Source organism: Labeo rohita, chromosome 22 (assembly GCF_022985175.1).
Source record: "Labeo rohita strain BAU-BD-2019 chromosome 22, IGBB_LRoh.1.0, whole genome shotgun sequence".
NCBI lineage: Eukaryota > Metazoa > Chordata > Actinopteri > Cypriniformes > Cyprinidae > Labeo > Labeo rohita.
Window position 1 is genome coordinate 45,476,355 of NC_066890.1, and position 129,967 is coordinate 45,606,321.

The 129,967-nt window shown below is 34.5% G+C and overlaps 15 protein-coding genes, 1 long non-coding RNA gene and 1 pseudogene across 22 annotated transcripts; 6 read left to right on the forward strand and 11 right to left on the reverse strand.

Moving 5' to 3' along the window:
- Nucleotides 1-5,065: 5,065 nt before the first annotated feature.
- On the reverse strand, nt 5,066-7,880 carry LOC127154181 (perlwapin-like). 2 transcript variants are annotated; one of them, XM_051095590.1, is made up of 7 exons: nt 7,678-7,880; nt 7,377-7,409; nt 7,002-7,034; nt 5,977-6,120; nt 5,746-5,889; nt 5,521-5,654; nt 5,066-5,271 (listed from the first exon to the last, which is right to left on the reverse strand). In XM_051095590.1, exons 1-7 carry the CDS (start codon nt 7,742-7,744, stop codon nt 5,269-5,271), a joined length of 558 nt encoding a protein of 185 aa, XP_050951547.1. In that variant the 5' UTR covers nt 7,745-7,880; the 3' UTR covers nt 5,066-5,268. The 2 variants fall into 2 exon arrangements, with proteins under 2 accessions (XP_050951547.1, XP_050951548.1); XM_051095591.1 differs by lacking the exon at nt 7,377-7,409 and having other exon boundaries at nt 5,068-5,271; nt 7,678-7,877.
- Nucleotides 7,881-14,597: 6,717 nt separating this feature from the next.
- Nucleotides 14,598-20,018, reverse strand: LOC127154168 (uncharacterized). The gene is made up of 6 exons (XM_051095574.1): nt 19,867-20,018; nt 18,754-19,083; nt 17,866-18,153; nt 15,627-15,962; nt 15,390-15,487; nt 14,598-14,893 (listed from the first exon to the last, which is right to left on the reverse strand). Exons 1-6 carry the CDS (start codon nt 19,910-19,912, stop codon nt 14,873-14,875), a joined length of 1,119 nt encoding a protein of 372 aa, XP_050951531.1. The 5' UTR covers nt 19,913-20,018; the 3' UTR covers nt 14,598-14,872.
- Nucleotides 20,019-20,375: 357 nt separating this feature from the next.
- Nucleotides 20,376-22,658, forward strand: LOC127154180 (CD48 antigen-like). Of its 2 annotated transcripts, none has more exons than XM_051095587.1 (4): nt 20,376-20,505; nt 20,646-20,945; nt 21,029-21,328; nt 21,480-22,658. In XM_051095587.1, exons 1-4 carry the CDS (start codon nt 20,487-20,489, stop codon nt 21,482-21,484), a joined length of 624 nt encoding a protein of 207 aa, XP_050951544.1. In that variant the 5' UTR covers nt 20,376-20,486; the 3' UTR covers nt 21,485-22,658. The 2 variants fall into 2 exon arrangements, with proteins under 2 accessions (XP_050951544.1, XP_050951545.1); XM_051095588.1 differs by having other exon boundaries at nt 20,376-20,471; nt 21,480-22,657.
- Nucleotides 22,659-27,010: 4,352 nt separating this feature from the next.
- On the reverse strand, nt 27,011-28,851 carry LOC127154171 (zinc finger protein 239-like). The gene is made up of 2 exons (XM_051095576.1): nt 28,598-28,851; nt 27,011-28,083 (listed from the first exon to the last, which is right to left on the reverse strand). Exons 1-2 carry the CDS (start codon nt 28,719-28,721, stop codon nt 27,224-27,226), a joined length of 984 nt encoding a protein of 327 aa, XP_050951533.1. The 5' UTR covers nt 28,722-28,851; the 3' UTR covers nt 27,011-27,223.
- Nucleotides 28,852-31,728: 2,877 nt separating this feature from the next.
- Nucleotides 31,729-33,029, forward strand: LOC127154174 (CD48 antigen). The gene is made up of 4 exons (XM_051095579.1): nt 31,729-31,948; nt 32,051-32,371; nt 32,452-32,745; nt 32,841-33,029. The coding sequence occupies exons 1-4, from the start codon at nt 31,837-31,839 to the stop codon at nt 32,981-32,983; spliced, it is 870 nt and encodes a 289-aa protein (XP_050951536.1). The 5' UTR covers nt 31,729-31,836; the 3' UTR covers nt 32,984-33,029.
- Nucleotides 33,030-33,568: 539 nt separating this feature from the next.
- On the reverse strand, nt 33,569-41,129 carry LOC127154176 (uncharacterized). 2 transcript variants are annotated; one of them, XM_051095583.1, is made up of 6 exons: nt 40,990-41,129; nt 39,227-39,544; nt 34,996-35,307; nt 34,576-34,689; nt 34,230-34,286; nt 33,569-34,107 (listed from the first exon to the last, which is right to left on the reverse strand). In XM_051095583.1, the coding sequence occupies exons 1-5, from the start codon at nt 41,033-41,035 to the stop codon at nt 34,270-34,272; spliced, it is 807 nt and encodes a 268-aa protein (XP_050951540.1). In that variant the 5' UTR covers nt 41,036-41,129; the 3' UTR covers nt 33,569-34,107; nt 34,230-34,269. The 2 variants fall into 2 exon arrangements, with proteins under 2 accessions (XP_050951540.1, XP_050951539.1); XM_051095582.1 differs by having other exon boundaries at nt 33,569-34,286.
- A 148-nt stretch (nt 41,130-41,277) lies between these two features.
- Nucleotides 41,278-45,965, reverse strand: LOC127154166 (uncharacterized). The gene is made up of 7 exons (XM_051095572.1): nt 45,412-45,965; nt 44,452-44,784; nt 43,292-43,678; nt 43,043-43,156; nt 42,792-42,851; nt 42,326-42,643; nt 41,278-42,191 (listed from the first exon to the last, which is right to left on the reverse strand). The coding sequence occupies exons 1-7, from the start codon at nt 45,452-45,454 to the stop codon at nt 42,091-42,093; spliced, it is 1,356 nt and encodes a 451-aa protein (XP_050951529.1). The 5' UTR covers nt 45,455-45,965; the 3' UTR covers nt 41,278-42,090.
- A 185-nt stretch (nt 45,966-46,150) lies between these two features.
- si:dkey-182g1.2 (uncharacterized) lies at nt 46,151-55,043 on the reverse strand. 2 transcript variants are annotated; one of them, XM_051095580.1, is made up of 5 exons: nt 54,692-55,043; nt 49,147-49,473; nt 47,595-47,915; nt 47,308-47,415; nt 46,151-47,020 (listed from the first exon to the last, which is right to left on the reverse strand). In XM_051095580.1, exons 1-5 carry the CDS (start codon nt 54,735-54,737, stop codon nt 46,962-46,964), a joined length of 861 nt encoding a protein of 286 aa, XP_050951537.1. In that variant the 5' UTR covers nt 54,738-55,043; the 3' UTR covers nt 46,151-46,961. The 2 variants fall into 2 exon arrangements, with proteins under 2 accessions (XP_050951537.1, XP_050951538.1); XM_051095581.1 differs by having other exon boundaries at nt 47,268-47,415.
- Nucleotides 55,044-57,048: 2,005 nt separating this feature from the next.
- On the reverse strand, nt 57,049-59,492 carry LOC127154167 (titin-like). Its single transcript, XM_051095573.1, has 5 exons — nt 59,114-59,492; nt 58,597-58,920; nt 58,183-58,485; nt 57,570-57,863; nt 57,049-57,490 (listed from the first exon to the last, which is right to left on the reverse strand). Exons 1-5 carry the CDS (start codon nt 59,178-59,180, stop codon nt 57,312-57,314), a joined length of 1,167 nt encoding a protein of 388 aa, XP_050951530.1. The 5' UTR covers nt 59,181-59,492; the 3' UTR covers nt 57,049-57,311.
- A 3,760-nt stretch (nt 59,493-63,252) lies between these two features.
- si:dkey-182g1.4 (uncharacterized) lies at nt 63,253-68,589 on the reverse strand. Its single transcript, XM_051095575.1, has 5 exons — nt 68,451-68,589; nt 67,703-68,020; nt 64,756-65,061; nt 64,480-64,587; nt 63,253-63,858 (listed from the first exon to the last, which is right to left on the reverse strand). The coding sequence occupies exons 1-5, from the start codon at nt 68,494-68,496 to the stop codon at nt 63,638-63,640; spliced, it is 999 nt and encodes a 332-aa protein (XP_050951532.1). The 5' UTR covers nt 68,497-68,589; the 3' UTR covers nt 63,253-63,637.
- Nucleotides 68,590-73,366: 4,777 nt separating this feature from the next.
- Nucleotides 73,367-78,921, forward strand: LOC127154172 (uncharacterized; annotated as a pseudogene).
- A 460-nt stretch (nt 78,922-79,381) lies between these two features.
- Nucleotides 79,382-83,172, forward strand: LOC127153418 (uncharacterized). The gene is made up of 3 exons (XM_051094472.1): nt 79,382-79,718; nt 80,586-80,873; nt 82,517-83,172. The coding sequence occupies exons 1-3, from the start codon at nt 79,382-79,384 to the stop codon at nt 82,588-82,590; spliced, it is 699 nt and encodes a 232-aa protein (XP_050950429.1). The 3' UTR covers nt 82,591-83,172.
- Nucleotides 83,173-84,449: 1,277 nt separating this feature from the next.
- LOC127154179 (uncharacterized) lies at nt 84,450-87,389 on the reverse strand. Of its 2 annotated transcripts, none has more exons than XM_051095585.1 (4): nt 87,341-87,389; nt 85,862-86,176; nt 85,539-85,673; nt 84,450-84,833 (listed from the first exon to the last, which is right to left on the reverse strand). In XM_051095585.1, exons 1-4 carry the CDS (start codon nt 87,387-87,389, stop codon nt 84,637-84,639), a joined length of 696 nt encoding a protein of 231 aa, XP_050951542.1. In that variant the 3' UTR covers nt 84,450-84,636. The 2 variants fall into 2 exon arrangements, with proteins under 2 accessions (XP_050951542.1, XP_050951543.1); XM_051095586.1 differs by lacking the exon at nt 87,341-87,389 and adding an exon at nt 86,718-86,733.
- A 5,814-nt stretch (nt 87,390-93,203) lies between these two features.
- On the forward strand, nt 93,204-97,708 carry LOC127154173 (uncharacterized). Its single transcript, XM_051095578.1, has 5 exons — nt 93,204-93,348; nt 93,702-94,035; nt 94,962-95,282; nt 95,430-95,552; nt 97,217-97,708. The coding sequence occupies exons 2-5, from the start codon at nt 93,888-93,890 to the stop codon at nt 97,507-97,509; spliced, it is 885 nt and encodes a 294-aa protein (XP_050951535.1). The 5' UTR covers nt 93,204-93,348; nt 93,702-93,887; the 3' UTR covers nt 97,510-97,708.
- A 10,264-nt stretch (nt 97,709-107,972) lies between these two features.
- LOC127154177 (uncharacterized) lies at nt 107,973-110,144 on the reverse strand. The gene is made up of 4 exons (XM_051095584.1): nt 110,052-110,144; nt 109,201-109,512; nt 108,860-108,991; nt 107,973-108,295 (listed from the first exon to the last, which is right to left on the reverse strand). Exons 1-4 carry the CDS (start codon nt 110,098-110,100, stop codon nt 108,081-108,083), a joined length of 708 nt encoding a protein of 235 aa, XP_050951541.1. The 5' UTR covers nt 110,101-110,144; the 3' UTR covers nt 107,973-108,080.
- A 9,477-nt stretch (nt 110,145-119,621) lies between these two features.
- On the reverse strand, nt 119,622-123,522 carry LOC127154183 (uncharacterized). 2 transcript variants are annotated; one of them, XR_007825454.1, is made up of 6 exons: nt 123,352-123,522; nt 122,854-122,950; nt 122,704-122,777; nt 121,825-121,985; nt 120,132-120,227; nt 119,622-120,013 (listed from the first exon to the last, which is right to left on the reverse strand). It is a non-coding gene; the product is annotated as an uncharacterized LOC127154183 (long non-coding RNA). The 2 variants fall into 2 exon arrangements; XR_007825453.1 differs by having other exon boundaries at nt 120,132-120,189; nt 123,352-123,519.
- Nucleotides 123,523-123,741: 219 nt separating this feature from the next.
- Nucleotides 123,742-129,961, forward strand: LOC127154165 (uncharacterized). Its single transcript, XM_051095571.1, has 7 exons — nt 123,742-124,102; nt 125,391-125,720; nt 125,862-126,185; nt 127,979-128,113; nt 128,326-128,625; nt 128,957-129,247; nt 129,483-129,961. Exons 1-7 carry the CDS (start codon nt 124,066-124,068, stop codon nt 129,587-129,589), a joined length of 1,524 nt encoding a protein of 507 aa, XP_050951528.1. The 5' UTR covers nt 123,742-124,065; the 3' UTR covers nt 129,590-129,961.
- The last annotated feature ends 6 nt before the right edge of the window (nt 129,962-129,967 follow it).

A 129,967-nucleotide genomic window follows, 5' to 3' on the forward strand; every position in this document is an offset into this window, starting at 1 on the left:
ATCATGAACATTATGAAATATCAAATATAAACTTATTTTACATTCTTGAATGTAAAACAAACATTTGGCACCTACAGGGGGTTTGGAGAAAGAAAATTACTCATACCAAAAAAAGCTTAAACATATTATGTAAAATACATCAAATCATAACATCACACAAGCGTAGCAGTACATGGGTGCTGTACAATAGGTGTATTAATTTTTATTGCAATTTGCGTAAATGGTGGTGTGGCATAGCCAAATATAAATATTAAAATTATACAAATATTGATATTTCTGAAATGTAGCCTTGTCAAAAGGTCTGTAAAAACAGTGGCCTTTTCCACCATATTTTATTGCTGTATTTTTATTTATTTAGTTTCAAGAGGGAATTTTCTAATAATGTTTGTTGTTTTCATATGTGAATGAGACATGAGGTACCAGCAGTAGTCAGACAGACAGTAGTTGGCTGTGTCTGACTACTGCTGGTGCACTAAACAAATCAAACTCCTACTTCATGTCTCATTCACATGTCTGAAAACAATGAACATTATTAGTAAATGTGTTTTGGGGGAGTTACTTTGGTGTGAGCCCTGATAGAACAGATAGGATTTTTTCAGTTGAATATTTTAAAATCTAGTTACTCTGACTGGTTTCTCTAACATTGCCTATCCAAGCTTTAACAGTGCAACAACAATGCCCCTGACATAAATGTACGGAGAAAAAAAGAATAAAAATAGGAATAGTACTTTCAGAATTTGATTAGTAATACCTACATTTTTTAGATTTATGATACAGTAGTCTTTCAAAATTCATTCCAACACCTCTAGTACAGATAGAGATCACCTAATTATTTAATTTTTAGATGGACTTGTAGATTAGCCTTTACTATATGCTAAAGCTATATAGGGAAAAAAACACTAGAAGTCGATTAATCTAATGTAACCCATGGTTCAAACACTTCAAGCCTTTACAAATTTAAACTGTAGCTCTTTAAATCTGTCCTAATTACCTTGTCCCTCTTTAGTGCTCATCTGCTCCACCACGGGGTTCATCTGCTCCACCACAGGGCTCATCTGCTCCACCTGCTCCACCACAGGGCTCATCTGCTCCACCACAGGGTTCACTTGCTCCTCCCTGAGGAGGAGGATCATGGGAGATGCTGACAGAAATAATAAATATATTTTCCCTCATTTTTATCAGAGAATATGGCAGAAAGTATATTTTATCATTTCTATACTGTAGTAAATGTGCGTGTCTCTAAATAACATGTCTCGTATATTTTTATAATTGTGACATGTGACCGCGAGGAACCACTGACAATGGTTTATAATAGCGAGTAGATTAGAGAATATAAAGCAATAAAAAGAAGGATAAAATCTTCTGATTACATGTTGAGTATAGTGCTTGAATATATAGGCTATAAAAAAAATAATAACAAATGAGAAAAAAAAATATACACAGCGTTTGTGGTACCCAGTGGCAAAAGGAAAACCGTGGTGGAGGACACGAAAGAAATTTCCTATTGAAATACATTAGAAGGAAATTCGTGCTGAGTGACGCGAAAAACAATCCTATTGGAATAAATTACATATAAATTCGTGCTCCGTGACGCGAAAAAAAAAAATCCTATTGAAATACATTAGCTAGACATTCGTGCTGAGTGACACGAAAAAAGAGGGAAATTCGTGTCCGGGAACACGAATCAATAGATTAAATTTCGTGACTATATCACAATAAAAATATATATATATATTGATGAAGAGATGTCCACCTTAAATTTAAAAAGTAAACTATTGCAGGGATGGTAATTATGAAGAATTTGATAGTAAACATCGCATTGTTGAATTATCAAGCACACTTTTCTGTTATGTGTTGAGAAAAGACCAGGATATCAGGATGATATCAGTTTTAGCTGGCATATTTACAATAAACGGTCGATAAGGCTCATGTGTACTGTAGGCTAGTATTCACTGTTAGATCTGACACACCAAACCGATGGAAAAACTGTATTTCTTAGTAAAAAAAAGACAGCATTTACATGCGATGGCCGTAGCACAGCTGTGCAGTCTCGTTATTTTACCGGGAGAATATATTTATATTTTTATCTGGAAGCACTGACGATCGTTTACAATAGTGAGTAGCCTACAGAATAAAATGCAATAAAAACAACGATAAAAGTCTCCTACTTAAATGTTGAGTAAAGTAGCGCTTAAAATCAATAAATAAAAAATGAGGAGGAAAACAATACAGCGTGGACCCCAGTGTCAGAAAGAAAAATGTGGTGGAGGCACGAAAGATATTTCCTATTGAAATACATTGGATCGAAATTCGTGCAGAGTGACACGAAAAAAAGAGGGAAATTCGTGTCCGGGAACACGAATCAATAGATTAAATTTCGTGACTATATCACGAACTGCCGTGAGACTGGGTTGCATATGTATGATTCACTAGAAAGAACAGACTAAAAAATAATTTCAGTAGTGGCCAAACGTCACTCTGACAGTCAAAAAAATGCAAGATAAGATGTAAGTAGTTGATCATTTAATATTTGACAAGCAATGTGACAAACGACTGGTTTGTCACAATTCACTGTTTACAAAAAATATGTATAATTTGATAAATCCAGTATGAGACTCGCTCTAAAACCTATATGTTTCATTGCAGCTGTATTTAATATATTAGTAACACTCAAGTGGCCTGGGACTAGGACTCATTTTTAAGTTTAGTTCACTGAATTACCTAAAAATTCCTCCAGTAGCTCACAAAAACGTCTGGACATCGTTACACGACAAAACACGGCAAAACAGTCACTTGTCGCCATCTCCTGGGGAAATTATGTAATCTGCAGAAACTGACACGGAACAAAATAATTAGAGTGCTTTACAATCGGACACATTTGTCAAAACGTCACTTTTTTCAAAACTTTTCATACAGTGAGGACAACAGATAACGTGGGCTGAACTGTGGGACTTATCATTGCTTTGGCACTTAATTCCTTTATGTAAGCATATTTCAAATTAGGCTATACATTAATTATTTTTTCTCATTTAGAACAACTCCAGAACTGTATAAACCTACATGCCCATTTGCACATGTTAACGTTCTTTTCAACACTGTTAAATCTAAGTTTAAAACCTAAGTCTAACTTCTTAAAAGCTTCTTATATAGCGCTATTTATATAGCGGTTCTTCTCAGAAAAAAAGTTTTGACATGTTGTTCCTCTGTTTCAATCATGTCTTCGCTCTCGTTGTTCTTTTTCACCAGGTCTAAAATGAAAGAAAAAAAAGGCGATTTTTTTTTTCAATAAATGATTCAAAACTTCAAAGCCAAAAATGCGAAGGGAAAGAACATAAAAGTGAACCCTGTGGTATTAGCAGAAAGAATACAATTGCTACACAAAAATATGACCTTTATGAAGATTTTTTATATATATAAATTAGTTATACGTTCATGAATTATGCACATCGATCCAGTTATATTATTATTTACATGTTTGATAAACTACAATTATCTAATATCAAAAAAAAAAAAAAAAAACTATACAATTGCGCCATAACTTTATTTTATTTATCTAAAAACAATAACTATTTTTAAATGAACTATTTATTAGCAATAGCATTGCTCACTCAACCCTATTATGACACACTTTTGCTAATTTAACATAAATACATAAATAAATAGAGCATTTCTTAACATTTTCACAATTGTCACAACCTCTCCTATCAGGAAGTGACATAATTTACAGCCTTTCAACAGGAAGGTAAGAAAATCTTGATCCAGTCTCAGCTTTTACACAACATCTGACTGCATCACCTATACTGCATACAAAGTTGCTATAAATAAACATATATAACTTCTATAACTACAAATATCTTCTTATAATTTATGAGAAATGCTTATCAGTCAGATTTTAACATGCTAAACGTGGTTTATTTATTTGATACATTTAGCTTAATTTCACTGTCAGCCTGTCACAGAAGCAGACGGACGACCAGGTAAGTAAATATTAACACAGTTTATTGAATTTGACAGATGAAATATGAAGACGGAGGAGACTTGACAGGTGAGTAATCTGATGATGATATGATCTGAATGGTTTGGATATAGCGTTGATGATGAACGATCTTTTCCTTTGCAAATGATCCTGGTTGGAGTAGGCAGCTGAGCACACACACACACCCCTGACTGGACTGGGAGACAAGGACGACAGGACTAAAACACAAGAGGTACTGGTAAGTAACAGCAGGTAAGTATTTGGTAGTGAACTCAGAGAGAGGAGCACTATGTGCCGCATCGTAAGGACGAGCCCGGACAATGACTGTGGTGTGGTGTGTGCTTATAAAGGGTGCTGGTAATGAGGTGCAGGTGAGACATGATTAGTACTCCGGTGATTGTGATCGTTGGGTGTGACTGAGGTTGGAGCCTGGCGAATCCGTGACACAGCCAAGGTTGAAAATGTATTTACACGTTTAAAATTTTAGTAACACTCTTGTGAAATTTCTAAACTCCTTTCACTAATTATTTGTCCAAAACACAAAACAAATACATTTCAGCTACTGGTGTCATGCCCATTTCACAGAAAGCATTCAGTATATTATTTGCGTGTTATAGAGGTTGCAGTGTTATAGCTATTACCTTTTTAGTCAGATGCCTATATTTGATCATATAGATAATAATAATAATAATAATAATAATAATAATAATTAATTCATTAAAACAAACAAACAAACCTACACAAATACTTCATACCATATGAGCAGGGTGAGGCAATGTCTATGGTAACATTAAACTATAAAATGATAATGGGAAAAAAAATGATTTACAAATTGAAAATGATAAACTTCACATTTCAGTCTTTAAATCATATTTTAACAAAAAGGATGAGTCAAAAGAATCGATTAGTTATCAGGACTAGAGACATGTTTAGACTCATTAGAGACACATTTAGACTCATTAAATACTGAGAGTTTTACAAAACTATCAAACCAATATTTACACAGACACTACATTTCTTACATTTCAGTTTAATTTCTGGTAGATTTGTACTTCACCCCAGCAACATAAACACACAGAAGTTTCACTAAGCAATAAGATTTATTTAGTAAATGCAAAAGATTTTAAGTATAGCATAGAGAGACAGAGAAAGAAGAAAACACAACCAACAATCGAGGACTATTAGCTGCAGACATGACTGCAGGTGGCTGGGCAACACATCTGTCTGGCAGGATATTGATCATCATGGGAAGAGTTGTCAGCACACATTTGGTTTGAGACATGGAGCAGGTCTCACTGCATAGATAAAGAGATAGTATCAGTAGTCAGATTTAGTCTGACCATTCAGTGGCATTGAAATTCATAAACAGCACAAAACACTCATGAACTACAAGTTTTCCTTTTAAAGTGAGTTGTATTCTAGTATTATTAATCTTTATTTTGAAAAGCCATGTGCTATGGGCCAAATTCAGGTACTTTGCCACTGAAATATGAAATAAATAAATAAATAAATAAATAAATAAAAATAATGAATATAACAGATACCTTTGGACGTGCACATTTACGTCCACATCTAGTGCTGCAGCATTTTTGATCTTTCGGACAGTCAGTGTCATTGGCACATGACATTAACCTGTCACACCTTTTTACTTCCCTTGGACACACTCCTGGCTTTTCTGCTATACAAACACATGACAGAAACCTCATCACTAAACACCTCACTGCAATTAAAAAAAAAAAAAGACCCACACATTAATATCTTATAAATACCTCTATATGGAGGCATACACTCATGTCCACATCCATTGCTGCAGCATTTCTCATTGTTTGGACAGTCACTGTCATCAGAACACATCTCAGCACACAAGCCTACTACATCAGGTTTGTTTCTTGGACACATTCCTGGCTTTTCTGCTATACGAACACATGACAGAAACCTCATCACTAAACACCTCACTGCAATTAAAAAAAAAGACCCACACATTAATATCATATAAATACCTCTATATGGAGGGATACACTGATGTCCACATCCATTGCTGCAGCATTTCTCATTGTTCGGACAGTCACTGTCATGGAAGCACATCTCAGCACACAAGCCTACTACATCAGGTTTGTTTCTTGGACACATTCCTGGCTTTGCTCCTGTAAAAAAACATAATCAGTAAATAAAAAAAAAATCACTCATGTGTTACTGCTGTTATGTAGGCAAATAATTTTGTGATACACTTAGGTGACATTTAATACAAAAAGATGTTCCCCTATGATTACGAGCGTAAGAAACTTACTGGGTAGGCTGCTGTTGAGCACCATTTTTTTTCCTTTACAATATGGCATGTCTTATGGATGTACATTTGATGTACAAATATATGAGTGGTTCCGCTATGATTAGAGCCAATGAACCACTTTTAGCACAATTTTTTTTAGAGTCTAGTATCACAACCACAGTTACATGTTTTAAAGAGCAGGTCATATGGTTTTTTGATGCATCTAAAGTCATTTGTAATTCTAACAGTAATTTCGAAACGGTTCATTTGAAGCAGCTTTGAGTGTAACATCTGTAAACCCCTCCCTTCCATAAGCCTACTCTGCTTTGATTGGTCAGCTAGCCAAGCCTGTTCTGATTGGGACAGAGAGGAGTACTTGAGCAAGTTAGCAAGCGCTACCATCTGTGGTGCCTAGTCCAGGGTTGTTAACAACTCTTTATCCAAATCAATGGCTCCTAAATAAATAAATAAATAAATAAATAAACAATATTCATCTTTGTCACTGTTTTCTTTGTACTATGGAAAACTATAAACCCATAACAATTTATGATTTAGATATAAGCTTTAGTAAATTGATTAAACTGCATTTACATCTGTAAGATGTATTTTTTTAGAATGTTTGCTCATCTGCAATATCAGATTGTCAAATAAATGTCTATTAGATGTCTTTAAGAGGTTTGTACACAGCAGATGCTTTTTTAGATCAAGCGATCTTTAACAGATAGCTTGCATACAGTACAGTAAAGATGGCATACATACCTGGTAACAACTCCTTATCCAAATCAACGGCTCCTAAATAAAAAAATAAAATAAAATAAACAATGCTCATCTTTGTCATGGTGTTTTCCTTGTACTATGGAAAACTATAAACACATAACAACTTATGATTTAGATATAAAGTTTATTAAACTGATTAAACTGCATTTACATCTGAAAGACATTTTTTAGTTTGCTCATCTGCAATAGGACGTTTCCTATCAGATGTCAAATAGACATCTATTCGATGTCTTTAAGATGTTTAGGATTTACAATGTATGTAAAACTGACATCTTACAGATGTCTGTCAGATGTTTGCGCACAGCAGATGCTTTCCAGATCAAGTGATCTTTAACAGACATGTGATGGCATACATACCTGGTAACAACTCTTTATCCAAATCAATGGCTCCTAAATAAATAAATAAACAAACAAACAATGCTCATCTTTGATGTTGTGTTTTTCTTGTGCTATGGAAAACTATAAACACATAACAACTTATGATTTAGATATAAACTTTATTAGGCTATTTAAACTACACCAACATACAAAGTTTAACTTCAACTGGACATCTGTATTGTATATTTATATGTTCTGACATGTGCCTAAAGTTATGTTTTGTATGAGTACTTATTTATATATTTTCTTCGCGCTGTATAATAAAGTTAGAAGACCTCACCTGTGACAGGTCCTTTGACCAGACACAACAAAACAGCAATCAGCGAGCAGGACACTCGTGCTGCCATCCTCTCGTCCTGTGATCTCAAAGTGGAAAATGCGCTGAATTGGTAGGTCAGAAAAGTTTTGAAGTGCTTTGTGAAATCGCATTTTTAAATATTCAAGGAGGTCTTACGCAACTCCAGCCCTGAACCACACCTGCCTGTAGGCTGATAGCCTTATCTTGACGATCCTGATTAACTTGTTTCGGAGTGTTTAGGTGCATTCCAGCCATATCGTATTTACTGTTTATTATTATTATTACAAGTTACCACATTGTAAAAAGCATTCATATAATTACAACTTGTGAACTGAGAGCTAAAACTCTTTTTAGCTCTCAGAAAACACTATTTGACCACCTCTGATTCATTAGGCGCTATGTTTAGACATTAATATTGCGATAGTTCTGAGTGCGACTCCAAGGGTGTAAACAGCTCCAAGTTGGTCATGTGTTGTCATCTTAAAATCCCAGTAATTACAACAAGGCGTTGATGCATCATTTGATTACGGGTTTATCTCTTTGTATCTTTTGTGTTTTCTTTCAGAGTTTTAAACAGGAGGACAAGGAAGTGCAAGGTGTTGTAATTCAATTTTCTGTGAAAAGTTTCCCCATTAATTATGTAAGCTTTATATAATTCTAAAATTATATAAAAAAAAAAGCTTTTAGGCCTTTATTTATCTATAATTCGTGAATTTACCCTGTTCTTCTACTTTATTCTTTTAATACGTTAGAAGTGTTGTTTATAACATTTATGTTTTTAGTACACAATGTAGAGCATATAACTGTTTATTTAGTAATTTAAGATAAGGCAAACTGTTCAAGTGTTTGTTCCAAATATTAGTGTTTTAAAATGACTTTGTTACAAGTTTAGACTACTGCAGCTGATAACAACTCTTTACAAATCTGTAAATAAATAAACAAATAAACAATCATCTTTTTATATGTAAACACCTTGTTATTTGCATATAAATGTCAGCAACATACAAAGTTTAACTTCAGCTGGACATCTATATTGTATATTTATATGTCCTGATACATGCGTAAAGTCATGTTTTGTATAGGTACTTATTTACATATTTTCAAGACTACCCCATATGTATATATACCCCATATATATATATTGTTTGTTTGTTTAGTTTGTTTAGGAAGAGGGTCTAATTTTAGAAAAAAAAAAATTGTTAGGCACCACCATATGCATAAAATCTGAATCTTAAATCAAAATCAAAACATGTCAGCTGCAGTGGCTTATATATCAGTTATCACTAATCTATGCAATCTAACTAAAGGAAAAATAGTGAAGTAATTGCAAAATTCTTGCAGTATATATACATATGGGGTAGTCTTGAAAATATGTAAATAACATTTATGTTTTTAGTACACAATGTAGAGCATAGAACTGTTTATTTAGTAATTTAAGATAAGGCAAACTGTTCAAGTGTTTGTTCCAAATATTAGTGTATATTTATATGTCCTGATACGTGCCTAAAGTCATGTTTTGTATAGGTATAGGTAGTTGGAGCTGAACTCTGCAGGACACCATCCCTACAGGACCAAGTTTGGGTACCTTTGATATAGATATATACCTACATATAGCACAGTGGTTCTCAACTTCAGTCCTCAGGGCCCACTGCTCTGCACATTTTGTATGTTTCTGAATTTTACACACTCAGTTCAGTTCATGGATCTTTCTCCTAACAAGCTGATGATCTGAATCAGGTACATTAAATGAGGGAGACATACAAAATGGGCAGAGCAGTGGGCCCCGAGGCCTGGAGTTGAGAACCACTGATATAGCATATATCTATAAATATATATACTGAGAATAAGCTCTTCTGAACAAAAACAGATGTTTTCTTATCATTGCATCCAGTAGTAGTGATTTATTTTTATTGCCATGTCAGCATCTAATGCTATCTTTGTGGCAATACTGAGTTGCAATAATGCAAGAGTTACATAAACAAAATAAAAAACAAGCAAACAGAAAAATACAGCAGTTAAAATTATCCACTACATCCAGTCTCGTTCTGCTGCTATCATTAAGACAAACTAATCCCATTTCATCCATTACTTCCTCAATTATGATTCCATTAAAATCAGTGAAAGCACTCCCCCACAGGGTATTATGAGCATTACAATCCATTTTATCATCTCAGGTAATCTGGAGACTGACGCTTGATTAGGTACATCCGTGCCGAGATGTTAAAAAATGGTGGGTCAATATTGACCCTGTGTCCCAACCACAAATTATGGCAATGTTAAAATGATATCTTAATGGGGAAACATGTCATCCCTCACATTGTTGTGGCTTTGAAATCCAAGGGGATCAGATATAAGTGTTTAAATGTAGGTTGGATGTCCAGATATCGAATATGTACTTGATTTAAATCCACATTTGTAAGTGGCTCAGACCAAGTACAAAAAAAAAAAAAAAAAAAAAAAAAAAAAAAAAAAACACAACAACTGTGCAACTGAGTCTTGTGCAACTTGTGTTCCAACCTGTGGCAGACAGGAGTAAAAAATTGTTTTTGTGTGTGTGTGTGTGTGTCAGTGAAAAGTCAGCCAATGTGTACGCTGTAATAAATCACATCGCTGTCACTTTTCCGGTGTATTTTTGAAGCACCCTGCTTCAAAAATATCTTTCCACACAGAAAACATATTTGAGGCTAGTAGTAAATATACAGCACTACCTGTCATCTTTTTTGATTGATGACTTCCGGTCTGACATCTGACCTTAACCCTTCCCCCATAACCTTGAGACTGCCTACAGGCAAGAACCCCATGACCTTCTAATAATGTCAAGATATGAATATGACATGGTTTTAGCATAATTAAAATTCCACCGATGTCCTGTGACCTGTTAATGATCTCCGGGTGCACAATATGAAGATTGATGGTTGTTGAACTCTGACCGGTGATAGATGAAGTCCGGATTGTTTTTGAACTTTTATGCTCTGTTTTAAACACTCACATCCGGGGGCCATCTGGTGACAATATGGCCGGTTGCATTGGTCACTCTACAGTCATGTGAGAAAAGAAAGATGTAATGATGACCAATATCAAAATAAGAAAACAATTTTAAGAGATCCTCTCTCTCTGGCATGTGAGGATGGACAATATATCAAAATAAGCAAACAATTTTAAGAGACTCTCTCTCTCTTATTCCCTCACACACACACACACACACACATCACTTAGAGTTCAGATACAGTTACAATTAGTTTTACTAAATGATAAATTTCACATCTCAGTATTTTGACTCATCTGTTTACTTAAATGATGGTTTACAGTAAATTATACATTAGTAACACACCACAACTTACACAGGAGTTTTGCTAAATGAAGAGATTTATTTGGTGAATGTTGAAGACCTCAAGTATGGTATACAAAAAAAACAAGGCAAGGACATTCCTCTAATGGTTAAATTGTCATGGTTAGCTGCATGCATAGCCACAGGTGGTTGGCCAACACTTCTGTCTGGCAGGATATTGGCCAACATAAGAAGAGTTATCAGCACACCGTTGATTCGAGACAGAGACCAGGCCACACTGCATGGATACAGATAGTCAGCTTTAATCTTTAGTCTTGGCTGAACCAACCATCAATATATACAAATAAATAAATAAATAAATAAAACCATAATACCTTAATATGGAGCTGTAAACTGATGTCCACATCCATTTTTTGCAACATTTTCATCATTTGGACAGTCACTGTCATGGGAACATGAATCGACACACACTCCTACTCCAAAGTTGCTTGGACACATTCCTGGCTTTTCTGTTATAGAAAGAAATTATACAGAAACCAGATAATTTAACGACTCACTGCACTAAAAAAAAAACTAAACTAAGAGAATCTACAAACTAATATAACAAAATATAAATACCTGCATATGGAGTTGTACACTGATGTCCACATCCACTGCTGCAGCATTTCTGATCATTTGGACAGTCACTGTCATGGGAACACGACTCCACACACACTCCTACTCCAAGGTTTGTACTTGGACACACTCCTGGCTTTGCTAATACACAACTGAATGCCTTACTCCATTAAAAAAAAAACTAACATAAATACCTTTATATGGAGCACTAGCCCCTGTCCAACCGAATCAACAATTTGTGTGATGCTGTGTGCGGCTTCTCTCTAGTGTGAATTCGCATGTGATCGTTAAGACTTAGTTTGTATGGGAATATTTTTCCACACTGAGACTTACTCCACCTCTGGAGTATCTCCAATATGGCCGTGCATCCGGGTAACTGACCAAACCGTGACGTAAGTGCAAACCCTCTATTGAAATTAAAACGTCTCTGTTTCCAAATTGTCTTCTTTCAAATTGCCTTCTTTCTGGACCAACTTTTTTCTAGAATGTGATGCAAGTTCCTGCTCGTCTGAATGCATGGTTTCACTTATAGTGTTTTTTTGTTTGTTTGTTTTTTAATGCATGTACATTTATAACACAGTACTTTTTGTATTATCTTACTCAGTAGTAAGTGCACTGGCCTTGGAGTCAATCATTAAATAAAAATTTCCCTACATTAGCATCAAAAATGACATTGCAGAAAATATGTATGTACGTTTCATCACAGCATCAGCATCCAAGTAAAATAAATAAATAAATAAACAAATGATATGTATAAATGTAGTGTAGTAAACATAACTAAATGTAATTTCATATTATTTTAAATATTAATTTTAATTCTTAATATAACATTTTAATTCTTAATATAATAATAAGGCCAATACAACAAAAATAATAAAACTGCACAATAGTGTTGTCCCCCTAGAAAAGTCAAAATAAAGTGCAGAACATCATGACTAAGTGATGAATTTAATACTAGTAGGAAATAAATACACAATCTAAACTTTGAAATCTCACTAAATGCACAATAACAACATTAACAGTCAATTTGAGTCTGCTGAGATAATGTCAAACAACAAATTATTAAATCAAGGTGCCATTTTTTCTCGTGCAAGAAACATCTTGTTTCCACTGTATGCTTTTAACACTCTAGCAGTTCTGTTTCTGAGTCAAAATGAAACCTGCTGCGGTCTGAGTTTAATTCAGACCAGTTTAGTGGCAGAACAACCCAAATTAATGCGGCTTCTGTTGGGTGGTGTAATGTTTATCTTGTCGGATTTACACATTCATAGACGCACACTCTGGTAGTTGAACATACTTCTTTATTGCTCCCCCTTCCTACACCTACACATTCCACTCCTTTCTCTCTAGCTCCCCCTAAAGGTCACTATCCTACAGGTTGACATACTGACTGATGGGCAAATGGGCAAGGGCATTATTTTCCCTTAAGTCAGATTTCCACTCACTATTTCCACTCAAACTCATTGTAAAAATACTGACTCCATTAATGCTTAACATATAGCTTAACACAGCAGTACAACGAACCAAACAAATATTCTAAAAACACAGTAACAGCTTTCCTGCGAATCCCTGGTGAAAAAAACAGCATATGCTGGTAGGTGTGTTTTAATGCTGGGATGCTGGTTAGGTATGTTTTGATGCTGATTTAAGCTGGTCCTTTGCTGGTTTAAGCTTGTTATTAGCTGGTTTATGCTGGTCCTTTGCTTGTTTATGCTGGTCCTTGACCAGCTACATGACTAGCAAAGACCAGCATAAACCAGCAAAGGACCAGCATAAACCAGCTAAGAACCACCTTATACTTTAATTCTGCTAATTTATGCTTAAACCAGCATATGCTGTTTTTTTTTCATCAGGGATATGCTGTCAAAGTTAAAGCATGAAGGTTGGCTAGTACAGTCTTAGCCTGTCATATCTATGGAAACGAGTGACAAACAGAGGTTTTGTGTTATTACTAAGCTATGGAAGAAAAACCAGGATGCGAAACTGGGAAACTGAGCCACAACATCGGTATTTGCTGTTGCGAGTACATGTAGGCTACATCACGTGATCTTGCGGTGCACCTCACAGGGGCGCGCAGACTGAAGAGGTTTTTTTTTTTCTGATTGGCTTAAGATTTTGTCTTCTTGGCCCTCAACTGCATGTTGTTTAGACATGTCAAAGATAATGAAACCACATTAAGGATGCAACATGTTTCATAAAATCGGCCATTAAAGCTATCTCAAACGGAAGAAAATGATTAACGCGCTTGTTTTGTTCTGTTTATGTTTTGTTCCTCTAATTGGTGAGTAATACATATTAGACTTCTCTGTACAGAGTTGCTCTCTGTAGCATTTAAAGCATTTAGAATATTCACATATTTACATTATCTAATCTTGTTGTCCAGGGGTGTTTGCTGTTGATGAAATCGTGTCAGCGATGGAAGCAGATTCATTCACTCTACTCTTGTACTCTTGTACAGCAATAATAAACATTCTGGTCACTTTTTTCTTTCTGCCTCAACATTTATTTTTAAATATTTCTATTATTTAGTTCAGTATAATAGTTTGATGGCAGTCTGATGCCATTTACATAACAGTTTAAAAAGGTAGGTGAAAGAAATGAACCACTTCTATCAATAAGACATGTTAACATCTTAGCCACTTAGGTCTTGGGTGATTTCAGTGACTTAGAATCTGTTACAATCTGACACCATATAATAGTTGTAGATATGACATGATGATATATATAATATACACTATATGGTGACAAATACCTGTGGCTCAATAATTATACAGAAAAACTATAAAGTATTTTTCAGTAACACCACATGTCCTTTAAGAATTTAAATCATTTTAATATATATGCTCATTCATATACAATGAAAGAATGAAAGAATAATCTTTTGAAAATACTTGGGTCTCAAAGTAATAACTACAGCTTACACTTACAGGATTTCAAATTCACATCTGAACAGGAAAAAAGGGTCAGATTTACTTGATAAAACAAATTACTTTCAGACTATGATTTTTACAATGTTCCCCTTTGTTCTAGTAGTCTAACATGAGGCAAAAAAAAGCCTGATTTATGACAAATATTTAAAACAAAAAAATAAAAATAAAACAAATATCATACTTAAAAAAAAATCCACATTACACTGGAAAAAAGAATAAAGATGAATTTTAATTACACTGATCAGTAAGGCATGCAAAGCCCATGTTTATATTGTTATAGTGATTATAACTGTTGTGGTTTCCACTGATTCTCCTCATTGTCCATGCAGATCCTGAGATTGATTCACTTTATATTCACTGAAACCTGTTATAAAACACAGAACAATTTCCAGTAAAAACAATCATTTAGAAGTTGATAAATAAATAATATGTTTTAACACATGTTTTACATATTGTGGAGAAGGTGTGATTTGTGATAGTTTAATTTGATGGGAATTTATAATTATTTGATCGATTACTAGATTTACTTAATGAATCCACATCATACGCAAATACACACAAACATGCTGAAAATGCTCTAAATAATATTATATTTAATTAATATTATATCTGCAGTAACTGTGAGAGTTTTCTATACCGACAGACAGAAATGCAGCTAACAGTAGTTCAGTATATGATAATCTTCTGTTATTCTTTCAACAGTATTCATACTTTAATAAAATTAGAAATTTTGTCAAATACAACTTGTGGATACAAAAAAAAAAAAAAAAACCTTCACAACTTGTTCATACTTCTTTATGTCTTTTAAAGAATAAATCATTTTATATTTGTCTCTTGCTGTACATGTATGTAATACTTACACCTTTGTTTATACTTGCAGCAAAAACAAAAACAGTTAGAGCCCAAACCACCAGACCAATACCAGCACTACATATCCCTGATGCAGCACCTGATGTTTCTGTAATGATAACGAGAGATGGTCATTAGTGTGAATGTGTGTGATCTATTAAAACACTATGAACATTAACACTATTTAGCCTTAATGTTCACAGAAAACAGATAAATAAGACCTTGCTAGAACGATGTAAAGCACTCACCACTGACAGTGACACTGAAGCTCTTCTCTATGGTATATGTATGTTTGATTATCTTTAGCTGATAAAGTCCAGAAGCTTCAGTGCCTATGTTTTTGATGGTGAGATCTCCAGTTTTAATACTGAGTTGCAGTTTGTCTGTAAATTTTGTGTCATCTTCATTATATAATAGAATTTTGTTCACTCTGTCGGTTTTTACTACAGAAGACTTTTGAGGTCCAAACGTCCACTCGATCACATCATCTTCTGGTATATCAGTAATGCGAGTGTGTAGAATGACAGACTGTCCCTCAATCACTGATAGTGACTTCACTCCATCTGTCTCAACACTAAACGCACCTGGAGACAAAACATGAAAAAAAGACATTAAAGTTCTGAAGTGCAAGTAATTTCAGTACAGATACAACTGAGAACATCTAGTCTAAAACAAGAGGAACAACAAATCACAGAGTGAATAAAGAACCAACATATGATGGAGAAATGGAACATCAGTGATTTACCAATTTGTGGAATTGCTGAAAGCACAAACAACACAACAGTCCAAAACCTACTATTTTGCCATAGCTTCACATCAAGCAAGTGGGCAGTCAGTCATCCAAAGTGATTTAAAATCCATGTAATGGTTTCCTGTTGAGGTATCCTCACTCCTAACTCAATATAACAGTGTTACTAGCCATAAACTGTGGCCACTGTGTCACACTAGCATTTAAACATGTTTACATATGAGACGGTGTCTGGCAGCAGTCGCCTGGGTAAGCTAGCTATGTAGACCAATTTACAATTAAAATGAACACTGGTAAGGTTTTAGCCAACCAATGGACCTGGCTTTAGCTTGCAGATTGGTGTGGGCTGCACCTGGGGTTGCATGTGTCATTTAACCCCATATCTGCTCTCATTGACTCAGTCATCTTTGAAACACATAAATGGTAGGATATAGGATATGATTGAAAATATGTTCATAGTTTGTGGAGGACTGAGCAGAAAAAAGTTATAGGGAATCAGCACTCAATAAATATTTTTTAATGCATTTCATTCGTAATTCATTCACATTAACACATTTTTGTTAAATGTTATTAAGTCATATTTCATAACCCTTAAGACCAGCTCAGTGTAAGTTAGCAAAATTATATTTTGTAGCCATTTTTTTTTCAACGCCAAGTGTTATAATGAAGACATATTCACAGATTTATTTGACAGATGTCACACAGTTAAACTGGTCAGCTTTTCATTAATTACATAACAAAAATGTTCTGCAAGCTGCAGAATCTCTAAATAGAGACCATATATAACAGAAGTTTACCGACTTGTATTTTACAAACTAAAAACGTATCGTTTTACTACTTATGTGTATTTAAATGTCAGGAACCTAAAATAATTTGAAAAAACAAAATAGTTGTGATAATATAACAAGCGCTCAGCGCGTCCAATCTGGCTCCGCGCCAGCCAAAGTGGAAAAGTTTACTATAATTTAATTAAGTTGGCTGACCAAGTTTTATTTATTTATTTATTTATTTACTTACTTACTTACTTACTTACTTATTATAGTGTACTAGGGTCATGTGTTTTCTGTCGCCTACAAGTTTTTTTTTTTTTTTTTTTTTCACAGCTCAAAAAGCGAATTATAGTGAGCCATATCACAATACAAATTGCTATTGGTAAAATGTTAAAATAAATAAATAAATATAAAAAAATTAACATTTTAATGCATAAATTCTCAATATCATTAGGCCTAAATAAATACTGCTTGCTTATCCTGTATCTTAAACATTACAGTTTGGTTTAATTTAACCCTTTGACGTGTAGGATCACCGGTGTGATTAGAACGTTCAGGGCATCACGTGATCCGCTGCTAAATTCAAATCTTCATTCGCGCTTTGGCTGGCGCTAAACCATATCAGACCCTCTGATCTCCTGTCATATTAGCAGAACTATTCCGTGTTTTCAACCATATAATGCTTATTTTAGGTTCCAGATATTGAAATCCACATAAGTACTAGCAAAACCATGCATTTATAGTTTGTAAAAATACAGACCAATGTCTATGGAAGCTGCAATACTGATCCTACAAATATAATCTGACGGCATGTTTCATTAATAGTATATACACATTGTATAGGTAACTATAAAGTTTAATCTGCTCTTCTCCCAGTTCACCGGAGATTTACTTTAATGTCTTTCGGGAGGAGAGGATCGGAATATCAGATATTTAACAATAAAATTTTAATTATTAGAATCTACTCACCACCAACAGCAATATGGAATTTTCTGTGCAAGACCATGCTGATGGTGTTGATCTCCACTTTATAAACTCCAGACTGATCGCTTCGGATGTTGCTGATGACGAGGTCACGGGTCTGATCGTTCAGACGAATGTTTCTCCATCTTGCATCATCAGGGCCATTTAAGTGAGCAAAAGGGATGACTTGATCTTCAAGCTTCCACAGTATCTGATCATCTCTTTTTATATTAGTAATACTGGTATGTAGAGTGACAGTATCTCCCTCCATCACTGACAAAGACTCCACATCATCTGTCTCAACAACAAACACATGAGGAGAACAAACAAAAGTTTAAAACAAAGATTGATTTCCACACAACCACACTTTAAAGAGGAGTCTAAAACCTGAGACTGAAAAGTTTAATAGACTTTCCTCCTATAAAGTTATTTTTCTGTTTTAAGAATACATTGGAACTTCAAATGCATTTCAGATTTCCTAAAAGTATAGCCACATGTGGTTACAGGAAAGTATGATTTAAATACAATAGGAAAGACAAACTGAACAAACTGTAATTCAATACAAAACTAATTTTGTATCATTTTGAGACAAGACATCTGATTTGGTCATAAACATCTTTGTTTTTTTTTTTTCTTATAAAGCTGACATAAAAATATCAAACCTCTTCAGATAATGTTAAGTAATTGTAAAATGAATAATTGTCATTAGTGACATTTTGCACTGTATTAGCAATAGCATATTATACTCATTTTTGCCAGTTGCTGCTGTTGTAACTATTCAATTAATAATAATAATAATAATAATAATAATAATAGCTTAACCCATCATGTTAAAACTTGTAATCATTCCACATCATCTAAACTGTGCACAGGCGATTGACATGAGTTACTCACCACGGACAGTGACTTGGAATGTCTTCAATTTTGCATCTGTGCTCTTGATGTCTACACTATAATGTCCAACATGTTCAGTTTTGATGTTTGTGATGGTCAGAGATCCAGTCTGTTTGTCCAGCTTGAGTCTGTCTTTGAATATCGCACCAGGGCCATCATTCGTAGAGGGATTTCCTCCATCTGCTTCATTCATTTTAGCTATGATTTCATTACCGAACTTCCATATTATCTTACTGTCCTTCGGTATTTCAGTAACATCAGTACGTAGAGTGACAGAATCTCCCACCATCACTGACACTGACACTTCATCTGCATCAACACCAAACACAGCTGAAGAACAAACAGAAACAATTTTGTTAAATAATATTGTAGTATTGTAATCGTATATAATACTGTAATATCTGTGCTGTAATTACTGCATATTAATGAAAGCAATTTCTTTATTGTTTGTGTACAGTTGTATTCCTGTATTGGTACTGGGAAATGACAATATTATTATATTTGACAATAGCTCTCTAATTTGGGGGTTTGCTGTGGCATAAATATTCTTAACAAGTAAATCTTGCAAAAACATCTAAAAACAAGTAAAACCCATCCTAGGTAGACCTATGTTACAAGGACAGGTTGCAACAATAAGCCTAGCCATAATTATGACCTTGATATTAGTTTATGGCAAATAGTACTTTTATTAGAGGTATAACCGCACCCTATGAGACTGACATTAACAAGTCTAAAGTCCAATGGAGAGAGACTGACTGACTGATTGAGAAAATGAATTATTTCTGTTTTTTCTGTTTTGTTTCATTAAAATAGTACATGCGTTCGTGTTGCAGCCAGTTTTCATGCAAAATAATAAGGCTCGAAATATTATAGGCCGTCAGCGCCCTCTAATGTTCAATACTAAACACACACGTGCACAAACAACTTACTCTCAAAATCCCTTTACAATGTTGCTGTCGTCTGTTATTATTCGCAGTGTGATTTATCAGAACTTCTATGTATAGAAAAATGATTCATGTTTGTTTAAAAAACACACGATAGTCTATTAAAAATTATATTGAAAACAGTTGTTTAAATTATAAAAAAAAAAAAAAAAAAACAATTGTTACTCACCGTTCACGAGTAATAAAACCCAAAAAGGGAAGATATTGTTCCTCATAGTGATGTTGTTTCTGACCGCGTCTAAACTACAACAGCACTGATTCAGCGTACTGATGATGGAGTCTTATCAAACCTTCCTAGTCACGTGGTTTTCTTGAGAAAGCGGGTGTGTCACATCATAATATTTCAAAATATTCCAAAACATTTCAAAAGTGAGATGCTTGTTTATTCGAGGTTTGTCATCTTCTGCATAATCTTAGTCAGTAACATAATAAATGTTGAACGCTTTGTTGAAATTTCTGTGGAAGCAAGTTATAAACACTGGTTACTATCTTATAAAAATAAAATTCACGGAAGGGATATAAAACTGAATGTGAAATTGTTTTTTATACAATTACACTCAGTCGCACACTTCACAGAAGAATGCAGACTTAAAGAGTACTTGTTTATTTTCCCCTGATTGGCTGAGGACATTTTTTATGACATTATCTGAAACAGTATTTATTAAAAACATTGATTCTGTCGTGTTTCATGAAATCGACCAAATTTTTTTCAGACATTAACGGATCAGCCACTGAACGGATTTGTCTCAAACAGTTGAAGAAAATGATTCACAGGCTTTTGTTCTGTTTATGTTTTTTCATCTGATCGGTGAGTAGGCCTAAATATATTTATGGCCTCAGTGTTAGTATAGATCAGCTAATGTTGTTTAAAACATTTAACGATTAAGGGTTTAAATTATTTAAATATTTAAGTTGACGTTAACATTTACATTTAATTTTGATCTCTAGACGCTGAAACAGATGAGATCGTGTCAGCGATGGAGGGAGGTTCTTTCACTCTCCATACTGGTTTTACTGAAATACAGCATGATCATGAGATCGAGTGGCGCTTTGGATCGAGCAGAACTCTTATAAACACAGCAGGGAAGAGGAACCTTCTTCCGAAATTCAAAGACAGAGTGCAGATCCAAAGACAGACTGGAGATCTCACCATCACAAACATCACTAATGAACACACTGGAGTTTATGAACTAAGCATCGATTTCGGACAAAGAGAGTTGCAAAAAAAATTCATTGTCACTGTTTATGGTGAGTATTACAGATGTAAACAGTACTTCATTTTATATTTACGTTTTATATTTATGTTTTTTTTTTTTTTATTTACTCTCCAGCTCCTGTGCCTGTTCCTGTCATCACCAGATACTCTCCTGAATGTTCATCATTATCATCAGCAAAATCGTCCAAAAGTGTGCTGCTGTGTTCAGTGTTGAATGTGAGTCATGTGACTCTCTCCTGGTACAAAGGAAACAGTTTATTGTCCAACATCAGTGTGTCTGATCTCAGTATCAGTCTCTCTCTACCTCTGGAGGTGGAATATAAGGATGAAAACACCTACAGCTGTGTAGTGAACAATCCCGTCAGCACCCAGACCAAACATTTGGACTTTGATCAGCTCTGTCAGACATGTTCAGGTAGACCAGTGGTGATATCAGTGTTTCTTCACATTGATACCTTAAATACCAGTACCTGATACTTTAAAACAGTAAGAGTACACATGTCAATGTCTGTTTGAAAGAGTTTGTATAATGCAGTTTTTTAAGAAGTGCCTACTTCTTTCTACAGACTAAGACATCAGGAGTCAAAAAGAGCTGTAATCTGATTGGTCGTGTCTGCTGTGGTGGGAGTGACAGCTGTTGCTGTACTGGTGTATGACATCAGATAGAGAAGATTTGAACTGGAGAGGAAAACTATGTTCAACAAACATTAAAAATGTGTTTCATTTGGATGATGTGTTTTTATAAGTTGCATATTTGGCATAATTTGTTAAACAGTTGTCATGAAAAATTAATGATTTTTATGCATGTTTAGCTCAATTTTTGTGGACTAAATAAATAGCTAAAAAAGAGGCAAAAGTAAGAACACACACACACAAAACTGCATGCTTTTCATGCACACACATATAAATGTGAATATTTGTCTGAGCTTGAAGCCCTTCCTACATGAATCTCATCCCGTCAAAGCGACTTTACTTTGGGATAAAAACTATCTAGTCTATTCAGTTTGCACATACTTTTGAGACTCTAGCAACTCCATTTCTGAGTCAAAGCGAAACCTGCTCTGGTTTGAGTTTAACTGGCAGACTAATCATATAATTGTGGGTTCTGCTAAGGGGACAAACATCTTGTTCCTGTTCACTGCTGCATGTGTGCAGTTAATTTATGGGTAATGGCCAAGATATTATTTTCCTTTAAGACAGATTTTCACTCTACACAAAACAGATACATTATAGAACAAAGCAGTGAACCCATAAACAGTTAGATTTGATTTTTATCAAACAAAATTCAAGCACTTTGTATGTCCTTGATGATCCCTTCCCTACTGCTACCTGTGTGCCCGGAATCTCTATTCAGTAAAATCACTATTAAATATGTCATGGAAACAAAGCTTGCTTCTGGGTTGTTATTTTATGGTGTTATAAAAGGCTTTATAAAAGGATATAAAGTGAGATACAAAACTGAACTATGACACCAGATGCATTCATACATGGAAGCGTGCAGACTGAAAGAGTTGTTGTTTTTTGCCTGATTGGCAAAAACTGGTTTTATCGGGTTGACTTAATGCAAGTTACTTAGACATAGTATTTAAAAAATTAAACAATGTTTAATGGGATTCTGTAGTGGTTCATGAAATCAACCTCAGTTTTTCATTGGCTGCATGATCAAAAGATTTGTTCACCTCTTTTAAAAACACTTTCTATCTATGAATAAATTACCTCTGTTTATAAAATGTAATTTTATATGCACCATGCTTATTTTTGTTTTATTAGTAACATCAACCATAAGAAAGAAAAATCTTTTAAAATATGTTAAGTTAGTTGGGCAATAACTATGATTTTTGTTTAATAAATTAATTTAGCAAATAACATTTTCAATTTCTATGCTGCTCATAAATGACTGATTTTCTGTTCATTCTGCACTTTACTTGCTAAGACACTAAACCCCTCTCTCTTAACCAAATTCTCAATAGCCTAAATCAATCAACTCTTTATGCAAAACCTTCAGGCAGTTCAGGCAGTTAGACACTGCTTGCAAATCCCATGCACTCTTTTTGCAAAATTTGTGATGCAAAACCTTAAACACAAGTAAGCAAAAGTTAAGCACAACTGCAACACGGCTGTCATCATTTAGACACAAAAAATTTCAATTGTTCACACTTGTTTTTTTAAATAACATGCAATCAGAATGTACAAAATATAAGTACATCCACTGAGCATTGCAGTGTTTTTTTTTCTGTCCTTCTCATATTTATGTAAATAAATGCCTAAATGTCTTCTATGGATCAGTTGTACCAATCACAAATAAGCAGGCACTAATCAGCGACAACAGTACAGTTCACAGTCTAATCACTCTCCCCCAGCTCCACTTGTCTAGACTTGGTTACGGTTGGGAAATTTCACTGATTTGCAAAAGACAAGCAGTGGTGGAATTTTTACAAGACTGTTCTTGCAGAACCAGAGGCTTTACACATGAGAATATGAGACAAATACGCCTTCAAGTACAAGTCTCACCTCCAGCATCAAACTCAGAATATAGTGCAAGGCAGGAAAAAAACACATCTCACAATGAACAAGACAAGACGCAACAAGATAACAAGGCAAACCACTAAAACAAATATGATTTCAAATATGAAATGTAATCGTTTGGCTTGGTGAAAAATTTTGGAGAGTTTTATGTTTCCCCATTCAAAGAGATAGGAGCTGCACTTGCATGCCAGAGAGGCGTTTCAAAGATGGCGGCAGAGTGAAATGACTTCGGTTATATATAATTGACGGTTATATGTATGATTCACTAGAAAGAACAGAGTAACAAAATAATTTCAGTAGTGGCCAAATGTCACTCTGACACTCAAAAAATGCAAGATAAGAAGTGATAATTTAATATTTGACAATATTTATTTTTTAAATGACTGGTTTGTCACATTTCACTGTTTTCAGTTACAAAGACATATACATATACATATATATATATATTGGTCCCCACAATGTAGCAAAAACAAGTACACACACACACAGACATTTCACCAAGCAATACGATTTATTAATAAATGCAAAAGATTTTAAGTATAGCATAGGGGGAGAGAGAGAGAGAGAAAGACGAAAACAACCAACAATTGAGTACTTTTAGCTGCATACATGACTGCAGGTGGTTGGGCAACACATCTGTCTGGCAGGGTATTGATCATAATGGGAAGAGGTGTGAGCACAAATTTGGTTTGAGACATGGTGCAGGTCTCGCTGCATAGATAGAGATAGTATCAGTAGTCAGATTTAGTCTGTCCATTCAGTGGCATTGAAATTCATAAACAGCACAAAACACTCAAAGCATGAACCACAAGTTTTCCTTTTAAAGTGAGTTGTATTCTAAGTATTATTTATCTTTATTTTGAAAAGCCATGTGCTATGGGCCAAATTCAGGTACTTTGCCACTGAAATATGCAAAAAAAAAATAAATAAATAAATATAACAAATACCTTTATATGGACGTACACATTTACGTCCACATCTTATGGATGCACATTTGACAAAGGTGCTGTAAAGCATGTTTAAACCATAGTGGCTCCGCTACAATTACAAGCCAATGAACCACTTTTAGTGCTATTTAGCACAATATAAATAGCACAACCACAGTTGCACGTTTTAAAAAGAAAGGTCATATGGTTTTTTAAAGCATGCTAATTAGAGCTGTCAAACAATTAACCGCGATTAATCACATACAAAATAAAAGTTTTACTTTGCCTAATATATATGTGTGTACTGTGTGTAGTTATTATGTATATAAATACAACTACATTCATGTATATAATTAAGAAATATTCACAAGTCTATGTATTTATTGTGACTTTTGTAACATTTATATTATATATAAATAGAAATTTTTTGTACATAAATAACATATTTCTCTTAAATATATACATTCATTTGTGTGTATTTATATATACATAATAATTACACACAGTACACACATATAGGAAAAGTCAAACTTTTATTTTTGTAAGCAATTAATCATGATTAATCGTTTGACAGACCTAGTATAATAACAGGTTTTAAATGCATGTAAAGTCATTTGTAATTCTAACAGTAATTTCGAAATGGTTCATTCGAAGCAGCTTTGAGTGTAATGTCTGTAAACCCCTCCCTTCCATAAGCCTACTCTGTTTTGAATTTAAATGGGTACAAAGTAAAAAGCATTTGGAAAATTTAACAAAAGGACTTCAGTAGTAATGGCATCCCTCATAGCACAAATACACATCACAGAGACATCTATTTGACATCTGCATTTACATCTGGAAGATGTATTTTTTAGAGTGTTTGCATATCTGCAATACGTCTATAGGACGCTTCCTATCAGATGTCAAATAGACATCTATTAGATGTGTTTAAGATGTTAATGATTTAGAATGTATGTAAAAATGACGTCTTACAGACACTTTTTAGATCAAGTGATCTTTAACAGACATCTTGCAGGCTTAAGATGTCTTGCAGAGTAGTGATGGCATACATATCTGGTAACAACACTTTATCCAAATCAATGGCTCCTAAATAAATAAATAAACAAACAAACAATGCTCATCTTTGATGTTGTGTTTTCCTTGTGCTATGGAAAACTATAAACACATAACAACTTATGATTTAGATATAAACTTTATTAGGCTATTTAAACTACACCAACATACAAAGTTTAACTTCAACTGGACAACTGTATTGTATATTTATATGTTCTGACATGTGCCTAAAGTCATGTTTTGTATGGGTACTTATTTATTTATTTTCTTCACACTGTGTAATGAAGTTAAAAGACCTCACCTGTGACAGGTCCTTTGTCTAACTTACATCCCTGCTCCAGCATCAAAACATAGAGGTTGGACTAGTACAACTGATCTGAGGTAAGACGCTCATGTCAATCAATTATTGTGAGAGCGGCCTCTGTGGCTGTGACGCAACAACGACAGGCATCTGAGCCTCAATTTGAAAAAGAGGATATTATTTTTACAGATTCATTAAAAACCACTGCATGGATTTTTATCATTATGGGGTAGATTTGTACATACACTGCCAACACACATTAATGTTCAAACAACATGAAAAAGTGAACTTAGCATCCGATGACCCCCTTAAGATTTATAACTACGTTTCACAGCATCATTACAGCAGAATCAAGAATAAACACCAACCTGTTGGTTCTTCCGTATCTTCATGCTTCACTTTGAAGGGTTCTGGATCACCTTTGTTCTCATTGTAATCTTCAGTGAACTTCAATGTTATTTCGATATAACGATTTATGTTATTCCTGATCCTCTGAATACATAACGTGCACATGTAAATACTGACTGCTTTGCAAATCTTTTGTTTTGAAACAGCAGTGCTGGTGTTTTTGTCAGTCTGGGAAACCAACGTAAAAGGTGCATATGCGCCACCTACTGGTCGGTAGTGCGGCGCGCACAGTTTAATAAGGGGATAAAATAATGATATTAAAGGGGAGAAATACTTCTATATTCTTTATCTTTTAAAAATGTAAACATTTCTTCATATACTCTTAATTGCCTTTATCCGTTTTGCAAATATCACTTAGAATGACATCATAATTCCTCTCAAACCTAATTGTTGAGATAGCTGAAGTCTTCCTATTTCATATGCAATACAGATGTTTCCTTTAGAATGTTTTACTGTTTCTGGATGTCCACTTCTGTCACAATTACCAGTTTCTTGTTTCCCTCTTTTGTGTAATGTTCTTACAATTTCTAAATCTCTCACCCCCAAAGGTCATGGACTTGGTTTAAATGTCTTTCTTTTATTCCATTGTCTCCCAATAATTTCCTTTTTTTATTTCTATATCATTGTTATTAATCTCTTAATTACGTCTATGTTTCCAGCTTTACATATGAATACATTTATTTCATCTTGGTATCATTTCAGTGTTGTCTTTGGAGTCTCAGCCAAAAGGCATATGTTTTTGGTAAAAATGACGCTTTTAAAAATCAAAAACACACCAGTCAGTTTTAAAGGAGAAGTTGAATTCCCTTTTTTGAGTGACAGTTAATTATGCAGACAGACAATAATACTACAAACTCAGACATCCCATTCGTTTTCAGTCATGTTTGGGGTAGAACAAGATTTATTAGGCATTAAAATGTTTAAAACATGAAAAACCCCACAAGCAATTTCAATATAATAATTTCTATGTTATGGAATATATATAACAAAATCATTAAAATTATTGTTAGTACAAGCAGTTTCAGTAGGCAAAAAATGATCCAGACTCATTTAATCTTATCACAGTGTTTAACACTAACACAGTTTGTTCACCAGTTTAAGAATTTTCACCAGCGTGAATTTTCTCATGCTGTTTCAGTTCAGCATCTGTAATAAAGTTCTTCTCACACTTAAAGCACACATGATTCTTCACACCACTGTGTCTTTTCTGGTGTAATTTTAAAACATTCAGCCGTGAAAAACTTTTTCCACACAAAGTACACATGTGAGGCTTCTCCTCTGAGTGAACCTTCAGGTGCTTCTTTAGGTATTGTGCCATAACAAATTTTTTACCACACTGATCACAGTTAAACTCTCTTTCTCCAGAATGAGAATGCAGATGCACTTTAAGACCATTTGCTTGTGTAAAACTCTTCCCACACTGATCACACCTGTGTGGCTTCTCGCCAGTGTGGATCCTCTCATGTGCTTTCAGATTTCCTGACCGATTGAATCTCTTGTCACAGTATGAACACTTGTAAGGCTTTTCTCCAGTGTGAATCCTCTGATGCCGTTCCATTTCAGAATCTGTCTTAAAAGTCTTCCCACAACCAAAGCAAACATGATTCTTTACACATCTGTGTCCTTTCTTGTGTAATTTTAAATCAGCCAGCTGGGAAAAACTCCTTCCACATAAAGAACACATGTGAGGCTTCTCCTTTGAATGAACACTCAGGTGGTCCTTCAAGGATTCTGTGTGCGGCTTCTCTCCAGTGTGAATTCTCATGTGATCGTCAAGACTTAGTTTGTATGGGAATATTTTTCCACACTGAGGGCAAGTGAAATGTTTGCTGGCTCTTCTTCTCAATAAAAATGTATTTTCATTCTGTGAGAGACTCAGAGATGTTTCTTCAGTTTTGACATCATGATGTTTCTCCTCATGATGTTCTTCACTCTCCTCATTCTCTTCCATCAGGTCTAAAATAAAAGGAAAAATAGTCAAGAGTTGTGAACGGAAAGGACATCTGCTACAATTGCTATACAAATTTCAATGATTTAAAAAAAACAGTTTAATTTTATATTGCAGGCACATTCCATGCTTTTTTATTTCATATTCATACAGATTCGGATTTACATGAGAGTAAAGATGATGTCAGAATGTTTTTTTTTTTTTTTTTTTTTTGGTAAACAATCCCTACTATTACATATTGTAACAGACTCCAGCAACCCACCACTAAGGGAGGTTGTCAGTTGTCATTAATACAATCAGCTGCCATTATCTATAAAATGTACTTTTGATACTAAAGTAGTTTTAATATCACTGAGCATCTTTAACTTTGCTTCAGTCGATTTCCATATTGAGGTATCTTTACATTATGACGACTGGATAGGCTACATGACTGACTGACTACAACCATAACATCTGAAGAAAAGTTTTATATCCTTAATGTTTCACAGCATCGTTAACGCAGAATCAACAATAAACACCAACCTTTTGGTTCTTCAGTATCTTCATGCTTCACTCTGATGGGCTCTGGATCACTCTTGACCTCACTGTAATCTTCAATAAACTCTGTCTTTATCGATTTATGTTCTTCCTGATGGTCTGAATGCATGACTTTCACTTTCTTTAAAAACTGATTTGTGATGCTTCGAAATCCTTGCAAATATTTCGTTTTAAAACAAAAACAAAATATTTCAGCGAGCTTCGCGCGTCTGCTGCTTCTTATTCTAGTGTTTAATGGACGTTGGGAGACCAACATAAACGGCGCATATCCGCCACCTACTGGACATAGTGTGGAGTGTATATTGGGAAGTTGAGAGACAAAACAAAACAAAAAAAAATCGTAAATTCTATTCGTCTTGTAAAAATCATGAAGTCTTGATTTCTTTCGGCCTTCTTTATTTCCTATTTATTCCAAAAACTTGAATTCTCTTGAACTACTAAATCTTGAATTAAATTAGTTAATATTTCTCTTTCATATGCATGACAATAAGTATGTGTTCTGCAGTTTCTACTTGTCCACATTTGTCACAATTTTCAGTTTCATGTTTCCCTATTATGTTCAGACATTTACTTAATGAACAATGTCCTATACGTATTATAGAGTTTTTTCATGACGATTCATCAATTGGTCGAACAGAACTCACAAATTTAGCAGATTTTTGCTGCTGAAAATGGTCATCTATTGTCATGTTTTGGCCTGTACTAATCGGTCAGACCGGAAAAAACATTTGGAGTATTATCGAAAAAAATGTGCAAAAAACTGTCTGGGGAACAAAAGGCCATTGTAGTCGGTCAAACTGAACCAGGATTTCCAGGGCAAGAATCTTGACATTTGTGTTTTTTTTTTTTCTTATCATTTCTGGTCAGGTATGTGAATATTAGGCTAATATCTTGATTAATACTGCTTGTATGTATCTTTATCACCTATTAACTTCAGTTTGTCAAAACATTGTGCCCTTTCCTGCTTACTAAGTCCTTTTCTATATGATTTTACAGCTTCCACACATTTTTATTTTTGGTTTAGACAGCGTAAATTAGCAGAATAACATTTACAGTTGTACATTATAGGAGTATCTCCAATATGGCCATGCATCCAGATAACTGACCAAACCGTGACATAAGTGCAAACCTTCTATTGATATTAAAATGTCTCTTAAAATGTTTCCAAATTTTTCTGGAAAGTGATGCAAGTTCCTGCTGGTCTGAATGCATGGTTTCTCTTATAGTGATGGATGCTTTCCAAACACTGGTTAATGGACCCTTTTAACAGACTGTGATGAAGCACAGTATACATTTAAAAAATGCATAAACATTTATAACACCGTACTTTTTGTATTATCTTACTCAGTAGCAAGTGCACTGGCCTGGGAGTCGATCATTAAGTAAAAATTTACCTCGAAGCTCCCAAAAATTTCTGAGCAGTGGTACAACACTCACTGGAAGTGAAGTCTTTAGGTTAGCCTCAAAAGAAATGATTGACACACAGCAAACCACAGTCACTTGCCATCTCCTGGAGTGTTTATGTATCCTTCAGAAAAATCAGGTAGGCTATGTAAATAAGATGACTTTTTATGCAACCATGTTTAACTACATTAAAAATCCAGCACTCAGTTTTAAAAAGATACAAATTAATAATAATAGTGAACAGGTCCCTAAACTGGGACCATCATACTACAGGAATAACAAAAAAAAAAACATGGCATATTAGCATCAAAAATGACATTACAGAAAATAAGTATTCACATTTCGTCACTAGGGGGTGCTCCAGGAGTGAGATCACCATCCAAGTTAAAAAAAAAAAAAGATATGTATGAATGTAGTGTAGTAAAAATTACTAAATGTAATTTCATATTATTATAAATCACATTTTAATTCTTAATATAATAATAAGACCAATACAACAAAATAAATAAATAAATAAATGAATAAAACTGCACAACAGTGTTGTCCAACTAGAAAAGTCAAAAAAGAATGCAGAATATCATGACTAAGTGATGGAGTTAATACTAGTAGGAAAAAAATACACAATCCAAACTTTGAAATCTCACTAAATGCACAATAACAACATTAACAGTCAATTTAAGTCTGCTGAGATAACAACTCAACAGGATGTGGTCAATTGAGCTCAAAGTGACAAAAAAAATAAATAAATAAAAATAAATAAATAATAATAATAATAATAATAATAATAATAATAAATAAATAAAAAATACTTAAAAAAAATGTTCAGGCAGTTTGAAATAAGAAGTGGAAAAACCACAAACATAGAATTAATGTGCAAACTTGAGTGCACACCCCCTGCTTCAGCGGTGTCTTGGGGACCCACTGTCCTGCAGAGTTCAACCCTAATCAAACTCTTTTTCTGGATGTCTGATGTTTAGTGAAGCATTTCTTTTCCTGCTATCATAAATCTCAAGGTTCGACTTCCCCTAAAAATTTAATAAAGGTGTTATTTTTTTCTTGTGCAAGAAACATCTTGTTTCCACTGTATGCTTTTAACACTCTAGCAGATCCATTTCTGAGTCAAAATGAAACCTGCTGTGGTCTGAGTTTAATTCAGACCAGTTTAGTGGCAGAATGACCCAAATTAATGTGGCTTCTTTTGGGTGGACAGACGTCTTGCTTCTGTTTACTATTGCATGTGTGCGGTTGACTGATGGGTAAACGAGCAAAGACATTATTTTTCCCTTAAGTTAGATTTCCACTCACAATTTCCACTCCACTACACAAACTCATTGTGCAAACAGTGACTCCATTAACACTGATATTCTTACCCTTGGAACAACTCTAATCAATCTACATTTCACAACATACAGCTTAACACAGCAGTAGAACGAGCAGTAGAAACAAACATTCTAAAAAGAAAATAACAGCTTTCCTGCGAATATGCTGTCAAAGATGAAACATTAAGGTTGGCTATTACAGTCTTAGCCTGTCATATCTATGGAAACAAGAGGTTAGAAACAAACAGAGGTTACTGTTTTGTGTTATTAACAAGCTAAGGAATAAAAAACGGGATGCGAAACTGGGAAACTGAGCCACAACACCGGTATTTGCTGTTGCGCGTGCATGTAGGCTACATCACGTGATCTCGCAGCGCACTTCAAGGATGTGGGCAGACTGAAGAGCTTTTTTTCTGATTGGCTGAAGAGTTTGTTTTCTTGGCTCTAAACTGCAACTTATCTAGACATATCTAAGATAATGAAACCATATTAGGACGCGACATGTTTCATAAAATCGGCCATATTAAAGCCACTGTACGGACCTATCTCAAACGATTGAAGAAAATGATTAAGGCGCTTGTTTTGTTCTGTTTATGTTTTGTTCCTCTGATTGGTGAGTAATAAATATCTGACTTAGCTGTACAGGGTTGCTCTCTGTAGCATTTAAAGCATTTAAAATATTTACATATTTACGTTATCTAATCTTGTTCTCCAGGGGTGTTTGCTGTTGAGACAGATGAAATATTGTCAGCGATGGAGGGAGATTCGTTCACTCTTCGTACCGGTCTTACAGAAATACAGAAGGAAGATGAGATCGAGTGGCGCTTCGGTTTGAGCAGAACTCGTATAACCAGAATAGCGTCGGGAAACATTACTACATATAATGACGAGAAATTTAGAGACAGACTGCGGCTCGAAAAACAGACTGGAGATCTCACCGTCACAAATATCACTAACGAACACAATGGTGTTTATCAGCTGAGCATCATTATCAAGAATAAGAAGTCAACCAAGCGATTTACTGTCAATGTTTATGGTGAGGTAAAGTTGTAGAGGATGTAAGTAATATGAAGTCTTTCTAGCTTTGCTTATTTTACCCTTTCTTGTGTTTCCCAGCTGCTGTGCCCATTCCTGTAATCTACAGTGATACTTTACAATGTGCTATATCGGCTGAAAGATCATCAAGAATCTTCCTGTGTTCAGTGTTGAATGTTAGTCATGTGAGTCTCTCCTGGTACAAAGGAAACAGTTTATTGTCCAACATCAGTGTGTCTGATCTCAGCATCAGTCTCTCTCTACCTCTGGAGGTGGAATATCAGGATGACAACACCTACAGCTGCATGGTGAACAATCCTGTCAGCACCCAGACCAAACATCTGGACATCACTCAACACTGTCAAATATATTCAGGTAGACTAAATCCAGTTTTGTGCATTTTTGTGAGTTTTTGTTTTTGAGTTTTTGAAGTGCATTTTTTTAGTGCTTGATTTATTGTCTTTTCTCAGACTGTGACCTTTGTTTTGACTTTCCTGAGGCTGTGATCCGACTGGTCGTCACTGCTTTGATAAGTGTGGCTGCTGTTTCTGCTGTTGTTCTTTTAATTAATGACATCAGAAGGTTCGGAGGAACACAGGCAATGAAACGGTGATGTACTTGATATTGTATAGCAATAATAAAGAGTTTGTTTCTTTCTCTTTCTGCCTAAACTTTCTTTAATATTCTTTTTATTATTTATTTCAGTGTTATAGTCTGATGCAAACCTGGTGCCATTTAGGTTACAGTTATAAAAAAAAAAAAAAAAACACAAATCAAACACCATAGGAACTGAACTAGTAAAATGAATTAGCATGCAAACAACTGAGTTTTGGGGGAATAGTCAGTATTTATGTAATTACAGCACAGAACAGAAATGACACTTGCACCTGTAAGACCAATCACAAATCAGCCTAAAGATTAAACAAGTAAGAACCATTTAACATTGTGAAGACAGTGGTGTATATATAATTTCAGATTACTCATGATATATTTTCTGTGTGAAGTATTTGAAGTGAATAACTAGATGGAATAACACATTTCAGAAGTCCATTAGGAAATTAAAGCTTCTTAATTATGATTTTTTTTTTTATTATGTTTATTCACATACATTGCATATTCACTTAAAAGCTGAATGAATACTAGCTAAATTTAAAAATAAAAATAAACATATTATTACATTTCTTGAATTTTATGCATTTTAAACTGTGTTCACTAGAATGCAGAAATGATCAGACAGTGGAACAGCTGTATGTATACATTTAGCTCATATTTATCATTTCAGATTCACAAAAAATGGACAGATTTCATTCACAAAACAAAATGCAAAACAGTAAGAAAAAAATACAAAAGAAAAACCATACAAAATATTATTATGCTGAAGAAATGGGACAAAGTACAAATGGAAATGCAAGAAGAATTAAAAATAAATAAATAAATAAATAGCATAGAATCTGAACTTTTTCTATATATATATATATATATATATATAATGCAAAGTTCTCATGCATGCATTGCTGCACATTGTATGAGTCAAATATTTTGTAAACTGTGTCTCTCAAATATAGATTAAGTTTTGACTAATATATTAACCAAAACTTGCTTATGTGTTTATAGGAAATGCAGCTTTTGTACATTTATACAGTTTAGATATGTTATTATTGTTATTGTAGTTATGTATTGATTGTTTAATGGATTCATGCGGATACTGAGGTTGATTGAATTGACATTCACTGAAACCTGTTATAAAAATACAGAAAAGGCACAGCAATAAATATAATAATTCTGACAGTGTATACAGATCATGCACACATTCACACACACAAAGAAACACACATGCTGCCTACAGTGAAATCACTCACAGGTACAGCATCATAAAAACTTCATCATTGGGCCTCCTCATTAGACAACTCTGTCACCTGGTAGCAAACACAGATTTAAATAGTGTCAAACTTGAACTTCATTTAAAATAGATCTTTTAACACACAACAATAATGTTTCCTTCTTTCAGCAGTTTTCCTCTGTTTGGAGTTCAACATTTTTTACACTTATTCTTCATTAACTTTTTAAAATCTTAAACACAAGTTCAGTACTGCCTTTAATATTTTTTTAAATAGTGTTTAAATAGCCTGATAGGGTCAAATCCTTCACTGTTTTACCAGTAATCTTTTTTTTTTTTTTTTTGTTTTTATTGTAAACAATACTCACGTTCTTGTCTTTGTACACGTAGCTTGCGCTGATAATGAAACACCACAAAGGCAAATGCAGTCACCACCAGTGCAACAAAAGCACATATTACTGCTATAACAAATAAAGACAGGCCTGGATTTGCAATGAAAAAGAAACACTCATTAGTCTGAGTAAACAAGACACATGAGTGAACAAGAAAAGAAGAAAAGTAACAAAAAACATATTCATGTATTAGTTTTCACAAGAAAAACATGCATGTAATTAAGTTTCATTTTTGTATCATTTTAAGAGGTCGTTTAAAAGGTCCTCAAAAAAAGCTGTTATTATAAATAACATATAAAACATATTTTTATATGTTATAAAACAATAATAAAACAATAAATCGGACTGTTAATCTTGTAATATATGACTGATTATATGAACATTTAATCTACTCACCACTGACAGTAACACTGATGGTCCTCTGTAAGGTGTACATGCTGTTGCTCATGTACAGATGATATTCTCCAGAGTCTGTGGTTTCAGAGTCACTGATGGTGAGAGAACCAGTCTGATGGTCTGGATGCAGTCTTCCACCAAACCTTTTATCAGCACTGTCATACAATGAAAACTGATTGGCGTCTTTTATGATTTCAGCCATAAGATGGTCTTCAAACTTCCACATTATCTGATCATATCCTCGCATTTCAATAACACCAGTGCGTAGAATGATAGAATCTCCCTTTTTCACTGATACTGTCTTTATTTCATCTGTTACAGGAACAAACACATATAGAGAACAAATGGGTTACTCAGAGGCTAAATTCATATCACACAGGATTCAGTATTGCAACAATGTCAGGTCAAAGTCAGTGTCAAATAACCAAATAATCCATGACTGCAACTGTGCACAATAAGAGTTGTCTAAGAGTTAGACAACATCTAACTATTAAGAAATATCAATAAGAACAATATCACTGAAGAGGGGAAATATGAAGGCATCTGGATACAGGTTTTGTGTGTGTGTGTGTGTGTTTTCTTTCAAATATATTAATAATAATTTTATAATTTCAACACTTTGAAGTGTTAAAATTTAGAAACTAAAATAACCGACTCATTTAATATAATTTTACAGAATATAACGCTTGATTTACTCACCACTAATATTAACACGGACTTTTCTGTGTAAGATCATACTGTTGGTGCTGATCTCCACTTTATAACATCCGTACTGATCGTGTTGGATGTTTCTAATGGTGAGATCTCCGCTCTGACCATTCATATCAATGTTACTCCATTTCGCGTGAACCGGGTCCTTTAATCCGTTAACTTTCGACAAACCATGACTGGTTCCAAAGTTTGTTTATTTGCATTTACTACATGATTTTAACAATAACGTTTTAATTAAAATGAACAAACAATGTGTCGATCGAAAGCTCAGATGCTTAGGCTTCGATATTTGTGATCGTGATGTCACATAAATAATTTAATATTAATTCGTATCAGGATTTGCCATCACTACACGCAAATCGAACTTAGGAGTTCTGAACTCTTACAGTCCAATGACTATGAAAGACAAATTCAGACATGAAACACTACTAGTGATTTCATGGCAATATTACACAACACAAAATAAATTATATATTTTTAGTCCAAACAGTGCTAATTTAAAAGGAATGTCAACGAATCCTACTTTCCTGATGTACCATTTTTTTCCGAAGATAAAATATAATTAGTGTCATTTTTGCTATGAATTATGTACTCCAATATGTGTTTCAGTAGTAATTTTTTTTTTTTTCTTTTCAAGTTAGAATCAAACGTAGAGAACAAATCGCGTAAAAAAATCGTTCTTTTTGCAGTGCTGATTGGTCAGTCACTCAAAACATCCTAACAGCGCCACCGGTTATTGTGTAGTCTAAATGTGCAACCTACCTAAAATGGCAACTGCACACACTCAGTATAATACTAATACAATTCAGATTGCTTAAAAATGCAGCAATCGAATAGGTGATTGCAAAGATTTTAAGGATTTATTGTTCGCATTTTGCCATATGTAGATGATCAGTAGAATAATATAATTAAAAAAAAAAAAAAAACTGTGTGGCAAAAAAACCCACATTTAAGTATCTTAATGAATTTGCCTTGTCATTTATGCATCACTAATTTACCAGAACAGACCTGCAAAAATGAGTGTATTCAGACAGGTTTCCAAAAAGAATCTCACTCTCCCTTTCATTGGTCAGACAAACAAATAGTCCCACTAAAATTCACGCCACTGGTTTAGTCAGTGTTGTTGTGTCAGCCCACTCAAACAAAAACAACAACTTTAATTTTGAATTTTAAATTAAATTTTGTAGGCATGATTCTGACAATTTTGTTGTCAAGTACAAATGTTGGGTATCATAAAAGATGTATGTTGTGATATTTTCGACTGCTTAGTTTGACATGTTCATAATTTTTTTTCTGTATATTTTAGGACCCACAGTGCAATTTAAACAATATAGCACAGGTGTGGATGTGTACAAACTAATATCAGCAGAATAATGATATGAAAGATTGTAGAATAAGAGGCAGAGTAAATTATATTGAGTCTTGTCACTTATTAAATACTCAGGGTGATGTTTTTAAAATGCGCTTTCTATAAGAGAAAAGGCTAACAGTAATCTCATTTTTAATGGAAACCCCTTCAAATTTGAGGTAATAATTAGTCACACTTGTGGCTTTGTTGTCATTGCTTTTTAAATTTCACTGGCAAAGTTTTCTCAATGTATCCCTATATATTGTTCATTCAAAATGAATTAATCTTTACTTTCCAAAATATTTAAATTTCTCTAACACTTTTTCTAGAGCAATATAACAAATTCTGACTTCTGAACAATAAACTCACAGCTATTACATTTCTAAAGAGACCACAGTTATGCATATAGTCTAAAGGGTTAATAAACTACAACCCTTTTATTTTCTGTAGGTCATGTTTGGATTTGAGCTCAATTAGTAGGGTGACTGTTAACAGGTTATGCGAGCAATAGGGATGACTTCATCTCCAAACTTCCACTGAATCTGATCATCTCTCCATATTTTAGTAACACCAATGTGTAGAGTAACAGAATCTCCTTCCATCACTGATACTGACTCCACATCATCTGTCTCAACAACAAACACATGAGGAGAACAAATAGGAATTTAAAACAGAGATTGATTTTAGAATCCTGTAAGCAGTTTTCAAGATATTATATACTGTAAAAGACGGTGATCACATTGAGAAATCTTTCAAAATCTTTTTAAAAAATATTTAATTTAAACCTGGAGATAAAGTTTAAATTACATTAAAAAATGGAAACCCCTAAAAGAAAGAATAAAATAAAAAAAATACAATAAAAATAAAATAAATAAAATGAATGTTGCTGATAATGTGACTAACATGATGGTCATTGAAGCTCAAGATGCTGTTTGGAACATCCTTTATCATTCAGCTTTTCACTCAAGGTGTTTTGCCAATAAAAATATTTGTAATGGGAAAAAATGGTTGCTATTCAGACACTATAACTGTCATTTTCTCTAACACTATTATAAATAATTACATATTAAATCTACATTGCTATACAACATCCGATTATATAAAGGTCTTTGAGCTCAAAATTAGTCATCTGCATTTCAGCCAATCAGGAAATAACACAACACACCTTATGTCTTCGATTGTAATAACTTGCATTTTTTATTGTTTGAAATGTACAATAAACAAAAGGCAGTACAATTCCACTTAGTTCAGCTGTATGTTCCTTATTGTTTGTGCTTTTGGTTTTATAAATTTTGTGACTAATCAGTTATAGGCATCCATCTGCATCCCTCCAACTGCAGGAACTTCCTTAATAATGCATACTATATGCCTTGATCTATATTATTAATAATTGTGCATATACAGTATTTATGTTTGTGTGTGTGTACGTGTTCCTGTGGATGCACTTGACCGAAAATCAAAACTGAAAATGCTTTGTAATAATTATTTATTATTTTATTAAATATTCTAAAGTAATTTTGTAAGACTTTTAATATAACTCAATAATTTTAATGATGTTTTTTTAAATGCAAGCCAGTAAATAACCTCACTTTTATTGAAAGTAACACAATATATGAAATATGATTTTTTTTTATTTATTTTTTTATTTTTTTTCAGTTCAAGGCAACAGAATCAGATTTTTTTTTTTTTTTTTTTTTGACTAATTATCCAAATAATGTATAGGCCTAGTCCTACAAAGCTATTATTATCATCAGAGCATGTGAGCAGAGCATATCGGGGAGCAGATCAGTGAACGAGAGTGTAGCGTCATTTTACCAGCATTGCCGTGTTACAGCACAGTAGGGCTATTGCAAACAGGAACAAGTAGTCTATACTAGAAATTTCCTGTCGGCGCCTTACTTGAGCGGACTTTGCTCCTCCAGTGATCATAAGAGTGAAGCGTCCATATGGGGCATGAGCAACTCAGCGGAACACACGCTGAGAGGAGCGTCACAACGCGCAGTGATGACAGCTAGAAGGAGCTTGAAACCTACGCTCTGAAGGCTACTGGGACGATAATTTTGTCGGCGGCTGAAATTTCGGTGCATCCCTGCTATCAAGATAAAAGCTGTGATCTTTTAATAAAAATATAAATAATAATAATAAATCACACAAACGACTTGGGTTACTCACCACGAACAGTAACATTGAATCTCATGGATTGTTGATGTCCGCCCCTGATATCTAGTCTATAAAGTCCTTTATGTTCAGCTGTGATGTTTCTGATGGTGAGAGATCCATTTTGACTGTCCAGCTCCAGTCTACCTTTGAATTCAGGAACATACTTTTCTGAGATTTTCTTGTTTTCAATTTTAGCTATGATAACGCCATCTTCACTCATCCAGTCTATTATATCATCACTCTGTAGTTCAGAAAGATTAGTGTGTAAAGTGACAGAATCGCCTTTCATCACTGATACTGACACTGTAACTTCAGCAGAACCAAACACACCTGAAGAACAAAGAGAAACAGGTTTTGCAAGAGCAAGATTAAACTTATACAGTAATGTTGAGTAAAAAAAAAAAAAGGTGGCTTAAGTGTTTATCTACGACATTACATTTTCAAACAATCTAAAGTAGCAGCAAAAGCGATAGATTGCGAGACGTGTGTACATAATTCTACAAAAAAAAAAAAAAACTTTTATGCTTCAATATTCTGCCAACATAAAAGGCATTTGTAATAATTACAATAAAATAAATAAATAAATAAAATAAAAATAAGATTGAAATATTTATGGTTGTATAAACACTGAAGTAAAATTACCATACGTGAAAGTGTGTGTTTCTTGATGTGTGTGGTTTACAGGAAAGCAAACCTAAGAAAGCACGTTCACAACTGCCTTATAAATGGACGTACAATTATGTTAATAGAAGTCAAAGGACAGAATAGCTATGTTATGTCTGACCAGACTTTTATATGCATATACTGGACACACAAAGGTTAAACAAAATACTGCACAGTGTCGAGGTTACATTAAGCACAATTGTGAGGCCAACTATGGCATCTTTTCTACTGATTTCAAATTGGGGTTGAGTGGGATAATTATTGTAAAAAAGTAATTTGGATTACCATAGTAATTCAAACTTATTCCAACTACTGTTACAATATCATTCAGTAAAGCACTTAAGACGAACAGAGCGATAATTACGAGTTTAAAAAATGTGGATTATATCAAGGGCGTGTTTACTAATTTGCCTAATCTTAACCCCTCCCACACCTAACCCTAAACCTACCAATACTAGGGGGGTAGTAATCTGACTACTTTTGTATTATACTGGTTTCAAATTGGGGTTGAGGTAGCATAATTATTCTGAAGAAGTAATTTTGATTACCGCAGTAATTCAAACCCACTCCACCTACTGGTACAACATAATTCAGTAAGGTACTTAAAAGAAAAAGGGAGATAATTAGGCTACTACGGGTCAAAGTGGTTTATATTAAGGGCGTGTTTTTATTTCCGGTTTATTGAAACAATAAACAGGATTATGACGCCTAACAATAACAAGTTCATTCATACTGATAACAGCTTTGTGCTCTGTCTATATCCCCGACTGACGGCGACAATAACTGACAAATCCTAAATTACTTTTTCTGTTCAATTCTACTAATGCGTTTGTGGTGTTGTCAGTTTTAATGTAGTGATGCGCAGATTAATGCAGGCCGTCAGCGCCCTCTAGTTTCCACTACTAAAAACACACGTGCACAACCAATTTACCATTATTTGTCATTATTCACAGTGCGACTCATCACAGCATCAATTTATAGAAGAGTGAATATCGTTACAAAGTAACGAAACAGAGATATAAAAGAATAACAGCAAATGTGTAGTATCTGATTCCAGTTCATAGCCTACTGAAACCGAAAGTGCTTAATTTATTAAAATAAAACTGACTCACCGTCCACGAATAATAAAACCCACAAAAGGAGAGAAAGGTTCCGCATTTTAACGCCGCTTCTTACCACATCCAGACTGAATGACTACAGTAAATCACAGTACTGATGAGGGACTCGAGACAAACCTACCAAGTCACGTGGCTTCTGCGAATAAGGACATATTACTGTACTACGTCATGCAATGTGAAGTGTCTAAAAGTAAATCTAGGCTAGGTCAAAAAGACAAATATCTTCATAAACTGCGTATTGACTGTATAAATGAGTTAACAAACTGACACAAAAATACAAAATCATTTGTAAAGTCAGCTAACTTTTTATTTTTATCATAATTCTCATTTACATATTTTGTAGATTTAAAAGCAGTTAAAGTAAAAACAAAACCAGCATTTCCATTAAGAGCATATAAACCAGCAACAAATCAGTTTCAAGAGTATATTTAATCCAGATCACGTTTAAGATTTCATAATCAGATCTGATCACATGACAAACTGACAGAAAACACCAAAACTAAAAATAGTCAAGATTGAATTTATGTTTTTAGAGTTATGATAAATATATATTTTCAACTAAAAAAAAAGAAGACACAAAGCACCAAATCACAAATGTAAATTTAAAATTAATGCCATTTTCTCCTCTACAGTTATTTACTGAGCAGCAAATGTTCAAAGAATAGAGCATCAGTGCTGTATTTTGAGTGTTTCATAATAGCAGTGCAAAAGCAGTAGTGTTTTCTATTATTATTTGGTCAAACAGTCATACGAAGTGCATTTATAGATACAATTAATTCAGTTATACATTCACAAAAGAGGTATATCAATTTAAAAAAAAAATACAGTGGTAAACATAAGTAAATAAAATGATTATTTCAGCAAAAGCATGTCTGTAAACACACAAGCTCAAGGATATGTACAAAAACACAATATTCACATTTACCAATTGCACTTTATATAGTGTATATTCTCAGAAATATATTCATCAGTCAGAGAAACACAATTGTGGTACACATATAATGTATACAGTACATAACGGTTCTCACATAGTCTGTTCTTGGTCATTCATAAATATTTTAAAGGCAAATAACAGCATATATGACATGTTTCCTTTCAATGTTGACAGACCAACTCGATATTGGATCTGCTACAACTCTCCTTACTCATCAAGGGAGACTCAGCTGACTCAGTTGTTGGTATGTTTTGACTGGAATCTAAAAGAAAGCACAGAATAATCACAGATGATGTAAAGACATCATGTTGTTGTCCTATTACACAAAAACACAAGAGGTCAAAATTCATAAAGTGCATCCTAATAATGACATACAAGAAAATCTAAGCTACTCACCAATGACAGAAACACTGAATTTTTTGTATAACTCCCCTATTCCACTGATGGAAATGTGTAGTTCATATTCTCCAGAATCTACAGTTTTGGTGTTCCTGATGGTCAGAGATCCAGTCTTACTGTCCAGCACCAGTTTGTTTCTGAACTTCTCATCAGCACCATCATAAGTCTTCTGACAGATCTTATTGGCTGTCCTGCTGATTTTTGCTATGACATTGCCTCCAAACTTCCACTCAACCACATCGTCTCTCTGTAGCTCATTACGATTAGTGTTGAGAGTGACAGGTTCTCCCTCTATCACTGTTTTTGGTATTAGTTCTGTTTTTATTAACAAACATTGGTTAAACAAGGGCAGACTTCAACTGAACAACATTTTGACAATGAGAAATAATGAAGTCATTTTTTACACTAATTATGTTCACACTTAAGCACAGGAAGCTCAGTGTTATCTGAAGGAAACACTCACCCGGTTCCTGCGCCCCTGTAGATTGACAGCACTTATATGATCCCAGTCTCCTAAACAAAACTAGGAATGAAGGTAAAACCACATAAACCCTGTCAAATGCATCTCAGTGGTATCTATTTGCCATCACTTGAGTATCTTTACTATGACATTGTATATGTATGATATGTAATAGCCTATTATAACAATAATTACACCTAAAAAAAAACATTAAAATGAAATCAGTTCCAAAGATTTACATTTCTGTTACTTACCATTCCTGTTGCGCCAGTTTTTAAAGCCTGTGGCCAAGCACCAAACCGCCACTATCAACAAAAGCACTATAGCGATTGACATCCAAACTACATGTGGGTGGGATTTCGTAACAGCTAAAAGAAATGTTGTAAAGCACAATGTTGGGAAACCTCATATATATGTATACACACACACAATTTACAATTAGACAAAAGATAATTTAATGTAATGTATATTTTTTAATTTTAAAAATTGCACGTTATACTCACCATTAACAGTAACATTGAATCTCCTGTATTTGGTCCCAGTGTTATTACTGATCTGTAGCATATAAAACCCAGAGTGCTCAGGTCTGGCATCTATGATGGTCAGGGATCCGGTCAGTTTGCTCATTTTCAGTCTGTTATTAAACATCTCACTGTCACCAGCATCTAATGAGACTTCACGGGTTTCTCCATCAATTTTAGCGATGTCAGTCACATCACTTTTACATGGGACATGATGAAGTGGATTATATACGCAGCCTTTGGTGGCTCGTCCAAACTTCCAGAGCATCAGATTGTCTTTCTGTACTTTAACACCAGTATTTAGAGTGACAGACCCTCCCTCCATCACTGACACAGGCTTTATTTTATCTGCATCTGGATCAAACACACCTGAAAGAGTTTCACAGTTGATTATTTGTACTACAACTAGCATAGAAGCTGACATGAAAACAATGTGTGTAAAAGATATATTTTAAATACCAAATACTAGTTTAAAATTTAGAAAGATTCTAAACTACTTCACATAATTTTCAAACTAACCTCTTAGATGTGGTATTGCAATTTATAAAGGTAGAAAAGTTCAGTATACAAAACATGTGACAACTTGCCTTGGATATATTTGCATAATATATAGGAAACAGACCACCTAACTACTACAACGTGGGCCAAAAACTCCCAAACTGTAGGATTCCTAAAATGGGAGTGGGTTGGCTGCTCACATGACAAAAAAAGAGCGAGAGTTTGAAGGCCAAACAAAGGAAATGAAGTGTCCAATCCTATAGTGAGCCATTTCAAGGCTGATCGTGATGGGGCCTTCTTTTACATACGGATTACATCTTCACTACCAGGACAGAGTTTCAATGGAATGGAAAAATCTGGGTAAGATCTGTCTATTTGCTTAAATTTGCTTGAACTTTGCTTCACTGTCATCAGAGTTTCTTGTCACATGGGTATGGTATTGTCAATACACACTATACGTTATGTAAAACTATTGTTTTAATTAATCAAAAATATTTTATATTTTTTTCACTTTCAACTGAATTCTTTTCTTATTTGCATGTAAACCCTAAAATTAACAATTTCTCATCTGCACATTAACTACTAAGTTAATTCCACATCTTATAAACAATTTTAATTTCTAGTACCATTATTACACTACTCACCAATTACAGTCACATTGAATCTCTTGTTTGAGGATCCACTCGTGCTGATCATGTCCATTTTGTAAATTCCAGAGTGGTTGGTTCTTATGTTCCTAATAGTCAGAGATCCAGATTCAGAGTTCAGTGTCAGTCTATCTCTAAATCTTCCGTCGTTACCATCCTTTGTCAAGAATGTTTGGGAAGTTTTGTCGAATTGGGCTATGAGTGTGTTTTCAAACTTCCACAGCACCATGTCATAATTTTGTATTTGAATAAGACAAGTGTGTAGAGTGACAGAATCTCCCTCCATCACGGATATTGACTTCACACCATCTGTCTCAAAACCAAACACACCTGGAGAACAAATATACCATTAGTTTATGCCATTTTTATAACACAGATTTGATTCAGAGCACTGACTTTTAAATGTTGCTTGCTAAAATAATTAAAAACTAACTTAACAACCAGACAATACGTCAATACAGAAAGCAATGCAAGAATCCAAATTTGCCCAAAAATCCTAATGAATAAACCACAGTTGTAAACAACTGGATTTGTCATAGCTATAGGTAACAAAAATGCAAAGATGAAGAAGAAAATGAAAATCTTATTTCATTGTTTTAGTTTAATTAAGCAGGTAAATAAAAGTGTTTTCACACACAACAAATATCAGCTCAATTAAATGGTTCACATGTTAGTTTTTAATGGTTTGTGTAAACACCAACAGGTCATGAATCATGCATCAACGACGTCACGACGCCGTAACGTAAACACACGCAAACTGACTAGCCTACATGAAAAACACATGTGATGGATAGGGAAACCAAATTTATTGTGTCGATGCATTTATGGACGCATTTTAAGGTGTTTACATGACTGCTGTAAAGTCGTTCTTAAATATTTTAAATGTCAAAAAATGCACTCCACTTCCTGTTTCCAGTGAAACGAAAGTGAGGAAAAAAACAGAATTAAGCGACTTACCATCAGCGAAAAACAAGAAAACGAGCACAATTAGCTTCTTCATACTTCTGAACACCTCGGAAAATGTTGAGTTTACTACGGCGATTATTTAAATAAATCTGGTTAGATGGAGCAATCGTTTCTGAATCAGAGTGTGTGGTTTACTAGCCGCTGCCGAACTGACAGAGAATTACAAACTAAAGACTTGACTGAAAACCGACACAGAGACAAAGATTCATTAATGACTTTTCATAACGATGTCTGTGCTGAAAGGAAAAACCTGTGCGTTTGCTTTTTGATGGGGAAAAATGCTGAATAACATCTGATGTAGGCAGCAGCACGTTCTGTTATGGAGTAGCTTACAGCGCCACCTAGTGACTACTACTGTTAAATCTGGTTAAGGTGGTTTGAGATCTAGCTCAGCAGACTTCCAAAGGCATCGAGTCATTTGTGAACACAACAACCGGAACGCCAGCATCGACCACCTAAGTACCACTTCCTCTTGTACCTACCTTTTGACCAACAGATGTTTCCACTGTTTGTTCTGAAACTGACAGGTTTTTTTTTTTTTTTTTCAAATTTACGTTCTAAGAATGTGTAAAAGTTTAAACAACCTCAACCCAGACAGAATAAAGCAAAAGATGGAACACATAAAAATAAAGAACAAAATGTTACATTGATTGTAGAACAGCCTTTCATGTTAAATAAACGCTATAAAAATTCCAGAGAAAAGGCATGTTTTATGATTAAAGCTGCTGCATATATTTTCCTTCTTTATTATTCCAAATCTTTCCTAATATACAAAAAAGGCATCAAGACACTGTGATTTTCAGTTACAGCCTAGCAGCAACATAAAAAGAAAAAACAAAGAAAAAACAAATAGCTAATTCAGTGGATTTACAATAAGTGCAATAACATTGGCATTCATATTACTTACAAATCTCAATTTTTCAAACAAAAAGTGCAACAAACATTTAACACCCAAATCACTATTCACCAGTCTGTCTCCATGTAAACATAGTATCAGAGTAACAGTAAAATATAAGTCTTAAAATCAATTATAGAACAAAAAAATGAGGCACATTGTTTCTATAACAAAAAAGGTCATTATTACCACAAAAACAGGCACATCCCTTATATTTTTAAAGTCTTCTGCACTTCTGAAGAAAGCATTTAATCACACAATCTCCTTTCATAATCCCCTCTAAACCATGAAAAAAAGAGCATTAAATCAAGTCATTAAGGAAAACGTAATTAAAAAAGACACCTGCTGATGCAAGGTGATCTAAAGTATATCCACCTAAAACCTTTAAAGCTGCAGTCAACAGTCCCACCAACCACCATGATTATATATGTATCAATAATAGGTACAATATCATATATACTTTAAAATAAATGGTATGACATTGTGTATACTTTAAAAAAAAAGTGTACTATAAAGTAATAAGATCATTGATCAGCATGTAGTGCAAACTGTTCCAGCGAATGTACAAGATATGTAAGCATATTCTCTATTTTTCTATTTTCTATCACAATTCAGCACACAGGTTGATTCATCCACATCTTCTTTGTTACAGAGGCTCTGAACTGCTTTTTAATCGATCCTGTACCTCATTCCCTTTATCTCCACCTGAAACCGAACACAGAAAGAGTAAGAAAAGGTGACATAAAGCATAAAGTTTTTGCATAGGTGAAAGTCATGCCTAAATGTTCTGTCTAAAATGTAAAAATCGAACCCAGATCTCAAAATCAGTCAAGTATTATTCTGCTGTCATTTAGTGAAATACTGTAAATAATGTCTGAAACAATCACAGATGTCATTAAACAATGCAGTAAATCATTATGTTAATTTCAAAACTCTTTGATAAAATTCTTACTTTGGTTATTACTGGCCATGCATGCAAAGTTAATACTGGCCTTGTTGTGATCGTCGTCTTTTGCAAATGAAAAACCCAACCACCGCCAAGATCAATCCAATAACACACACACATATCAGAAAGATACTGCCTGTGGACAGACCCGATTCTGTAATGGACAGAGATGGACATTTTTAAAAGACAGTTTTAAAATAAATCCTGTGCCAAGCATCTTGTGTTTATTTGAATCTTCAATCAGTTCAAGGTTTGTCTGTTCAAGCCATTACTTACAAACATAAAAATGACTTGCACAAAGAAATATTACTTCTAGAACGCTGATCTACTCACCGTTGACCGTAACGCGAAACTTCCTGTGTTTGATCGCTATGTTTGTTCCTATGACCTGTAGTTTATAAAGTCCAGAGTCTGTGGTTTTGGTGTTTGTGATGGTCAGAAATCCGGTCTGATCCAGGTGCAGTCTGTCTCTGAATTGCTCATCAGTTTCATCATATGAGGGGTTTTTACCATTTTGTTTGTTGATTTGAGCTATGGGAGTGCTTCTGTCTTCAAACTTCCAATCTATTACATCATACATGTCTATATCACCAATATTAGGCTTTAAAATGGCAGAATCTCCCTCCGTTACTGAAACTTTTGTAGGAATCGGATCTGAAATACATGCAGGAAAATGCACAGAAATAACTGATGTTAGTGATTGTGTTCTGACATTAATTCTAACATATACACAAAATATATATATATATATATATATATATATATATATACACACACACACACACACACACATATACACTCGGTCAAAAATAAGATAATAATTCTGAGTGAATGCTCCTGACACATATTATACATCCATCAAATACTTTTACTTCAAACTCACTAAATTCCAGCCTCAGCCCAATCAGAAGTACCAATACTTACATAGAAACCTATACAAAGTAGCCAGAAAGAAATGCTCATTTTAAATAATTATGTCAGATGGATTTAGCTGGTTTTGCATCTGAACTCTTCATATTTATTTCAACATTGGCAGGCAAAGCACAAATTTGGACAATATTTAAATTCATCATTGCATACAGCTGTGGTAAAAACTTTACACACACCTTGTAGAATCTGCAAAATGTTAATTATTTTTAACCAAAATAAGAGGGATCATACAAAAGTTTGAAATGTTTACCTGTTAACTTTTGATAGTTGTTCATGGGTCCCTTTTTGTCCTGAACAGTTAAAATGCCGCTGTTTTTCAGAAAAATCCTTCAGGTCCCACAAATTCTGTTTTTTCAGCATGTTTGTGTTTTTGAACCCTTTCGAACAATGACTATATGATTTTGAGATCCATCTTTTCACACTGAGGACAAATGAGGGACTCATATGCAACTATTACAAAAGGGTCAAACACACACTGATGCGTTAAGAGCTGGCGGCTGAAAACTTTTTGAATTTGAAGATCAGAGTAAATAAGATCTTCATTCTGTTCAAAGGTATACACCCCTGGCTCTTAAGGCATCGTGCTTCCTTCTGGAGCATCAGTGAGCATTTGAACCTTCTGTATTAGTTGCATATGAGTTCCTCAGTTGTCCTCGGTGTCAAAAGATGGATTTCAAGATCACAGAGTCATTGTTGGAAAGGGCTGAAATACAAAAAAAAAAAAAAAAAGCTGAAAAAACAAATCTGTGGGACCTGAAGGATATTTCTGAAGAACAGCGGACAGTTAAACTGTTCAGGACAAACAAGGGAACAACTATCACTAAACAAACAAAAAACAGATGTAGATCATTCAGGTAACAACACAGTATTAAGCATCTGTAAACTTTTAAACAGGGTCATTTTTATAAATTCATGCACAGCAAACTTTACTTTTGCATTGATACTGACTGCTTACCAAGGACAGTAACACTAAATCTTCTGTGTGTTGTGTGGGTGATATTGGTGATCTTAACTTCATAAAGCCCAGAGTGTGTGGTTCTGGTGTTTCTGATGGTGAGATCCCCAGTTTGATCATTTATTTGTAGTTTGTCTGTGAATCTTGCATCCGCAGTGTCATACAATAAGGGATTATTTGCCTTGATCGTAGCTATAACATTAGATCCAAACTTCCACTCTACAACATCATCTTTCTGAAGTTTGGTAATACAAGTGTCTAGAATGACAGGCTCTCCTTCCATCAATTCGAGTGTCTTCACTGCATCGGTGTCAACACCAAACACACCTGAAGAAAAAAACAAGAAACATCTATAAAACATTGCCATGTCATTAGCTTCATGCCATTTGCAACAGCTTACAAGAAATTTCTATGTAGAACTATAAATGGACCACACATTTAGAAGGAAAAATCTAGTATATTACTAAATATACACAGACAACTTTTCTAAAAAAAAAAAAAAAAATACAAAAATAAATAAGAATAATAATAATTTGAGATACATGAACAAAAATATAAAACATGTTTAAATTAAATAATTTAAACATTGTAATTTAATTGTATATACAGTATCCTAATCTTAAATATCTTACTACCTTAAATATATGTTTCATATATGCATAAACACACATTCTATATCAGTGAAAATCGTGTTATACGTTCATGTATTTTCACTTTAATTGCATGTTATATGGGAAACCATTTAAGGAACGTGTAAGGCTGGATCCAAATAACAAAAAAATGTATCATTCGTAATAAACAAGTAGTTTACTAGATTTTGAAATGAAATCTCGCGAGAAAGCCGACGAGCTGAATGCGGAAACTGGTGTGTGATTGTCTGGCTGCGATATTAAAATTGAAACTGGATCATACAGTAGCCTAGCGATTTATAACATATAGAGACGATGATATTTTTGCTCAGATAAATAAAATAATAAGCGACTTGCGTTATTTGATAGTTTTGTTAAGCCATTTAGGCGGATTAAAAATTGCTGTGGTTTATTTATATACAATGTTGATAGAGATCTGTAGCCTACGCGTTTAGAAACTACTGAGAACCGAAGCGGTGGATAATGCATTATACGACCTACATCGTGACGGGCAGTCAACAAAATAAGGGTAAGAAAAATATGTTTCTATATAAAAAGGCCGTTTTGTATTTGTGCTCCATACCACGAAGGAAATTCTTTGTATATTTCCATACGTTAAGATAGAGATCTGTCATCGGACAAAAATGGTGGATGATTTGAATTCACTGAGAAACTTTTGGTAAATAATCAAACTGCCGGTAGAATTTGAGCCATACGCTGGATTAACTTGACAAAACAAACACTGTACAGTGATATGTCAAACAATATGTCAGACAGAGACGTTATTTTTCTCGTTAAACTGACATTTTTGCTCCTAGAGCGGACTTGACGCCCTTTGGGCGGCAAGTATTGTTTCCTATACAAGTCGGTGTCTTCCACGAGGGGGAGCTTCACGGCTCAGCATAACGATTTCTCTACTACGCAACATACAAGTCTCTGGAGGGTTTTGGCCTTATTTAAGACATTTAAACATCTAAACGTATGATTATTTAAATCTACTATCTACAAAAAATAAAGCTCCAATAAAGACCCCGCACATGCGTCTATAAAACTATTGTATAAAATCCGTATTTTTTAAATCACAAATTGCTGCGATTAGCATTTCGCTATCAACGCTGAGAAAAGTAACAGGTGCCAGGTGACAACGCCGTCTACAAGCCTTCGGTGGCGGTCTGGACAAGAATTTACATGAATGATCACACTGAGAAGCTTAAACAGCAACTGAACTGCCAACAAAATGTATGATTTATGAAACAGATAAGTCTACAATGTAGAGAAAATACCAACAAACAACACAAACTGACTATAAGAAAAACAGAACAATAAACAACTATGTTTGACATTTCAATGAGATTAAAATAAATATACAAACTTACATGTGTTTTTAAGGTGATTTCAAGTGTCTTATTGTGTAATATGATGTAGCTTAAAAATATTACATCTTACATAACATAGTCATAATGAATTCTAAAAAGCCTAATAATTAAAATAAAAATGTGACCCTGGATCACAAAACCAGTCATAAGGGTCAGGGGATTGTTAGGATAGGACATTATTTGGTCGAGATACATCTGAAATCTGAGGGTGCAAACAAATCAAAATACTGAGAAGGTCGCCTTTAAAGTTTTACTAATCAAAAATTACGTTTTCATATATTTACAGTAGTAATTTTACAAAATGTCTTCATGGAACATTTTTACTTAAGTTCTTAATGATTTTTGCCATAAAAGAAAAGTCAATAATTTTGACCCATACAATGTATTTTTGGTTATTGCTACAAATACAATACATTGTGGTCCAGGGTCACAAATGTTGTTTAGTTTAAAGCCATATCAGCATATTCATGGCAAAACAGAGTTAAAAATGTTTAAATTACCGTTTTTTTTTTTTTTTTTTTTTGAGTTTAGCAAAGTTTTGAGATTTGTCAAACTGCAGGGCGTATTGAAGCAGTTTTTCCAATAGTTAGACTACCACATGGTGCATTCAGCTTTTAATTTAATGCACTGCTATCTATTTTAATTCTAGTTAATAAGTATATATATATATATATATATATATATATATATTTTTTTTTTTTAATAAATAAATAGGGGTGAATAAAAGACCGAATTTCATTTTGGAGGCCTATCCCTTTAAGTGAATAGCTGGTTGCTCACAAAAGCCGTTTGTTTAGTGTGCTGAGGCCTCTCCTTCACTGACTTCCATTCAAACAGAACAACCTCTTGTCTTCAGTAACATCTTTTTATGCTAACTTCTAAGGCTCCTATTGGGGGAGGGGCTCTTGCGAAACACTCATAAAACTGCCAACCTTCAAAATTCCTTTCTTACTTCCTGATAAAATTCTGATAAACAGCACTTTTGTAAAGCCACAAAAGATTGCTCAATTAGAAGTTAAACTTTTACCTAATGGAAATTCTTAGCCAGACATTTTTGAAAATAGACCACAATTTGAATTATTTTAAGAGATGGTTAAGCTGATGAACACATCTTTGATGTTCAGCTAAATAATAGAACTGAATAGATTTTGCATTGCATATCTAAAAATAAATGCATATTCATGGTTAAATCATTATTAAAGGGAACAATGTTATTGAACAATCGCTGTTTTATGCCCTCAAAATATGAGTCAGTAAGACCCAAAACAGCACAAATCTAGGTGAAGCTCAACTGGCAGCATATGGCACTAGAATGTCAAGGTCATGGGTTCGAACAAAAATATGAACACAGCAATATGGCCATGCTACTAAACTTGCAGTTGAGCTACAATATCATACCTTCACATTTGCTCAAAGATTTCAACACCACCTTTCACTTTTTTGTTGTATAAATAGACTCTAAATAAGGATCTTTTAATCTTGATGGTTGGCCAAAACATACAAAGTTACCTACACAACAACTGTACTACCACACGTGTTGTATTACAGAAGTTCACAAGAAAGGAAATTATTCAATTCAGGTACTCAAATTATCTTGTGACTTATTTGATAAACCACACATAGATGATGCACTATGCAAATGATTTTATCTAAACTGACTGTTGCATTCAAGGTATTTTAACATATCATCCATTCTCTGGGAGTTGAACCAATGATGCTACAAATGAAGCATGGCGCTGTTTAAATAAAAGATTTCAACTGTACATCAGTGGAAGCATTTTAACAACACACATTTGTTAGCATCCCAGAGATTGATAAAATAGAAGTGCAGGCCTAAGAAAACATTGCAGTCTTTTGCCTGTATCCTTGAAGAAGAAAACCACAACACAACACTACAAACTGCAAAATCACCACTCATTTAATCACAAACCAACAAAACCTTTGATAATTCCTTTGCATTAGCAACAATCCCTTCAGCAAGCTATACTTCCATTTTTAAACAATGCAAAGTTGTCATGGTGGAGACACAATTAACCATAGCAAAGTGGACGGTATCAGTATAAATCAATACCACTGAGTCACTGTAGCGTGAATTAGCGCGCAGTTTTCTATTTTATTTTAACTAACATCATGGCAGATCAACAGTTCGAAAATATTTTTTTTCTAATCAGGCTGTATTAAGTCGATGTAAACTCACCTAAATAAAAACACATCCGGTTTAATGCATCGATAACAATGTTCCTCTATCGCCCCCTTGCGTAATGAGGTTGTCACAACATCGCAAGAGCTCAAACTCATATCGTCGCATAAACAAAATCCCATAGTTGTCATACTGATGTACGATATCCTGCTATATATTTACTGTAAGTACATGAATGTGAAGGAATTCGTTCGCGTTCAATTTAAGTAAAAATAAAAACACAGGTTCAGTAAAAAAACAGCACAGATGCTAATAAAAGAAATCATGTATTTAACCAAAGATATTCTTAACAGAGATAATTTTTAAACAAATTACAGATATATTTTTTAGTCATTAAAGAAATGTTTATTAACATTACTAAACAATAAGTCCACAATTATCCATTATATAGAATTAGAATGAACAGAATGTTTATTGACATTTTGTTTAGTAATAAGTCCACTATTATGCATCATATAGAATTAGAATGAACGTTTGTAGCTAGTCCTGTATGATGTTATTTTCATGCAGATGATTTAGCTTTCAAGCTATCTGTTCAACACTACAGCATAACTATAATTCATGAAAAACTGGTTTGTGCAGCTGAACACGACGAACTGTACTGTACGATGATCTTGCGTAACATACACGAAACATAAATAACGCAGTACCATGTAGTCAATATACCGCGTTATATTCTGTTAACGATTTATGATTAAGATTCCTTTGAGAAAAACAAGGCTACATCATTGATGGGCTACAACAAGCATGACATACCAAGCAAAAACAATCTTTTAAAACACCAATGACAATCTAAAAACAATAAAAACAATATAGTGAATGGTATCAACAAAATAAAAAATACCCTCAATCGTATAATGTTTGCAATACAGATAAAACACGGATAAAGATGCATGACGAATACGCACAAATAGCAAGGCCTATTGGCATCTCAGAAGCCTGATTATAAATCAAAAATCTCACAAATTGCACGAGAAGACACTGAAAAGACAATAATTAGATTTACCCAAATAGCATATAGCACGCATTTATAGAGTTCTCAAAGCCTGACGTGAACTGGACGTCGATATCCAAAAGGCTGGTATTATTATCGCAGGCCTGAACTTGAAACACCATGGCGTCTGAGCATTAATAAATGTAAATAGGGCAAAATATAAAACACACGCCATTGTTCTTCTGTCTTGCACCCAGATAAAAAAAAAAAAAAACAATCGCTATGAGAATGTTAATAACCACAAGGAGTAAGAAAATACGCGTATAAAAGCAAATAGCATTATATTTCCGGTTCTATTAATTAAAATCGAAAGTGTTATAGCTACAAAAATACAATTACTACTCACCGTTCACAAATAATATAAGAAGAAACATCAAATTCGCGATGCCCATGTTGATTGAAGAGTTGTATAATTTCTGGATCTTAAAAAAGATGAAGATCAATGAAGTAGCTAGAAATATCCATATAAATCTGCCGTGTTGTCGTTTCTCAACCGCACCCAGCCAGATTGATAGCAACAATTACTAAAAAACGGCTAAACAATGGCTGAGACCATTTTAAATTTACTAAGATTTAACCGTGGTAATCTGTAAGATTTGTACGACGTAGAAAATGCTATACGTCCACTTAATGTTACAAATACAAGACTGCGCACAACTCGCTCGAAATGGCTGATTCTTCCGTCTGGCAGGTAACGTGACGCGGGACGACACAGACTCATAACGCCACCTACCGTACAAAAACCATACATGCAAATCATACCAACTCGCCCCCCAAAATACTCCTACACCTGTTTTGTCTGTACTTGTGAACCTCATTCTCACTTGACTGTGAGAAATAATGTGAGAAAATCTCAATTTTAATTGTAAACTTATAGGAAATGTATGCCATTAAGAATAAAAAATAAGCCTAGATATTATTATTCCAGTTGGGCCCATACTTGTCGAAACAAAATACTTATTTCGCACTTGACTAGGACAGTATCTTCTAGTATTATTTAGCACTGTTTTGACCCTTTAGATCAAGACATTTCTTGAGCATGCGAAAGAATCATATTGGCATTTGTTGTCAGGTGGTAGCCTGCTTGAGATATTACCTATTAAATAACCACCATGTTATTTTTGTAAACAAAGAGATGTCGAAAGTAACACGGGTAAAGTGTGGTGTGCCACAGGGCTCAGTCTTAGGTCCTTTGTTGTTTTCCATTTACATGTTTCCTTCAACTGATATTTTTGGGACATTATTACATGGGTTAAATTCAGATTCATATTTCCTCCTTCAAAGCTGGTTTATTGCAATAAAGAGATTATAGACTACGTTTTTAATTAATTTACTTTTGATAAATAAAAGTAAATGGTGTTAACCAAGTAGTGTTTAGTCTGATTGGATCTAATGTCCATATAATTGCTTTCATACTGATATATTGCTATTCTATGAACTGTTCTCTCTCTGTTAATTACGTTATTCATAGCATAAAAAAATAGATTATTGTAATAAACTTGTCTGGTTGTCCCACATTTTAATAAAAAGAGATGCAACCTGTTCTAAATTCTGCAACTAGAGTTATGACCATTTTATCAATAATCGTCTCTACAATGGCTACCAAATTACATTTCTATTACAATTAATCATTTAAACTTTTAAATGAATTGTACAAATATATTAGTTTTAGGGAAATACTGACTGCTTTTTCTATCTTTCCCACAGCCATGGTTATCAAAGCTCCAGCAGCAGTTGACATAAGATGAGTCGAGACTGCACATGAATTCTGGAATGGAGAAACATACAATAAAGAACATACAAAGACATACATTACTGTACTTGGATATATATTAGCTTTATCTATAACAAACACTACGCAAAGTCAACAAATCTGTTTGTTATTCCCTAATATAGATAGACCATGTAAGGGAATCACTTACTTAGAATGATTTGTTTTGAAGTGCTTATTGCTGTAAAATAAAAATTACATTGATCTTGACCGGGATTTTACACACAAGCTAGTGTAAATCATAGTATCTATAGGAAAACAGATTCCAGAGAATTTAAAATGTTATTGAAAAATTTCACTCAACGGTAGAACAGAACATTTGTAGATCCAAACCAATGTTTATGCATTTTGTCTGTGTTAATATTATTTGTGCCCATGTATAGGAAAGTTTGTTTGAATCTTTTAATTTTGTTTTGAGTTTACATTTTGTCAGTGTAAATGCTTTCTTTCTTACTTTCTAAAGGAAAATAAAATTCATTTTGATTTATAAATCCTGCACTTTGTCCTGTTTGAAACACTTTTAATCTATAATATTCTTTAGTTTTGTACTAGATGACATACATAATGCAATATTTTAACCACCATCTGTGCATGTAAAACACTTGCCGATTTAAATGAAATGGTTACATGGTAGAAATTCAACTTCTACAAAGTAATTTTGAGTTTGCAATCTGTCACTCAAGACTGCAGTATAACAGGTTAATAAATACATCACACATTCTCAAGATAATAAATTTAATAAATGTCTTGGATGTTACAGTTATTTTTATATAAAATAAAAAATAAATAATAATAAATCAATGATGTCAATAAAGCACTGTTTTCAAACAACATATTCAAGTATTTCTCATGACATCATTTTCAAAAAAAAGTAAGTTTAATGAACCAATAAAAATAATTTGTTCTTGGTATAAAAATATAAAATTATAAAAGTGGCAAAAACAGAGCTGTAGACATCTGTACAATAAAACAAAAAGTACCTAAAATAACCACCAGATGGCAATATGACAAGTTAGGAAACACTTAAAAAGTGTACAGCATTGGTTTTCATGTTTTGACTACTGTAGATTTTATTATTCTGCATGTATGATTGACAGCAAGCAAGCTGTCATCTGATTTGAAGATGCATTTAACCCAAAACATTCCTTATTCATATTCCTGAGAAGCATAAAGGACAGAGCAACATTATCGCCCCCTAGTGACCTGATGCAACATCATCATATTCGTCTGCATGCGATGTCTGCCTTCTCCTCTTCTGATAAGATCTTCTTGATCTGATGTCATAAACCAGCACGGCAACAGTAGCCATGCCCACCAGAACAGAGCCAAGTAATCGGAGCACAGTCTCAGTAAAACCACAACAGTGGACACGGCCTGAGATAAGACAAAAACACCACTAAAAAAGTGCAAGATCAGCACATTTGCAACATTTCTAACACGCCAGTTTATGTACCTGAACATGGCTGACAGAGTTGAGTGATGTCCAGAGGATGAGTCTGGTTGCTGATGGAATTGTTCACCACACAGCTATAGGTGTTTTTATCCTGGTATTCCACCTCCAGATGTAAAGAAAGGTTGATGCTAAGATCAGATGCTCTGGTGGTGAAGATTAAATTGTTTCCTTTGTACCAGGAGAGAGTCACATGACTCACATTCACCACTGAACATAGCAATGAACAATCCTGGTGTGAGGCTGATGAGGAACATGTTGGAGCATCTCTGGTGATGACAGGAATCGGCAGAGGAGCTGGAGAATGTAAGAGAACATTGATAAAATATATGAACAATTTAGTTTACAATGCATTTAAGCTTGTTAAATTAAGCATTTAGATGTTCACAGACTTTCTTTATTACATGCAGTCTAAAATTGTGATGCAGAGATTTAAACTGATAAGTGCGACCATCACAGTGCGCAGTTTACAGTATCATTGGCTGCCATCTCACCAAATCACGCAATGCTAACAAATCTTATACATTAGAACGAGACAATGCAAATAAATTAAAAGCCTATTTTACTACTTCAGATTTACATCACAAAATAATAACTATAATTACCACTGAAGTACCTGGACATGGCCAGCAACGTTCATTGATGTCCAGATGTTTGGTCTGGTTGCTGATGGGGTTGCTCACCATACAACTATAGTTGTTGTCATCCTGATATTCCACCTCCAGAGGTAGAGAGAGACTGATGCTGAGATCAGACACACTGATGTTGGACAATAAACTGTTTCTTTTGTACCAGGAGAGAGTCACGTGACTCACATTGAAGACTGAACACTGCAGTGCACATTTGGACACTGATAAGCCTGATGATGATGAGGAACATTGTGAAGAGTCTCTAGTGATGACAGGAATGGGAAGATGAGCTGGAAAATTATATAAAATGATTAATCTGAATATGTCAAAATTAAATTAGAGAATTATTCAGTTTATCACTACACAATACATATAACAAAAAGCACTGTTTCTCTACTCACCATAGACAGAAACTGTGAATGTTTTGTCTGAGATCTGAGTATTACTTATGATCTGTAGTTTATAGCGTCCAGCGTGTTCAGGTCTGATGTTTGTGATGTTCAGAGATCCTGTGTAATAGTTCAGCACCAGTCTGCCTTTGAATCTCCCATCAGGACCATCATATACTTTGAAGACTCCGGCCTCCTTTTTGACTCGAGCAATGAGAGTCTCTTCAGGTCCAAACATCCAAAGCAGTTCATCACCTCTTTGTACCTCAGTTTTTAGAGTGACAGAATTTCCCTCCATCACTGTTTTTATTTCATTTGTCTCAACACCAAACACACCTGAAGAACAATGGACCAGGAACTGTCACATATATCACAGATTATTTAGTCCAAAGTGCTTATTACCTTGTACAAGCTGGTAGGTCGTCATGGACCAGAAAGAAAACAGGGAGTAATGACTCGTTTTTATATCGGACTGGTTTGTATCTCTCTAACATAAAGAACTGATGTCATAGCAATAAGAATAACTTACCAATTCGGCGTTCAAAATGCAGGCAGAACCAAACAAATGCATAAAAGATTTTCTTTGACTGAGACATCACTTAAAGCTTTTGGGGTGAAATATCCCACAGGTAAAACGAATTTCCTAAAACTCTGAGGAGCGTACCTGTAGGTTTATGAAAAAAGAGAGAGAGAAAAAAAAACGTATGTAAACAGGAATTTGTAGCTTCGTGGTCTGTATCGAAATAACGCACGACGTAACTTTCAGTCAGATGGTCTGAACTTCTCTGCGCGCCACCGTATGTGCGCGCGCATCTGTGATCGCGCTTAATTGTCAGTGAACGCCTTAGTGTTGTCTTTCAGTTCAGCACCAGGGTTAATTCATTTATGAATGTAGGCCTAATTAATTTTATTTTATGACTGAATTACATAAATGTAATGAATTATTCAATTAATTAATTTATTTATATTTTAGCATATTTTCATAGTTTCAAAGCATTCTAACAAGGCTGACCAACAGAAGATATCTTCGCGGTTTTCTGTGCATAACGATTCCACCGAATTCATTTTTTTTTTTTTCATACACTTTAAGATCAGTTTAGAGTCAAAACGAAACCTGACGTGGCCTGATTCGTTTTGATCTGGAAAGAAATGTGGTTTTGGTCTCATAGATGGACAAACGTCTTGTAGAGTTTCGTATCATAAGTACGTCGCATATGGGTGAAGGGCTTCTTCCTGTCCTCCTAACATAAACCTCACTGACTGTTTTCCTGTTACACAACAAATGTAAATAGTGTTAAATGTGTCAAATACAAATCAGGTTGTGGAAGATTTAAAAAAAAAAAAAAAAATCTATAATGATTAACAAATTTAATTAGCTGATTATTTGCTGAAGAACAGAAGATGTACAAGATATGTAATGAGGAAAGTGCAAAGATGCAACATGCACAACTTACACACATGATTTAACATCATTCAATGAAAACTGCAGAAATTTGTTTGATCAATGGGGTAATTCTGAATTTGTTCCAGACACTGACAGACAATAACAAGATATGTTGTTCTACTAGAGTAATAATAATAAGAAGAAGAAGAAGAAAAAAAAGGATCCCCCGCAGGAAGCGGGATCTAGGTGTGATTTTCAAAACTGTTCTCTGGAAAATAACTTCTGCTAACCTTTTCTTGAAATAACCTTAACTAGTTTCTAGGGGGGGTTACAATTTGGCATGTGAATCTCAACTATTCTTGCCATGTTATAGAAATGTATTATATATTTGATTTTTTTTTATTTGAGACTCAGTGACCTTTACACACAGCCATAAGGGTGTATTGGGTCCTATCTGTGAAGTCATTTCCTGTTTTTTGGTTTTCTTGTCACCTCACAACAAAATGTTTTTTATACCACAATATCAGTGATTTAGTAAATAAAAATTATTATTATTATTATTACATTGTATAAATAATAATAAAACAAACAATTAAATTGTAAAATGTGCAATTCTTCTTCTTTTTTTTTTAATTAGAAAAAAAAAATACTGCATGCTTGAAAAGCACCAGTCAGAACTGTGTAACATGATGTTGTAGAGTTGCATGTTGGGGCCAAGGGTTATGGTTTATACCTTATCCCACCAGCTGGTTTTCATCAAGAAATCAGTGTTTGTCTAGTTAGCTACTGGTAGAAACCATAACTGCACTATCTATCTATCTATCTATCTATCTATCTATCTATCTATCTATTTATTGAGTTTTCTCTTTATTAGTGGACCAAATATAGCTGAGCTATATTTACCCAGCATTTATTTTAGAGTGTTTACATACATTTTATATTTATTTTTAAAACTCACAGTAACATCAAGTTAAAATCTTCAAGCTTGCTTTTCAGTATTGCTATTCAATATTATGTTTTCGGTGCTTTAATAGAACAGAATATCGGCTCTGATGGCTCTCATATTTTAATCACATTCCTAGAGCTCCACCCAGTGGCTGTAAGCAGTAAAAGAATCTAACCGCACACTAAACACTGTCCACATCTAATCTTTGCTAAGCATGGTGGAGGTTAACATAAATATGGGACATAGAGAAATGTACTGACCGTTAGGGTGACCAGATTACCATCGCGAAAAGTAAACTGACAATCCACTAAACTGCTGAAAAACAAGACAAAAGAAACTGATGGATGAATCTAATGGTTTTCACTACAAACAGCATTAAACCAGTAGCCTACCAAATAGCTACCAGCAGTGTTAACATTTTTACAAGTCGCGGTGTAATTGACCTTTCTCACATTTCCGAGTTTCTCATAGCGTCATAGTTGGGTAAAAGTCAAGAGCAGTAAATGGGACAGTACAACAAATATATTTTTGTTATTCCCATTTGCTCAAATAGCAAAACAAAAACAACATGATAGTGTTTTCACGATTTTCACTCAAAGGGAAAAAAAATTGAGAGAGACTGATATCGGCAGTCAGAAGAGAGAATAATATAAAATTGACCGTCCCTCGCATAGACGCGGCATTAGAAACACCCTCACATAGCGTTAACAAGTTTTTTTGTAACTTGATGAAAAGGTGATATAATACAAATTATAGTGTTATAAATGTACATACATATTTTTAAAAATCAAAATATAAAAAAACTTTAAAGAATTTATGATGATGGCCGTTGAAACGCGTCATCACAGGCTTGTGAAAACGGTCCATTGGGGTGCGCGGGAAATGAAACCGCGGAGTTACCCCCGGGTTTAAAATGTATTTTTCATTTGCGACCATTACAGTTCCATTAAAATCAGTGCATTTCCCATTATAACCATTAAGATAAATGCAATTACATTTTTTTTTTTTTTTTTTTTTTTTTGTGCAAACGTTCGATTCGCGGGAAAATAAATCTCCAAGCACACGTATTCAGTATGCTGCATGATGAGCACTTGAGGTGACTCCTCTAACAAATGACACTGTTGGAGCTCCACTTAGTGGCTGTAAGTAGTAATGGTAGAGATCCACCAGTGGCGATTTCTTTAAGACTGCAAGGGAAGCTCAGCTTCCCCTATAATGTCACAAAATTAATGGTCAAATTATGTACTATTGTATTAACATTTTATTGACTAAAAATGCGTTAGAAAACGTTCATCTTAAAGACGAGTTCGTTCAGAATCAGTTAGATGTAGCAGGTCGGCTGACTTGATTTTCTTCTCATACATTGCCGTAGCGTCACAGTGCATTTCCCCGTTGAAGCCCAGCGTCCATTGACTTCAATGCGGCTGCTTTGAACGTTTTTTTTCAGTGCTTTGAAACTAGACGGTCATTGGATAAACGCTGCGATTATGTCCCGCCCACGGACGCTCAGCGTCTCTGGGGGTGAATGAGGAGCAAATGAGGAGTGGGCTGGCCTGGACGCCGAGCTTCTGCGTGATGATTGGAGGGTCTGTCGAAAAATTGCATCTCCTTTTGACTGACAGCGATTTTGTACTATAAGGAATCGCTGAAGCTATTCGCGCTCAGTCCCATCGCGGATTTCTCAAGTTCAGTCGAAATAAAAACTGCTGCAACCTATTTCTTTATATTTGCTTGGCGAAATTGCTTGATTTTCATCATACATTTCACACAATTATACACCACATTCCTTGTTTCACTTTTACAGAGTTTAATATATATTTTTAGATCGTTCATTCATTCATTGATTACTTGGTGTTCCTTAAAGACATGGAGTTGGACAGTGCAATGCCTCAGCTTTACAAACTGTTCTCATTAGTGGCAACAATTGGAGCTACATCTGCAGGTGTAGAAAGGAGCTTCTCCTGTTTAAAGCGGCTCAAGTCCTACACCCGAAACACAATGGGCCAAGGCCGTTTAAGCAGCCTAGCTCTGCTGGCCATTGAGAGGACACTGGTCAAGTCACTGGAAAAGACGCCTAGTTGGTACGACAGGGTCACAGACCGTTTTCTTGAAAAGGAATGTAGGGCAGAATTTACTTTTAAATAAATAGACAATTTTATGATGTAGGCCAAAAATGAGCTTCCCCTATTTGACAGACCAGTAGCCGCCACTGAGATCCACATGTTAATAAGTGCCATCAGGTTTCATTTCAGCTAGTGCATTAGGCTCCTTGAATTCAGTGAATCTACAACTGCCACATTTGAATTATACTGTTTAATGATGTTATAAGAGTGGACGGTAGAACAGAAAATTCTTTGTAAAATAAATTAAGAACATTCAGTAAAATACACAAAATATTCCTCTGTGAGAGTCATTGAAAGGGTGCAACATAATGAGAGCTTATTAGATCATTCTATACCATCATTTGTGCTGCTAAGTTTTATTTTGTTTAGGGTAATTATGTTTACAGCCTTCATTGATCAAAATCATATACTGTGAAGATACAATAAATAATTGGACAATGAATTAATCTGTTAAAAATCAGATGTGAAGATACAGAAAATTGAATTAAACATATTCTGTTATAAAATTGCAATGGAAATATAGCAAATTAGTATTAATGCATGAATTTTATTTATTTATTCATTTATTTATTTATTGGCTTGTAGGCCTACCAGTAATCCTCAGCAAACATTTCTTGAACTAAAGCTTCTGCTCAGTTCATACTGTTGATCTGATTTTACTCCATGGGTCTGATAAAGATACACAGTCTCTTCTGTCCTGTTCAGCTCACTTCTTGTAGATCTGATGTCATAAACCAGCACAGCAACAGCAGCAACGCCCACCAGAGCAGAGGCGACCAATCGGATTACAGTTTCAGTAAATCCACAACAGTGGATGCAGTCTGAAATGAAAACAAACAAACACTAAATCAGAATTGTGCATTTATTTCTCTTTCAAATAGACTTATTGCATCCATTTCAATATACTTACAGCATCCTTAATCTTTGTGCATATTTGCATGCACACTTTCCTTGCTCAGCCAAATAACATTAGCTCAGATTGCATGGGTAATATAAGTGATTCTAATTTATTTTTAAGACTCCCTGAGGAATCTGTGTGATTATGTGATTCTTTCTTCATAATGTTTTTCGCCTTGAGTGCCCCTTCCCCCCCCACACACACACTTCACTTCACACTTCACACTTCACTTCTCTGTCACTCGTCTGCCGTCTGTTCTCTGTTCCTGCTAAAGAAGAAAATGCAGGAAAATGCAACCAACCCTCATTTGCACAAACAGGTCATGCAGTATATCTAGATTTAACTGGATTATGTTGTCAATTATTCCGCAGTAACATGAATCAACACCGAGTTTAGCCCAAAACTGATTCGATGTCTTGATAAACTAAAGACCCTGTCTTTGGTTTATGTATTTTCACAAAAGCTAGCATATTAATCATATTGACATACCTCACCACACTCAACAGAGTTCTGCTCCGTAAATAAATGCTAATACCTGACGTACCTGAACTTGACGGATAGAGTTCAGTAATGTTAGCACCCTCAGTCTGGTTTACGGTTGAAATGTTTACTGCATAGCTGGATGACACATAATTTGAGCTTGAAGATCTTTCTGATGATAAAGAATTTTGTGAATGATAGATTTTTCAGTGATGTCATTTTAAATGTAATTAAGCCCATTAATAGCACTGGATTTAAGGAATATTAAAAAGAACCATTTTAAGATATTACAGATATAATTCAGAAAAAAGGGCGAATTACCCTGCAATTCTCCACTTACCATAGACAGTAACATTATAATTAATGTAGCTGGTCTCTCTGCTGACAATTGATAGTTGATAAATTCCAGAGTCTGTGGTTCTGGTGTTTGTGATGGTCAGAGATCCGGTTTGATCCAGCTGCAGTCTGTTTTTGAATCTCTCATCATATGTCGAGCTAGTCTGCATGAGTCTGTTGGCTTCAGCTATTCGAGTGCTTCCAAACTTCCACTGTACCAACAAATATTTCTGTGTTTCAGTAACATCAGAGTGTAAAGAGACAGTATCTCCCTCCATCACTGATACTGACTTCATTTCATTTGCCACATCTGGAGAAACATATTTGCAGGTCAGGTCAGTACACTGTAAAATCTAATTAGTTGGGCTTACTTAAAAAAAGCATGCAAACCGATTGCCTTAAAAAAACTAAGTAAAGTGAAATAGGAATAGTATATTGTACTGACAAATGCTTAGTTAGTATAGTTTACTTACACGAGAGTTCTAGTAACTAAAAAATAACTGTAGGGGGTACTTGATCCTTTACTTTAGACTTAGTATAGCTACTCACTGACTCCCAGAGTGCATTGCGGCATGAATAAATTATGCAATTGCTTTGTTTTATTGTTGTTGTTTTTATTTGCTAATTTTATTTACTGTTTTGTGTCAGTAGTAGCACAACAAAAAAAGAAAAGAAAATAATAAAATAGTTATTGTCACAATTAATAAAAATAAATAAAATTGAATTGTTACCATTGTTGTGATTCACGTGCTGAATGTTAAAGTCTCACTTTGACTACAGCACATTACCATAAATATCAAAGGATTGTCTTACTCTAATTAAGTTTCTCAAGGTGTTTGTGATGAGCATTGAAATTGTTAAAGATCATTTATAAATATATTAAAAAAAAAAATAGCCAATTAATTAAGTTATTAATTAACAAAAATGAGTGGATTACCTTTTGAAAGTAATCTACTTATTATTTTTCTTCCCTTGTAATCAAAAATTATGATTTAATGCTACATCAAGAGAAAAAAAAAATATAACAAGATAAACAAAGTTCCAAGTGCCCAACCAAAGGGAACATTAATCACTATAATGGTAAGTGAAAAACAAAGACAAAAAAACCCCCACATTTTACGAAAATCAACATCAATTTATGAAGTCAGCTTATATGATGTTCTACACAATATTTCAGTTGTATTGAAACAACATTCAAGATGACTTTGGGAAATGAGTGAATATAACTAGTGAAAAATAATTGCAGATTAAAAATTGCCCCACCTCAAAAACTTTTCTTTTCTTCTTCTTCTGTTTTTATTTTGCAAATTAGCAACATATTAGTGCACTGCTGCCTCTCACTGGTTTATTAATGTCATTGTTTCCTTTGTGGCTACTTGAATATTTTAAGTAGCCACAAAGGAACCAATGACATTAATGACATTATTTAAATCTAATATGAATGTGAAATGATTTAGTAAAACAAGATTTTAAATCTTGAGATGAATAATAATGAAAGTTCAGGAGTTTAATGTGAGACTTCTTCAACATTGACTTTCATGTCCAAACAGAAGTGAAACATAAAACACTAATCTCTGGATTCTCTGGAGCAGACTGCTTTAACTACATTTCAAACTTCAATGCAGCTTCTTAATCACAGCAGTTTTTGTGTGTGTGTATGTGTATATATATATATATATGAAGAGTTTGGTTGCAAAACGCGATAAACGCCATTTTTTGACATTTGGGTTTTATTATTGGAAATCACTGTTCAGATGTACCTTAATCTATGTGTGTATTGCTGCCATTAATACAATTTAAGAATGTACATTTTAGGCCTACTATAAAATGTATTTTTTCACAAAACGCGATATCCGCCAGACCAGTTTCTTTACAAAGTGCGATATAACCAGGGTTCCAAATTAACACCCGCCAAACCTGCCAAATGCGGGTTAAAAAATTATTTTGGCGGTACTGATAAAAACTTACCAGCCAGTTTGGCCGGTGAAGCATGAGCCAATCATGCAAATCATGTCAGAGACGCTCTGAGTCGTTTGTCCCCTCAGTCCTACATTTCACATGAACACTACGGGTGACGTTTTAGATACCTATTGGCAGCAGCGCGCAGATACTGTACGCTTCGGTTTGCGGGTCCAATCAACGACGACAAGAGCGCGAAAATACAAACAAGAAATAGGAAATATCGGATGAGCAAAGAGGACTGAGCTGGACAGCGAAATAAGCTAAAATCAATCAATCTGCGGTGGTTAGGACAGACGTCAGGTTCACGCGAGCGCAGCATCCCCTGGGAAGAGAGTCAATGCCGGTGAAGTGCTCCGTTTGCTCATTGATTTAACGATAATATCAAAACAAAAAACATATATTTTTAAAAAGAGGATTCAATAGGCTAACTAAAAAACGTTTACCATTTAATTGTTTATACTGTAGGCGAGCTGTCAGTCACGTAGGCTACGTTATAGCGTTTTGCAAAAAAAAATGTTTTATGTTATGTTGTGTATGTTCTGGCCAAAACTAACTCAGAATCTTATTATTATTAATCAATCTTTGTATATACTATTCCATATATTTATGATGTATTGTTTTTTTAACCAATTGAAGATGTTTGACAATGTTAAGATAAATATGTTGCATTTTGGCATGGTTTTTGACTTATTTATAAACTATTTATGGACATAAAATTAAATAAAAAATATCCTGGATTTGAAAAATATTGTGTCCCTGGCCTTCACTGAGCTCAAGTAATAGTTTAATGTACAAAAATTGTGAATGAACTTGACTGTTGATGTCTTAAATAATAATGTCAAATAACCAACATTTCTCAAAATGGATATATCTCGTTTTGCAACGAAACTCTTCATATATATATATATATATCAAAAGGAATCCAAGCCATTGATATCAGAAAGGAATTTTAAAATATTAGAACATTTTAAAATATTACAATGACTTACCACAGACTGTAAGACTGAAACTCACGTAGCTGGTCTGTTGCCTCACAATGTTTAGTTGATAAAGTCCAGAGTCTGTGGTTCTGGTGTTTGTGATGATCAGAGATCCAGTCTGATCCAGCTTCAGTCTGTCTCTGAATCTCCCATCAGCACCATCATACGTTGAGTTGGTTTGTGTGAGTCTATTGACTTCAGCTATTCGAGTGCTTCCAAACATCCACTGTATTAACAAATATTGCTGTATTTCATTAACATCAGTGTTTAAAGTGACAGAATCTCCCTTCATCACTGATATTAACTTAAGTTCTTCTGAATCAACACCTGGAGAACAAACAGGGACATGTTTTGTCTAAAGCCGTCCAAAAATACATTTTACATTAAATACACTAATATGAATGAATGGTTTGAAGTGAACTTTATAATGGAGTTAGATTAAAAATGAAAAATGTTAAAAACAGTAGTACTAAAGATGCAAAATAAAAGAAGGAACAAACAGTTCAACAGGCAGATTGCAGCTTGTCAGACGTAAAATGACAAAATAAGTATGTTTAATGTGAAATTTTGAATAAACTATACAAACTGAGTGGCAATGGGGCAAACATATTAAATTAAATTTCTGTGCCCCATAGTCTAGAGACCAATTTGTGTAATTAATAATCAGATGTCCTTATTAAAAAATGACATAAACAAGCCCACAAACTAATAATAGCTAACAGGACTTTAGGAGTCATAAAACACATTTTTAACTTACCAGCCAGACACAAACACAACGTGAACAAGACAAAAGCATGAACCATGTTCTTTGACTGGTTGCAACCAATGTAAAATCTTGTAAATGTCTGAAAACACCTTCTTCACACCGCCAGCAACTAGACTATTCTGGTCACTAGTTGGCGTTCCCATTGCTAGCTGCCTAATAATGGTCATGATCGACTTAAGGATATGCCATGCCCTTTTCGCATTTGTGATAGACCTTTAACCACAGTTTCAGGTCCCCTAAAGTCTTTATTTATAGCTCATGGTAGTCAACATATTCATATCATCTATCTATCTATCTATCTATCTATCTATCTATCTATCTATCTATCTCTCTCTCTCTCTCTCTCTCTCTCTCTCTCTCTCTCTATATATATATATATATTATTATTATTATTATTTTATTTAATTTTTTTTTTGGAGGGGGTAGGGGGGGGGGGGGGGGGGGTTGCTGCATGTTGATTGGGCCGCTAGTAGGCGCTCCCACTGCTTGTTGCCTGGTAATGGGATGTGACATACTGATGTCATGACGTTGATATTTTGAAGAATGTTTGTAATTAATCAGTTTTCTGGCACCATTGACTTATATAGTACACTTTAATTAAATGCAGGTATAGGCAAACACTAAAGTGGCAGGATATTTTTTTAAGAGTTGAGAGTAGGTCTAATAAATCAAAAACCAAGCACAGTTAAACCATTCATAATACAATTAGATAATAGAACACATAATTAAATGTTGTTTCTCATACATTGTGCCTCAGACATATGTAATTTTGTAAATGTAAACAATAAAGAACATAGTTAGAGATAAATTAAGACTTGACGCTATACTCACTACAATAGCCTACCACTTTTACCAGCGTCTACCAGGGGCGGGGCTATTGTTACACGTGCATGCAGGCACGTGTACTCGGATGCCGATGGGTCTGTTTGCAGCAATCGAGTGCTCTGTTCGTCACTTTATCTTTCACGGATAAATGGACTAAATCCTTCTTGAGTGTCACATATTTGACACTTTGGTTTTCAGTTGTTGTAACGTCTCCCTGTTAAAGTTTACTGTGTTTTTGTGAGATATTCTCACTTTTAGCCGCTTGGGTGTGCTCATGAAAGACGAGCACAGTGGAGATTAGAGGAACAAATATATCTAGCCTAAAAAATGAGTATTGAGTGATCTGTATTAGCTGGGGGAGAGCGGGGACGAAAGTATCATTTTTCAGAAAGACATCATTTAATTTAACACAGTCGGTTGGGACGAAAGTAACACGCGTGGGTCAAAAGCAACACAACAAACTAGATTTTTTTTTTTTTTTGTGTGTGTGTGTCTTACTCTTGTTTTTATTAAATACGAACTTGTTAATATGTAAGTGCAAACATATATTGTCCTTTATCTTTGGAAAAAAAAAAAAAAAGTTTCATCAAAAGTTTCAAAACCCAACTGTACAAATTTAAATTGTTTAAAATATTTATTCAATTTATTTTTATAAAACATTTTTTTAACAGAATGAACAATCTAAAACTAAATTAAATTAGCATAATATAAATACTCAACATAATGTAATAGCAGGCCTATTCATGTTTCTATCCAGTTGTTTTTATGCATAAATTCAAAATGTGCATAAAAAAACATTTGGAAACACTGCAAATTAATGGGTGGAGGTGTAGAAGCTAAGGTATAGCTAAAACCTAAATATGGCTAAGGTAAATGCGACGTAGCAGCAGCCCCGGGACTGATGTTCCTGACAAATAGGCCTATGTCTAGAAACGCCCTCTCATAAACATCTGGCTGAATCAGATCTGTCTGTCTTTAAAAAAATTCCAAGGCCCTGGTTTTCTGGAAAAAAGTCCATATTATTCTCTCCGGTCCGCTAAAGTGTTATTTTACCAACGTTCATGGCCTATGTGTGACCGAGTACATAATAATGATGGTGTTTTGGGGAAGGGGGTAGTAGATTGCGTAACCTATTGATGTCGTGATTCTCATTGTCTCTTTCTGGTGTTGTGACGGTGGAAAGCTGTGATGAGGTATGAATGTGGTCTTTGCTCTGATGCTGTAAAGCTCAGGTAAATATGTTTTGTCTTATATTGTTTATTTTGTTAATCGCAGGAAGGTTATCCTCTGTATGAGTATGTGAGCCGTTAATGCAGTTAGTTTCGGAGTTGTGGACTCTGTGTATAGCCTAGAGCAATGAGCTGTTATGCAACGGTTCTGTTACCTTCTATCAAAGTTACATTCCACTTCTGGATTACGGTAAAGGTATGTGTGTAGTGGATTTGTAGTTGTCATAGTGATAATATTGATGGGGATTGTCATGTGTATTTTAGTGATTTAAGATATCGCGTTGTATTTGCTTCGCGGCAAGTGTTTTATTGGTAATGTTTATATTAATTCAGACTGCTAAATGTGTTTGTATTTACAACTGTTTTTATTTGGCAGATCTTTTCTTGTGAAGCTCTATCATACGGACTTATGATGTCTAGGCCCTGCTGTTTTGTTTATGATTTGTTTTGATTTAAGTTTATTGTGATGTTTTGACTTTTGTATTTCTGTAACTTTTGTTTGGTTTTGTAATTAATTTAGTTTATTTTGATGCCAACCTCTGGGATTTGTTGGTATTTTTAACCCATTTTGTTGTGTTATAGGAACCAGCCTGCATGGAAGTGATTTCCTCTGGGGTCATGGGTCTTCTCCCTCTCACTGCATGATGGTGTGAGATTTCCTGCACTGCATGAGTATTGAGTTGAAAGTGTAGAATTATTTGCATTATTCACTACACCTTTTTCATTGTTGATGATTTGTATATTTGTGCACGTGTGGTGTGTGTTTCTAGGCTGGGGTCCGTGGTCCGTGGCCCTGTGGCTTTCCTCTATTTCTCTTCCTGCAGGCCTGGTAAACCTGATATTTACAGAATGATGGGCCATGATTTTAATAGCTCAATTTGGATCTTGTAAAGTTGTGATTTCTTTTTAAAGAAAACTATAAATATACAATAAAGTTGATCTTATTCATACACTGTAAAAAAAAATCCGTAAAATGTACGGTAAAAAACCGACAGCTGTGGTTACCAGAGTTTTACTGTAAAAGTTATGGTAGCAACGTTTAACATTTTACGGTTTTCACTTAAATTTACAGGTAAATACTGTAATTTCATTAACTGATATAATGTTAATTTACCAACTTATTGAAGTACTGAAATCTGTTTTGTACCTTTGTAATACACTAATAACCACCAAAAGCAGGTGGTGATGAGAAAGTGGCATGATGAACGAAAGCTCATCGCAAACAGCTTTTAAATATTAACATACATAGAAGATGCACAGTGTCATTCACACAATCACTAAACACCATCATGGTAACACACATGAAACTGAAATAATGCAATAAACATTAATTTAACAACATTAGATGTAACATACAACCCTATTGTACAAAACTAAGTAAAAACTAAGAAGAAAGAGTTATTTCAACAAAAAAAACATCAAATAAAAAAAAAAATGTAACACAGGGAATTCTGGGAATGTCAATTTATGGTTATCACAGTCTTTTACTGTTAACCATTTAACATGTTTTTACTGTAGCATTTTTACAGTTTTTTACTGTTAAATTCACCGGCATTTTTTACAGTGTATGGAGATCTTTTATATTGTCAACAAAACTGTTGAACTTTAAGGTCATGTCTCTGTTCCCCTTTTATCAACAAGGAACTTGTGTTGCTGTGTTTAAACTATTTCCGTGGGTGTTAAACCCCGGTGGCGTAGTCTAGGTATGGGTTTCATATGCATCCTGGATTGCTTGATTTACGTTAGATAAGCATGCAACTTAACGTCAATAAAATCCATGCAAAAGTTAATATCAGATCATTTTAGAATACAGGATGTACCATATTTTTCGGTTTTATGCAAATCAGAAATACGACAAATAGAATCATATCTCTGTCATGGCCAAAAATAAATGCAAAAAGTAGTTGTGTTTGACACATGAAAACTGTAACAATATATGAAGAGCTCTTTTCCAAAACGCGATAAACGCCATTTTTTTTTTTTTTTTTTTTTTTTTTTTACAAAATTGAGTTCCTGCCAAAATCAGTATTGTATCTGGTCGTCTGACTATAACACTATTGCCTGATTTTGCTCTATTTCATCTTCAAAAATAGTTTGAAACAAAGTCACAACTGAGCCCCTGCGCATCTCCATTCAAACACAGTGGTGTTTTGTTTACGAATGAACGTGTATTTTCTAGTAAGTCAATAATTCAATTACCCATTCATAAAAAGAGTCACTTGCTTTATTCCTGAATGAATCACCCGTTCGAACGAATCAAATGAATGATCAGAAATTAAATCAGTGACTTACCGCCACCTGCTGGCAGTATTTAATTTTTATCTTCTTTTTAGTTATTAAAATCATTTAATATTTCTATGTTCAAAATTGTATATTTAAAACATTAATCTCAACAATAGTTTATGAATTTGATTGCACTTATGCCATCTCTATCCATCACTTATACTTTCTCTAAAAAGAAAAGTAAGCTTAGACCCCTAATGGATTTATTGCATTTTGGGAAAAAATAATCAGTTTTTATAAAATATCTCGATTTGAATTTTTTTTATGTTATTATAACCTAAAGATGCTATGTGAAAGTTTAAAATAGAAAATAGTGGTTTTCATCTTGCCACTTTCTTGGTAAAGAAAACACATTTTTACTCAAATTAATGGAAATGGATTTATAGCGTTTTGGAAAAGAGCTCCTCATATCTTATAAGGTAACACGATGCAACCTTGCTCTCACTTGAAATATGTCCCCACAACTTCAAAGGTTCTTGAATTTGAAGTTAAAAGGTGATTCTTGTAATCACAGGAAACAATGACGAAATCACGTGATTTCACATCTCCATCAAGGGTTGCGTGCTGAATGTGCTGATAAACAAAGGTAGTACTCAAAGTTAGGAATCACTTTGTTACTTTTGTCTCGCGTTAATTTCGTCCCCGCTCTCCCTATACATCTTCACAGCTCTACATAAACAGAGAGGATGTTACTGATGTCTCTTTTTTTGTTGCTTTTGGACGGTAAGTGGATTTATTTTTTTGTTAGATTAATTAATAATTTTTGGTTTCGTTTTAGACATCCGCTGTGCGACAAATACATTCCATCCCAAAACCATATAGGCAGAGTGTGTGTTGGCCACGGAGACTTGGGGGAGAATGCCACTAAATTGGACAAAAATGCACCTGCACAAACAAATTAAATCTATTACATTAGTTGGTAAACATTTGAAAATGAATAGAAAGTGTCAATGGGGCATTAAATTAAGATATGCCCATGTTGCACCGTAATTCCTTTTAGGCGTTTTACAGTGTTGCGCAATATAACTGGGTACATTTAAATTTCTAGTGAGGTGGGAGTTGGGGCTTGTGGTTTAATGTAATCTGTAATCGAGCGCAGAATGAGAAAGTGTTTTTTTTTTTTTTTTTTTTTTTTTTTTCAAGTTTATTTATTTTTTTTTTTTTTTTTTTTTTTTTTTTTTGATAAGCATGACAGTACATGTTACGCCCCAGAAGGTATTTCTTATATTCAGTTTCCTGTTTACATCTATGATGTACGTGGCCATTATTTATTTATGCTGTGCAATATGATTGTACTTTGCTTTCTTTTTGTTTTGCGTTGTTTTGTGCTCCCTCTCTGGTTGTTCTCTCTCCCTCTCCGCTGAGGTGGAAAGCCAGGAAGCTGAGAGGGTCTTCCCTCCTGCCCCAGCATGTGGTTGTTGAGTCAATGTGTTTGTAAACTGTTGTGAGCGTAAATCTTTGAATTTGTGTTACTAAGTGCTTCTTTTTGTTACGTTACCCAATTTGATCTTTGTATAATTTGACTTTGTTGAACTCTACGGTTTAGAAATCTTTTGTTGCTACCTGCAATTAACTGCTGAGGCTGTAGAAAGGTGGACGCCATTTTCTTTTGCTAATCATGTTTCTCCTGTTTTTGAATAGATGTGGAGTGAGGTAAAAGTTATGTTGTTTATTTGTTTTTCTTTTATTCAGGCAAGTCAGTTTGATCCTCCCAACAGTTAGCCTCCCTTTTGTTTGTTGTTTTGGCCTGGTCCCATCTAGAAGTTTTTGCTTCCTCTCCTAAAGAATCAAATAAAAGAACAATGTTTTTCTTAAAATTTGTGTGTTTATTGCTGGGTGGGACAGGAGTCAGGAGGGACAAATCGAACAAAACTTATGCGCTCTGCAGACGGTGCGCCCATGCTCCTGCAATTAATTATCCGTTAACGGTTTAAATAAGTTCGTTAAGAAAACTGAGGGGGCATAAATTCTTTCTGAGAGGGCATCTTGTGCATATTCTTATATATTTCTTATATAACTTTAAAGGAAATGTGGAATGTGGTATTAAGACCGTGTTTTTGATGATGCACACTTCTGGCAATAATAGCAGTGAAGGGGTGTTTAGGGTGGCACCAATTGATATTTATTTATTTGTTTATTTAATCAGAATTTCATTTGCTACTCACAATTGTGAGTTTACATAATGTAATTTTGAGAAAAAAAGTCTGAATGGCAAGTTTGTATCATTCAGCTGTGAGACAAGAAGTTAGGATGAGATGTAAACCCACAATTGTGAGAAAAAAAGTCAGAATTGTGTGATGCAAATTCCTTTCTTATTTTTTTATTAATTGCTGAAACAAGCTTCCATAGGCTATAAGGTTTTCTAAGCAACATTACTCTTTAAGTTAACAGTCTTTGTCTCAGTAAATCAGTAAATATGGTAAGTGAAACAAGAGATTTCCAAATTTAGCCTAACATACACTGTTTACATCTGTGCTGGTAATAAACACATTTCAGTCAGTGTCAAAAGGTTACAGTGATGTTTAGCTAATAATATGAGGTAACCATTTTGTCTGCCACATTGCAGAAGTCTTGGGTACTGTAATTATCATGAACTTTTATGTTTTAATATTCGCATTTTTTTTAATTTATAAACGGAACAGTAATGCCGTATCTGTATCTGACAGTGTTTTCGTTTGGAATGGAGGTTAGTATACTGTCAGATTAAGATATATCTATAATTGTTCATTTGTGTTTGTTTTGCAGGTGTGTTTAATGCACATACAGATGAGACAGTGTCAGTGATGGAGGGAGATTATGTTACTCTGGACACAAATCTTACTGAAATACAGAACGATGATACGATACTGTGGCTGTTTGGACCTAAAGACTCTATCATATCTCAGATAACGAGAAAGCATGACCTGACTTCATTTTTTGTCACTGATGATGAGAGATTCAGAGGCAGATTGCAAGTGGATCAAAAGACTGGATCTCTTACCATCAGAAAGACCAGAATCAAACACTATGGAAAATATAAACTCACCATCTCTAGAGAAAGGACTACAACCAAGATATGTAATGTTAATGTCACTGGTTGGTATCCCACAATATTGCATACTGTAAAAGCAGTGTTAAAATATTCCAGCTCTGAATTGGTTTTGTTTCCAGACATGGTTGGTGAGACGGATGGAGTGAAGTCTGTATTAGTGATGGAGGGAGATTCTGTCATTCTACAGTTTGATTTTTCACGATCTGATCGTGTGGAGGTTTGGAGATAAAGGCATTCTCCTGGCTAAAAGCGATGTAGAAACTAACGAGACTTCATTAAACAATGCTGATGAGAGATTCAGAGACAGACTGAAGCTCGATGAAACTGGATCTCTGACTATCAAGAACACCAGAACCACAGACTCTGGACTTTATGAAGTACAGATCAGAGGCAGCGAGAGCTCACAGCGATTCCTTCTTTCTGTCAGTGGTGAGTGCAAGTCTTTCAAAGTATTGACAGACTTTAGTTAGGTCAGCGCTTAGATACTTGGACTAATTAGGAACACGTGGTGTTCTTGAAGTAACTTAGAGTAACGGATTAAACTAAACTAATATGGTTACAGATACAACAGTCCTTTTCTTAACAATTGACAGGGCTGAGTAATATGATGATATATGATGATGTTTTTAAAGAAGAAATGACTATATAGTTTAAATCGCACAAAAGTTTCAATGTAGTTATTGATAAATAAGCCTAAAATTATTAAAAGTTATTTTGGTAGTTGAAATAAAGCTAAGATGAAATAAATGATATGTGATGTGATCTGGGAAAACCCATCGGATGTCACGCTGGGACATTTTCAGGAAATTCGAAAAATAGGAGAGAACGTTCCCTGCAGGTTATTTTTTGGTTTAATTTTATAACCTAAAAACAACCTTCCCAGAACGCTCCCTGTTTTTCATCATAAACAAACTATTTTTTTGCAAATTTCATGTCTGAAATAAGCGTTTAATAAAGGGTAGACATCAAAGTGGTTAAATCGCATTATAATTATAATATAATTCCAATTAAGCCAAGGTTAAGCGTAGTCAGAAAATCATATCATTAACACTGGGTTTGTTTGTATATTTCTTTTCTGCGCGCCTCTGATCTGCACGCGCTTCTCCAGCACGCGCTCAATCCTGCCTTCCACAGAAAGCCGCGCACTCGCGTTTTACTGACTGACTAACATTCGTTGATTGATCGCTTTAATGAATAATTACTTATAATTAATATATATACGAGAGTAAATATTGTGATTTCAGGGAAATTTTACACGTCTAACTGAAGAGAACATGATGTTAACGGAGAAGTTTTTGTGTACTGACCAAAAGAGAGAAGCACGTCGTTAATTCAGTGGTAAGAAACGAATGTAATATTACTCTAAGTAAAGTAAAATAAATGTTATTCGTTTTCAATGTCTGTAAAAATAAAATTCACATTTTTAAAATTCAATATTTTGTTGAAGTCAGTGTTATTTGGTGCTTTAATAAACAAAATCTGGGTTATGGTACTTTTAATCTTTTATATTAACGAATAAAACAAATCTAAGATATTAAAGGATAATTTAATGTCATTTTATGATGGCTAAATGTGCTCTAAATATCTGTAAGGATTAAACAATAGTTTAAAACAAGACATGGTTTGTAGTAGTGATTATTGAGGTCCACGTCCGTCCGTCTTCCATGCTGCTTACTACGGGACGCGGGAGTGCTGACATACGGCAGCGGTATCGGAGTGAAGAGGTTAGGAGAACGTTCTGGGAACCATTAGAGAACTTTCAGGGAACCTTCTAGGAACATAAATAGAACGTTCCCTATTGGTTAGCCAGGAAAGTTTTCTTAACGTAAATAGAACGTTCCCTGTAGGTTAGGGAAACGTTCTGGAAATCTACAGGGAACATTCTTGGGAACGTTCTGGGAACCAAAACCTAACGTTCCCAGAACGTTCTGGGAATCAAAAATTGTTAGCTGGGTAAGAACGCGCTGCTGAGATGCTTTCCCTTGACTCCACAAAAACAGTTAACCTATCAAAATAAACCACGTAACATATTTAGTAAAGACGTGTCAATTCACATTCTCCGCCAGTCCTGTCTAAACTATGGCACGCAAAGTTTTTATTTATTTGTTTATTTGTTTGTTTATTTATTTAATATCATGAGATGGTACTGTAGCTGCTCACTTACCGGTTTTACTCGTCTCAATCTGCTCAATCTTGGTGATGTCAGTGCCCTAAATGATGTTATAACGGACTATTTCACATCCAGAGATGAAGATTCCGATGATGAAATTACTAAAGAGGAGGAATCCGATGACAGTCTGTTTTATGCACAGTGCACGAACAGTTGCACTGCGCTCGCTTTTACTACAAGGTAGGCTGCATTATTCGTGTTATCTAAACATAAAACGGATGATCAAAAGTAGACTATGCACATGATAAACAACCTTAGTCTGTTTGTGTAATGATGCAGTATAGCGCTCCTAACTTGACAGACAGCTCTCGTTAAACCTGTAAAGTGAAAGTGAAAGCCGTCTCTATTTTAAAGCCGTTTTTCTCAAAATTCCATTTCTGAAAATCATCGCTATCAGCCAACTTAAGATATACATAACTTTGGTTTCGTTTAAGCTATGGACAACATAAAAAAAACATTTTTGGAAAGGGGTTGAACCCATATGGTATCAAAACCTAAAAAAGGTCAAATTTCACCATGTATTGGGTTTTCCTAGATTCCATCACATATACACTCAATGAACAAAAAAAATGGTGTAAAAACAATATTCACTCTGAAATTGCTGGTAAATATCACTGTAGTGACCAAAGTACTTAATTTGTATATATTTTCAATATTTTCAGATCATCATATTCACTGTCTCAGAATCAGAATAAGAGCTTTATTACCAAGTATGTTTACACACACAAGTCTTTCTTTAGCTGTTCCAGATTCAGGTCCGTCTTCAGGTCTTACAGCAGGGATCGTTGTTGCTGCTCTGATTATGGTTGCAGTTGTATGTTCTGTTGTGATTTACTATCGCCTCAAGATCTCTGAACTACAAAAAGTAGGTGAGTATTACAGCTGATACAGCAAGTGGAATACAATAAGCTTTGTTAAACAAGCAGTATATGATTTTTGCATCTGCATGCTTTTTATTTGTTCTAAACTTTTTTTGTAAATTTTATTGTTAAATCAAAATCCTTGCATGAAAATGTTCATATGCCAAATTTAAGTGACAGTGCATACAATAATTTACCATACAAATAATGGCAGATTTCCCATATTAATTACCTGCGGTCCAGCTTAGATTTCAAGCCTACTTTATCATATTTGATACACACATTTAAGGACAACAGTTAAACTGTATAAATGAAGAGTTCAGATGCACAAGCCTCTTAATCCATCTGATGTTTTTCTTTAAAATAAGCATTTTTTTATCAGGCTCCTAGGTTTCTACCTAAGTACCAGTATCTCATTTTTGACCAAGGTGGCTTTTAGAGTGGTTTTGCATCTGAACTCTTCAAATGCACCTTTTGTCACACAGTGAAACTGATAATCTCTTTGTAAAGTTTAACCTGATCTCATGAACACATTTCACTGTACAGAACCAGCTGAAGAAGAGAGAGTGTCAGTGGCAGACGGAGAATCTGTTACTCTGGAGCCTAAAACTGTCCTTCAGGCAGATGATAAGATACAGTGGTGGTATCAAGATAACCATGATCTAATCGCTGAATTCGATGGAAAGACCAAAAGGACATTTGATGGTTTTGATGAAAGATTCAGAAGCAAACTAACGCTGGATGAAAAGACAGGATCACTCACAATCAGTAACATCATGACTATTCACTCTGGACTCTATATACTAGAAATCAGCAGCAAAACCAGAAGAATCAACAAAAGATTCATCCTTACTGTCAAAAGTGAGTAGACCAATGACACTGCACTGTGTGAATCTCATTTTAAGACAAAGTACATTAAAAAAATTAATTACTGACACCATAATAAGCAACCATGTCTGACAGAATCAAAATGTTTGTTTCTTCTGAATCCTTGCTTTAAGCCTGGACAATATTGAATTAATTTTTTATCATTATCTAAAAACTTCATCCTACATTCTAATTTGTTTAAATAACTACAAATCCCTTTCAGGCTCTTTGTCAGACCTTCACCTAACTTTGCACACATCAGCTCTAGACCATGCTAGCAAAACAAAAATTGATAAATGTGTTTTTTTTGTCTATCAGTTTCCTTCCATGTGAATGGAATAAATGCATTCATTCATCCAGTTCTTTTGCATAACTATGGTATACTTATAGTAGGCCTATAGTTTTATATCAATTGTACACATAGAAATCTGTAATAATTATAGATCATTTAATGTTTGTTTAAATTTTATATATCCCAATAAAACACTTTTCTTTTACATTAAATATACTGCTGTTCATTTAAAATTGATATAAAATTGTATTAGTCATTATTAAGAAAACTGATTTTATAACATTTCTATAAAGACACTCATTTGCTGTTGTGTTATAATAAACCAAACTGCAAATGAAAGTCCATTGTGTCAAATAAGCTATTCCATAATCTACTTCTATTTTATTATTTAGCTTTAGATACTATCTTTCTTGGCAGGATAAGAGCATCATAGATAAGATTAACCAAACCCAATCAAAATGAAATCATATACGAATATTCCAAATTGGGTTAAAATGTTATCTAAATAATCAAAGCTAATGTACATTTTTCTCTCCTGTGTTTCTGTTTCTGTGTGTTTTGACATATAGTGATGAAAGTGTCAGTGGCGAGGGGAGGTTCTGTCACTCTAAAGATGGATAGTGAAATACATAAGGCTGATGAGATACTGTGGACGTTTGGAGCTGAAAATCGTCTTGTTGTTAAAGCTGATTCAGGAACAACTATTTGTAAGAGATTTGAAGACAGAGTAACGCTGGACAAAAAGACCGGATCTCTGTTCATCAGAAACATCGAAGCTGCAGATTCTGGCCATTTTAAACTACAGATCATCAACAGCGAACAGACCATATTCAGAAGATTCAAGTTGACTGTCACTGGTGAGTAGAACAACATTTTTTTTTTTTTTTTTTTTAACAGCTGTATATTTATTTACACAATACACTCTTAGAAATAAAGGTAATTTATGGGCATTGATGGTTCCCTGAAGATTAGCTAACATCCATAGAACCTTTCCATTATAATGAAAGTAATCCTGTTCATGTTCAGTTTGTCAGTCAATACAAAGACAAAACACCAAAGAAGTATTATTATTAAATTGTCCTTAAGTCTCAAAATTCTTTTTGCAAGGAACAGACTAAAATCTTTCCTTCTAAATATTCCCCTCCATCTACCATATCTTCTCAAGCCAACAGGGAAATAAGTCTCAATATTTTATTTATTTTTTTAATTATTATTATTTTGTGTAAATACTAGACTAAAATATACTGTAAAAAGTTTTTTTTTTTTTTTTGGCACTCACTGAGTCTTACGGCCTAGGCCTTAAAAGAGAAGTCCATTCCCAAAACAACAATTTACCAATAATTTACTCACCCCCTAGTCATCCAAGATGTTCATGTCTTTCTGTCTTCAATCATAAAGAAATTATGGTTTTTGAGGAAAACATTTCAGGATTTTTCTTCATATAATGAACTTCAATTGTGCCCCAATTTTGAACTTCCAAAATGTAGTTTAAATGCGGCTTCAAAAGGCTCTAAACGATCCCAGGCAAGGAAGAAGGGTCTTATCTAGCGAAACGATTGGTAATGTTTTTCGAAAAATAAAAATTTGTATATTTTTTAAGCACAACAGCTTGTGTAGCACAGGCTCTCGGATGCACGTCCACGGGTCGTTCTTGAATCTTTAATGTGACTCGCGAAGAACGAGTCATCTCTGGGAGTGATTCGTTCAGTCGCGTATGCACAACATCCTATTAGGTTCTGTACTGGAATTAATTCACCTGTTTCGAGTCTTGGGGTTTTTCGAGTCGTTCGTTCATCTTATGGGGCTGTCACGTGACACTGATTTTGCTAAAATGAATGAAATGACTCAAAAAAAAAAAAAAGGATTTGTTCATTTTACTAAATGAGACTCAAAGGTCCGAGTTGGTAAAATAATCCAAACTTCCCATCACTACTATGAATCACGTTTAAGTTCATCGTCTGTGTACTCCGGCTAAAAAAGGTAGAGTATGGCGAAAAACTACATCTTATTTTCTGCTACATCTACAGAATCGTCCAACGCGTTGTACCTTTTTGTTTGTAAACAGTGTTTGACTTACTTGCACTTTCTTAGTCTTTGCACGTTCACTTTGTAAACACTGGGTCTGTAGATCCGCCTACATTCCCTTCTTTCTCGGCTGGGATCGTTTAGAACCTTTTGAAGCTGCATTTAAACTACATTTTGGAAGTTCAAAATATAAGTCCATTATATGAAGAAAAATCCTGAAATGTTTTCCTCAAAAAATTTCTTTACGACTGAAGACAGAAAGACATGAACATCTTGGATGAAAAGGGGGTGAGTACATTATTTGTACATTGTTGTTTTGGATATTGGATAGTAGACTTCCCCTTTAAGTGTGATTTTTGTCTTTGACTTTCTGTAAATGTCAGTAATTAGGAGCTCTTATCTACTTTGATGTACATGCAAAATTGTTCCTTTCTCTCTTTTCAGTTTCTGTTATTGTCTCTGTATTTTCATTCAGATTCCACAGAAAAAGAAGTAAATGAATCAGTGACTGTAGAGATGCCGCTGTTGAACAAAGAGTATGTGGAGTGAATGAGTGAGAAGTCACACCCACCAATGTCAATCTCTGTGACAGCATTTGAGCTCAACAACACATTTCTGATTCACATTTCTGAACACATCACTGTGTTGTTGAGCCGTTAAACTGTCCATTAAACAATCTGATATATATCTGATAAATAACTGGATAGACCCCCAAGCCCCCCAACAAATAACTGTAAAGAACAAATAAAAATGATTTATGTAGGTCTGCCTTTATTTCAATCAATGTATTTATTCAAATCATTTCACATATGATATGGGGGGAAATTATATGTATATATATATATGTATGTACTATTACTGTTTTATGTCTTTTGTAGTGTGCTGTATTGACTTCAAGAAAGATAAGATAATGTAAAATAATGTCTGTTTTTTATAAATCATTTTTCATTGCATGAATGTTTGTATAATAACTCCTGATAGAAATGCATTTAATATCCCTTTCTATGTGGACAATCCTTAAATGCAAACTGCACGTGTTTTGCCTGATTTATTAGTCATTTATATTATATTACTGTTGTTTATATATATATATATATATATATATATATATATATATTTTTTTTTTTTTTTTTTTTTCTTCGTTGTTGTTTAGTCTTGTGACTGTGTGGTTTCAAGGCTGTTTGTCTTCATGAATAAGAAATATGGGATGTTGTTGTGAAAGTTTGGTGTAACAATACTTGTTGTTTTGAGTTCTTCAGACAAAGTCTGAGCATTGAGACATACACAACTAAGACTATTCAATAAACTCTTCTCGTTTTTACCATCATTGTTTTGTCTCCTGCTTCTGCTCTTCACTTTCACTAGCTTTTTCCTCAGTCAGCTTCTTGGCTGACAGAAGACAGAAGTTAATAGTGTTTTTGGTATTTTGGGTATAGACAAAACCTCCCGTTAACAGGGTTTGGGTATTAGACTACTCTGCTGACAAGTTGTTCTGATACTGGACAAACTGATATTTTCTGACAGGATCTGGAATCCAGGGCTGGATCTTACTTGTCTAGGAATGGAGGCAGTGATCTAAAACCAAAATTACATATATGATTAAATATTTTTAAAAATAGCAATTCTGATTCTACATTATTACATTTTATATTTAAGGTATACTGCCTCTTCTTCTGTAGCATTTCAGCCAAACAAAATTTAGAGAAAAGAAGGTATGGTGATATGGTTTGAGGATTTTAATGCACATAATATAACATAGGGATGGTAAAACAGATCGAACAGACACAGTATTGAAAGAATATATGGAGGACAGTTTTTGGTATGCTTAAAAGATGGAGTGGAACAAGGTTTAGTGCAAGTGATCCAATGAAGTTGTGTAGAGCGAGCAATAATAGCTGTAAAATGTCAATGGGAAGTAGACCAATCGACAGTTCGGAGCAATGTTTATGCAGTAATCTGTGTGGTAGGATTAGAAGTGCAAAGGAGCGTTACAGCAAAAAGTCTTAAGGATTACATAACCTCGGTAATTGCTTTTGAGAGTGCGCTTGCTCTTTGCTTTCACTTTCGCTTTCAAAACTGTTCACATTTAGCAGGGAGGGAGGGAGGGAAGGGGACCACAGCAATGCCCACAGGTGCCAGCCCTGCCTCAGCTTATATATATTTTACATCTTCTGTAAAGATGTAAACGACTGAGACCACAGCAGGTTTTACTTCGAATCACAACCTGCAAGTGTTTCACATGAAATCAGTGAATTACATATCCATATAGCTTCTATTTGAACTGTATCATTTTATGATGTTACAAATGTGCAGTAGAACAAATATAACAAAAAGAAGTTCCACGCTATTGTAAAAACAACTCTTCATTATATAAATTCACCAAAAATGTGCACGAACTGCCTCTGTGATTCATTTCAAGAATACAAAAAAAATTGAGAGCTTATGTAATATGCCATCATTTGTGCTAATTAGTATTTTGTTTAGAGCAATTATGTTCAGAGTCAAAAAATACGTTTGATGAATGCAAACATTGTCTGTTAATAAATAGCTGTGAAAGGAACAGAAAAGATGCAGAGCATCAACAGGTGTTTTGCTTTAAATTTGGACATATATGGAACTCAAACTTCTGCTCAATTCATACTGTTGTTCTGAAATGGTCATGTTTAATCTCTTCTGTTCTATTCTTGTAAATCTGATGTCATAAACCAGCACAGCAACTGTAGCCATGCTCACCAGAGCAGAGAGAGCCAGTCGGATCACAGCTTCAGTAGAACCACAGCAGTGGATGTTGTCTGAAAAAAGAAAAAACGCTGAATCAGAATTGTGCATATAATCAGATTTAAAAAAATAAGTACTTGTAACTAGATTAAATTACATTTTAAAATACTTGTAATCAGACTACAATTACTTTTTTCTTAATTACATAATTACATATTGTTTACACAATAGCAATAAATGATTCCATACAGGTAAACTAATAAAATAACATTTTGTCACTTTATTATTGTTATTATTATTATTATTTAATTAATTATTCAGGTTTTTGTCTTTTTTTTTTTTTTTAACCAAACTCATAACCTGCCCCCCTTCCCCCAAATGGCTGTCTGACACCCATATCACTTCTCTGTTACTTGTCTGCAGTCTGTTCTCAATTCTTGTAAACACAGAAAAGGTAGGGAAATGCACTCTATCCCCAATATCGATAAACTATAAATCATAGGGAATGCATTGGCTGTTCATATGTATACCTTGAATGCAATGTGATTTTGCTTTGGATAAAAGCATCTGATATATGGATAAAGTGGTTTTAAGTGTTTTTTTTTTTTTTTTTTTTTTTTTTTGTGGTTTATACAGTCGTTTGTATTCCAATCACCAGCAGAAATACGAATAATATGTACTGCACCAATGCAATGAATTTGTGTTGGGTTTTGATTTACCCAAGCACATCTAACAGAGTTCTGCTTTAGAAATAAATGCTAATTTCATCAGTGATATACCTGAACTTGGCTGATGGCATTCGGTATTGTTATTATCCTCAGTTTGATTGACAGTTGAATTGTTCACCACAAAGCTGGACGTCACACGATTTGAGCTTGATGAACTTTCCGGTGATGAAGTATTCTGTGGATATTCTGGTAATGACAGATAATACTGTGATGTCAGTCTCATCACGCACACTTTTTACAGTAATTTATTTCATTTTAATTAAAGCAGGCAATATCATAAATTGCGGATGTAAAATACATTGAAAAATATTACAGTGACAAATATATAATTCAAATGAAGGTTAGTGCTAATTACGCCATAATGTTCTACTCACCATAGACTGTAACATTAAATCTTTTGTATTTTGTCTCTTCGCCGACAGCTGTGAGTTGATAAAGTCCAGAGTCTGTGGTTCTGGTGTTTGCGATGGTCAGAGATCCAGTCTGACCCAGCTTCAGTCTGTCTCTGAATTTTCCATCAGCACTTTCATAGATTGAGATTGTTTGGGTGAGTCTGTTAAATTCAGCTATTCTTGTGCTTCCAAACATCCACTGTATCAACAAATATTTTTGTACTTCTGTAACATCAGTGTTTAGAGTGACAGAATCTCCCTCCATCACTGATATTTTCTTTACTGCATCAGCCACATCTAGAAAACAAACATAAATATATTTTGTATAACTACAAATGCCATAACGATAACTATGTTTCTACATAAAATGACACAATAAGGATGTTTAGTATAATTGAAACAAAACGTTTTATCAGTATGTTTAAGAAAATATAGACACAAATTGAGGCTGTGAGGCACACATAGCATATTAAATCAATTCCTGGACAACACAGCCTATAGTATAAGGCTCCTGGGCTTTGGCCCCAATCTAGAATACAACCCTTTGTACAATAAATATCATTTATAAGGTATGTGCTGTTGGAACGCATTTACAAGACTGCAGAAGTCATACAGGACAGTCAGGCTGTTTTAGGTGGTTCTGAAATGATTTGTTCCTCATTAATTGACACGTGCAATTATTCTTTTTGAGTGTCACGTGATATTTCTTCAGCACTCGTTTTTACATGCTAACAGAAGTGAAACAACTCACTCTCTGGATCAGGAGATTTCATTTTATTCAGCTGACAAGTTACAATACTGACAGCATGGACTAATTTTTGGTAATTTCATGACTTACCAATTGACGACGCAACTCCGCCGACGCATGCCCGTAATAATATTACTATCAAATTACCTACTCACAACGTCGTCAGTATGTCCTCCTAACGTCGTAATATTACGTAGTACGTCCCAGATACGTACTCTATTAGTAATATATTGGTAACATGTTAATATTATAACATAATGAATATTAATATCATAACATGTTAATATTATAACATAATTAATATTATAACATGTTGATATTATAACATCGATGTCAGTTTATTTCGAGGTGTTTTACAACAAGATAATCTTTATTTTTTGTATATTTCTAGTTGAATTCCTTAAGAAAAATGACACTCCTAAACTAGTAAATAAAAATAGCCTACCTTCGTAAAGATAGAAAATACCCTTACGAAAATTAACCATGGTTTTACTACGAAAAAAAGGAAAATAAAATAAAAGAAAAGAAAAGAAAAGAAAAGAAAAGAAAAGAAAAGAAAAAAATAAATAAAAACATATTTTAAATATGGTATTTGTGTGAATATGGTAAAACTATAAAACTATAAACATAGTTAATTTTCGTAAGCAGTAAAACAATTAAGGTGCTCACAAAAATACAAGAAGTTAAGTCATAAAAAAACATTCATAACTTACCAAGCATACGACACAAGCACAAATAGAACAAAACAAAAGCGTTAACCATATTCCCTGGCCGTTTTTCAACCACTAATAAATATCTGAAGATGTCCCGACTTTTGCCTGGACAGTTTGGTCGCTAGTAGGCGTTCCCGCTGCTGGTTGCCTAGTAACGTTTATGAGTGACAGAAGTGGATGTCATGCCGTATTGTTAACACTAAATATGATTTCTTACCCTAATAATGAACATTTTTAAGAGGTTATATCGTATATAAATGAAGTAAGTCCATAAGACGCTAAATATCAAACAAGAACTAGAAATAACATGCTCTTTAAAGATTGTTGTCAAAAATCAAAAGGAAAAGTAAAAACAACCTTCAAACAGACGAAACATGAGTAGAGAGAATGAGCAGAAACATGCGTTGTAGAAAAATTTGAGATTATGGTGGCATAATATCCTTCTGTAAATAAACATAATAACATATACTGTAATACACCAAACCGATTAAATGATTATAGATGAACTAATGTGACAAATTTAGCTTTTTGGAAACATTCGAATAGAAATCTTAGGGTGATAAAAATAAGTCCCTATCATTAAATGCAATAGATTATATATAGCATCCACTGTAGATTGTATATTTCATGAGTTCTATATTGTTTTCTTTTGTCGAGTCGCGCTGCGCCGCGCCACTCGTGTCCGAGGAAGACGCTGAAGCAGCGGGCAGCGTCGCGGCGTTTGCCCGGGGATGAACCCGCGAGAGCGGAAGAGCTCTGGAGAACATCCGCACTGTGTGTCGATGCAATTTACGAGATTAAGACCAGCAAGTAAGGTAAAAATATATATATGATTGTCAGAGTGTTTGTCAGATTTTTACACACCAGTTTAACCTAGTAATATTTACCTGGCGGTTACAAACTTTACTATAGTAAACTGCGCTGTCGTTTCAAATGGCGTTTGTCAGCTTATTAAATTAAGTTACTGAATTAAAATAATTTTCAACGAGCAACGGTTATCTTACATTAACATTAGGTTAACTAATGTGAAATTTTGTTCAGGTGTTAGTATAATGTTGGCCAGTAGCCTATTGAGAAAAAAAAAAAATAACCGCATGTTAGCTAGGTTAGACAAGTTATATGGCTAACTGTTAACTGCCTTTCTAGTTTTAGAATTACTTTGTTGTAACTATTAATGGAATTTAAGATTTACTGCATTTTGTTGTGTTTGTGGTTTAAAGGCAACTGCAATGAAGCATCAAGAAAGACATGAGCATGACAACCACACTGAGACTGATAGTTCATGGTAAGAGAACAACTATGAATTTGAGAAGTTTGTGTATTCTGTGTGGGGTTTGCCTTTTAAAAGTGTGCCATTTCTTCTACTTGTTTTTCAGAGAAGACATTTCTGTCACTAACAAAGTGGATGGTGAGCAAAGGTGGTGGCCACGTTAAGGAGCACCTGGGTTTTGCAGATGGCTGTGTATTCTTTGGCTGCATGCCTTTTTCTCCATTATGTTTCTGTTGCCTATAGATTCTTTGTGAGGATACAACATAATTCACTGCAAAACATCCTAAGACAGGAGAAATGGTGAAGATGCACTGTTCCAGCAGTTTAAGTCTGTATTTTTAAGTGTTATACATGCATTGTTTTAAATAAAGTATTTGATATTTTGTGATTATTGTGTCTGTTTTAATTGAATGTCAGTAGTACCTATGTAGAGTAAAAATAAAATAAATTTAAATATATTCAATTTAAAATTATAAACTCTACTGAAAACTATATTAAAATGAATGAAATGCAGTAGTATACTGATGGATTTGACTTTTTTAATAGTATTTGGCTGTAAAACAGCTACAGTTTGCAACTGTAAATTAAATACGGTTTGTTACTGTATGTTGCCAGTAAGTTACTGTAAAAACCCTTTGAAATGTCTAACAGTGTACCTAAACTACAACAATGAAAATTTGTCATGTGCATTAAAAAGTGACATCACCATCTACTGGCATAGCATGAATAATAGTGTTTTAGTCATTTTCATGGATCGTAAACATGGTACATCTGACCAAAAAAAAAAAAAAAAAGGAATGAAAACCTTTTCTTTTTTTAGTACATCTTTGATATTTAGTCGGAACCAAAAGCTGTGTCCACCAAAGTTTTCTTAGCCAGCATTAACCTCAGCATGCTCTTCTGAAAATGCCAGTGTATTTATTTATTTATTTATTTTCCAGTTGACACAAAATGTCTGCCATATGATATGGAATATGGCTGTGTTACTAGTATCCGAGTTCCCAGATAATTGTTTTCTGAATGTAAAAAAAGGCCCTGTGAAATAAACACTCAGCACCTGCTGATGCTGTCACACTGCTGTTATTTAAAAAAAAAAAAAAAACAACTGCAAGGATGGCTATTTCACACTGTTAGACATTTCAAAGGGTTTTACAGTAACTAACCGTTGCCAGTAAGTTACTGTAATTTAAGATTTAAAGTAGTAAACTTTATTTAATTTACAGCTGCAAACTGTAATTTTAATATACATTTCATTTATATTTAATTCATTTTATTTTATTTTATTTTATTTTAATAAAATAAAATACTACTGGCATTCAGTTTAAACAGACACAAGAATTACACAATATCAAATTATTTATTTAAAACAACGCATGTTCCACTGCTGGAACAGTGCATCTTCACCATTTCCCCTGTCTTAGGACGTTTTGCAGTGCATTATGTTGTATCCACGTGACCACCACCTTTGCACACCATCCACTTTGTTAGTGACTGAAATGTCTTCCCTGAAAAACAAGAAGTATAAATTGCACACTTTTAAAAGGAAACTCAAAACCATAGTTGTTCTCTTACCATCAACTATCAGTCTCAGGGTGGTTGGCACGTAGAACCTGATTTTACCAAGTGCAACATGTTCCTGGATCAACATCTTTGTTGATCCTGGAACAATATTGTGATTAACCAATCAGTTTTGAAAAAACAGTTTATAGTTTTTGTGAAGTTTAGGCTTACAATCAGTGTTTGGTGCATGTGTAGATATCATTTATCTATCATTTCCTCTGATTTTAGGGATTACTCATGGGTAAGGTTAGGTTTAGGTGTAGGGATGTGGTCAAGATTAAATTTTTAGATTTAAATGTTGTTCCAGGGTCAACAAAATATGTTGACCCAGGAACACATCTAACTCAGCAATATCAGGACGGTCATGTCTTTCTTGATGCTTCATTTCAGTTGCTATTAAAACACACACACACACGCACACACAAATGCAGTAAATCTTAATTTCCATTAAAAATTATAACTAATTCTAAAACTAGACAGGCAGCCAACAGTTAGCCATAAAACCTAGCTAACAAACAATTTCATTTTCTCAATGTTAATATAAGATAAGCGTTGCTCTTTAAAAATACTTTTAATACTTTTAATAATGTAATTCAATAAGATAAGCCATTTGAAACGACGCAGTTTACCATAGTAAAGTTTGTTACTGCCATGCTGACGGGTAAATGTTACTAAGTTAAACTGGTGTGCAAAAATCTGACAAACACTCAGACAAATATGAAAAGTTCAGATGCAAAGCCTCTAAATCCATCTGACATGGATCATTTTTATATTCAAAAACAAACTTGTAAAATCAGCAACACTAGTGCAGCTATGGGGCAGTCATGGCCTAATGGTTAGAGAGTCTGGCTTGTAACCCGAAAGTTGCTGGTTTGATTCCTGCACCAGCAGGAATTGAAGGTGGGGATTGTGAATAAACAGTGCTCTTTCCACCTTCAATACCATGATTGAAGTGCCCTTGAGCAAGGCACTGAACCCCCAATTGCTCCCTGGGCGCTGGAGCAATGGCTGCCCACTGCTCTGGGTGTGTGTTCACTTCTCACTGCTGTGTGTGTGCACTTGTGATGGGTTAAATGCAAAGGACCAATTTCGACTATGGGTCACCATAGTTGACAGTATGTTGTCACTTTCACTTTCATATTTCAAATCATGGCAAGCAAACGCTCACAGCTAGCTGAAATTGCTTTGGTGGACACATAGCCAAAATGCTAAAATGGCTTGCCACATGCTATGTGCCTACATATAGACACATCTTTGTGAAAGAAGTATTGCCAAGTCTGTGGTTTTCCCACGGAATTGGGCTACTTTAACACTATTACAACCGGTTGTATTTTGCGGGTTGAAGCTAATCCAAAAAACATGATATTTATCCCCTGGAATGTAAATTTTACAAGGGAAACCCTGTTAAAAAAATGTGCATTTTACCATGCCAAACACGATTTTTAATGGGGACCTCCCTGGAAATGCAATTGGGCTAGTTTTGGGCTAGTTTCTCATAACAATAATGAATTTATTCCCAAAATCAGTAGGCTAAATTCCATTAAGAAGTTAGTAGCATGCAACTGTTATGCTTGTCTTTAAATTTATCTCAAGGACAAATTTGTCTTAATTCTACTCTATTTACTTCAAATAACAGTTTATCAAAACATAATATTTGATTTGTTTTGTTTGTTCGGTAAAATATTAATATATTATTATTATTATTATTAGTATTAGTATTATTATTATAAATGTAACAAGGTGGTCCCTATCTCCATTGTTGTTTGTTTTTGTTGCTTTGAACATTAATGTATAGATATAGATATAGATATACTTTATTGTCAAACTTTAAGTCAGAAATTTTTCTTGCATAACAGTATGTTTGTTGCACACTCTTTACAAACACAATTCACAAACATAAACACAACAAATACAACATAATACAAAAAAAAAAAAAAAAGAAAAGGAAAAAAGAAAAAAGAAAAATCCCTGTGTTTTCATTTTATATGGACCTTGTTCAGTTCTAGGACAGCCTGATGTACAAAGGAATGTTTTAATTTCACTCAATTAAATATTGGGACTTTAAATCGACGATTAGATGGTAAAGCACAAATTCATGATACAATACATGACTAGGATTAGAAACAATATTCTTAGCCAGACTTAAGAGGTTCTTACGATAAGAAAGTTTGTATAACTTTTCAAAAGGCTGTCCTACTATCTTTGAACAGATTTTAATTTGGTTTCTCAACTTTGTCTTTAGCCTAACAGACAAGCTCATGTACCAAACAGAACTGCAATACTGTAAGACACTCATAATTACAGACATAAAGAATAGTGCAAGACTCTGTTTTGATGCTCCAAAAGACCTAAGACGACGCAGAAAATAAATTCTCTGCTTTGTCTTATTACACAAACTATCAATATGATCTTTCCATGATACCTTATTGTCTATTATTACACCTAAATACTTATACTTTTCTACTTGTCTGATATTTTCACTATGTATAACTACGGGCTTTGTAAATACATCAGATGTAGACCTAAATACAATCTCCTCTGTTTTTTTTTTTTTAATGTTAATCACAAGAGCATTATTGTCACACCACTCCACTAATTTATTCACCCCCTGTTGGTGCAGTCCCGTACAATCTACATCATTCAGCACAGATATTAACACAGTATAATCAGCGTACTTTAAGATGAATTGATTAGACCTATCCACACGACAGTCATCTGTGTACACAGTGAAAAGCATAGCAGAACTAACGGAGCCTTGGGGTGCTCCAACATTTGTTTGAACTACAGTTGACAGAGTTGTATTCAGTTTAACCATCTGAATTCTATTTGTAAGAAAAGAAACATACCAGCGAATCAAATAGGAATTTACATCCAACCTAAGAAGTTTAGTTTTATCTGTATGAGTGTGTTGTAGTCTGTGTTTTATTGGTTGTTTTCTCCCCTCATCCCACACTCCCACTTTTCCACAGCTTTTGCACAATCATTTACACGACAAAGGGGGTTTCGTCTGTGTGTTTATGTCAGTCGGTTTGTCTGCGGTGCAGGAACAACGACGATTCTGCGGAACCGGATAACGTTATCTCCATAAAGATCATCTTTATCTATTCAGATTCTACACAGGTCTTCAACAACGTGCAGAACATGTTATTGTTATTTATATTCTTATTGTTCATTGACGGTAAGTAAGAGATTTTCTGCATAAAGGATATCTTTCAGTTTCGTTTTTAGATACCGCAGTATGATTAGCAGTTCTGGGATAAATACATGGGAAATGACGCCGGCTTCTAATAACGATTATGACTAAATGTCGTAAAACGTTCACATTCTTGGGCACATATAAAACGATATCTACACAGTTTATCCATAAAAAAAATGAATACAATTGTTGTTATTCATAGTAGGCTATTTCTGCAGTTTGTTAATCTACATGTTCTAACCAATTTTACTATACCCCCATTCCTGACATCAGGGAAAAAAGCATGTTGTAGAGTCTAACCTGTTTTTGTAAAGAAACAATCGTTTTTGCTCTAGGTGTGTCTAGTGCGGATGAAACCGTGATGGTGATGGAGTCCGTGATGGAGGGAGACTCCGTCATTCTACACACTGATCTTACTGAAATACAAAACGATGATACGATACTGTGGATGTTCGGACCAAAAGACTCTGTCGTATCTCAAATAGCAAGAAAGGCAGATTTGACTTCATTTTTTGTGACCGATGATGTGGGATTCAGAGGCAGATTGCAGGTGGACCAAAAGACTGGATCTCTCACCATCAGAAACACCAATCAGGCATTCGGGACAATATAAACTAGCCGTCTCTAGAGAAAAGACTACAATAAAGATATTCAATATTACTGTCTTTGGTGAGTATCGAAAGACACCACAACAGATATGGAAAAAAAAAAAAAAAAAAAAAAAAAAAAAACGTGACATGTAGTCTATTACATAACATTTGTAAGATCCGTTAGGCTACTTAAAGGGATAGTTCACCCAAAAATGAAAATTCTGTCATTACTCACCCTAATGTCGCTCCAAACCCATAAGACATCTTCAGAACTTAAATTAAAGACTTTCTAATGAAATCTGATAGACTTCTGTTACTCCATTGACAGCCCATTTTAAAGGCCCATAAAGGTAGGAAACACATCATTAAAGTAATCCTCCAGTCGTTTAACCTCAAAAACATTTTAATTTCTCCAGCAGGCATCATTCATGAAACAACATCTTGTGTCAACAACACACATATGATGGTGGTGCTCTTATGAAGGTGCTTTGGAGATATAATATTTTGCAGTAAAATAGTTAATTATGCTTTTTTCCATTAAACTGGGGTTAAACTACTGGAGTCACATGGATAACTTTAATGATGTCTTTACTATGATTCTGGACCTTGAATTTGGTCCTCATTTATCCTCATTTGTGTTTTAAAGATGAGTGAAAATCTTAAGGGTTGGGAATGAGGAAGAAAACATAATAACACAGTTTACATTTTTTTGGGTGTTTCTGTTTAATTTATAATGTTTATATTTATGATTATATGTGAATCAGTTAACTCAAACTGAGACAGTAATATGATGTTTCTTTCTGTGTCATATGACAACGAAGCCTGTTATCTGTCAACGGGTTAATGCTTATTGTCTTATGTAGTAATACGAGCTGAAATATCCAGACATAGCACATAACCTGCTTTTTATTAGCTTTATTATTAATAATTCTCTACAATTATTAAAAGCTGAAAATATCAGAGTGATGGCTTTTTTTTTTTTTTTTTTTTTTTTTTTTTTTCCAGGTGTGGCTGGTGAGACGGATGAAGTTAAGTCAGAGACAGTGATGGAGGGAGAGTCTGTCACTCTACAGAATGATGTTTTAGTAGAGAGAGATGATCTAATAGTGTGGAGGTTCGGAGATAAAGGCATCCTCATAGCCAAAATCGATGTGGAAACTAAAGAGATCTCATTAAATGACGTTGATGAGAGATTCAAAGACAGACTGCAGCTGAATCAGAATGGATCTCTGACCATCAAGAAGACCAAAACTGAAAATGCTGGATTTTATGAGCTACAGATCAGAGGCCGCGAGAGTTCCCAGCGATTCCTTCTTTCTGTCACTGGTGAGTAACTGATGATATGCAGTATAATGATATCACTTGGACTTATTACTATTATTATTATTCTCATAATATTTTTTTATATAATTGAATCAGATTAAAATACAACACATTCACTCACTAACTGACTGTCGTCTTTGGCTGTTCCAGGTTCAGGGCTGTCTCCAGGCCTTATAGCAGGAATTGTTGTTGCTATTTTGCTGGTGGCTGCAAGTCTGGCTGCTGTTGTGATTTACTATCACCGCAAGATCGCTATACTAAAAAAAAAAATGGGTAAGTATTATAGCTGATACAGCAGCTTCAGTAGATCATTAATTAAATTGACTGAATTGTGTTTACTTCCTATTGTACAAACTTCATATGCAATTGGCTATTGTTGTTAATTTAAATACTATTATTCAATGAATAATATTTTATATAATTAATATGCCATATTTGGTATTGTAAAAGGGTCTGATACGCAACTTTCAACACTAAAATAAAAATAATATGAACTGTACACTTTCTATCTTTTTGAAACACAAATGAATTTGAAAGATTTCCTTTATCGACAGTCCATAGAACTACCTCTTTGTTCACTTTTAAGTTCATAGAGATTGTACAACTCGTCAATAAGAATCAAACGTTTCAGTCCAAATATTCCGAAGGGACTTGATTGCTTTATATGATGAACAGACTGAATTTAAGCAAGCCTCTCCAGCTATTGTTTAATCTAAACATGAAAAAATTATGTGGAGCACAAAAGGAAATCAGAATTAGCTTTATTCACCAAGTGTGCGCAAACACACGAGGAATTTGTTGTGGTTTTTTAAGGTGCTCCTGGTACATACATACATACATACATACATACATACAACATTTAAATAAAATATATTTTTAAAAAAAAAAATAAATAATGTATGAATCTGGAACCGATGATTTATGTACAGATTTGTGCATTATTTTCTCTATATACAGGTATATAAATAAGATATGTGCATGAGTATTTACATAATAATACTACAGAAAGAGACAATAATTAGAAATGGAGAAAGAAATACAGAAATGAATTGTAGAACCCAGGTAATGTTCATGTTTATCTGTTTAAACTGGAGATGGCATTTGGGAAAAAGCTGATTTTATGTCTAGATGTTTTAGTGCTCAGGGATCTGTAGCGTCTGCCTGAGGGGAAAAGTGCAAACAGGTTGTGTCCGGGGTGAGAAGGGTCTTGGATGATGTTTCCTGCCTGTTTCTTTACTCTGGAGATGTATAAGTCCTGAAGGTTGGGCAGGTACAGTGGTATTATCAAGATACAGACAATCCCTTTGCTAGAATCAATGAAAGGGACACAATTCCAGTTAAATTGCCAGGAGTTGATGAGAGATTTATAAGTAATCTGGTGCTGAGAAAGGAGAGCTCATCATCACAGACATCAGGGCCATTCACTCTGTACTCTATTAACTCTGCTTTCAAGAATGAAGTCATAATGTTATGAGAATAAAGTTATAAAAACTAGGAGAATAAAGGCCTGTATTTGCATGAATAAAGTGAAACTTGAGGGGGGAAAATCATGATATTACTAGAGAAGTTGTGACAAGGTTTCATACAAATTAACTCACTATATCATTTATATAAGTGTTCTATGTGCAGTATAAGAGAGCTGAAATTAACACACGTTTCCATTGAATTAAACCATCTGTAACTGTTTGTTTTAGTGTGTTGGCAGAATATTTGTATTTTGGAGATAACAGCATAATTTTACACAACAGACATTTAATGACACATACAGTTGGTTCTAAAAGTCTAAGAGGACATTAAAGATCCCATTAAGATCAATTGATGCAAAATGAAAATGAAGGTTTTTGCACATTTCAGACTAGCTTTAAAAATGTATCAATGTATTTTGAAACTGCAAACTAAATTCTGCATTCTTTTTTATATGCTGTTGTGACATGAAGCAAGTGACGTGTCAGTGAAGAAGGGAGATAATGTCCTTCTCCGGACTACTGCTGAAATACAGGAAGGTGATCTGTTGCTGTGGATGTTTGGGGCTGAAAAGAGTCTTGTTGCTACAAATGCTTCATGGCCAAACAAAACTGAGAATTTAGGAGGCAATGTGCATCTGGAAAAGACTGGATGTCTGTTCATCAGGAACATCGAGACTAAAGATGATGGGCTTTATAAACTACAGATCATCAACAGCACTAAGACCACATGCAGGAGATTCAATGTGACTGTCAGTGGTGAGTAGAACAGGGCTGGTGAACTCTGGTCCTGGAGAGCCGCAGCCCCGCAGGGTTCAGCTCCAACCCTAATAAAATCTCACCTGCCTCCTGTAGAGTCCTAGTAACCTTTTAGACCTAGCTTGTTCAGGTGTGTTTAATATAACATGCAAACAAAAAAAAACTGCATTCAAATATCACAGTTTTCTCCAAATAAGAAAAAATACATGTGCATGTGAGTTCCTTTAAAAACTAATGGTTTACATAAAATATTTTATGTGTTTATTTATTTGCATCTTAATATTGCAATGAAAACATATTTAACAGTAATATAAAGGTGCATCTCAAAAAAATAGAATATTGTGTTTGTGACTTATTTCAAAAACTGAAACTTTCATATATTCTAGATTTATTACATGTAAAGCAAAACATTTCTAACGTTTTTTGTTTTAATTTTGATGAGTGCTGTACCAAAGCATATTAAACGCAAAGTTGACTGGAAGGAAGAAATTGGGTAGGAAAAGGTGCACAAGCAACAGGGATGACAGCAAGCTTGAGAATACTGTCAAGCAAAGCTGATTCAAACACTTGGGAGAGCTTCACAAGGAGTGGAATGAGGCCAGAGTTAGCACATCAAGAGTCACCACGCTTAGACGTTTTCAGGAAAAGGGCTACCAAGCCACTTCTGAAACAGAAACAATGTCAGAAGCATCTTACCTGGGCTAAGGAGAAAATTAACTGGACTGTTACTCAGTGGTCCAAAGTCCTCTTTTCAGATAAAAGTAAATTTTGCATTTCATGTTGAAATCATGATCCCAGTGTCTGAAGGAAGACCGGAGAGGCACAGAATCCAAGCTGCTTGAAGTCCAGTGTGAACTTTCTGAAGTCAGTGAGATTTGAGGTGCCGTGACGTCTGCTGGTGTTGGTCTACTGTGTTTTATAAAGTCCAAAGTCAGTGTAGCTGTCTACCAGGAGATTTTGGGGCACTTTATGCTTCCATCTGCTGACAAGCTTTAAGGAGATGCTAATTTTCTTTTCCAGCAGGACTTTAGCACCTGCCCACAGTGCAAAAACCACTTCCAAGTGGTTTGCTGACCATGATATTATTGTGCTTTATTGGCCAGCCAACATGCCTGACCTGAGCCCCATAGAGAATCTATGGGATATTTTCAAGAGAAAGATGAGAAACAGTCAATCAAACAATATACAGACGATCTGAAGGCTCAGTAGTGCCTCAGCAGTGCCACAGGCTGATCGCTTACATGTCACACTTTACTGATGCCGTAATTTACGCTAGGAGCAAGGAAGGACATATCTTTTGGTTTATGCTTAAAAAAAATGTGTGGGAGCTCAGATAATATGTTTTTATAGTACTTGAGTGTCTAGTATATACATGGCATGACATAAAGCAAATGGGAAATTAAGACCAACATTTTTGAATATTGTGAGGGTTGAAACTCTATGGTGATATTGACCCACTGTGTAATCGTTAACAGCAAGTGTTGGATATTTCTTATAAGATGTGGGTATCACAGACAATCAAACACATCCGTCTAGTGAGTGTTTACATAGAAAAACTATGGAAAAAACAAACAAACAAAAAAACAAACAAAAAAAACAAAACAAAAAAAAACAAAGTGGAATGGAAAAATGATGAGGATGAGGTGATGACTACATCCATCAAGAGACAGATTGTACTCCAAGATCTCATATTTGGTGGTTTTTGGTCCAATAATAATTTTTCCCCCTCCCTGAATTAAGCAGGAGAAAATCACTCATCATTAAGCATCATATGCAGTCCATTACTTGGGAGAATTGGTAGATTACATTGGGCCTCAAGGAAATATGAAGCTGAGTTGAATTAGTGTAACAATAAAAGCAAACCAAATATGTCCCAGGGAAAATATACTTTAAATATTTTTTTACATTACAGTGGGAATGGATTTGTTTTCTTCCCAGACACACTCCCTCTTATGCTGGTACATTGCATGGCAGCAGAGACCCTTTAAAGATGTAGAGGGGTAGAGTTCAGCCTAATCATCCAAGTTATTCAAAGCATGCTTGTAATAATGATTATAAAGCTTTGCTTGCTTTTTAATCAAGACGTAATCAGAGCAAGCGGGGATGTGAATGATCTAAATTGCAGGCTCTTTTTTGTTTGTGTGCGTGTGTTTGTGTGTATATGTATATATATATATTCTGTCTAGTTAAAAATAAAGTGAAAGTGAGTGACATGATGTGTAACCAAGTGGTGTCCCTTACTCTGAATTTGGGTCGTAATTGATCCATTCAAGTGCACACACACAACAGTAAGTATCTTATCTATTAACAGTATATAACAGTAATAACAGTATATTTGTTTTTTTAACTGTGGTAATCATTAAATCTTATTGGTCGAACAGCGTTGCAATAATGTCTTGACTGTATTTGTGTGATTGTGTGAGTTAAAAAATTATATCATTAAAGCTCTAAGATTTTGAAAAAGCTCTGTAATGAAAATAATTTTTATTAAATTGTTTATAACTTTTATTAAAGAAGCTTTTACACTAGCAATATGTCTTTCGGATAACGCCATTGGAGTTTTGCTGTAGTTTCTCTGCACTAAATTGGTTAAATGAAAGTCTTTGTTGTTTACATTGTGATTTGTGTTTCTTCTAAATGTACATTCATAAAAAAAGTGTCATTATTTCTTTAGTATCAATGTACAGTCATTATAGCAAAATAAGCATAAGCATAAAAACAAACAAAAAAAAAAAGGATATGCTGGTTAGGTTTTGATGCTGGGATGCTGGATTTAGCTGGTTTATGATTGTCCTTTGCTGGTTTATGCTGGACCTTAGCTGGTCATGTGCTGGTCCAGGACCAGCTTAAACCATCTAAGGACCAGCAAAGGGCCAGTATAAACCAGCAAAGGACCAGCATGAACCAGCTAAGGACCAGCTCAAACCAGCATCCCAGCCTCAAAATCTACCTAACCAGCATATGCTGCTTTTTCAACAGGGGAATGTCAGACAAAACACCATAAATGTATCTTATGTCCCAAAGTATGAAGCTTTTTGTGAGGAACACACCAAAATTTAACTAACTTTTTCTAAACTATCAAATTTACAGCATCTTCTGAGGCCAAGAGAAAGATGAATGAAGTCTCAGTATCTCACACTCTTATTTTTGTTTAAGGTTTGAGGACAAACAGCAATAGTAATTCATAATATTTTCCCAGAGACCTGATTTTATAGGAAAAGTCTGTTATGTTCAGCATTTTTAATGAACGTCTGTGTTGTCTTTGCTGCAAAATCATACCCTCTGTCTGTTTTTATATCTGTCATCGTCTCTGTATTTTGTTTCCATAGAAAAACACGAGAAGGAGAAAAAAAGAAGCATCAGGAGCCAAGTTTAGTTTAATGAGATAAGAGATGCCCACCAGTGTCAATTATAGTGACATCAACCTTGTTATAACCATTTATGACATGTTGTTTCAGTGTTGTTTCGAACAGAAATCAGTGGAAGAATGCTGTTTTGCAAATACTAGAAATGTGGCTTTCAAATAGTTATTGTAGATGGCTATTTTAGATTACATTTGGTCCAATAGTTTTTATTTATTCATTCATTTATTTTATTAATTTGAATTATGCAGTAAATGATTAGAAATCAAGCTTTTGAATCATCTTTGCAGTCTATTAGTTTGGAGAACTGGTATGCTTCATGGTGCCTCCAGAAAAGAATCTATCATTATTATTATTACACTTAGACAAATGACAATTTAATACATTCTTGCATGTTGTACTCCCAGTAGTAGCCTAGTAGTGACGGAAAAGAGATGTTTTTCTATGTGAACATAATGCGTTGAACAGACGTCTTTCGCAAGTTCACGTCGTCTCTCAGCGTTTAGCATCTCCCGCAGCGTTTTTAAAACGTCAACTTAATGTCAACTTAAAAGCGCATCTCTGCGCCCTGCTCTTATTTTAATTCCCTTCGCGTTTTTAGGAGCACAAAACGCGTTCTGTGTGAACGTTTTGTTAATTCACTGCCGTTTTAAAGCCCAGTAGGTGGGCCTGCAGATTTCTGTAAACAATTATTGATTCAGAGCAGATAAGGCAATGAGCTCCTTAGAATTTCCAACCCTATCAACGCCCCTACTAGTTACAGTCTTGTATTTGGAGACGTATATATTGTTGTGTCTTTTCACGACAAGTATTAACAATATCAATCGAAATAACGATTTTGTTGGACTTTACAACAACATGAAGAGCACTTTGAACGTCCTTCTGTTTTTACTAATGATGTTCGGTAAGTTGGAGATTTCTGTTCATTTATAACACTTTCGGTTTCACTTCGACAACGGGAACCCTTGTGTCCTCTCTGGCTGTAGTAACAGTGATCACGTTTTGTCTCCTTGACTTTTTTAAGACACGTTGCGGCTTTCTTATTTTCTCGAAGCTGCAGATAACACTATAATGTGTACGACATTTTTAAGGCAGCCACTATTTGCAACAGAGAGGGATAGATGCCATTTACACTGTGTAAAAAAATGCAGTATTTTCTTTGCAGTGCATGTAAATGTAATTAGATGTTATTATGAAATTGCAAATATCGGCAGCATTTTTTTTTTGTTTGTTTGTTTTTTTTTGCACCTCAGTGTTGTACACAGTGTGCAATAATAATGTATTGAGTGAAAATTATCATTTTTATTTAAATGCATGAGGCTTTTTTAGTCTTGAAATGTAACTACCAACTTGATGTTTTTCAACAAAAAAACAACAAAAAAGGGATATGTATTCCCACTTGGACAGCAAATTATCTTAACTGCTGAGATTCAGTCACGCCCGTTTTTTTTTTTAATTTATTTTTTTTAAATGTTGTTGTTGTTGTTTTTGGGATGAAAAGTTGGCTAGAGTGCTATTATAGAGTGATAGAGAGCTATTTTTGGTATATTTGTCTTTTGGAAGATGCGTTCAAAATCCACTTTCAATAGGCATGAAGCTTCTGGCTAGAGTCTATCACAGCTGGGCTCAAAACAAAACCAAACCCATGCCTGATAGTGATAATATCATACCATAATTCCCATAAACAAGTGCAAATTGCAGCCTTTTTGGCAGAAGCTATTTACAATAACTCTGCCCACCAACGTGTGATTGGCCTAGTCGATACTACAAAAGACAGCTCCAGTGGCGTAAATAGCAAAGTGCGTCCCATAGTCTTTATGACACGATTGGCCAAAGTTCGAATCCACCTTTTGCCAAACTTTTTATTTTTTCTCTTTTTTTTTTCTTTCACATCACATTTATTTTATTTTCAATAAAACTGAAGGAAATAATCGAAAAGATGAAAATAACGTATCAGGGATAGGGTAGGTGCAGGGATGGCTTTATTGTCCCAATATGGTGACATCCATTTAACAATTTGAATTCAAATTATAATTTATACTCAATTCGTTATTTTTACATACTGTTTTATAATGTACTACACTGCTGAGGTGCAGATAATTGCCACTGTTTGCAATAAGCAGTATAAATAGCAGAAAATACTGCTATTTTAACATAGTGTAAATAGAATCTGTAGCTATTTGCACTTAGTTCAAAATAGCATATCGCTAAAAAAAATACTGACCTAATGGCAAATAGCATCTAATGCCTACTCAAATAAAATATAAGAAAACAAATTAATGATTTCTGTTCTTTTTTTCATTTATAAGTTTAATATTTTATCCAATATATTACTAGCTTGTACTAGCTTGTGCTTTTTGTAATAATCTTTGTTTCTCCTTTGTATGTCCACGTGTCTCATGTTATTGCCTCTTTAGGAATAATCGCTTTTTGTATATCATTTGTTACTGGCTTCATAAAAAGCATCAGCTAAATGAATGAATGTCCACATCTTTATTACTACCAGAATAAATACAAATTTTTTAAAAAATATATTTTTTATGTTAGATTTTAGATATTAGATATTAGATTTGTTTACAAACATTACAACTGTTATATGTTTGTTTCTGTTTGTTTTCCAGGTGTATTTGGTGAAACAGATGGAGTGAAGTTTGTTTTAGTGATGGAAGGAGATTCTGTCACTCTAAACCCTAATCTTACACAACTGCAGGGAATTAAAAATATACTGTGGATGTTTGGAGCTGAAGGATCTCTCTCTCTCTCTCCTTCGGCTTGCTCCGTTTATCAGGGGTCACCACATCGGAGTAATCCACACAGACGATTTGGCATATGTTTTATACCGGATGCCCTTCCTGCAGCTCAAGGATCTACCATTGGTGAAATATATCAAACTTACAAAACGTATACATCTAATATGATGTTTGTAAACAGAGTGAAGCTGAACCAGAATGGTTCTCTTACCATTAACAGCATAAGAACTAGACACTCTGGACTTTATATAGCAAAGATCAGCCACAAGACCGGGACATCATACAAGAAGTTCAGTGTTGTTGTCTATGGTGAGGATACATTTTGTCAAGCAATATTACAGTCACAATCATAAGTTGTTGTGAATATCAGCCTAAATATGCACAAAGCCGCAGATGATCATGTGACTGATACAACAGTTATATACATATATATAATCTATGTCTGTGGATTTGTTTTTGTTTTTGTTTTTTTGTAGAGTCTCCATCTGTTAATGATTCTAGTGAGGCTGAAATTAAGAGTTTGTCAGTGAAAACGGGAAATCCTGTCACTCTTGAGACTTTTTCTGGTCTATTTGGAAATGATCTGAAATTGTGGGGGTTTGGAGATAAAGGAATTCTCATAGCTAAATGTGATGCAGAGGCAAAAATTACCTCATTTTATAATGATGCTGTTGATGGAAAATTCAAAGACAGACTGCACCTGCGTGATACTGGAGAACTGACCATCAGAAACACCAGAACCACAGACTCTGGACTTTATAAACTGAAAATAATCAGCATCAGTGGACATACCTCATACAAAAAATTTAATGTTACTGTCAGTGGTGAGTAACTCAAGAACAGTGTTGAGGGTAATGCATTACAAGTAACACCAGTTATGTAATCAGATTATCTGATTTCAATTAAAGGGATAGTTCACCCATAAAATGAAAATTCTGTCATTAATTACTTGCCCTCATATCATTCCCAACCCGTAAGACCTTCATTCATTTTCAGAACACAAATTAAGATATTTTTGATGAAATCTGAGAGCTTTCTGACACACCATAGACAGCAAGGGTCCTTCCATGTCCAAGGTCCAGAAAGGTACCAAGAACATCACCAGAATAGTCCATGTGACATCAGTGGTTCAACCGTAACTTTATGAAGCTAAGAGAATATTTTTATGCGCAAAAATAAATAAATAAATAAATAAATAAATATAACTTTATTAAACAATTCTTCTACTCTGCGTCACCCTAGTACCATATTGGAGAGTGTCACAATGTATGTGCACGCTCTTTAAATGTAAACAACTCCCAATATGGTACTCTCCAATATGGCACTAGGTTAATGCAGAGAAGAAGAATTGCTGAGTCGTTATTTATTTATATATTTTGTAGACATAAAGTATTCTTGTAGCTTCATTGAAATAAAAGTTCAAATAAAAGTTGGACCACTAATGTCACATTAACTATTTTGCCGATGTTCTTGATAATGTGGAAGTACCCTTGCTGAGGGTCAGAAAGCTCTCTGATTTCAACAAAAATATCTTAATTTCTGTTCCGTAGATGAACGAAGGTCTTACAGGTTTGAAATAACACAAGAGTGAGTAATAATGACAGAATTTTAATTTTTGCATGAAATATCCATTTAAATGCTTTTGAAATGGTGTTGTCCTTATAGTCCTCTGTGTCTAAATGAATAATGTTTGTTATACTGTAGATCAGACACGTTCACTCACATTGATGACAGTCTCTCCTTGTCCTCATAGAACAAACAAAAAGAGTTAAAAAACCCCCTCCAAATTCAGGCCTGTCTTTTGGTGCTGCCATAGGGATAATTGTTGCTGTTCTGCTGGTAATTATAGCTGCTGCTGTGATTTCTGATCACTGCATGGTTGACCAAGATAGGCAAATGCGTAAGTAGTACAGCTAATACAGAGAAAAAGATAAGCTTTATTGTGCTACAGCGTAATATCAGTTTTATCTCTTGAACTCCAGGTAGGTTCGGTCCCAAGACAGTGTCAGTGATGGAGGGACAACATGTTACTCTAGTCACTAATGCTGTTATAGAAGACGGTGAGCAGGTACAGTGGAGCTTTGAGGGTAAAACAATCACAACTGGAATGAACGGAGATATTAATAAGACCTCGTATGGTGATGATGAGACATTCAGAGACAGACTGGAGCTGCACCATCAAACTGCAGATCTCATTATCAAAAACACCAAACCCAGTGACGCTGGAGTTTATCAACTACAGATATCCAGCAGCAGCGGAAAAGCTATATGTCAGAAATATAGTGTTGTTATCAGTGGTGAGTAAATGTCCTTCTTTAAATATAAGTGCATACACTGAAATGATCTTTTCTTGTGAATTTCTGTGATTGTCTCTGTATTTTCTTGGTGAATCTATAGGAAACAGTGAACGAATCATCAACTGTAATGATGTAGTGCTGAGTGAAGTTTGATAAGACACGCCCACCAGTGTCAATCACTGTGACATCATCAACATTTCAGCTCACCCAAAAATGAAAGTTCTTTCATAATTTCAGAAACATCATTGACCTTCCAGAGCCATATTCATTGTACATAGTGTATGAAACTGTTATTGTTTTCTGTTCAAAGTTATTGTCCCTATGTCTTTATCCTGTTGAATATATAATTTCACCAATCGCTGTGTAATTATATGCAAATAATTATATTATTATTTGGAAAGCTTAAAGTCGTCTTGTTCACATTTTATATAATTTACTTTTAAAGTTATTATATTACAACTTAAGTTTTAATGATGTTTAAGCTTGATTATCACAATTGTTCTCCCTGAAAACATTTCTGCCATTTTGAATGCAGGCCGTGGCTTGTGCAGAAAGTTTAGTTTTATTATTTACAAACAAAAATCTTTATCTTCTTCAGATAAATTTGTCACATAAGAATATTTCTAAAACGCAACATATATGTTAATGGTGTTCACATTTATTAAAATGTTATCTGTACTGTACATATATGCAACATATCTGCAGTAATTCATTTACATAATAAAAAAAATACATATTATCCTTTATTTGTACAGTTTAATTTCTAAAACCAAACGTATTTTTTACAGGCAATTAAATAAATAAATAAATAAAAATCATTTGTATACCAGTGTATGGCCATATATTTGATTTCCTTATAAGATTACATGTCATTGTAAGTGGTTTTATCAGCAGCAGCATCACCTGCATAACATGCTTCTTCCTCGTCAGGAAGCTGGACATTTTCTCTCACTGAAATATTATGAACAATTGCAGTAACCTCCAATACCAGAGCATCCTCTGAAGTGGCTTAGATTCAGACCACCACTGAGCACCACAAGACTATAGAAAAGCAAACGTTTGAGGTTAAAAAGTATATAAATTGTCAATTTGTTTCAAAAATGACCGATCGTTTTGCTAGATAAGACCTTTCTTCATCGGCTGGGATCGTTTAGAGCCATTTGAAGCTGCATTTAAACTGCATTTTGGAAGTTCGTGGCACCATTTAAGTCCACTATATGGAGAAAAATTCTGGAATGTTTTCCTCAAGGAACATAATTTCTTATCGACTGAATAAAGACATGAACGTCTTGGATGACAAGGGGGTGAGTAATATCTGTAATTTTTTGTTCTGAGAGTGTACTTCTCCTTTAACGCGTAAGGTAGAAAGGGTAGAAAAAATCTAACGTGATAAAACTGGACTTGACATATTGGTACACTTTATCAGATTACTTAATTTACATATTTTCGATATTAATTTGAAGCGTCCAATTCGCGGGAACATTAACCCAAATCTCAAACCCGCTGCTGTACACAGTATGCTAACCTAATGATGACCCTTCGATGCCGCTGGAGCTCCGCCTAGTGGCTGTAAATAGTAATCTAGAAATACATTTCAGTTAGAGATAGTAGGTGCACTATATGCGGTTCAGAATGTTGCATAAGAGTTTTCATTATTCCTATCAGTCAGATCTGTTATTGCCTTTAAATAAATTAAACTGATTTGGACATGTAGGAGAATCTGAACTCCTTCACAAACAGTTTGTCCACCCATCAGATCAAACCACATTGCTGTAGATGTAAATAAATTACACCAGGTTTCACTTCTACTTAAACTGCTAGTGTATTACATGAATTTAGTGAATCACAGATACAACTTTGTTTAATGATATTACGAGAGTGGACAGTAGAACAGTATTAAAAAAAAACTGAATCTTTAATAAAAGTCACCAAAAACAATGCATGCTTAATTGCCTTTGTGTGTCATTTCAAGGGTGCAACAAAAACAAGAGCTCATGAGACCATACAGTATACCATGTTTACAGCCATGTGTTTAATTTAATCATATTCTGTGTAGATACAATCAATAAATTAAACATAATTTGTTAAAAAAATAATATACAGCTGTGCAAGTACAGAAAATTAGTATAATGCATTTTTATTATTATTTTGGGGATTTTACCAGTAACCTTCAGCAAACATTTCTTGAAGTAAACCTTCTGCTCAGTTCATGTTGTTGGTCTGATTTTTCTCCGCTGGTCTGATATTTGGTCTCTTCCGTCCTGTTCAGCTGACTTCTTGTGGATCTGATGTCATAAACCAGCACAGCAACAACAGCCATGCCCACCACAGCAGAGGCGACCAATCGGACCACAGCTTCAGTAAAACCACAACAGCGAATGCAGTCTGGGAAGAAAACGAAAAACAAACACTGAGTCAAAATAATGCATTTAGCTGTCTTTCAGACAGACTCATAGGTGCTAGTTTTGTGGGTTGTTATTAGGAGCTCAAGCATCCATTAAACAGGCAAAGCATCTGTGAGATTTGCTTTGTGTTTTCATGCACATTTTCCTTGTGTGGCAACATAACTTGTTTGGCTTCACTTCTCTGTTTCGCATCAGTTCTCTGTTCCTGTAAATTTCAAAAGGAATATGAAAAAGCAAATGCACCCCACCCTCATGTCTTAAATAAAGCGCTTTGGAATGGCATCTGTCTTAGACATAAATGTGATGTAAATGTAAATCTTCTCATTTTAATTGTTTCATGTGGTTGATTTTTTTAAGGCACCAACCAGCAGTAACATAAGTTTACTCTATGTTTGGCCTCAACTGGATCTGTGGCTTATTGAGTTTTGAATTCAGAGTGCAGAAAGTATATGTTTACAAAAAAAAAAAAAAAAACAAAATGAGACTAACATGCCTAAACCTAATGTTCTTGTCTGTAAATAAATGCTAATATCACATGACGTACCTGAACTTGGCTGATAGAGCTCAGTAATGTTGGCATCCTCAGTCTGGTTGACAGGTGAATTGTTCACCATGAAGTTGGACGACACATAATTTGAGCTTGAATTTGATCTTTCTGGTGAAGAAGAACTGTGTGCTGATAACGACAGATTTTACTGTGGCATCATATCTTAAATGTTCATAGATGTTCAGTTTTTAAATTGAATTAAAGTCACTGATATCATAAGGTGTAGTAGTAGGTGTAGGTAAAGTATATTGCAAAAAAAAAAAAAAAAAAAATAGTAATATTCAAACAAAAATATAATTCAAACAAGGGGCAAATTATGCTGTGATTCTCTAACCTACCATAGACTGTAACATTGAAATTTATGTAGTTGGTTTCTCTGATGACAACTGATAGTTGATAAAGTCCAGAGTCTGTGGTTCTGGTGTTTCTGATGGTCAGAGATCCAGTTTGGTCCAGCGTTATTCTGTCTCCGAATCTCCCATCAACATCAAATGTTGAGTTAGTTTGAGCGAGTCTGTTGATTTCAGCTATTCGAGTGTTTCTGAACATCCACTGTATTAGTAAATATTTCTGCATTTCACTAACATCAGTGTTTAGAGTGACAGAATCTCCCTCCATCACTGATACTGTCTTCACTTCATCTGTCACATCTAGGGAACAAACAAAAACGTGTTTTGTTATAGACTGAGACTCCTGTGCTTTGGCCTCAAGCCATAATACATCTCTGTGTACAATAAATATCAATATATCTGCCACTGTTCATTAAATTGGAGAAAAAATAATGTTGATGAAAAAAGTTGATGAGAATTACTGAACTGGTTTGTTCCTCTCAGATGATTTTATATGTGCACCCATTTTCATGTGCAAACAGAAGTGAAACAAAACATGATCTGTGTATCAGTTTTTATTTTATTCAGCTAACCTGTTACTGATTGGCTCATGTTCTTATTTAGTTTTCCTACAGATAATATTAAATGCTTTAAATGACCTTACAAGAGCTCGATTCATGTTGAAAACATGTTGAATATTATAACAGCAATTTGAATTTTCATCATTTATGATCAGTGTTAATCAAATATTACTATGTAAATATTCAAAACAACAATAAATAAATAAATAAATAAATAAATAAATCCTGACTGTTTTCAAAAACAAACTTATTTTTCTCTAACAGGAAATTATAACTTACCAACCAGACACCACAAGCACATCGAGCACAAAACAAAAGCATAAATCATATTTCTTGACCAATCGCCCACCACTCTGTAAATGTCTGAGAACAACTAATGCTCACTGCAGAGCCAAATGAATTAAATGGGTGGATCTCGACCTGTTTATGTTTAAGGTGGGTGGAGCTCTGTCGACAAGTACATATATGTGGGCACGCCCACTGGGACCTGCTGTCCCTGTTTATAGCACGCAACTAAAAAAATTCTTAAATATTGTCTTGTACAACGTACTTAGTAATGTTTTATTTTCAACATTGAAGGATATAAGCATAACAAAACTAAAATTTGAATTAAATTAAAATCAAAATGGGGGGGGGGCTATTAAAAATATGAATAAATACTATATAAATAATACTAATAAATACTAACATTGGTTAATTTCAGTGTACTGACCGAAGGACCCTATTTCTATCTTTTTTTTTTCCAATAGCAATATTTAGATATGATTTAACAGTTTATTTTAATAAATATCAAAAAGGTGTGCATACATAGATTCAAACTTTAGCCTACAGTTCGTTTTGTGACTGTAGTCATTCTCCTTATGTTCATATACATGTTTCATTCATATACATCTATAAACATCTTTTGTTGATCCTGGTTCAACATTACTGTCCAAAAATATAGACTTCACCCAATCTCTACCCCTAATCCTACCCATAATTTATTCCTAAAATCAGAGGGAAATTATATCTTATTAGCAAGGCTTCGCAGGCTGCTAAAAATCAGAGCAAAGGCATTTAGATCAGGAGATAAAGTAGCTCTCAAAACAGCTCTTATGGCATCAAGAAGGCAAAACATCAACGTGTTCAAAAAATCAACAAAAACTTCAGCAACAGTAAAGATGCTCGACTCTGCGGCAAACCATTCAAACCATCACTGACTACAAGCCCCTGCCATAGGCCAGTCCCTGCCACTTCTACTCACAATTTGAGATTCAAAATGACACACCTGCATATAAACTACACACATCTCCAAACAACCAGATTCTCTGTCTTTCTCCAGCCAATGCTTGTGCATTGCACTACAAATCATTTTACACTTATATCTTTTTTGCACAATTTCATGTACAAAATATCTCTTTTGCACAATTTCATGTACAGTATTTTTGTAAAGTTTTTGTACAGACTATGTATAGTCAACTATTTATAGTAGTATTTATAGTATAGTCAGATGGTTAACTGTTGTTTAGGTCTATAATTGTTTTTCTTGTATTACTGTATGTTTATATTTATGTTTAACTAGCACCATGGTCCTGCGAGACATGACATGAGATGGCTTTTAGCTGGTTTTACATCTGAACTCTTCATTTATTAACAACTTATTTAATATTTTCTTTAAACCTTGTATATTCAGACAGGCACCTGCAATTATGGCCAAATTAAAGACATGTTGTGTGTGAATTTGCACATCATTAATTACCCCCAGTGTTTAATTAAAAAAATAATAATAATAATAATAATAATAATTGTCTCTAAACATTGTCTCTAATTGGCCTGATTAGCTAAGCCCTCAAAACACTTATTTACTGGTACAGAACTGCATGATTTGTAAATAATATGTAATACTTTAGACTTTGCAAAAATGATTGCAGTTAGTTTTTAAAAGGTAACATTACATTCCTAAGGAGTCTATGCTTACATTTCTTTTCAGGAGCACTAGGAGCACTAAAAACAAAAATAGAAACAGTGACAGAAATTAACCTTCCAATTATAAGGTGATATTTGACTCCTTTGTAATGCTAACTTTATTAAATGTATATCATCATCATTTGTGCCAAAAAAAAAATAGATTTATAAACTTTTATCAAAAAGTTTAATTAAACAATAAATTCAATTAAAATAATAAGATACAATCAGACTGAATAAGTTACCAGTCAAATAAAATCAGTATCAACAGTTCATCTTTGCATGCCACAGAAGAACTCAAATGTGGCTTTAAGGATTTTTTTACAGAATTTTTGATATGACTCAGAGGTGGCATTAATGCTTCTCATTTATGTTTTGATATTAAATCTCAAACTTTGAATATTTAAATAGTTTAAATGACTCAATTTAAAAAATGACACTGAAACCGCCAGTAGATGGCAGCAAGAGACTTTGTGACTGACTAATTCATTAAATCGCAAGTACTGCTCACTGCAGAGCTGAATGGCCTCCAGCTCCCGCTCTCTGGATGTCCAGCTCCACCTCTATGTGAACTAATGGGTGGAATTATGTTTAGGATAGGGTAAGGGGTAGGGTTAGGCGTTAGGGTGTGGTTAGGTGTTTATCTCCACCTATTACCTCCAGCAAGGGGGAGCTAGTCCAGCAAGCAGGTATATTAGTCGTTCAAACATAGCCCTGACATCTAGGCTAAAACAAGGCTGTCAGTGAAAATTTAATAGACGTCTAACCATAGCCCAAGAATAGACTAGACATCAGTTAAAATTGAAAGTGAAAGTAACGAAGTATTGTCAACTATGGTGACCCATAGTCGAAATTGGTCCTCTGCATTTAACCCATCACAAGTGCACACACACAGCAGTGAGAAGTGAACACACACACGCACACACTGTGAACACACACCCGGAGCAGAGGACAGCCATTGCTCCAGTGCCTGGGGACCAATTGGGGGTTCAGTACCTCGCTCAAGGGTACTTCAGTCATGGTATTGAAGGTTGAAAGAGCACTGATCATTCACAATCCCCACCTTCAATCGAATCGAACCAGCAACCTTTGGGTTACGAGCCCAACTCTCTAACCATTAGGCCATGACTGCCCCCCACTATTAAACGACTACATGTATACACATAATAGACAGTGAATATGGGTCTAGGATAAAACAAGACTGAATTTGGGCTGTCAGTGAAAATTGAATAGATGTCTAACCATAGTCCAATAATAGACTAAATAGACAGCTAATGAATGCCTACATATATACATCTAAAACACAACAAAATGGCCATCCATCCAAACAAACTACATATACAGCTTTTATTAAGAAAAATAACATTAACAACTTAAGACAATACAAAATTATAAAAATGCAAAAGAATTAATGTTAAAAAAATAAATATTATAAATACATTACTTAAATATAAATATTATGATAAAAAATATGGAATTTAACAACTTAAGATAATACAAAAATATTTAAAAAAAAATAACCTTAGTTATTTAAAAGAAATAAATACAAATCAAGAGCATGTTATCACACTTAACATTAAAAATGACCAAAAAAAAAAAAAAAAAAAAAAAAAAAAAAAAAAAAAGAAAATAAGAAAAGCTTTTTTGACACAATTTTTGACTTTAATTTCACTAATTGTGACAGAGAGTCATTCTCTTTTACTTGGATGCACACTAAAAACAAAAACGAGGTATATATTGTGCATCAGTGTGTAAAAAAAGACAGAAGCTCTCTGGTAAATGTTGTGTTGTATATACATACCACTAATGACTGAGAACAGTGCAGTCTTTTTAAATGCCTCCTTCTGCAGTGGACCACCTTCTTAATGTTGAATTTGGACATATGAGGGAATTTTTTAAAACACAAAAATATAATACAAATTGAGGTGGTTAACAATTGCGGACAAAATTTTACATTTTAAAATGACCAGTAAAGGAATTATTTTTTACATTTCTGATTTGCGCTGTAACTTAAGTATCGACACCACAATGTTTGATTAATGTGGCACATTTTGAAGACTTTATCTTTCTAGCATCCTTCTGGCACTGTCTTTAAGGTCTCTTCCTTCAATTTTGCACAACATTGACACCTGAATAACACATGCCAATGTCAGGCAGGTAGTCAAGTCAAGTCAAGTCACCTTTATTTATATACCGCCTTTAACAATACAGAATTGTGACAAGGCGGCTGTACAGTATTAAATAGGAAACAGTACATCAACAATGCCAAAGGCAACAGTAAACACTCACTTTTTAGGTAAAGGTAGTTAATCAAAAACAATAAAATAAAATGCAATATTGTGTTAAGAGAAAGTGTCCCCAACTAAGCAAGCCAGAGGCGACAGCGGCAAGGAACCAAAACTCCATCGGTGACAAATGGAGAAAAAAACCTTGGGAGAAACCAGGCTCAGTCGGGGGGCCAGTTCTCCTCTGGCCAAAGGTAGTATTATATGCGTCAGTGTAAAAGTGTTCAAAATTGTCTGGCGCAACTAATTTCATAACAACACAATGATAGCTGCTGTAACTAAAGTGTAGCCCAGTACATACATTAACCACTAACCTGTACACGGAATAATAAATTCATCCCTTGTTTCAATTACTTTATGTTTTCTGATTGTACCGGTTTAATGCTGCATTGCACATCTAAGCTATTTGCACTATTTTAATACTGCTGCAAACTTTTTATATTTTTATATTTTATATTTATATTGATAATTTTATATTGCAATTTGAAATAATTTGTATTTTTGAGCTTTAGTATCAATTTGTTTCAAACTAAATCTTATTGTACATGTACAATGACAAACATATTCTATTGTAGTAGATATTATTGACACTGCAAACATGATGGTATATCAACCATTTCATGCGCTGCCTGGTTTATGTTTGCAAGCACAAAAAGCTCCTGAACACTAGTTGTTTCTTTTACTTTCATTCTTCCCCATTCACTTTCAATGGCCAGCCATTTTGTAACTTTGTGCAGTTTTGTACAGTTTTGCCTACTTTCAGATAAATGAGGCCTACGATTAATCAGATGCAAATAGAAACTCAAAACCAGTTCTAAATGAAAGAAAACAAGTTGACAAAAAGATTGAATCCAATATTTGGTGATAATATAGCACAATGACAGATTTATAAGCAAATGTTTCGAGTCCAATTATTTCTGACCGGGAACACCACAAGTGACTTTCTGCAATTTTGTACAGTTTTGCCTACTTTCAGATAAATGAGGCCTACGATTAATTGGATGCAAGTAGAAACACAAAACCAGTCCTAAATGAAAGAAAACAAGTTGACAAAAAGATTGAATCCAATATTTGGTGATAATATAGCATATTTATAGATTTATAAGCAGTTATTTGGAGTCCGGTCATTTTTGACCGGGAACACCACAAGTGTGACTTTTTGCAATTTTGTAAAAAATAAAAGCATTCCTGATTAATCATTCAAGCACATTAGTGTGAGAAACTGTGCAAATTTTGCATATTGTGAAAAAAGTTATTCATAAAAATTATTGTTTGTCAGACATCTACATAGTCATCTTTGGAGTGTTTCTGAACAATTATACAATTTCTGAAAATAAACAAAAATTGAGTCAGTTTTTGCAAATAAACTGTTCATATATTGTTGCCAGTGGGACCTCAGCAAAAATTAACTTCTCAAAAATTAATATTTTTGCAAATGCAACCGTTTAAGTCTGGAGCCCTGTAATATAAAACTACTTACTGTGTGAATTGTTGGAAACACTGCAGGAAAATGACTTAAATTCACACCACACAAACCTGGAAACTTCCTTTGGCATCAAGGAAACCGTATGTGTTCTAGTCACATGCATGTGAAAAGAGTACCTCAAATGAAAGCAAGCACACAAAAATTATTATTGTTAGATTAAGACACATTTTACATGCTGCACAATTAAAGCTAGCAAAAAGGTGGACGTAAAGATTTTTATGTTAAAACAATAAACTGACAAGCACATAACAAAAGAAAAACACAATGAAGCAATTTAACAGACGTTGGACTGCCATATGAGCATTCATATCTTACAGAGCAACTAGTTTACATTAACATCAACTGTTTACTGTAATGAATGGTGATTCATAATATAAAAAGACTTCCTGGCAAATCGTTGGAATAAATATAGCTGCAAGCAGCAATTGTGGGGCCAAGCACAACAGAGGCAGAATGAGGAGCTAAGCATAGCAAGGAGCAACAGACCGACTGTAACAATGAGTAACTAAAGTCATTTTAGGATGATATCAGTTGAAATGGCTGAAAAATCATAAATACAACCAATAATATAATTTAATGGCTTATCAATTTCGACCAATAGGTGGTGCTGTTTTCAAATTGATGTGATGTGTTCTGTGTGAGGTGACAATGACACACACAAATTTTGGTGTCATTATGCCAAAGTTTTACAGAGATACAGCCTCAGAATCATTTTGGCATCAAGCCTAAAATCTGTAGTGGCGCTGTACAAAAATGGTTTACTCTATCGATACGAAATCCATAACTTTGAGTCAGGACAGTCCGAAGATGATCTGACTCAATTTTGGTGAAAATCGGATTAACGGTCTAGGAGGAGTACGAACAAGTAGGTTTTGTACATTGATCAAAATGGTGGAAAGGAAGTTCAGCCAAGTATGGTATAATTGGTATGTATGTTGTCGGCATGACCCAAGGAATCTATTGACATCAGTTTCATTACAATAGGCTAATGTAAGCAGAAGTTATTAGCATTTCTGTAAATTTCTTTATAACTTTTGATCACAAGGTGGCGCTGCCCCCAAACTTTTTGAGTACTGTCAGGGCATGGTGCCGAAGACACATACCGAGTTTTGTAACGATACGTCAATGCGTTTGTAAAATATAGCATTTTTGGACAAAATTCAATATGGCCGACACCCAAATTGGCTGACATGGGAAAATTGGATATGGTTCGACTCGGCATGATGCACCGAATCTGAAGAGACCAGTTTCATTACTTTTGGCCTAACTATTCAGAAGTTATAAGCAAAAATACCCATTTTTCATGTCTCCTTTCATGTCACTAGAAGGCACTGCGCCGAGACACTGCAGGTAGTCTCAGGTCATACTTGTTATAACAGACACCAAGTTTGGCCTCAATACGCCAAACCGTTGCAGAGATATAGCTTTACAACTATTTTTGCGTGCTTTTCATAGAAACGGTTTGACTAATCAACTTGAATTCCATAACTTTTTGCCAGGATCGTCTGAAGATGATCTGAGCCAATTTTAGTGAAAATCAGACAAACCTTCTAGGACGAGTTCGAAAAAGTATGTTTTACGAACAAAATTTATAGAAAAAAAACTAAACCTTACGATTTTTTAATTTTGGACTTCATTCGACTGGGTGTGAGCCAAGGATTCAGAGAAAAAAAGAATTTTACACATTCTACAGTATAAACAACACCCAGTCAATGAAGCACTATCTCCCTCTCATTGCTTTAAATGCAATAGTTGTAACAGAAGTTAATTATTTTTTTCGGTATCACGCAAATCGCAGCGATTGGCGGCTTTTCACACAGAGCGCGTTTTGTATTGCATTGTTTTTCACTTCTATTTTTACCAACGTAGGCACGAGAGCTCAACCTCCACCTTCCCTTCGGCACATTCGCGATAAAAAACGGCGCTTTCCAACATCAGTAGCATGTTATGGTATTACAGCTGTGAAATTACAAAAAAAAAAAAAATAAAAAAAATCTCTGAGACAAGAACTGAACTTAATTGTACATTTTATTAACATTAAATCCTCCCATTTTCACTTCAAAATTGGAGAAGCTGTGCCTCCCCTGACGAGCTGCCACTGCTAGCACTAACCTTACCCTCCGCCAAAATAAACTGCTCTTGAACAAATAATTAAAAAGACTAAAGATTACCAGTTCAAAACGATTTTTATCTCATGTTTAACCACACTAGAAGCCGACAGATTCCCGCAGGATTGGCTGCGGTAAATCGTTATATGCCGGCCTGGAGCATCTCCGAAAGCACATAAAGCATTTTTTTTTAAATAGGTGCCATAAATTAACGGCGTATTTTAAACTTATAAAACTACATTTTCATCCAAACATATCTTAAAAGTACAATTTCCTCACATAAAAAAAGTAATATTTCTGTTATATTGTGTGTGTGCGGGCGCAAATTAGGATGTGACCTTTGGTCGCTGTGGAATTTATCCCAAAGATTCGTTCTGAACTTGAGCATATTATATTCTTTTTACAGCGAACAAACTATTTACTGTAATAAACTGTGCTGAATTACATGAGATATTACTTACTGTGCAAATAGACAGAATGATGAAATCCTCGGGGCTGGAATGAAAGTGTCTTCAGTTTCCACCGTGAACCTAAGTCATGACTGGAAACTCATTTTGGCGCAAGGGATGCGCACAGAACTAGTTTAATATTTTCTAACTGAATTTAATTAATTCACATGGATTGGATTTAAAACACGTGTAATTCGCACAATACCAATTAATATTAATTACTTAAAACCGAAAACTAAATTGTAATTATTTAAACTAGCAAAACTGAATTATGCTTAATTTAATTGGGGCTATAATCATTTTATAGCCGGTCTGACTACGGCTACAAACAGGCTACGCATAGAACATATCAAATAAATGAAACCAAACGCATTGTAAACGCCGTTCTGCTTACGTGATGGAATTTCTTACAAGTTACTTTTGGGCTAGAATGGGGTCACATAGCCGGACTAAATCGGATCTATAGTTAACCGAGACGGTGAAATGACGGTTATTGCTTGCTGGGAGAGCTCCATCTCCTCCTATTTGGCAGCGAGCACCCTCAGATTCATTCATATATCAGCTCAGCTCAGCAGTGGCTTTGTTTGGAACTATTTTTGTTGACGAAATAGAGGACAATCAGACAACAATATCCCTAAAATGTTAGTCACTTAATATTAACTTTTAAAATCAAAACTGTATAAAACTGCTGCATAAACTCAGTTTCCTTTGTAATCATTAAAAAGCTGCCACTCGTCTTAGTTCACCGCGATCTCAGAAACTTGGATTTTAATTAATGTATTACACTCTGAACACTGAACACTGAAACTATTATTTAAATCGTCTCTACTTTGTCTGCTTTCACGCTCTATGCTTTGGGGACGCGCATCGACAGAGAAGCATTTCCATTGGCTGCAGTCTGCAGGTATGGCAAAAGACGGCACTGGGCAGCGAACCATAGACACAAATACACTGCTGCGTTTTTTAGCGTTTTTTAATTGGTAAATATGTAAAACAGTATAATTTCAAAAAAAAAAAAAAAAGCCTAACCAGTTGGAAGTGAAACGCCGTCCCCCCTCAAAATTCACTCCCCACTGTTGTTTGTCAATCATTCACCAACAAAATTTCAAGAAGAAGAAGAAGAAATTCACTCCCGGACTCCGTACACTCAAAAAAATGATTCTTTAAACCTACTTAATTCAATTATGGACAGTGGTTCCACACAACCAAATTGTTTTTGATGAACATGAATGGAATTTTCTGAATCTATGCAAACTCTTTGTGTTGTGACAACACAGCTGAATGAGGAAGAATTTATGTGAAATAGTAATGTCCAACCGACTCAATTTATTCACTTCCCTGTAACTTAAACCAGTTAAGTTTAATGAACATGTTTTGGTTTATTAAAAACTGGCCAAATATGTTTCACTTTATCAACATAAGGAAGTTTGTTTCAGACAACTCATTTAAATTATGGACAGTGGTTCCATCCAATTGGTTCTAGTTACTTTAACTAAATGATTTCAAGTTAAAGTTACTCCCTTCAACAAAGCATTTTTTGTGTAATTATTTTGCAATGAATCACAAAAGACAAGATGTCACAAATTATCAAGTGTATTTGTTAAACAAGAGCAACAATTACAGTTACAACCACATTACAAAATTACAGAAATATTAAACTACTGTCATTTTCTAATTGGCATATAAAGGTAACCAATCAAACCTTAATCCAGGAATAGGAACTGGCTCCAGAAATAAATTCTGCAGTACTCCAAATGTGTACCTGATTTTAGGAGTTCAGGTTTAGTCCATATATCAGTCTCAGCAACATGTTTTTTCATAGGGTTTACTGCTAAGGTCCTGAAGAACTTTATCTTCCAACACTCCAGCATCTGCTGTGCTGTCTTCAATGTCTGCACCTTCAAATCGTATGACATAGATTCCCATGATTCCTCTGGATCACCTCCTGAGTGCTGCCAACGTCTGTATCCTAGAGAGGATATTTAAAAGAATGGAGTACTCAAATTATTGCGTATTAAATTTACCTTAGCATTTATCATCCTTGAAAATACCAATAAATAAATAAATTAATAAATAAAACAACGTACCATATACTCCATAATAACACTGCTAGTGTCTTCATTTGGGTACTTCAACGTCATTAGTCTAAAGATGCAGACATGAGATTTAGCCTTTACATTTTTCTAAAAAAAAAAAAACATTTGAAAAATGTCATTATTATTCTGTCTGATCATTTCCTTACGGGAAATACAGGCAAGCAGTTCAGATGTAACTCTAACTAACATTACAGTGGAAAATGAAACTATAATAGTACTGGACCAGATCAGCACAGAAAGTCACTGTCCTGCAGACTTTAGCAATATTCCCAACTAAAGGGATAGTTCACCCAAAAATGAAAATTTTGTCATTAATTACTCACCCTCATGTCGTTCCAAACCCACAAGACCTTCATTCATCTTCAGAACACAAATAAAGATATTTTTGATGAAATCTGAGAGCTTTCTGACCCAGCATAGACAGTAATGCAACTGAAATGCTCCCAGACCCAGAAACGTTGTAAGGACACCAGTAAAACAGTGTAAAAATCAGTGGTTCAACCATAATTTTACAAAGCAGTGAGAATACTTTTTGTGTGCAAAGAAAACAAAAATATTGACTATTCAACAATTCTTCTCCAAACTGCGTCTTCTGCCATTATTGAGATTCTGTGTGTGATTCTGCTGACGTAGAACATGCATGCGCTGGGCCGGCAAAATACGTGATTTGGAGGAGAAGAATTGTTGAATAAAGTAGTTATTTTTGTTTTCTTTACCCATAAAAAGTATTCTTGTAGCTTTGTAAAATTATGGTTGAACCACTGATGTCACATGGACTATTATATCAAAGTCCTTACTACATTTCGGGGCTTGGGAATATTTCAGTTGTGTTGATGTCTATGTAGGGTCAGAAAGCTCTCTGATATTATCAAAAATATCTTAATTTGTATTTTGAAGATGAACGAAGGTCTTACAGGTTTGCTAATCAAAGTTTACTAAAAGTTCCAGGCAGGGGTGTTGGAGCTAAACTCCAGAACACTGTCTCTCCAAGAGCAGGTTTGACACGCCTGCCTTGCTTTAGAATGTATTGTTTTTGGGAAGCTAATGTATTTGCAATATCTGTCAGTTTACGGTAATACCATATTTTTATATTTACTATATTAATAACCCAATTCTTATTATATCTGTTAATGCCTATGACCATAACCCTAAAACTCAGTGGCTGGTGAGACAATGTTTTAAAGGGGTCATCTGATCCAAAACTCACTTTTACATGTTGTTTGAACACATATGCATGTTGGCAGTATGTGTACACAACCACCCTATGATGATAAAAATCCACCCAGTGGTATTTTTTAATCATTATAAGTAATATGCCCTTTTTCAAATCAGGTCATTCTCAGCTTCTAGTTGGTGTGACGTCACACCGATCAAGGCTGCTCCCACAATAGTTGATTTACATTCTTACCGTCTTATCTTAGACCTGCCCTAAATGAGCCGAGTGAGAGCTGAGAACAGTCTGACCACCATTACTGTATTTAAAGGAACATGCAACAGAATGGCCCACTCTGAAAAGGGCTGATTTTGATATGGTAAAATGGGTGTTTTTTACACTACCACTGAGAAATTTTAACAAAAGTATGCTATGGACTTCTCATTAAGACTCTAAAGAATCATATCAACAGCATCTGATGACCCCTTTAACATGATTAAAAAAGTTTTTGTTGAGTGTAGCTGTTCTTACCTGTGTAGTGGGGACCAAGAGGGTTTAATGCTTTGTCCAAGGACTCCTCTTCGGTTTGCAATCATCTTCATAAGTTTTGCAGTGTGGATCCACCCATTGGCAAAGACAGTTGACACTAATGGACCTATGGTTATTCTGCCTGTCTCATATTCTGCACAAATCTGTAAACACATGAAGTACAATTTGTTACAAGAGCACCCATATATAGTTTAACAGCAAAGACAAATTCAGTGATCAAAACATTTGTGTGATTACTGTCATGTATATTATTCCAAAAGGGTGGACATGATCTGGAGCATATTTAAAGTCATAAAATGACTGTAAAAAGCATGATTTATAGTTCAGGCACAGCTTTTCACAAAAACATTAAGTTTATAAAATGATAAACATCACATTTCTGCCTTCAAACCATTTTTAAGAAAAGGAATGAGTCAAAAGTATCCATTAAATACACACACACACACACACACACACAAACATATACATATACATATGAAGAGTTCATTTGCAAAAACAAATAAATCCGTTTTTATTAATATTCATAAAACATGTTTTTATTGTGTGTGTGTGTGTGTTGTTGTTTTTTTTGTTTGTTTGTTTGTTTGTTTTTTTGTGTTTTATTGTGTTAGTTAGCTGTATTTTTGAGCTATTAATATTCATTCAAAATAAACCAACCACAGTTTGATTGATATTACTTGGAATGCAGAATAATTATTTAAAAAAAAAAAAAATTATCTGTTCTTGCAAATTAACTCTTAATATATACAAATATACACATGAACTCTTCATACACACACACACACACACACACACACACACAAATACATGCATACATAAATTTATTAACATATAACATATCAATATATCTTAGTGTCTTACTTGTTTAGATTTCTAGAAGACACATCAGCTTCTTAACCATCCACCAGTTCACATTTACAACTGCGTGCATTCCTCTAAAACAGAAAATGCAAAATACCCTTATTACTTTTGTTTATAAAGGATGAAAAGGCAATACAGCGGTTCACTTACCTTAGCCAAAACTTTTTTTCTCCGTCAGTAAAGTTGTGACATTCCTTCATTTCGCCAAAATTAGGCAGCGATGAAGAAACCCGTGATCAAATGTATGCTGTTATAAAAACGAATAGCAGATAAAATGTTAAAAGTATGCAGCAGTCGAATGTGGCATTATTTGTACTTGCTTTCGTGCTTTAGCTAACGCTAATTTTACTGGGACTTGAGTAGCCTAGAAAGAGCACAGGAAGGTTTTATTTAACTGCCTATATATCATTAATAAGACGGAAAAGCACTTTGAATTTTAATAATTCGCCGCATCCTCTGTTCCACAAGCACACGTACAAATACACTACAGTCCATATGCGCGTTCACATCCCAACCGCACGAAATCATCTATTAACGGCGCAATATACCAGTTAAACTCGTCTGCAAAACAACACTAAAAGCATACTAAAACACTTATAGAAATTAAAGTTTTTGACTTAACACAAAGAAGTCTTTAGATTTTCTTACCTGACTGGTACTTCTAGCTCCGACGCCATGATACACCTCCTTCGCGCCGTCTTCGTAAAATGCGTTGGAAACGTCATATCCGGTTTTTTGAACGGCGAAATTAAACTGTTTACGTTAGTTTAACGATTGATAATCAAGTAAAATGGAAACTTAAACAGTTTAAATTAATAGAGCACAATACACTAGTGTTTTGGTGGGAAAAGAAATATACTTGTGTTGTTTTAACAATAAATACCTGGGTAAAATGAACAGTGGCACAAAACCATTTTTTTGAGTGTACCCCGCTTCCTCAACAAAGGTGCTGCTCCAGGAACATGTCATACTTGGTGAAATCACGTTCACCAATCGGTGGTTCTGTCTCAAGTTTCAACATTCACCTCAGACCTGCGCTGTTGTACCCGGACACTTTTGGTAACGACAATTGTGTGTGAGAACCTTTGCGGAACGCGGACGGTCGAAACATATTTTGGGCTTTAAATGTCATTCACATATTCAAGAAAAGCCGCGACTGCCCGCTGCTTTCTCGGTTATATGTTAGTGTGTTTTGGGAGATATTCGCACGTGTAGCAGGTTTGGGCGCGGCAGGAAGGATGGCAGGTTTGGGGAATCCAGGAAGATGGAACCTATTGGATATGCAGCAGAGCAGAATAATATAACCAATCTCCATTTATCATCATGTTTGAAATCTACACAGCCCTATAAAACATATAGAGGATGCCATTGCTATGTCTTTTCTTATTATTCGTGGACGGTAAGTGGATTTCTGTCTTGGAAGTTAAAATTATTTTTTGGTTTCATTTTAGCAGAGGTCTACTTTCAGTGTCTAGTACCTTGAAAGTAAATGAAAGGAAGACAAAACAGTATTTTACATGTTCCATTGCTACGTTTGATTGCACGTATACATTTTTGCATTTTAATCGGGACTAAAACATGCCAGTAAAGATTTTCTTCTTCTTGTTGTTCTTCTTCTTATTATTATTATTAACAACAATAACAATAACAATAATAATAATTAATAATTAATAAATGCGTTATTAAAACATTAATCTTACAGTTTTATATATATTTTCGTGAAGGTCGCGTGAATGTCGCGGGTTCAAGTCTCAGTATATGCAGGAATTGTCGGCGAGGGTTGTGAATGAACAGCATTGTCTTCCACTTTCAGTAACCACAACCGAGATGCCCCTGAGCAACACACTGAACTCCAGTTGCTCCCTGTGTGCCTCAGAAAAATAGCTGTTCACTACTTGTGTGTACACTTTGATGGGTGAAATGCAGTGCACAAATTCTGAGTATATTTGTGCACTGCATTTCACCCATGCTTGGCCACACAAATTCAGTTCAGGAGTGAAGCAAGTAAGTCACTGAATAAATGTCCCAAAAACACTTCATGTGCACTTGTGGTCTTACGGAATTACAATGGCCGCTGCGTGCGCGTGTCCGTTAAGTTCACCAGACCATATGGTGTCCCATTCCACATTTTAGCGTTCAGAAGGGTGCGAGCGCCCCTTTCGCGGTCGTTATGCGCCCTCGATTCGCACTGAGCCTGCACTGAGATCAAACTCTGCTGTGTTACTCGGTGAAAATAAATAAATAAATAAAAACTTTATTCTACTTTTTTTTTTTTTTTTTTTTTTTTTTTTTGCTATATATATATATATATATATATAGAGAGAGAGAGAGAGAGAGAGAGAGAGAGAGAGAGAGAATTTTGTCTCTAAAATGTAACAAAATATTACCGTTTTCTTTACTGAACTTCTGTATGAAATCAATATTACATTTGAAATCATGCAGATATTTGGGAAAAACTAGCACCCTTGAGCCACATATGCATTAGTATGTATGTGCCTGGGATACCATGCCCACTGGTTTAACACTAGTGGGCCATGTTTTTAATTTAATAGTACTTTTCTTTTCATTCACGTTGTGTACAATATAATGCCATATCTGCATGTCTTTTTAGTTAAATCTGTTTACTGAGGATACTAATGTGGTACCAGATTAAGCTATATTTATAATTGTGAATTTATGTTCTGCAGGTGTGTTTAGTGCAGAAACAAATGAGTCAATGTCAGTGATGGAGGGAGATTCCATCACTCTACACACTAATCTTACTGAAATACAGCACAGTGACACAATACTGTGGCTGTTTGGACCTAAAGACTCTCTCATATCTCAAATAACAAGAAGGGATGATTTGACCTCATTTTTTGTCACCGATGATGTGGAATTCAGAGGCAGATTGCAGGTGGATCAAAATACTGGATCTCTCACCATTAGAAACACAAGAATCAAACACTCTGGACAATATAAAGTAACCATCGCTAGGGAAAAGACTACAACCAAGAAATTTAATGTTACTGTAACTGGTGAGTGTATGAGAATACAATCGCAATACTAAGCAATGGTGAATGTGACCGCACAACTCTGCTCCAATTTCTATATAAAGATTCGATACTGCATCAAAGAAGCATTAAAAAATTCCAGCACTGATTTAATTTGTATTCCAGGTGTAGTTGGTGAGACGGGTGGAGTGAAGTCAGTATCAGTGACGGAGGGAGATTCTGTCACGCTACAGAATCATGTTCCTGGAGTACAGAGAGACGATCTGATAGTGTGGAGGTTTGGAGATAAAGGTGTCCTCCTTGCTAAAATCGATGTAGAAACCAAAGAGATCTCATTAAACGATGCTGATGAGAGATTCAAAGGCAGACTTAAGTTGGATCAGACTGGATCTCTGACTATCATGAACACAAGAACTGAACACGCTGGAGTTTATGAGCTACAGATCAGAGGCCGCGAGAGCTCACAGCAATTCCTTGTTTCTGTCAAGGGTGAGTGTTTATAGAGCAAGTCTTTCAAAGTAATGATACAGCTGGGTCAGTGTTTCAAACATACTTTATCAATTTATGGGAATTCTTGGTGTTTGAGTAACAGAACTTTTTATTACATTGTTTTAATTGCATGAAACTCAAAAATCTAATTATGTCACAGTGAACACAAATCTGTACAATGTATATCTTCGGAGCGTGGATTGCTAATCATTCGATTTATATTGGGAATTTGGCACGGCTTTGCAAATCTTTTAATCCAGACCGAATTTCGTAGCGGGTTCGTGAATCATTTAATTCAGATCGGGAATTTGTAGCATGGATCATGGATCGCGAATCATTTGATGTAGATCGGAACTTCGGAGCGAGTTTGTGAATCATTTGGTTCAGATCGGGACTTAAGTGAAACGTTCTTTCTTTCTTTTTTTAACACTAGAACCGCCACGGGGTCAATTTTACCCGTAACTGTTATTCAAATGTACATAACAGATTTTCAATAAAACACTCAAGTCTCCCAGTCATTGACTTTTACTAAAATTGTGTAATTTAAAATCCCCTGGTGTTAAAAAGTGTTTAGATAATACCAGATCGAAAAACGGAGCATTTATACCTAAAAGCGCCAGCGCGGGTCAAATTTACCCACTATATAATGCGTGTATTTTCGCACTGTCATAATCTTGCCGGTTATGTATTTACATTGTACATTGCTAGGCAGCGCCTTTTACTCACTAAATTAGTGGTTATCAGTTTCATAAACAAAGTCAATATGAGTAAAAGAAGGCAGTTTATTGATGCCGAAGAGGTATTAGAAACACTAAATACTATGATTATTGGAGAGTCTGTTATGCGTCCCGGGTCGGCTCAGCATCTCACGGCTCATCTAACTGCGATCTCATATTTAGATGTTTTAGCCTAACGTTACACATATTGTTAAAACTTTGGATTATTTATTTAATTTTTGTTTTGCAATTTTTTTATTGTTTATTGTTCGCTACTGTGTTACTATTTATTCTAGTCTGGCCGTTTCCTGATAAAAAAGAAATCCGATCTATGTAATGAATACAACCTTTTTTTTTTTTTTTTTTTTTTTTTTTTTTTTGATTACCCTAAATTTATTTGTGTTGTTCTCTTATTCAAATTATAAATTATATAAGTAAACAAATTAATTATTCATTAGGTGAAGCTGTGCTCTTGAATTTGTCATCGCATCATCATATGCAGTGTGCGCAAGTTATTATTACACATTGTTGTCTATGGGCTATTTTTGTAATTTAAATAACATGAATTGTCTTAATTTATTGAATAATGACAATGAATTCTAATATTACACCACACAATTATGTAGTTACTTCCTTTTAATTCCCTTTGTCAGCGCAGCCTTGTTTATGTTAAATTGGCTGTTATGAAAACGGACTGTAGCCTGCATAAAAATCTATAAACATAAAACAACAGGGCAAAAATATAAGTTGATGACTAGACAATCATTTTTTTTTTATGACACTAGACACTTCTTTATCAAGGCAGTGGCATAATACAGTGAAATAAACTCTTCTTAAGCCATATCAAAACGCTTGTTTGCGCGTGGGTAAAATTTACCCGCATGGCGGTTTTAGGTATACAGCGACCTCTGGCGGTTCTAATGTTAAATTACACAACAGGAAAGATCAAACCATAAGGCAATACAGTTATAAAAAATAGAAAGAAAGTGTACATCATTTTAGATGTTGTGTCCTTGAATTCACAGCAGCATAAATTTGGAGTGTTTTCAAATCCTCACATTCCCTGTCTCTCTGCAGCTGTTCCTGATCCGGGTTGGTCTCCAGCTGCTATAGTTGGGATAGTGACTGCTGTTTTGTCGTTTCTAACTGCATTTGTAGCTGGTGTTGTGATTTACTATCGCCGCAAGATCTCTGACCTAAAAATGCATGTGGGTGAGTATTAAAGCTGATACAAACAATGCAAAAACAATGAGTTTTATTAAGCTACAGCATAATTTAAATGCATGTTTCATAAAGGTTTTTGCTTGATTAATCATATTGCATATCACAGTATTAGGGAAAATGTCAGTTTTACAGCAATGAAACGTAATAAGGTAAAATTTAGCTTGCTTTCATGAACACATTTCTATGTGTTGCTGTGACAGTTGAAGAGAAGTCAGTGGCCGATGGAGATTCTGTTACTCTAAAAACTGATACTGAACTACAGAAAGTTGATGAGATACAGTGGTACTATATAGAAGACAACAATCTCATTGCTGAAATCAGTGGAGCGACCAGAACATGTGATGGTGTTGATGGAAGATTCAGAAGCAAACTGGTGCTGGATAAGAAGACTGGAGATCTCACCATCAATAACATCATGCTTAATCACTCTGGACTCTATAAACTCAAGATCAGCGGCAAAAACAAAAAGACCGAAAAGAGATTCATTCTTACCGTCAACAGTGAGTAGATCGATGATTTTATATTAATATATAAAGTGTGACATGAATTTTATGAAGCTGCTTCGAATTCATGTCTTGTGAAAGTGCTATACAAATAAAGTTTACTAAAATTACAATACTAAAGGAATTATTATTAAAATGAATGATGAGGAATCATTTAGTTCTCTACTAATATATGGGACATTAGTAGAGAACTAAATGATTCATCATTCATCATCAGTTCACTAGATTAAAATGTCATCTAAATGTATGTGATAATGAAAATGCAAACTAAATTCCTTCACACTTTTTTGTCTTCTCTATTTGTGTTTCTCTGTGTTTGTACATATAGTGAGGACAGTGACAGCAATCGTGGGAGAAGATGTCCCTTTAAATACAGAGATTGAAGTACAAACTGATGATCTGTTACTGTGGACATTCGGAGCTGAAAACAATCTCGTTGTTAAAGCTGATTCAGGAACGACTAGTATTGGTGCGAGATTCAGAGAGAGACTGGTGCTGGACAAGACAACTGGATCTCTAATCATGAGAAACATCACAACTGCAGACTCAGGACATTTTAAACTGCAGATCATCAACAGCAAACAGAGTCGATTCAAGAGATTCAATGTCACTGTTACTGGTGAGTAGAACAACATTTATTATAATAACTATTTATTTATTTAAACAGCAGCTCCATCTCTTAAATATCTGATTGGTCGATTGGTGTTCCAAGAATGTGTGGAATGCCATTCACTTACTTATGTGAGCAACTGTAACATCATCCATATGTAGATGCAGATTTAGTAAAACTGTTTTATTTATTTTTTATTATTATTATTATTATTATTTCTGTTATTTTCTCCATTTTCTATCAGATTCCACAGAAAACAGAGTTGATGAATCACATGGATCGATTGTACTGAATCCGCTGTTGAAAGGAGGACAAGTTCAGTTTGATAGACACACCAGTGACAGTCACTAAGTCATTAACAGGTGTGCTCAACAACATATTTCTAATTTTATGAAAAGAAAGAAATTAACCCATGTGTTGTTGAAATTTTTTGGTTTTAGATGAACAGGGAAATTTTTATAAAACTCTTTCATAATTGACTCTTTCCTCAGCACTGTTATTTAAGCTGCTGTGCACAGCCAGCATAACCCCCAAGAATAATTCAATATATTAAAAGAAAGAATAAAGACACTGTTTTTAAACAACAACAAAACATCTTTCTTTTTTTTATCAACATCTGAAATGTTGGCAAGCTCCAAACAACAAAACAAAACCAAAATCTGAGAAATTAAAGACTTCAAAAGGCTTTTATTTAAAACAATCCAGATCAGATTCAGAATGATGATCAAA

What these genes read in the sequence shown, in the direction of transcription:
- LOC127154167 (XM_051095573.1), bottom strand. Translation starts at nt 59,180, where the DNA reads ATGTCTCAGTCAAAGAAAATCTTTTATGCATTTGTTTGGTTCTGCCTG. An exon ending in GCATTTTGAACGCCGAATTG is followed by an intron (nt 58,921 to 59,113) that starts GTAAGTTATTCT and finishes ATTGTTCTTCAG; the next exon opens with GTGTGTTTGGTGTTGAGACA. An exon ending in ATTCACAGTTTCTGTCTATG is followed by an intron (nt 58,486 to 58,596) that starts GTGAGTAGAGAA and finishes ATAATTTTCCAG; the next exon opens with CTCATCTTCCCATTCCTGTC.
- LOC127154171 (XM_051095576.1), bottom strand. Translation starts at nt 28,721, where the DNA reads ATGCATTCAGACCATCAGGAAGAACATAAATCGATAAAGACAGAGTTT. An exon ending in AGATACTGAAGAACCAAAAG is followed by an intron (nt 28,084 to 28,597) that starts GTTGGTGTTTAT and finishes CTTTTATTTTAG; the next exon opens with ACCTGATGGAAGAGAATGAG.
- si:dkey-182g1.2 (XM_051095580.1), bottom strand. Translation starts at nt 54,737, where the DNA reads ATGGGCATCGCGAATTTGATGTTTCTTCTTATATTATTTGTGAACG. An exon ending in TCTTATATTATTTGTGAACG is followed by an intron (nt 49,474 to 54,691) that starts GTGAGTAGTAAT and finishes TTTTTTCTTCAG; the next exon opens with GTGTGTTTGGTGTTGACACC. An exon ending in ATTTAGTGTTACTGTCCTTG is followed by an intron (nt 47,916 to 49,146) that starts GTAAGCAGTCAG and finishes CATGTATTTCAG; the next exon opens with ATCCGATTCCTACAAAAGTT.
- LOC127154179 (XM_051095585.1), bottom strand. Translation starts at nt 87,389, where the DNA reads ATGGTTAACGCTTTTGTTTTGTTCTATTTGTGCTTGTGTCGTATGCTT. An exon ending in GTGCTTGTGTCGTATGCTTG is followed by an intron (nt 86,177 to 87,340) that starts GTAAGTTATGAA and finishes TTTGTTTTCTAG; the next exon opens with ATGTGGCTGATGCAGTAAAG. An exon ending in ATTTAATGTTACAGTCTATG is followed by an intron (nt 85,674 to 85,861) that starts GTGAGTAGAACA and finishes TGTCATTACCAG; the next exon opens with AATATCCACAGAATACTTCA.
- LOC127154181 (XM_051095590.1), bottom strand. Translation starts at nt 7,744, where the DNA reads ATGGCAGCACGAGTGTCCTGCTCGCTGATTGCTGTTTTGTTGTGTCTG. An exon ending in GGATAAAGAGTTGTTACCAG is followed by an intron (nt 7,035 to 7,376) that starts GTATGTATGCCA and finishes TTTTTTATTTAG; the next exon opens with GAGCCGTTGATTTGGATAAG. An exon ending in GGATAAGGAGTTGTTACCAG is followed by an intron (nt 6,121 to 7,001) that starts GTATGTATGCCA and finishes GTTTTTTTACAG; the next exon opens with GAGCAAAGCCAGGAATGTGT.
- LOC127154166 (XM_051095572.1), bottom strand. Translation starts at nt 45,454, where the DNA reads ATGAAGAAGCTAATTGTGCTCGTTTTCTTGTTTTTCGCTGATG. An exon ending in TTTCTTGTTTTTCGCTGATG is followed by an intron (nt 44,785 to 45,411) that starts GTAAGTCGCTTA and finishes TTTGTTCTCCAG; the next exon opens with GTGTGTTTGGTTTTGAGACA. An exon ending in ATTCAATGTGACTGTAATTG is followed by an intron (nt 43,679 to 44,451) that starts GTGAGTAGTGTA and finishes AAACTCTTTCAG; the next exon opens with GTGTGTTTGATCCAGATGCA.
- si:dkey-182g1.4 (XM_051095575.1), bottom strand. Translation starts at nt 68,496, where the DNA reads ATGGTTCATGCTTTTGTCTTGTTCACGTTGTGTTTGTGTCTGGCTG. An exon ending in GTTGTGTTTGTGTCTGGCTG is followed by an intron (nt 68,021 to 68,450) that starts GTAAGTTAAAAA and finishes TTTGTTCTCCAG; the next exon opens with GTGTTGATTCAGAAGAACTT. An exon ending in TTTCAGTCTTACAGTCTGTG is followed by an intron (nt 65,062 to 67,702) that starts GTAAGTCATTGT and finishes ATGTTTCTCCAG; the next exon opens with ATGTGGCAAATGAAATGAAG.
- LOC127153418 (XM_051094472.1), top strand. Translation starts at nt 79,382, where the DNA reads ATGAACACATTTCACTGTACAGAACCAGCTGAAGAAGAGAGAGTGTCA. An exon ending in ATTCATCCTTACTGTCAAAA is followed by an intron (nt 79,719 to 80,585) that starts GTGAGTAGACCA and finishes TTTGACATATAG; the next exon opens with TGATGAAAGTGTCAGTGGCG. An exon ending in ATTCAAGTTGACTGTCACTG is followed by an intron (nt 80,874 to 82,516) that starts GTGAGTAGAACA and finishes ATTTTCATTCAG; the next exon opens with ATTCCACAGAAAAAGAAGTA.
- LOC127154165 (XM_051095571.1), top strand. Translation starts at nt 124,066, where the DNA reads ATGCCATTGCTATGTCTTTTCTTATTATTCGTGGACG. An exon ending in TTTCTTATTATTCGTGGACG is followed by an intron (nt 124,103 to 125,390) that starts GTAAGTGGATTT and finishes TATGTTCTGCAG; the next exon opens with GTGTGTTTAGTGCAGAAACA. An exon ending in ATTCAATGTCACTGTTACTG is followed by an intron (nt 129,248 to 129,482) that starts GTGAGTAGAACA and finishes ATTTTCTATCAG; the next exon opens with ATTCCACAGAAAACAGAGTT.
- LOC127154177 (XM_051095584.1), bottom strand. Translation starts at nt 110,100, where the DNA reads ATGATTTATGCTTTTGTTTTGTGCTCGATGTGCTTGTGGTGTCTGGTT. An exon ending in GTGCTTGTGGTGTCTGGTTG is followed by an intron (nt 109,513 to 110,051) that starts GTAAGTTATAAT and finishes TTTGTTCCCTAG; the next exon opens with ATGTGACAGATGAAGTGAAG. An exon ending in TTTCAATGTTACAGTCTATG is followed by an intron (nt 108,992 to 109,200) that starts GTAGGTTAGAGA and finishes TGTCGTTATCAG; the next exon opens with CACACAGTTCTTCTTCACCA.
- LOC127154168 (XM_051095574.1), bottom strand. Translation starts at nt 19,912, where the DNA reads ATGAGGAACAATATCTTCCCTTTTTGGGTTTTATTACTCGTGAACG. An exon ending in ATTCCATATTGCTGTTGGTG is followed by an intron (nt 15,963 to 17,865) that starts GTGAGTAGATTC and finishes TTTTGTCTCCAG; the next exon opens with GTGCGTTTAGTGTTGAGACA. An exon ending in CTTCAGTGTCACTGTCAGTG is followed by an intron (nt 15,488 to 15,626) that starts GTGAGTGCTTTA and finishes TTATCATTACAG; the next exon opens with AAACATCAGGTGCTGCATCA.
- LOC127154176 (XM_051095583.1), bottom strand. Translation starts at nt 41,035, where the DNA reads ATGCGGAACCTTTCTCTCCTTTTGTGGGTTTTATTATTCGTGGACG. An exon ending in GGTTTTATTATTCGTGGACG is followed by an intron (nt 39,545 to 40,989) that starts GTGAGTCAGTTT and finishes TTTGTTCTTCAG; the next exon opens with GTGTGTTTGGTTCTGCTGAA. An exon ending in ATTCAATGTTACTGTTCGTG is followed by an intron (nt 35,308 to 39,226) that starts GTGAGTAACCCA and finishes TTCCTGTAACAG; the next exon opens with ATGAAATAAAGACAGTATCA.
- LOC127154173 (XM_051095578.1), top strand. Translation starts at nt 93,888, where the DNA reads ATGATGTGGGATTCAGAGGCAGATTGCAGGTGGACCAAAAGACTGGAT. An exon ending in ATTCAATATTACTGTCTTTG is followed by an intron (nt 94,036 to 94,961) that starts GTGAGTATCGAA and finishes TTTTTTTTCCAG; the next exon opens with GTGTGGCTGGTGAGACGGAT. An exon ending in ATTCCTTCTTTCTGTCACTG is followed by an intron (nt 95,283 to 95,429) that starts GTGAGTAACTGA and finishes TGGCTGTTCCAG; the next exon opens with GTTCAGGGCTGTCTCCAGGC.
- LOC127154174 (XM_051095579.1), top strand. Translation starts at nt 31,837, where the DNA reads ATGTTTCATAAAATCGGCCATATTAAAGCCACTGTACGGACCTATCTC. An exon ending in ATTTACTGTCAATGTTTATG is followed by an intron (nt 32,372 to 32,451) that starts GTGAGGTAAAGT and finishes TGTGTTTCCCAG; the next exon opens with CTGCTGTGCCCATTCCTGTA. An exon ending in ACACTGTCAAATATATTCAG is followed by an intron (nt 32,746 to 32,840) that starts GTAGACTAAATC and finishes GTCTTTTCTCAG; the next exon opens with ACTGTGACCTTTGTTTTGAC.
- LOC127154180 (XM_051095587.1), top strand. An exon ending in ATTCATTGTCACTGTTTATG is followed by an intron (nt 20,946 to 21,028) that starts GTGAGTATTACA and finishes TTTACTCTCCAG; the next exon opens with CTCCTGTGCCTGTTCCTGTC.